Consider the following 144,179-nt stretch of genomic DNA (forward strand, 5'->3'; position numbering starts at 1 on the left):
TGACAAAACTTTCTAATCTTAGCTCCTAGCTGAGTGAAGCTGATAATTCACTACCTATTCTCAACAGTACCAGGCTTGAGGACTTTGGAGGAATGAACATTGGGGTGACAGTAAATCCATGAATAGCAAGAGGAGCATTGTGGAGTCAAGAAGAAAGCTCTATGCTACAAAGAGAATGATGCTGTCAGTTTCTAGCAAGAGTCAACAACTTATTAGAAAGTCTACTGAATTGTGTAATTATTCTAAAAACACATGAAATAGAAGCTACTCTCTCAAAGTAAGCAAAGTGTGCTTTGAATGCTTTCATGCCAAAACAAATAAATCAAAACAAACAAATAAGGAAAAAAAAAACCTTCCTACACAAACCACCAATTGATTTTCATTAACAATACTCCTTTGAGGTTTAGGTTTGTACCAGTCATTCACATTTAGCATTAATGTCTCCAATAAGTTGTTTTTTAAGTTGTTATAAGTAAGATAGAACTTTTTTGTTGAAGAAAGGATTATTTTATGTTATGGATGGGGTAATTTAGTGAAAATTGGATTAAATTGGGGAAGTTGAATAGACCAAAACCAGAACAAAATTATTCATCTGAAAATAGGGAAAAGGATGATCAAATGCTAACTTTTCCAGAATTTGCTAATTTCCTATGTGTGCCATTGACAAATGCTTTCTTTAGAAGAAAGATTTGCTTTCATGCTTTTAAACAACAAAAATGTTTTAGTTATATCAAAATGGTAAAAATGGTGGCTCCAATTTCTATTTCTTGTATTTAAAAATGTGTCATACAAAGATGAACTATTATAATTGGGTGCTATCCTCATGACACTCTGTCTTAGATCATTTGAACTGTTATATAACAAACTCTATGGTTTATAAGGAGCAGAATTTTTTTTCTCCCAGTTCTGGAGGCTATAAACGCCAAGACAAAGGTAAAGGTAGCGTTGGTGTCTGGTGAGGGTCTATTTCCTGGTTCATAGATGCCACCTTCTTGCTGTATTCTCACATTGTGGAAAGGACAAGGTATCTCTCTGGGGCCTCTTTGATAGGACACTAATACTATTCAGGAGACCTCTGCTTCCCAATGGCCACACCTCCTGATACCATCACACTGGTGATGAAGATTTCACTGTAAGAATTGTAGAAGATACAAACATTCAGACTGTAGTAACCTCACAGTTAAAATGATGAAAATAACACAACAAATTACATATTTTAAAATAATAAATTCCTTTCTTTCTTCCCTTTCTTACCCCCTCCCTCATCCTCTTCATCCTCCCCTTTCCTTTCTCCCTGTTTTCTTCCTTCTTCTTTCTTTGTTTTTCTTAAAATGCAATCCAATGTGGATGCAGCTTGCTAGGAAAAGCTATGTAACACTAATAGCTATAAGAACCTTATTTCATTGGCATGATTAACACCAAGATTTCAAAGCTATAGCTTGTTCAGCCTACTACCATTATTATCAAGAAATCCAAGCCACAAAAATGTGGCCAATTATCTATGACAAACATGCTGAATATTGCAGTGAAAATGACAGCGTCTGACTGGACATGAGTGGAAAGAAATTTGGCCCTCTTTGTCAAATTAAAAACTCATTTCTAAACCCAGAGGCTTGCAAAATTTAAGTTTTTATCAATTATATTATATTAGAATGTGCAGTCTCCAAGTATAGCATAATTACCTGCTACATCACAAAATTTTGGCCATCCTTTCTTTGAATCATCTTTACTTATCATCTTCCCCATTCTTTTCAGCCTTCTCATGAACAACTGTCAAGTCTCTCCTTTTAATTTCTTTTTCAAAAGGTAGTTTTCCAAATTCATTGACACTTTTCCAGCATATGATATATGTCATTGGGTAGCTCCAGGCTGACTTTCTTTTTTTGGTTCTTTCACAAGCTCTTGATCATTGTAGGATTGGATAGGACAGACTGCTAGGTTTCAGTTTGCTCATTTACTTGGAAGATTGATCAATTCAGAGTTTTAGTAGAAAGCAGAACAAATGTATGCCACTGGTGTACTTTGTTATTTCCAAGGCTACTTTAGGGGTTCTGATCATTAACAATCACATTCTTCCCTACTTTTTCTCTTCAGTCCCAGTATCCAACATACCTATAATCTACTTGACTTTTAGTGGCCATAACTACACCTGCATTTCTGAGGTCTCTGCTATTGCTTGCCTATTAACCAAAGTTTTAACATCCCTTTTCCTTTGTCCTTATATTGTACCATACCATATACTGGATTTTTTATTACTATTTCAGAAACTGATGGGTACACATTCACCTGTATACATACAAACTGAATAAAAATTGGGTTATGCTAATTAGTGGAGAGAATTCTATTCTACCAGTTTCAATAAAGTATGATTACTGTGTGATACCAGTCAGAACTTTTAAGCAATTTATTATGGTATATTTTATCTTTCATTACTATGTCTTGTAGATTTTATTCTCTTTGCTTTATTTTTTTCTTTTTCAATTATTATTTCAAAACTGTAATAAAGAGTAAAAGAGAACCTGTTAGTTTAAGAACTGGGAAAGAATTTCTCTGAGTTGAAATGATAGGTTTTTTTTACATATGGAAATTTATTAAAGCTAATATTTTCCAAATTCAGTTTAGCATAAAACTTGTATCATCATCTATAATACTATTTACGGCACTTTTTTTCATATTACAGATCAGACATAAGTGGTTTGTAAAATCAATTTACTAGTCTATGACCATCATATACATAAATAAAAATAATTGAAATGGAAGAGATAGCATACACAAAAAAGATACATTATGTTTCATGGATATTTTCTTTCTGCTGTGTGTGTGTGTGTATGCATGTATGTGTATGTGTTTGGGATAAATGGACTGAGATGTTAAGACATGAATTCTTATTCTTGAAAAAAACATTTTAATTTTTCCAATTTTTAAATGATTGAAACCTAAAAACTCATTAGGTGGTGACATGAATATATTTTTAAAGTAAATAACATTCCTTTAGTGTTTATTAACACTTTGGAAAACACATAGGTTATATACATAATTAACTGAACCATCAAATAATGGATAATGATATATTTCTTAAGGTAAACACCATGGTGTACTACTTATTTTGTGGAATGTCTTCTAGTACAGGGATAGACTGACTAGTAGTGACGGAGGCAGACAAGTTGCTCTGAATGACAAAGAAGAGTTTGGAGTTTCCTTAGGCAGTCTGAGAATGAGAGAGAAGGTAGAAGTAAGGAAGGCAAGATAGATTAGAAATTTAGGCAAAGGTGTTACATGCAGAAGGAGGGTGACTAGGCAAAAGTCTCCTGTACTAAGAATGACTAAGAGACTATAAAAACAGAGACTGGTTTGGATGTGGTTTGCCCCCAAAGGTTAATACAATGAAAGACTAGTTCCTGGTATGGCTGTGCTGATGTGGCTGAAACTTTGAGGATGGCTAGTGGTCAGTGGGAGATGATTACATCACAAAGATACCACCCTTGTGGAGGGATTAACAGTGATCTCACCTGAGTGGGTTGGTTCCCCTGAGAGCATGTAGTTACAGAAGAATGAGCCAAGCTCCTCTTCCCTCTCTTGTTTCCTTGTTCACACAATGTCCCTTCTGCACCCAGCTGGTCCCCTGTCTTAGTCTCTACCACATTACAATGCAGCCAGGCTGGCACCAGGCTGTGTGGACCTTCCAACTACCAGAATCATGAGCCAAATAAACTCCTTCCAGAATTACCTGGCTTCAAGGATTTTATTATATAGCAGCCTACAATGGACTAAGACAGCAGATAGGTCTTGCTTTTAATTTCGAGTTGTTCCTGGGTTGCTCAGAGTTGTGACCTCCCCTTCTCCAACTTCCATTTCCCCCCAAACATCACAGTAGTTTTCTGAGTACACATAAATATGAGAATAAGACATTGAGAGGTTGCTATTTGGATGTGCGTTTAAAGGTTGGAGGCAGTGTCAATTGGGTGAAGAGGTGGGGAAAAGTAAAGCATAAGCAAGAGGCAAAGGCAAGCTACTGATATACAAGGCAGCAAAAGTGAAGATTCCAAGGCCACAGTGAGAGCAGAAATCTAAGTGCAAGAAGTGAAGTTTGTCAGCTTTACCTAAAATATCTGGAGCACATTTAGGATCTAGGGGCTATCATCTGTACTACAATACGATCTACATTTATGAACTGAATCCAGAAGATAGCCCACAGCATCAGCTTAAAATTGTGCATTTATGAGTACTGATAGGCAAGGAAGATAAGTAGGAAGTCAGGGAGAAAGAAAATGGGGAGAAGAGAAAGAGGATGAGGCAGTGAGATGAAAAGGTGTCAACATTCTCCTTTTATGGAGAGTATGGAATCTCTGCTGGTGACTTCTCACCTCTTCCTTTCCATCTTATCTTTACCACCTCCCTTGATTCCTTCCCTCTTTCCTGCCTTTTCACTCTCACTTTCTTCCTAGCCATGAAAGAGAGTAGATTGAGGTAGGAGTCAAAAGTAAGAATTTAAGGAAAAGGTAACTTTCAACCAGCAGTAGCTGCCTTCTCTTTGGCTTGCGTTACAAAGGGAAATAACTGTGTGATGGCTCATGTGAGTCTCCACATTTTAAATGGAGTGAAGAATGTTTACCGAAATGTGGGAGCCAAATGCGAGGTCCTCAGTGAAGAGCTTATCAGGGCATAGGAGGGAAGACAGAAGGAGGGAGGAAAAGACAAAGTCACCTACGGGTATAGTATCAGTTTTCAGAGAAAAGCAATAATTGGCAACAGTGGCAGGATGAAGAGCACTGGGTGAAGGCTGGCACTGTTCTTGTGCTTGTTCAGGGCTACCAACCCTAACATTCAGATTTCCTTCTTAGAACTGATTTAAATTGTAATCAATTTTTTTAGTTGCTTCTTCCCTACTAGACTATAAGCTTCAAGAAGGCAGAGACTATAGAGTGCTTAATCATTGCCAGACCCATAACACACATTCTAAGCCACTTAATGATATTCCTTTATACATTCTCACCTCTTATAATGCCTGCCACATTGGAAATACTCATATGCATTTGCTGAAGAAAGAAGTTGTCAGATGCACAGGGGAGAAGCATCAACTGAAGTGGTCAATGGATTGGCCTGTCCTTTCCAAAGCATCTGTTCTCATGGAAGATTTGTTAGGAAGATATGGCTTTATCATTTATATGCCTACAAAAGATGTTCATGTGGAAGGAGAATTTACTTAGCAAAATTAATTCAAATATTAACGATCATAAACATGTTTGAAGCGTTATCCTATTCTCACAAAGCAACTTTGAGATAGGACTAATCAGGGAGATAGGATTAAGTCCATGAGCTGGAGGCCACAATCTCTTATCCCTATGAGATCTCACTTGTTTCCACCCACCTGTCAATCAGATTGTAACCACGCCCCTTTTGGAAGTGAGTAAGAGGCTGGAGTGTACTAGACCTGCCCCAGATCTTCGCCCTGTTCTCTCTCCCCTACCTGCTTCCATTTTGCTCGTGCTCTCCTGCCCATTCGCCTCTCAGTTGAAGTCTGTCCTGCTCCCTGGAAAAGGCTGGTATGGAACGCCCCGCTTACCCTCCTAGCCCACTTTCCCTTAATAAAGCCCTCAAGTTCCTGCGTATTTCTCTCACTTTCCAATCCTGAACTTTACCATGCTGCCTGTCTCATTTGGGCCAGTGCTTAGAATTCTTATCTACGTGAACAGCAAGAACCTGAAATGTTAAATTTGGGGACAAGCTAACCCATAACATAAATGGTAACCAAGAAGGGATTAGGAATCTGTATAAAATTGGCAACATGGTAAAGGCCTTTCAAACAAGTTTCCCGTGATTTCTAACTTCTGAAAATCTGTTTGTCTTCCAGCCTATCTTCTCTCAGCTTTCATGGCGTCCCTCGGAAACACAACTTTAGCAAACATGTGGTTTCATCTCTCAGGAAAGGTGCCTGAGCAATCACATGAGGTTTTTGCCTCAGGCGTTTTTTCTGTTTTCTCTCAGTGTTTGCAGTTTGGGAAGAAAGTGTAAAAATGCAAGGGTTGATGTATTTTGTGTTTCTAACATTGCTAGTTTTTGAAACACAAAATGTTAGCGTTAATGGAGTTATGGGAAAAAGGCAAGAAAAAGCTGGGCCTGTTAGAGTTTGTTGAAATGTAAAAGTTTCCAAATTGCTTGTGATGGGTTTCTAAGGATAAGGTAAAATTTTAAAGTTTCACTGATGGGTTTAACTTTACCAAACAATTGCCTGCCCTTGCCTCAGGTCTTTTGATTTTCAAATCAGGCATGCTTTCAATTGTTAACTTCTGATAGGCTACCAGGTCCTGTTGCCTAGCAACTGATAGCATCAGGAATGTGGGACTCTAAACATGCTGCCTCCGCCCCAAGATGGCAGTCTCTGTGATAAACACGTGTTTGCCAAAATGGCGAATCGCCGCTGGGGACTTCAGCCCTTACTGGAAGATGGCAACCGATTCCACCCCAAGATAGCAGCTCCTATGGCTGGCCACATGCTGCATGCCTGATTAAGGGAGTGACGTTTTATTATGGACTTTTTAAATGTTAGCCTTATGCTGGTTTATCATTTTGGCTTTATGCTGGTTTTCCCTTTGGTCTTCTGGGACAGTATTTTCCCAGACCAGGCAGTTTTCCCTTTTGCAGTCTTTATTTGAGTATGCTATGTTATGGCTGTGTGCTGGAAGGTGGAATTCTTGGATTCCCAATCTTTATTATTCTAGCTTGTTATGTTTTAGGTATGCACTGGATTCTGGAATTCTTGAATTCCCATTTTTTTTCTTTATTATTTTAGTTTCTCTTCTTGGCTATGTGTGGGAATTGTGGTACCTCTAGGGTGCAGTACACCAGGAGTGTCATGGCTCTCTGGGATGGTATGTCTCAGACTAAGCAGTGTTTTCTTTTTATTTTGGTATGGTATTTTGGCTTTACAATGATTTAGAAGTGTGTAGTCCACTGTGGTTAACATGTTTGTGAAAAAATGTATCTTTTCTTCTAGTTCTGTCTGCCATGAGGGTACATTAGCTTGAGAGTAGAGTCGTTGAAGAGAGTAGATGAGGAACTCTGGCATAATGTAGTGTGATTTGTAATGAAATGTGGATTATACACTTCCGAGATGGATGGCTTGATCTGGATGAGGTGGTACTCGTATCTACAAATTAGTTTACATGCACATTGCTTCAATACTATTTGTGTCAGGCTAGGTCTGGAAACAGGGTGTCATACTAACAGAAAGCTTAGGAGACTTCACTCATCTTGCTCGTATGTGATAGTCAGCAGTTGGTGAACTTGAACTGTCACTGAGATTTCTGCCTATGCCTCCCTCTCTATACTCTATGTAGATAGCCTTATTTGATTTTTTTAAAAAATATTTATTTATTTGTTTTAAAGGCGGAGCTACAGAGAGGCAGAGGCAGAGAGAGATAAAAAGGGACAGAGAAAGAGAGAGAGGAAGGTCTTCCATCTGCTGGTTCACTACCCAGATGGCCACAACAACCAAAACTGCGCTGATTCAAAACCAGGAGCTTCTTCTGGGTCTCCCATGCAGATGCAGGTGCCCAAGGACTTGGGCCATCTTGTACTGCTTTCCCAGGCCATAGCAGAGAGCTGGATCAGAAGTGGAGCAGCTGGGACTCGAACCAGCTCCTATATGGGATGCCAGCTCTGCAAGCGGCCACTATGCCAAAGTGCCAGCCCCATCTCTATTTGATTTTCACAAGCAATGCTGGTCTTCCAGTTAATGTTGTTTGTTGACAAATGTCAATAAGTAGGTGTGTAACTAATAAGGTCACTTTTTCATGTCCTCTGTCAATTGAGTTTTCTCTTCCGTGAATAATCTGAACAAATGCTTTGTACTTTACATCTTGAATGGTTTGCTTTTCTTATATATTTGCACATATATCTTTTTACATCTGGGCTTTATGACACTCTTACATGCAAAACAAATGATGTCTCAGATACAGCTGATTGCTATGTTTATAGTGACTTTAAACATATGAAAAAGTTTTTAGTTTAATATAATAAACTTATAAATACTTTCATTTGTACTTTTTTTATGGCATTTTTCAAATTCTATTTAGGGAGTAACCTGTGCCAGGAAATAGAAAATGGGTTTGTAGCAACCAACACAGTCAACAGCGTTTCTGCTCTTATCTCAGTAGTGATAATCATTGCTTGAAGAAAAGTAAAGCAGTGTACTAGTGTAGAGAATGATACGCAGTAAGTGTATGGAGTAGAATTTTGAATCTCATGGATAGGGATAAAGTTTTTGATTAGATGACATGAGAGTAGAGAACTGATTAAGTAATGGAGCAAGCCAAGTAAATATCTGCCTTGTTTATATTTCTTTTTTTTTTTTCAGATGATGCAAAATTTACTCCTATAGATTCTTGTAAACTATTTTTTAAAATTTGCATTTAATATTAAGCCTTTAATCTGTCCCAAATATTTTTTGTTTATAGTGTGAGGTAAAGATCTAATTTCAACTATTCTATATGGGTAGATAGCTGTTCTAACACCATGTGTTACATTGGTCATTCTGTCTCCACTGTTTTGTAAGACTGCCTGTCATGCATCATTGGCACCCTATATGAGGGTACCTCCAAAAATTTGTGCTAAAATAGAATAATAAAAGTTTATTTTGATGCAAAAATCTTTTTGAAATCCACACATAGTTTTTCTTTTCTTTCTTTTTTTTTTTTTAAATTTGACAGAGTTAGACAGTGAGAGAGACAGAGAGAAAGGTCTTCCTTCCATTGGTTCACCCCCAAAATGGCCACTATGGCCAGAGCTACGCCTATCCAAAGCCAGGAGCCAGGTGCTTACTCCTGGTCTCCCATGCGGTGCAAGGGCCCAAGCACTTGTGCCATCCTCCACTGCCTTCCTGGACCACAGCAGAGAGCTGGACTGGAAGAGGAGCAACCGGGACTGGAACCCGGCACTCATATGGGATGCCAGCACAGCAGGTGGAGGATTAACCAAGTGAGCCATGGAGCCAGCCTGCATAGTTTTTCATAATATGTGTTTTTCATAAACTATTTGAAGACCATTCCCCTCATATAATTGAATCAAATAAAATAAATTTTGTATTCTGTTCCACTGGCCTATTTATTTGTTTCTATATCAATATTGCAATGTTTAATTACTATATAAGAAGTCTTGATTGCCTTTTGAGTGTGTCCTTTGCTTACTATATTTTTTCTACTGATTTTTTCTATTCTTCACTTTTAATTTTACCTTGTAAATTTGAAATTGAACTTGTCCAAGTTTTATAAAATGCTATACTTTGATTTTGGTTTGATGTATTGATTCATGTAACTACTACCATCTTAAAGACACAAACCTTTATTATCCAGTGAAAGGATGTTTTTCTCTATCTAAATTGATAGACTTAACTTAGGCTTTTTATAAGTCCTTCAATAATGATTATAGTTTTCTCTCCAATTTTTTTAGACATTCAATTTTTGAATTATTTTAAAAATCTTTTTTTTTTTACTTTTTATGTTTTTAGAATTTTTTGTGTAATGACCTAATATTTAGTTACCTTAATAAAATTAACTTATTTGTTCTCTTGGACTTTCACTTAAGCAATAATGTCATCTGTGAATTGTTTATATATATTTCTTTAAAAATTTTTTTCCTGTCTTCGGTTAGGATTTTTAATAAAAGTTAGAATAACAAGTGTTAACATACATCTTATTTCATATGCATGCTCACATAAAAATAACTTACTATGTATAAAAGACAGGAAATTTGGAAATGTAGTAGCCTTTAAATGATTTCAGAAAATTACAAAATTCCATATCTTGTAGATCCCAGTGTACACACTTTAAATCCTACATTTATACAGATAAATTGCTTGTAAAACACAATTAGAAGAATATATTGATTTTCCATCATTAAATTTTTTGTCTTTTGAGATAAGCTTGATTAGGTTATTCTAATGAGCTAAAACTTGTTGAATGTAATTTTCTAACATTTTTAGGATTTTAACACTTTTAAATGCATTTATGTTTTAAGTTAAAGTGAATTTCCATTTTTTTAGTCTTTCTATTTTTTGATATCAAATTTACAATAACCTAATTAAAAGAAGTAGAAGTTTTTCCTCTTTTACTGTCTCTTTATTACCCCTATTTTCCTCTTGATATGATTTTTTTTTAAGATTTATTTTTATTTATTTGAAAGACGCAGTTACATAGTGAGGTAGAGACAGAGGGAGAGGTCTTCCATTTGCTGGTTCACTGCTCAGATGGCTGCAACGGCCAGAGCTGCGCTGATTTGAAGCCAGGAACCAGGAACCAGGAACCAGGAGCTTCTTCCGGGTCTCCCATGTGGGTGCAGGGGCTAAGGGGCCATCTTCTACTGCTTTCCCAGGCCATAGCACAGAGCTGGATTGGAAGAGGAACAGCTGGGATTAGAACCGGTGTCCACATAGGATGCCAGCACTTCAGGCCAGGGCGTTAACCCGCTGCGCCTCCGATCTTGTATGCTTCATTTGTTAGATTTTTCAGAAAGATGTTACTTTTGTTGCTTCTCACTATCATATCCAATTTCCATATTACCTTGTGAATCTCTTTCTCTACCTTCTTGTACTGTTATCATTGTTTCATTTTTTTTTCTTGTTAAAATATCCATTCACAATGGCTATATAGCAATAAAAAAAGTACAGAGTGAAAATACTCTTACCCCTTTCTAATTAATTTCTAAACAAATTTTATACATTCATATTTATGCATACACAGAATTATTCTTTTGTTATTTAATATCATATATATACTATATTTTAGATATACTATATCAATATATTTAGAGATTTTTAAGTATTTATAAAAAGCTGGTTAGTACTCTGTTGTGTATTTGGATAATCATCTATCCATTACCTTCTTGATGGGTGTTGATATTATTTCCAAATTTTGTTATTATAAATTATGATGCAATAATAAAAAGTTTTTTGTATTTGACTTTTCTCTTTTACACTTTTGTGGAGCCATTTGGAGAATAAATTGCATATGTCATAATATCTTAGCTGTATATTTTTTCATATGCATAACTGAAGAATAAAACTATTCTGTGAAATCACAATTTTATTACATATAAGAAAATTAACAATAATTCCATATGTAATAGAAAATCCAATTCTCATTTGTATTTTCTCAAATTTTTCAATTATATCTTTTATATTTTTTGAAAAAATCTAATGCCCAATAAAATTTCACAAATGTGTCATGTCTCTTTAGTTTCTTGTAATCTAAAAAAATCTCCTGTCTTTTGGTGTCTCAAGATTTTTTTAAAAGTTTTATTCATTCATTTATTTGCAAGGCAGAGTAACAGACAAAAAGGAAGAGACCGAGATCTTGGGTCCACAGTTATCATGAGTGCTGATGCAAGTCTGGTGAATTCCTGGCTTCCACCTGGCCCAGCCCAGCCATTTCTGTCATTTGGGGAGTGAATCAGCAGATGGAAGATATTCTCTCTCTCTCTCACTCTCACTCTCTCTCACTGCATTTCTCACTCTCTTGTAACTCTGCCTTTCAGATAAATAAAATAACTCGAGAGCGAGAGATCTTCCACCTACTGTTTCACTCCCTAAATAGGGCTAGGTCGAAGCTAGGAATCGGGAACTCCCTATCTCTTAGGGTAGTAGGGGCTCAAGTATTCAGACTGTCATCCACTGCCTTCCCAGGAGCATTAGCAGGAACCTAGAAAACAGGCAAAGTAGCTCAGACTCGAACTGACATTCCGATATGAGATGCTGGCATTGCCAGCTGTAGCTTAACTTCCTGTGCCACAACGCCAGCCCCTCAAAAGTTTTTTGAAAAATTTAAACCAGTTATTGAATAGTTTATCATATTCAGAAGTTTTTTGATTGTTTCCTCACCACTGGATTCAGATTAAACATGTTTGCACAAATTCTACATAGACAGTATGGTATTGAGTTATCAGTGTTGGTTATGTCAATAGATTTTACTGTTGATAATTATTTTTGTCACTCATTAAGGTAGTATAAAGATACATTTGATCACTTAATTAAGATGATACCCAGGAGGTATACAGATAACTGTTGTAAAGATAACTTTTCCTCTTTGAAAATTTGTAAATCAGCTCTGGATGAATAACTCTAAAATATGTGAATATTCTTTGTCAACAAGGTTTTACTTATTGGTGTGATCCTTTTCTTCCTTCCTTTCTTTCTTTCTTTCTTCTTTTTTTTTTTTTTTTTTTTTGACAGGCAAAATTAGACAGTGAGAGAGAGACAGAGAGAAAGGTCTTCCTTCTGTTGGTTTACCCCCCAAATGGCCGCTATGGCCAGCACACTGCGCCAATCTGAAGCCAGGAGCCAGGTCTTCCATGTGGGTGCAGGGCCCAAGCACTTGGCCATCCTCCACTGCCTTCCCGGGCCACAGTAGAGAGCTGGACTGGAAGAGGAGCAACCCGGACAGAATCTGGAGCCCCGACCGGGACTAGAACCCAGGGTGCCGGCGCCGCAGGCAGAGGATTAGCCTAGTGAGCCACGGTGCCGGCCCTGTGTGATCCTTTTCTGAGGCAGTTATTACATTGAACTTGAAAAATCGTTGATTTTCTAATTCTTTCATTCTTTTTATACCTATTAGTTGTGAATCTTTTAAAAATTTGCTTCGGGGTCAGCACTGGGGCATTGCAGGTAAAGCTGCTTCCTGTGATGCAAGCATCCTGTAGGGCGTCTGTTTCTGTGGAGGCTGCCCTGCTTCCACTCCAACTCCCTGCTAATGGCCTGGGAGGCAGTATGAAGATGCCTCAGAAATCTGAATACAGACCTACCACCTGATCCAGGCATCCCACTCCGGGGAATTTACTCAAACCAAAGGGAATCAACATATGAAAGAGTTATCTGTGCCCCCATGTTCACTGTAGCTCAATTCACAATAGCTAAGATATAGAATCAACCCAGATGTACATCAACTGTTGATTGAATAAAGGAATGATAGTACACATGTACTGTGGAATACTAGTCAGCTTTAAAAAAAAAAATGAAATTCTGTCTGAACAAAATGGACTCAACTGGAAACCATTATATTTAGTGAAATAAGTCAGTCCGAAAAAGACAGATAGCATATATTTTCCCTGATCTGAGGTAACTGAGTTCCTAAAGTGTAAGGTATTGGAGTGAAATGGACATTTGAGATTCAATGATTGTTTACAGTCCTTGTCTCTTCTGTTTTTTTTCCTTCATACTATTTGTTGAACCCTTTTACTTAGTGTGCGGTTAACTTTGTGATCATTAAGTAAACAAAGTAGATCTTTGTAAAAATTAAGACTGGGAATGGGAGAGGGAGGAGGAAGAAGGGTTGGAGCATGGACAGGAGGAAGGGCAGGGGGGGAAGTGTCGCTATGATCCTAATCTGTATGTATGAAATACATGAAACTTCTATATCTTAAATAATTTTTTTTTTTTTGAAAAAGGAAGTAAATGAAGCAGAGGATGGCCCAGGTGCTTGCATCTGGGCACTTGCGTGGGAGGCCTGGAAGAAGTTCTTGGCGCTTGGTTTCTGCCTGGCTCAGCCCCTGGCCATTGTAGCCATTGGGGAACAGTAGATGAAAGATCTCTCCCTCTCTGGCCTCTCTCTATGTAACTGTTACTTTCAAATAAATAACATACATCTTTAAAAGATTTTTCCTTTTCTTCTTTACCTTCTTGTTCTCCTTTACTTCTTTTTTTTTCTTTCCTTTTCTTTTTTTTTTTTTTTTTTTTTTTTTTTTTTTTGACAGGCAGAGTAGACAGTGAGAGAGAGAGAGACAGAGAGAAAGGTCTTCCTTTGCCGTTGGTTCACCCTCCAATGGCCGCCGCGGTAGCGCGCTGTGGCCGGCGCACCACGCTGATCCGATGGCAGGAGCCAGGTGCTTCTCCTGGTCTCCCATGGGGTGCAGGGCCCAAGCACTTGGGCCATCCTCTACTGCACTCCCTGGCCACAGCAGAGAGCTGGCCTGGAAGAGGGGCAACCAGGACAGAATCCGGAGCCCTGACCGGGACTAGAACCCGGTGTGCTGGCGCCGCAAGGCGGAGGATTAGCCTAGTGAGCCGCGGCGCCGGCCCTCCTTTACTTCTAAGTAAACTTCACTCATCATTTTTTTAAAAAGAGTATATAATTCTTGTGTGTTTCTTTCTTTTTTTTTTTTTAAGATTTATTTATTTTATTTGAAAGTCAGAGCTACAAAGAGAGAGAAGGAGAGGCAAAGAGAGAAAGAAAGAGAGATCTTCCATCCACTGGTTTACTCCTCAGATGGCCGCAACGGCCAATGCTGCGCCGATCCAGGAGCCAGGAACTTCCTCCGGGTTTCCCACGCGGGCGCAGGAGCCCAAAGACTTGGGCCATGCTCTCTCAGGCCACAGCAGAGAGCCGGATGGGAAATGGAGCAGCTGGGACTCTAACCGGCGCCCATGTGGGATGCTAGCACTTCAGGTAGCGGCTTTACCTGCTATACCACAGCACCAGCCCCGTGTGTTTCTTTAGATAGTTTTATTCTTTCTTCTAGCTTATTTATTTATTTATTTATTTATTTCAAAGGCAAAGTTACAGAGAGGCAGAGGTAGAGAGACAGGTCTTACACCCACTGGTTCACTCCCCAAATGGCTACAATGGCCGGAGTTGTGCTGATCCAAAGCCAGGAGCCAGGAGCTTCTTCCAGGTCTCCCATGTGGATGCAGGGGCCCAAGCACTTGGGCCATATTCTACTGCTTTCTCAGGCCATAACAGAGAGCTGGATCGGAAGTGGAGCAGCTGGGACTCGAACCGGCACCCATATGGGATGCTGGCACTGCAGGTGGTGGCTTTTCCTGCTATGCCACATTGCCAGCCCCACCCCCATTATTTTGTTTTGTTTTTTGTTTTTTGCCCAAATTATGCTGTCTGAAGATGCTGCTTCAAGAAAACCTCTTTTCTTGACCATGAACCTTCATGATTGAGCACATCCTTAATCTATGCAATTGCATTGATCTAAATATAAGTAAGGTTGAACATTTTATATATAATAGGTATTTGTCTTTCTTTATATTGGGAAGGATTTATTAATATCCCTTACTCATATTTTTGTTGAGTTGCTTGTCTGTTTTCTATTGATTTATTTGAAATTCTTATATTTAAAGAGACTAAAATTTTAGCTGCAATATTAAGTATATCATTCTCATTTTATTTCTTGAGTATGTTTTGTTTAATTATCTTATTACAATTTGTCATGGCTTCTGCAGTAGATAAACTTTCTTCAAACTAGATTCTAAGGGAATTCTGGAATATTTTAATATAGGACTTTAATGATTTCATTTTTACATTCCTATCTGTATATATATCACAATTTTGTCGCTATTGTAGGGATTATAAAATTGATTCAACCTTATGGTTTTCTAAAAGTTTATATAGGTTTCTTCATATGATTATTAGATCATCCATATTATTCCTTTACTTTGAGATAACACTTTTATCATTTGATAAAATCCTGAATTTACTTGGGTCAAATAGTAGGCTTTGTATTCTGTTATATTATTCTGTTCTTAATGAACCTACACCATAAAGTTTAAGTTCCTGATATATTGATAGCCTAGTATTCTCTCAAAGCTTGGATTTTCAGATTTAAAAAACACTTGTGTATAACTGCAGAATTTCTTTTCCTGGTTATAAAGAATACTACTATGGTGAGTGATGTGGCACAGTGGCCTCAGCCCTCTTAGGATACCCTAATCCCATATTAGAGTGCTGGTTTGGGTACTGGTTATTCTGCTTTGGGTCCAGTTTCTTGCTAATGCATCCTGGAAGGCAGTAGATGGTGGCTCAATTACTTGGGCCACTGCTACTAATATAGGAGACCAAAATGGATTTCCAGGCTCCTAGCTTTGACCTTGCCCAGTGCCAGCTGTTGTGGGCATTTGGGGGAGTGAACTAGTGGATGGAAGATTCTCTCTCTCTCTCTCTCTCACTTTTAAGGGTATAGAAACACATATATAAAAAAGACACAAGGAAACAAAAAAATTCTCTTGGCATTTTTATTTGTATTATGTTCTATGTATAAATGAAGGAGTATACATATAGTCTATGATTAAGACAACCACATCCCACATCAGTGTGCCCAGGGTCTATCCCTAGCCCCAGCTCCTAACTCCAGGTTCCTGCTAATGTAGATTAAGTAGCAGTGATGACTTAGCAATTGGATTCTTGCTTCCCACATGGGAGACCTGGTTTGTGTTCCCTGTTCCCAGATCTAGCCTCAGCCATTGCAGGCAATTTGGAGAGTGATCCTAGTGGATGGGAACATGCTCTGTCCCTGTCAAATAAGTTCATTACTTAAGTTTGAACACAAATTAATTAACTCAGGAAATTGGCAGCTCATGGTATGAGTATTCTTATCCAAGTGCCTGACATACTTTTCTATTTGATCAAACATGCCTTTTATAATTTTATTTTATTTTATAATTTTATTGTTAAGTGTTAAAATCTGTGTTGCTATTGTAAATGTCATGATGTCCTTCATTATTTTATTTAACTTGTTTATGCATAAATAAAAATCTGATTTTTCATACTTATTTTGAATTATTGCCTAACAAATAGTTTAATTCACAGTAGTACAAATTTTGTTAAATTTTTTTAGGTAATTAATCATAAAATGAGAGCTTTGTTCCCTTTTTACATTTCTCATGCTTCAGTTCTTTGTTGTTGTTGTCTAATTACAGAAGATAGTTAATAGATAATGTTAAATGACAGTGGCGACAATGGACTGCCTTGTCTTATTCTTGATGTTTCGGTGCTCCTAATTCCAGAGACTGTACAAGTCAGTGCATCTCTTCCAACTGTGTTGTATACAAGTTCACTTGGGGTGAAAGTCTTAGTAATTGTGGTACAGTAGTTTGACAGGAGCTCTCAAACTCTGCCTACTAATAGAGGTGGGTGCCTTGGTGCTTTTTGACAGGCGAGTGAGTAGACTTTAGATCCCTTTTAGAAAGTCTGCATGTTGGGCTACTTCTAGTATCTGCTGTTTTTAGACAGTTTTTCCAGCACAAGATGAGAAATTATAAGCAAGTGATTAATGCATTTATGAATACTGGTCAGGGAGTTCAGAACACAGTGTGAGAAGAAGGAAGACAAAAGTGTAATGACAGGTAAAGTTCTAGCCTGAAGCTGCAGGAAGAGCTTAGGATCAATTAGACCTTAGAATTTGTCTCAACTTTGCATGTTGAATTTCACATCCTTGGATCAGGGACTCAGTGGCCAATATCCATAAGGGTAGTAAACTTGCAGGCACTCCCTCTGGGAGAAAAGTGGGTCCATTCCTTAGTTCAAGGGCAGTCCTTTGAGCAGAGTGACAGGTATGCCCTTCTAGAACAAAATCACGAGGTAGGAAATGGGTACCCAGAAGCAGTACAAGTAATAGCATGAAATGTAGATAGAACATCAACAATTGGTTGCAATTCACACTTTTTTTTTCTTATTGATTTATTAAATACTAAGAGAAGTTGTTGAATTTTTCAACAATAATTATGTATTAATTTGTTATTCCATTGGATTTGTTTTACATTTATTGTGACTATTTTCTCAAGTGCATATATGTGCTCTATCTGTGTGACTCTTCAGCCATAATAATTTTATGCCTTAATTTTATATTTTTAATAAATACATCTTAATGGGATGTTAATTTTTTTATAAACCAAAGACAATTTATTTAACTGGTGATTTTAATCAATTTACATTTATTGATAGTGTTGATGTATTGCAATGTATTTTATCTTACTTTATGCATTTGTATTTATTTTTTCCTCACTTGACTCCCACCTTTTCCTGATTGTAATTTAGAATAAATGAGGTTTGTCCATTTTTGGTTTTTGTTTTTTAGTTTATTCTGGTTTAGGAATTACACATCTTTTTCTTTCCTTTTATTCTTTCCCTTACTGGTTTCCTTCTTCCCTCCTTTTTTCTTGCTTGCCCTTCTTTGCTCTCTCTTCCTCTTTTCTTTTTTCCCTCCTTCCTTTTTTGCAAGCTATTAATACACATGGATTGACATAATCTAAATAAGTTAATGCCTCACCTACCCAGCTTTGCTCTACTATAATAAAACACAAGCCTAACTTTATAAAGAGGTTTATTCAGCTCAAAATTTTGGAGGCTGAAAGTCTAAACAGCTCTGGTGAGGCCTCCATGGTAGAGAGTGAAAACTAGTGAGAGGAATATCACCTGGTGAGCCAGAAAGCAGAGAGGAACTCAGGGGTCACACTTTGCCTGTTATAAAAACTGATTCTGCTAAGAACTTATTCCAGGAGACCAGTATTACTTCCCAACAGCCACACACCATGACCTGAGGACCCACCACTAGGCACCACCTCGGGAAGTTTCCAAATCACCACCCTAGGGACCAGGCCTCCAATACCTGAAATGTTGAGGGGACACATTTAAACTATATTCCAACCTTAGCACTTCCTACCTTCAAATAAAAGAAACATAAGTCTTCTTTTAGTCAGTTTTTATCTGTCTTCTTTTTTGAAAGGGAGATACATACACACACACACACACACATCTCCCATCCACTGTAAGTCTGAATTCCTGCAACAGCTAGGGATTTGCAGGGCTGAAGCCAGGGGTCCAGAACTCCATCAGGATCGTCTGTGTAGGTAGTAGGGATCCAAGTCCTTGAGCTATCATCTGCTATCTCCCAGGGTGCACATTCTCAGGAAGATGGAATTGGGAATAGAGCAGGGACTTGAACCCACACACTCCAATATGGGGTGCAGACAGCGTGAATCTTAACTTCTGAGCCTAATGCCGGTGATGGTTTTTAATTTTTCGTTATTTTATCTCAAATATGTGAATAGCTTGTTTAATTTTTAGTTTTGTTTTTAGCAAAGAACAAGAATGTAGTTTGAAAAATCAAGTCATCCTACAAGATTTAACACATGAACAAATGTCCATTTTAAAAATACCCCTTTCTATTCAGGCAGGACTCCCTTGCCTTTCTCCCTAGATACAACACATTTTTCCTCTTCATCTGATTTTTTTTTCTCCTTTTTGGCCTCTATATCTCTAAATAATAAGCCTATATTGATTTTTAGTTCTTATTTTATATATTATATATCAACTTTCTATTGTGAAAGATGGTGACAACTCTTGCTGACTCCAATTCACTTCCTTATTTTTTATTTTAAGATTTTATTTTTATTTGAGAGGTAGCATTACAGACAGTGAGAGGGAGGGACAGAGAGAAAGGCCTTCCATCTGCTGGTTCACTCACCAAATGGCCACAACAGCTGGAGCTGTGCTGATCCTAAGCCAGGAGCTTCTTCTGGGTCACCCACACAGGTGCAATGGCCCAAGCACTCGGGCCATCTTCCACTGCCCTCCCAGGCTATAACAGAGAGCTGGATTGGAAGAGAAGCAGCTGGGACTAGAACCAAACTGTATGGGATACCAGCACTGCAGGTGGAGGAATCAACCCACTGCACCACAGCATCAACCCCTCCAATTCACTTCTTTCACTTTCCCAACAAGGCTATCTAACAGTGTTGTTTCTATTGGTAGAAGATAATAGTCTTTAAATATACTTAATTAATATTCTGCAATGAATCATGGGCCATGTGATTGGGAATACTGAACTAGAAATGCAATCCAAGATTAGAGATTTTATAATCTTAGAAAGGAGAGAGAAATTTAACAGATACCCCTTAAGGTAATTGTTGTGGTAATTAATAGCAGTTAGGACAAGAGGTGAAGGAATGTGGCATGTAGAGGTTAACAGGATTTCAGGCAGAAGGAATAGTGATTTCAAATGCCTAAAGGCTGGGAGCTGCTGCTTATAGAAAGAACAAGCAGTGAGAATGCTAGGAGAGCTGCTAGTCAAAGAGCAAGTGCAAGTGGCAATGGGTGGTCAGTTCCTGTGTGTTCTCTTAAGCCACGGCCAGCAAACATTTACTGGAAAGAGAAAGACAGCTAATATTTTCCACTTTGTTGACTATGTAGTTTCTTTTGCCACTAACCCAATTCTGCTTTTGTGGTGTGTGAGAAGCCAGAGACAGTGTGTTCTAATAAAACTTTATATATGAAAACCTCAGCTGTGAGCCATTGCCGTGACTTTGTATTACCTTATCATAATTGCAATCAAGATATTACCAGACAAGAATTGGCAAAGTATACTGGAGTTAAGAATTCTTTTTACATTTTTAAATGACTGTAATACAAACACAGGAAAAACACTGGGCAGAGACCAGGTATGGCCATAAATTCTAAAATATTTACAACCTGGCCTTTTACAAGAAATGTTTGCCAACTTCTGCACTAGACTCACAAAAATGAGTTGGGCAGTTTTTCCTCTTTTTCTTTCATTCTCTGAAATAACTTCTCTAAGAAAGGGCTATCTTTGACTCAAAACAGAAAATAAAACAAAACTATCTCCTATTGCTTTATAGATAATGCCAAGAAAAATTTTGTGGTATAATCCCTTTCTTGGAGAAGTAATTTCAGAGAATTTAAAATTTAGCTCCATTTCAAGTACTGATAGCCACATGTGGTCAATGGCTTTCATATTGGTTAAATAGAAGCTTCAATGATATACTGTTCCCATTTAGCTCTACCATTCACATACAATTGAGTTTTGTGTGTAGCATGGGATGGCTTACCTAGAAGGAAACCAGGTAGCTTATGCAATTAAAAAAAAAAAATATTGGGGCTGGTGCTGTGACATAGTGAGCAAAGCAGCTGCCTGCAGTTGCCGGCATCCCAGGACTGGTTCGAGTCCTGGCTGCTCCACTTCAATCTGGCTCTCTGCTATAGCCGGGAAAGCAGTGGAAGATGGCCAAGTCCTTGGGCCCCTGCCCCAGTGTGGGAGACCCGAAGAAGCTCCTAGCCCCTGGTTTTGGATTGGCGCAGCTCCAGCTGTTGCAGCCAACTGGGGAGCGAACCAGCGGATGGATGACCTCTCTCTCTCTGCCTCTGCCTCTCTGTAACTCTTTCAAATAAATAAATAAATCTTAAAAAAAATATTCAGAGCCAATTTGAGTCTCCTAAGAACTAACGTAGGACTTAATGATACTATAATTATCTAAATAGTTATTATTTCTGCATAATTTTTATTCCATGAAGATTTTTGCAATGTGGCAGGGGACATGGCTACCAGTAGTTCTGGGTGGTATCCTATTTTTTTTTTTTAAGATTTATTTCATGTATTTGAAAGGCAGAGTTGCAAATGGATAGGGAGATACACACACACAAACACACACACATACAAAGAGAGAGGGAGAGGGAGAGAGAGATCTTTCATCCTCTGGTTCACTCCCCAAAATGGCATCAACTGCCAGGGCTGGGCTGAAGCCAAGAGCCAGAAAATTCATCTGGACCTCCCACACGGGTGCAGGGCACCAAGCATTTGGGCCATCATGCACTGGTTTCCCAGGTGCATTAGCAGGTAGCTGTATTGGGAGTGGAGCCAGACATGAGCTGGAATCCATATGGGATGCCAATGTCCCAGGTATTAGCTTCACTCACTATTGGCTGCAACACTAACCCCTGAGGTAACATCTTTATAGTTTCCAACAGATGAGAAAAGAGTATGTTAATCCTGTTTAGAAATATTGCAGCTTGGGTCACATTCTGATAGTATGCAGCCAGAATGATTATTTTTGGCCTGGCCAAGCTTATGCCCGTATTTTTAATCACAGGACAAAAACTGTTACCAGAAAATGGCAGCCATCACAGTATATCACATCTCTATCTTCTATGAGGTGTTTTTAGGGAGCTGGGACTATTCCTGGTATATAGTAGGCACTAAATAAATATTGTAAATGACATTAAAATGGCCTTGATTTGAAAGGAATTCTTAAAATAAGAACTAAAGTAGAAGGAAAAGTACAAATTCATTTACTTTGAACTCATTTTTATGATCAACATAGTTTTGAAGGCCATCCAAATTTTAGTTTACAAGTTAAGAACTAGTGATTATAAGGGCTTGGTAACATTGAAGGTAACACAACATTTTCTTTGTAACTGGTACTTTCTGCAAACTTTCTGGGTGGTTAAGCAAAGCGTCCTGCTCTTGGTTGCTATGTGTGGCTTTGCAGAAATTTTGAATGTGACTCTTTCTAATACAGTTCTTTTAACCATAATCTAACATTAGCAATTTTCCCCATATGTATTTCCCCTATGTATTCTTTAATTCAGCAAAGGACGAAAATGTTACTCGACATGGAAAGAACATTTATCCTCTTTTATTTATTTTTCTCTTTAGATGTGTCTTTATTCACATCATTACTTGTATTTTTCTTTTTTGTTTTCCATTTTTTTATGTTTTTAAAAGTTTTTACTAATATAAAGAGCCCAGATTTCATGCATTCCATAGGTGCAGTTCCAAGAAGACAACCACACTTCCCCCCACCAATTCCCCTCTTCTTGTCAGTTTTGCAAAGACATAATTTCATCCACTGTGTATCCTCTATCTAACTTCTTGTCTGAGGGAGTTTTAATTTCAGCTTAGTAGTTTAGTCATTTATAAGGAAACTTAAAATTGAAGCCTAGTACTGTGTTGGGGACAGAAAGTTCATGAGTTTCCTAGGGTTCTGCTAGCCTCATTTTTCTTCAGAAAGAATGACTTCCCTTTCTGTGAAACAAATGCCTCTCCTCTTCCTGTTATGTGCATTAATCAAGAGAATTAGGAGGAAAATCTTTCTCTTACTTCATTTTTTAGGCGTTTCAACAAGATTGAATGGGGGAAATTTCCTATTTTTATTTTCTAAAAGATATAACATCTGACACAAAATATTTATTTGGGCATCATAGAAACTCTGACTTGATATGTTGGAAACAAATTTATATAGAATTTTTTAAAGTCACTCTTATTTTTAACTTTTATTTAATGAATATAAATTTCCAAAGTACAGCTTATGGATTACAATGGCTTCCCCCCCCCATAACTTCCCTCCCACCTACAACCCTCCCCTTTTCCACTCCCTCTCCCCTTCCATTCACATCAAGATTCATTTTCAATTCTCTTTATTTACAGAAAATCAGTTTAGTATATATTAAATAAAGATTTCAACAGTTTGCCCCCACATAACAACACAAAGTGAAAAATACTGTTGGAGTACTAGTTATAGCATTAAATCAAAATGTACAGCACATTAAGGACAGAGATCCTACATGATATTTTTTAAAAATTGATTAATTTTCTATGCAATTTCCAATTTAAAACCAAGTGTTTTTTTTTTCATTTTCAATCATCTTTAGATACAAAGATCGATTCAGTATATACTAAGTAAAGATTTCATCAGTTTGAACCCACACAGAAGCACAAAGAGTAAAAATACTGTTTTAGTACTAGTTATAGCATTACTTCACATTGGACAACACATTAAGGACAGATCCCACATGAGACATAAGTACACAGTGACTCCTGTTGTTGATTTAATAATTTGACACTCTTGTTTATGGTGTCAGTAATCTCCCTAGGCTCTAGTCATGAGTTGCCAAGGCAATGGAAGCCTTTAGGGTTCGCCAACTTTGATCTTATTCCGATAGGGTCATAGTCAAAGTGGAAGTTCTCTCCTCCCTTCAAAGAAAGGTACCTCCTTCTTTGATGGCCCCGTTCTTTCCACTGAGATCTCACTTGCAGAGATCTTTCATTTAGGTCTTCTCCTTCTTCTTCTTCTTCTTCTTCTTTTTTTTTTTTTTTTTTGCCAGAGTGTCTTGGCTTTCCATGCCTAAAATACTCTCATGGGCTCTTCAGCCAGATCCGAATACCTTAAGGGCTGATTCTGAGGCCAGAGTGCTATTTAGGACATCTGCCATCCTATGAGTCTGCTGTGTATCCCGCTTCCTATGTTGGATCGTTTTTTCCCTTTTTGATTCTGTAAAGTCACTCTTAATTTTTACTTATGTATTTGAAATGGAGAGAGGAGAGAGAGATGTTCAAGGTCTTCTATAAAAAAAAATAAATAAAAAAGGGCTGGCGCTGTGGCTCACTTGGGTAATCCTTTGCTTGTGGCACCAGCATCCCATGTGGGTGCCGGGTTCTAGTTCCGGTTGCTCCTTTTCCAGTCCAGCTCTCTGCTGTGGCCCAAGAGGGCAGTGGAAGATGGCCCAGGAGCTTGGGCCTCTGCACCCACATGGGAGATCAGGAAGAAGCACCTGGCTCCTGGCTTCGGATCAGTGCAGCGCTGGCCGTAGTAGCCATTTGGGGGCTGAACCAACAGAGGGAAGACCTTTCTCTTTGTCTCTCTCACTGTCTGTAACTCTACCTGTCAAATTAAAAAAAAAAAAAATAAGGTCTTCTATCTGCTGGTTTACTTCCCAAATATTCCCAAATGTCAGGGCTGGACTGGGCAGGATCCAAGAGCCCAGAAACCAATCTGGGTCTCCTACTTGGGTGTCTGGGACCCAAGTACTTGGACCATCACTTGCTGTCTCCCACGGTACACAGTAACAGGAAGCTGGAATTAGAAGCAGAGCCAACATTAGAACCCCGGCACTCTGAGCAGCCTCTCCACCTCTGTGCAAAGCACCTTCCTCAACCAGGAAGAATTTGGGTAGATAATTTGAAAAGGAAATGTTGTAGCTTCAATTATTTGGATGGTGAGGCATTGATGTGTTGTGATTTACCCAGGTGCCAACATAATAGAAAATGGTTCTGACCTTCTCTATGCTACTTCCCTAACAGCTGTTGGCTGTCTCTTTCTTGTATCATCCTGGGCCCCCTTTCCACCTACACCTACCCTGGCACAGGCCCACCTCTCACAGGTTTTTGTTTACTGCTTTTGTTCAGGGGTTCCCGAGCATATTTAATGGTGTGTGTAAATGTAGCTTCAGGGTGATTATAACATGGCAGTTTTCTTTTTTTGAAGAATTATTTATTTATTTATTTATTTGAAAGTCTGAATTAAACAGAGGGAGAAAGAGAGGCAGAGAGAGAGAGAGTGGTCCTCTATCCACTGGTTCACTCTCCAAATGGCTGCAACAGCCGGAGCTTCTTCTGGGTTTCCTATGCAGATGCAGGTGCCCAAGGACTTGGGCCATCTTGTACTGCTTTCCCAGGCTATAGCAGAGAGCTGGATCAGAAGTGGAGCAGCCGGGACTGGAACTGGTGCCCGTATGGGATACTGGCACTGCAGGCGGCGGCCTTACCAGCTATGCCACAGTGCCAGCCCCCATCTCCTTCTCACTGAACCTGCAACCACATACAACCATCGCCAAAAATGATATCTAGAGTTCTTTTCCTTTTGTATTTGGTTTTCAGATGCTTGGGCAAGAAAGTTCGAAGGGCTTAAAAATGTTGTGCCTTTTGATTGTTTCAGAGTAAACATTTTAATCTCAGGTTCCATTTTTAATGCATTGGAAATGTAAAAGTATATTATAATAATGGTTCATGTAATTCAGAATAAATCAAATGTATAATTGCCTTCTACAACTATTCTATGAATTCATTTTCAGGTTTTTGCTATGTATCTGATTCTGTCATTGCAATCATTGCTTAATTTTGAAATTTGAATTTTTTGGTAATTTGATGGAATAAGGTGCAAATAGGAAATAAATTTCTTCCACTTAGTCCAGGAAATCACCTAATATATCTATTTTCCAGAGTCACTGTGATTTTTCAATTTGCCACACTCATTTGAATGTGATTTTAAATACTGATTGACCATGAGTCATAAGAAATAATTTTATCTTTAATGTGAGTCAGACTCATAGTTGTTAGGTGTGTTGCAGCAAGTAAGAGTGAAGATCGTTTTAGTTTTGTAAATATTAGATTTAACTGTGTTGCTAGGACTCTCAAACGGGGAAAAAGTAGAAATAAGTATGATACAAATAATGAAATCTAAAAATGCTTGTTGCAAACAGTGTAGCTCTGCAGTGCATTCTGTCACCAAAAGAGTTGCCTGTTAAATATTTTTACTTGTGAGTTAAGGAAAAAAAAGAAACTCCCTTATAATGAAGGGATCATTTCCTGTTTCATTTTTCATTTTGTTTCGGCATGAAGAGCTTTTTCCCCTCACTAGGAGTTGCTTTCAATCTCTCTGAAGGTCTGTTCCGAATTTACTACTTTGGGATTGGTGCAGCTGCCTTTTAAGTGCGTGCTTTGTTCTCTGAAAAGCTTATGTCAGTTGAGCAACATGCTGCTACTGTTAAAAAAAAAAAAAAAAGCTGAGTAATGCTGGAGCCTTCTCATGTGGCTGATGCAAACCTGGAGAATTTGCATCATCATGTAGCTGGAGTAAGTTGGTGTGACAGGCAAGAGCTTAAATACAAGCCCACGAGGAAGCTGAGCTGGTTTGTAATGATAGGGCAGCAGCCGCCGCAGCAACAGTGGTAGTGCGAGGAGGTGGAGAACTGAGGGCACCATGAACACACAGGTGTTTCTGAGTAGTAATTAGATAGCTGGGAAGGATAAAACACACCTCTGAGTTTCTACCTGTGTTCGTAATAGCGCTGAGAGAGACAATCTGAAAGCAAAGAGGAGATCAGTCACACCAAGAGACACTGAAGTTGAAAGTTTTGGTTTTCTTTTCCTGTGTTGTCTTTTTCCCCTGGTGTCACTACTATGGTCAGAAAACCTGTTGTGTCCACCATCTCCAAAAGGAGTTACCTGCAGGGAAACGTGAACGGGAAGCTGCCTTCCATGGGTGGCAAGGAGCCCCCTGGGCAGGAGAAAGTGGTGCTCAAGAAGAAAATCACCTTACTGAGGGGAATCTCCATTATCATTGGCACCATCATCGGCGCAGGAATCTTCATCTCCCCCAAGGGTGTGCTGCGCAACACCGGCACCGTGGGCATGTCTCTGGTCGTCTGGACGCTCTGCGGAGTCCTGTCCCTGTTCGGTGAGTGCGACTTCTTTGCTGGGAGGTGTGGCTGCGGCTGGGAAGTTTGCTATCTGCTAACTTTGAGGAGTGAAGGAACGGCAAAAGCCTGTTCCTCATTATTTGATTTTTGTTGAGGTATGTGAAATGCTGCAACAGAGTGCTCACTGTTGTTCTGATCCTAAGTTGCCCCAAATTGCTTCCTGCAGGCTATGCTGTCTTTTCCTGACTCAGACAGACTATTTTCTGACTTTCCCCGTGGCGGTGATGTGCGCATAGGCAAACTTTGATGACCTAGGAAAATGCATGCATGCTTTCTCTCCTGCCTGTTGTGCTTAGTTACGTCTGGTGGGGGCATTCAGGCAGCTGGCACACTGCATGAGACACCTGTGAGGCAAAACCCGGAGTGGCCTATTCAGACCCAGAACTGAGCATTCAGCTGAAGTCTCTCTGACTTCTGATTAGCAAAACAAATGGGCAGCAGTCTCTTCCTTCTTAGTTTTCTAAGTTCATCTGCTTGTCAATTCCTGGTATTCTTTCAAAAGTCAGTGACGTGGAAAGATGCATGCAGACCCATAACTCAGTCTCTATCATCCGTGGGAATTTGGCAATGTCCTGAGCATGCTTAAAATATTTTTCAACCTTTATCTCTCCTTAACACTTCTCACCTTCTGCAATGCAAGTTTTAAAACTTCCTTGGCTGTTAGCTTGCTGTGCCTGGCTGGGTCTGTTCTCTTCGTCTGTGTTTCACTTAGTTGCCAGGAAATCAAGTAATTTGTCCACCTGTTCACTGAGTTAATTTAAAGAGAAGCGGTCAAAGAAATATGATTTTTTTTTCAAGATTCATGTCTCTCTTATTGATTTATGAGTTAATGATAGAGAAGTAATAAATGATGCTTCATGACATTGGTGGCTTGCTAGAAAGTTACCTGAGTTAGTTGGAAAGGTTACAAAAACTGCAGTTATCAAAAATTAACTTGATTTATGCTATGCAGTGAATGCCTAAGATTATTTGCTCATCTCTGAAAAATAGATTGTTTTGATTTTGAAAGTTACTACACTTTGAAGTTAATGATCTTTTCCTAATTCTAGGACCAAGTACTACCTCTTAGTCCAACAGGTATCCATACATTCAGTCTTTCTATTTGAATCTTGTGATATTTTAATCCATTGCTTTGGGCAGTCATCGGCAGGCTTATATTTTTAGGAGGAAAGTATTTTAAGTAAAATCTGTTAAAGTCAGTGTCAAAAAATATTTTTAGGTTTTCAGAAAGAGTTTGTAGCATTATTTATGTGAAGAGTTTGTGTTTCATAAAATATTCAGTAATATTGTATGTCATTGTTTTCCAAGTGTTATTCTCCATCCTTATAGAATACCTTGGAGTAGTCTGATGATGGCAAACTGACAGAGCCGTTGGCTGTGATTAATATTAAAGTAGTTCTTCATATGCAGTTATAAATAAACAAAGAGAAACCTAATTGTTTATCTTCATAAAGACTCTGTGCACCCTCAGCCTTGAATCTTCCTGTAGCACTTGGGCTGTTCAGAATAAATCAATATTTGATCAGAAAAACCACAGCCAGTTTCCTGGACTTTGCATACTTATGTATATGCGTTTTCCATAATGTGATTCCATTCTTGCACATACAAAAACTTATTGAGATGTGATAAACTAGACTACTCTGAGTATTTAACTGGTAAAAGTGATGTTGACTTGGCACTATGACAACATGGTAATGCATTAGTATATCATTTAGAGCAGAAACTCAGAGAAAACAAGCTAAGGTCACATGTGAGTCGGTATTTTTTGATTACTAATTGAAGGGAGGGAGAAGTATTAATCTACTTCTATGTATTTGCATTGCCTTTGTCACTTAAAGTACTAGCAACCTTTTGACAGGAGCACTTCCCTAACAGAAGCAAAGCAAATGTAAGGAAAACATTTTTTTCTTAAAACTCTAGAACTCTGGGACTAAAAGTAAAGAATCTGTGTACAAACAGTCCCCAATTTAAGATTATTTGATTTATGATTCTACAGTGGTGTATAATAATAATAATAGCTTATTATCCAATAAATCATCCACACTATTCAATACTTTATTATAAAACAGACTTTGTGTTAGATGACTTTGCCCAACTATAGGCTAATGTGAGTATTCTGAGCATATTTAAGATGAACTAGGCTAAGCTGTCATGTTCAGCTTGTTAGGGGCATTAAATGCATATATGTTATTTTCAACTTATACTGGATTTATCAGGAGGTAACCCCATCATAGGTGGAGGAGTGTTTGTATTTGATTTACAAATAAAAATTATTTGGAGGGGGAGTGGTGGGGGGGGTGGAGAGAGAGAGAAAGAAACTGATCCTAACCACTGGTTCAGTCCCTAAATGCCCAGATGCCTGAAATGACCAGGTCTGGGTCAACACTGAAGCCTGTAACCAGGAATGCGACCCAAATCTCCCACTTGGCTGGCACGAGCTCAATTACTTGAGCTATCACCATTGCTTTCTAGGGTCTGCTTTACCAGGAAGCTAGAGTTAGAGCTGGGGTTGGAAATTAAACCAGATACTCTGATATGAGATGTTGGTATCATAACTACTAGGCTAAGTGCAAGCTTTTGCTTTACATTTTTTAAAAGCCAGGGTCAATAGATAGATTTTTACATCCTGTTTTCAACTTTGTTTTTCATCTATGCAAAATGGTTATAGAGCTTGAAACCTTTAAATGAAAATCCCATTCCCCTAGAACTCAGTTTAAACCTGGGGCAACCATCCTGGAATCACAGCAAAGCATACATAGGTGTAGGCATTGATTTTGTGACAATAAATTATGAGGTACTTAAGAGTTTTTCCAATAACATTTTATATTGAATGCTTTTCTGCACAGCCTGCTGACATGGCACCTGTTTCTCAATGGAGTATGAATTGCAACTAGTCATTAGTTATAATTAGTTATAAACAGACAAAATAGATCAATTGTCCCTAAGCATCAGTTTGCAGGCTTGTCACTTTAGGGTCATCTGTGGGAATTTAAAAATAATAGAGATTCTTGGTCCCTCCTATGGGAGCTTGAACTCTATGGGAGAGTAGGCGTGTAGTGTGATCTTACAGTCTGTCTTTTATTTGTTTTCTTTTCTTTATTTATTTTTTAAAAGACAACCTGCTTTTCTTTTTTAAAATTTATTTATTTATTTGGAAGGTAGAGTTACAGAGAGGCAGAGACAGAGACAGATCTTCCATTTGCTGGCTCATTCTCCAAATGGCCACAATGGCCATAGCTGGGCCTATCCAAAGCCAGGAGACAAGAGATTCTTCCCCATCTTCTGCATAAGTGCGGGAGCCCAAGGGCTTGGGCAGACTTCTGCTGCTTTCCCAAATCATTAGCAAGGAGCTGGATTGGAAGTGGAGCAGTCAGGACTTGAACCGGCACCCATATGGGATGCCGGCAATGCAGGCTGTGGCCTTACCTGCTATACAACAGTGTCTGCCCCTCATTTGTTTTTTTCTTTTTAAAGATGTATTTATTTACTTATTTATTTATTTGAAAGTCAGAGTTAGAGAGAAATCTTCCATGCGCTGATTCACTCCCCAAACGACCCAAAAGATTCAGGCCACCTTCCACTGCTTTCCCAGGCCATAGCGGAGAGCTGGATCAGAAGTGGAACAGCTGGGACTTGAACCATGCCCATATGGGATGTGGTCACTGCAGACATTGGCTTTACCTGCTATGCGACAGCACTGCCCTCCCCCAACTCTTTTTAAAGATTTATTTATTTATTTGAAGGGCAGATTAACAGAGAGGCAAAGAGAGAGAAGAGTGAGAGAGAGAACATTTGTTTTCCACTTAAAAATTATTCCCAGGTTATTCTTGCATAGTGCTAGGTTCAGGGATAAAGTGATACTAAGATTTCACTGCATCTTCAAAATTTACTATTGTTGGATAGCTGTACCAAAAGCATAACTGATTAGTAACATTTTTCCATCTTTTGTCTCTGATGAAACTTGGGCAAAAGTTGTATGTTACATTTGAGTGTTTAGCGGTATAGATAAAGCTTTTCAAATAATATTATTTTGCATTTTCTTATAATTAATTGCTCAAGTTAATAGATATATAGATATAGCTATATCTCCTGCTGTCACATATATGAATACAACTCCCCTGTGAACTGAAAATTGAGTTCCATATCATAGGAGATGAAACTGAGGTTCTGAGAGGTTATATTTCTTGCCCAATTCCATGTGACTTGCATTCCTAAATGTTAACATTTCTGTTTATAAGTAATTTTACCTAGTGTTCTTAAATATAAACTGTAGCATCCCTTTTTAATTTTAAAAGTATGTTCTTTCAACCACCCAGAATATATACTTCACAAACATCCAAATAACCTTTTCTAAAAACAAAAAATGGAATCAAAATTCATTTCAATCACGGAATATATATCCTACAAATGAAATAGAGTCTCGCAGGTCATAGGATCCATACTTTCCTGGAGAACAGCCAAAATTTTTACTTATTTTCACTTGCCATGGAAGCATCATTTGTTAAAGGATTCTCAATATAATAAGGTCAGGTTGGGACAATTATTTATTTTGGTATGAAGTTCTGTTCTTCAGAAAACAAGTCACTATAATGGGTACCTACCTTCTAGTTTTCCCTTGCTCAACTCAAAATTCTGAAACCTATGGTACTATTTTAGAAGTTTGTCCTTACTATTTTAAGTAAAATTATATTGTTCAAATACAGTGAACTAGATCTCCAAGAGAGGAATTTGGAAGAGGAACTTGGTAGGTTTCAGCAAGTACATGACGGTTATTTGTCTTGAAATAAGGACGTCATTTACCCCAAGGAAGTAGTTACAACTCAGGCAACATAAACATTGCTTGAGCGATTCTACTGCTGGGTGGCTTGATAATATATTAAATTTGTGCCTTTTTATTATAAATATTTCACAGGAGCCTTGTCCTATGCTGAACTGGGAACAAGTATAAAGAAATCTGGTGGCCATTACACTTATATTCTGGAAGTCTTTGGTCCATTGCTAGCTTTTGTACGAGTCTGGGTTGAACTGCTCATAATACGGTAAGAGCATAGAGAGAAAAATACTAAGAAAAAAGAAACCTATGTGTATGTCATTCTTCTGAATCACCTTGGTTATTGTTACTAGTTAGAAATATGCATCTCTTGTGACTGTTGTAAACATGAATACTTCAGGATATAAAGTCTGTGATAAATACCTTTCTGAATTAACATTTTTAAAGCATATTTGTCACTGGTAACAGTTCACTAAGAATGTCACACTTTTAAGGTAATGCTTTTCATTAATCTTGAATTATTTTCCGTGACATTTCTAGGAAAGATGCTTACTTGAAAGGGTATGTAGCATCAAAGTTCAACTTAATAAATCGTGCCTTTTGACTGACCTGACAAAGTTCAGCATGCTGACTTGGAGATTTTGTTTGAATTACAGGGTATACCATTTGGTCATTTAGCTATTCTATTTCGTGACTAAGAAATTTCTATGCCTAATAACAACTTGGTGTGTCACCAAGACCTGCACTTTACAAAACATTAAGTTTACATCCCATAAATGACTCACTTCCTCACCTTAAGCAAATCAGTGAGCTACAGTTGCGAAAATCTTTTTTGTTGTTATTGTTTTAAGAATGTGTTCCTCTTCCTGATTGTCTTGGCAACAAATAGTGCTAAGTCACCCTGAATAGCAAATTGCTTTCAACTTTGTGGGGGAGCTTATGACATCATATGAGCAGTGTACTGGGTCACATGGCTCAAAGGCTAACTACATCCATCCAAAGTGACAGAATTCAGTAGAAATAAGTGGATAACTAGTGGTTTATGTAAACTTATCAGACCTCCAAGGGGATTCACAAGATTCATGGAAAAATGGAATTAAAACATAATGCATATTTTCCATGAAACTTTTGAATACCCCTTTTATAAAGCTGTGAACTCTAATGAGCTTTTATTCTGTTATTTATGGTATGTGGCAAATGCAGAACTATTAAGTTTATCCATTAATACTCATCATGATTTTTATGGTGTTCATTGTCTCTTTTTTTGTATATCAAAGACCTTCAGAGTAGTATACAATTCATTGTTAAGACTCTTCTAATTTTGAACAATTCTGCATTATTTAAAACTTATTATATTGAAATAATGATAAAGGAGAATTTTGTTCTTTTTCTAATATCCATCATCCTGGGATGTACTTCTACTTGTTTTGAATTATTTCTTACATATTCCCCAAAGGTCAACTTTAATCCTGTCTTTTCCAGAGTTAATTTCATGCTTGTTCTAGTTTATAGAATTTCTTTTATCTCTTTATTTTTGAAAAAAATAATCTCTGCTTCTCATTTGACTTTGGCCGCATACCTCGTATCCTTACTTTGTATGTTAGGTGTCTGAATTCTGTTTCTTTGTTAAAATTGCAAGCATTTCAAATATGTAAGGCCAGGTCTAACAAAGTGTTACAAAAAGTATTAGACCTGGATATTAAATTATTTTTGGATAAGTGAAATTTCAAGGTTATATATTGAATACAACATGTTCAATTTTCAGATGGGTGAACTACTTATGTATATTGCCATCCCGTCAGGTAGCAGGCTCTTGCATTTTGGAGCCTGATGTATTGAATTTATCTTCTTTCATCTATTAGTTACATAAATTTGTCTAATTGCTTGGTATTATTGTTGTTGTTATTATTATTATTAGCATGATCATTCCATTTGCAGTAGCACAGATGTGGTGCTCATTCACTAATTTATTCATTTCATAAAATGCTACTGAATATGAATGTCAAGACAGAGATATCTAAATTGGAATGAGCCACAATTCCTGCTCTCAAGTAACTGATGATCAGATGTTGCTTTAATTCTAAGACAACTGCTTCATGGTGCAGTGTTGGGTTTGTGTGTGTGTGTGTTGCTGTGTGTGTGTTCACAGAAGGTATTACCTAGATATATTTTAAAAACTTTAAAAATGTGTTTATTTACCCTTTTGTCATGATGGACTTGTGCTGCTGATTTGGTCCTTCAAATAGGCAGATAACAAATAGCTTAAGGAGGACAAGATGTTGAAGTACTTTAACATTTCTCTTCTGTTTCCAACACCCATGACAGCTCAATACTTCCCAGTAAAATTATATTTTCAGATTAACTCAGTTTTTCCTGAAATAATCTGTAAAGCAGATTTCAAAGAAAGACAAATCATCCATCAGAGCACAGTAAGGAAGAGGGTCATTCAATTCACTTATTCACTGTATATTCAATATATATTCAGTTTCTGTTGTATGACAGACTCTGTACTAAGCAATGGGGGTAAAACCATGATTAGGAAGGACACAGTCTTGTAGCCCAGGAGTTTGGGGTTAGTTGGGAGAAATAGTGATCAATCAAGAAATCACATCAGTGTATACTGGAGTATACTCCAGCAGCTCTGACCTACCAGAGAATTGGAGATGCTTCCCCAGGTGAAGGGAAATTGAACCAATATCTGCAATATTAAAAATAGCCAATGAGTTGAAAAGGCTTTGGGAAGAAAAGATGCAGCTCCTTTATGTGGGAGGCAGCTGATTAAAGAGGTAAGGGATACTTAGACCAGGTGAAGGCTTGAATGCTGTGTAAAGGACTTTTATACATTCTGAGTATATTTGAAAGCGCCAAGATGGCATAATCAGATTATATTTTATGATTGAAAATGATGGAAAACAGGAAAAATAGTCTTGGAGAGAAGAGGAGAAAATATCTAGGAAAAAAAGAAAATCAAGAAATGAATGATGCTGGCTAGTACCAGCAAGCCAAGATTAGAAACACATAATGGTGGTTGGATATCTGATAATACAGGGACCAGGCATGGGTGATAGAGAACATAAGAAAGAGGAAAAGCTAAAAGGGAAATTTGTCATAAATATGAGATGGTAACATGGACCTGTTCATGTATATAAAGAATATGCATTCATATGTACACATATTTAAAATAAGAATATGCGATATTCTCATAGAAATATTTGAAGAATTAAATTAGAACATTGTATTCCTTATGTTGGTACCTACATGAACTTATTTATATAAAATTACAAGAGTACTATTAGTTTTAAATTATACTTTGCATCAAAATATTTTTATGGAGTTAAGAATAATCACTTGGCTTTGAGTTTCTGTCTATACAGGAAAAATAAGAATAAAACTATGTCAAGTATTTAGTCATGTATTTTCAAAGGGCACTTATCAAAACTCATTTTTTAGATCAAGTTTTGTGTTCATTTTCTTGACCATGCCCTAGCTCAGTAGATCTATCATGTTAATAAAAGCATACTGTGGCTGGAGCTTAATTATTGATTTATTGAGAAACAAGATTACTTTTAATAAGGCCCAGCTTTGTCAGCATCTTCTGTAATAAATCAGATTTTTAAGTGGAAAAATGTCAAATTTGGGAGAGTAGAGGTAAAGTTGATCGTATCTAGCCTTGCTTCCAAGAAAATGTGAAGTTAAAAACTAGCCACTAATATTATAGGCAATATTTCATTTGGAATGTCAATGACAGCATAAACAAATATGGAGCTCTGAAAATTGCAGATTTTTATGTTTAATGTTTTCCATATGATAAATAATAATGCCTCAAAGTAGAAAAAAATTTAATGAAAATATTGTTTATTTTTTCCTGTAGTTCACCTAAAAATAAATATAAATATATATATACTATTTTTAGCCCTGCAGCGACTGCTGTGATATCCCTGGCATTTGGACGCTACATTCTGGAACCATTTTTTATTCAATGTGAAATTCCTGAACTTGCGATCAAGCTGGTTACAGCTGTGGGTATAAGTGAGTATTATAGATAAAAATATCAAAAAAAAAAAAAAAAGCAAGTGATTGAAGATAAAATTTCTTTAGACTTTTTGCATAGTTGTACTACTTTCCACTTTGTATTCTGTTTGGTTATAGTTCCAAATTTGTGTTGGAAACTAAGGAAAAGAATACAACTCTCTGATGTTACATTTCATGCCTGGTTTGCATTCAGGCAATAGAAATGATGAATAATATTTTAAAACAAGGAAACTTGTAAGTAAAACATTAAGTGGATTGTGTATAAAAAGCGACTTTAAAAGTGAAAGTCCAATTATTTTATGATTTTTTTCAATTGGAGATTATCCTACTTCAGGGATATTTTGAAATATAACTCTCACTTGTTGTGGCGCTATGTTAATGCATTGGGTGTGTATCTTGCATTCATAAGTTTTATACTATTAGCAGCTGTCACCCTCAGTGTTACAGTTTTAGCCCTCTATTGATGCTCATGATTAGAGTTTTCTTTAAAGATTTGATTATTAGTTGCATTTCTCAACTAGGAGGTTTCTTTATGGTCTCAAAATTAGAAACTTGTTCATTTCTTTATCAATGGGATTGGCTATTAGGAAGTTAAAAAAAGGAACATGCACTAAGTGACGTGAGTGACATAAAGGTCAAATATGTCTTTAACTTTCCCTAAGATTCCAAATAACAAACCCTTGAGCATGATGGGAAAGGATAGCATAATTCACAATGTTCATTGAATCACTGTTTTTTAAAAAAGTCAGTATGAACACTTTTGATTAAGTTTTAACTGCTCAGAAATAGGAAGGTAGTCAGAAATAAATGAATTGTATACTCATGAAAGAATTTTTGCCATGTACAAGTTAGGTATTTCAACAGAACAATGAAGAAAAATATGCACTTTTGACAACAGCAAGCTGAGTGGTTACTATCTAGGCAATCATTAGAAATTACACACAAATTATAAAGAGTGCCAAGTAAATATAGTTCTTATTTTTAAAAAGATTTATTTATTATTTGAAAGAGTTACACAGAGAGGAGAGGCAGGGCTGGGGAGAAGGAGGTCTTCCATCCATTGGTTCACTCCCCAGTTGGCTGCAACAGCCAGAGCTGCGCTGATCCGAAGCCAGGAGCCAGGAGCCAGGAACCTCTTCCAGGTCTCCCATGCGGGTGCAGGGGCCCAAGGACTTGGGCCATCCTCCACTGCTTTCCCAGGGTACAGCAGAGAGCTGGATCGGAAGAGGATCAGCTGCGACTAGAACCGGTGCCCATATGGGTTGTCAGCACTTCAGGCCAGGGCGTTAACCCACTGAACCACAGCACCGGCCCCTAGATATAGTTCTAGACTTAACTAGGTTCATCTTGAATTTCCCATTTTAACCACCAAATATGTGAGTATAATTGTTCTTCAGTGAAATCTCTGAAAAGCCAAAGAATACTGAAAATGGAGATCTCTGAGTTTGGCGAGGTAATGGTGTGTTTGATTCATCTTGCCCCTGACACACAGTACACACGTGACACATGGAGGCAAATCATTGAACTTTCCTTCTGCGCCTCAGCATTCTTATCCGGCAACAATGCTAGTGTTACACAGTGTTGGGAGGACTAAATGATGTTCAGTGAGACAATATATAAAAAATGCTTTCAGTAATACCTGCAACTTTTTAACACAGTATTAATGATAGCTATTTAATGTAAATGATAGAACTTGAAGTTCCATGAGACTAAGGACTATTTATTCACTGTTTTATTTCCAGTCCCTTTACACTTCCTGGCATGTTGTTTGTGCTCAAAAAATATTTGTTCACTGACTGATCTTATTAGAAAAGATATAAAAAGCTTTTCTCTAGCAGAAAAGTCTATAGTTTGTTTATGTTTTAAACTTGGAGGATTGGGGCTGGCGCTGTGACATAGCAGGTAAAGGAGCTGCCTGCAGTGCTGGCATCCCATATGGGTGCCAGTTCCAGTCCTGGCTCCTCCACTTCTGATCCAGCTCTCTGCTAATGGCCTGGGAAAGCAGTGGAGGATGGCCCAAATGCTTGGGCTCCTGTATCCACGTGGGAGACCTGGAGGAAGCTCCAGGCTCTGGGCTTTGGATTGGCCCAGTTCTGGCCATTTGGGTCATTTAGGGAGTGAACCAGTGGATGGAAGATCTTTCTCTCTCTTTCTCTTTCTCTCTCTCTCTGCCTCTGTTTCTCTGTAATTTTGCTTTTCAAATAATAAATAAATCTAAAAAAAAAAAAAAAAAAAAAAAAAAAAAAACCAACCCAGGGCCGGCACCGTGGCTCACTTGGTTAATCCTCTGCCTGGGGCGCTGGCATCCTATATGGGCACTGGGTTCTAGTCCTGGTTGCCCTTCTTCCAGTCCAGCTCTCTGCTGTGGCCCGGGGAAGGCAGTGGAGAATGGCCCAAGTGCTTGGGCTTCTGCACCTGCATGGGAGACCAGGAAGAAGCACCTGGCTCCTGGCTTCGGATCGGCACAGTGCGCCTGCCATCGCAGCCATTTAGGGGGTGGGCTAGCGTACGGAAGACCTTTCTCTTGCTCTCTCTCACTGTCTAACTCTGCCTTTCAAATAAAAAAACAAAAATACAAAAAACCCAAACATTGAGGATTGAACTCAAGAATCAGAAAAATGGTGGTAAAATAAAAGTTAGCTTGAATATGATGTTCCTATTTAACATGATGAGTTTTTATGGGATGAACCATTTTGGCGTAGTGGTTTATATTATAGCTCAGGATCTGGAGGTAAAAATCCTGAGATTGAAACTTAGTGTCACAGTTTCTTAATTATGTGATCCTGAGCTAATTACTAAACTTCTTTAAGCCTCAGTTTTACTTATTGCTAAAATACTTCTGGAAAGATTGCTTATCTTGAATGGCAGTAGAAAGATAAGTTAACTCAGAAATTTGAAGGCCTTTAATAGAATGCCTTACCCATAGGAAATTCTTACGAAATCTGTTGTTGCAGGGCCGGCGCCGTGGCTCACTTGGTTAATCCTCCACCTGCAGCGCTGGCATCCCATATGGGCGCCAGGTTCTAGGCCCCTCTTCCAGTCCAGCTCTCTGCTGTGGCCCGAGAGGGCAGTGGAGGATGGCCCAATTGCTTGGGCCTTGCACCCGCATGGGAGACCAGGAGGAAGCACCTGGCTCCTGGCTTCAGATCAGCGCAGCGCCGGCTGTGGCGGCCATTGTGGGGTGAACCAATGGAAGGAAGACCTTTCTCTCTCTCTCTCTCTCTCACTATCTAACTCTATGTTTCAAATAAACAAAAAAAAGAAAAAACATCTGTTATTGCATTGAGTTTGGACTAACATTTTTATATCACCATATTCTTTTCTCTTGAATGACCGATGTAGAACCTTATTGAAATCATCATATTTAGAAAAAAAAAAAAAGGCTAGAGATAGTATTTTTGAGAGCTATGCAAGTTAACAATAGAGGTTATTAATCCAAAAGTGTAACAGCAGTGAGCATTTTGGCTTGGTAGGCTGTCACTGCATGGGTCACCTGCATCCCATAGCAGAGTGTCGATTTCAGTCTGCACCACTTCCAATCCAGCTCCCTGATGATGAACATGGCAGGGCATGGAGGATGGCCCAAGCACTTGAGGCCCTGCCATGTGGGAGACCCAGATAGAACTCTGGACTCCGGGTTTCGGCCTGGCCCAACCCCTGTCATTGCAGTCGTTTGCGATTGAATTTTCTCAACCATTCTCTGTCACTTTGCCTTTCAAATAAATAAATCCTAAAAAATAATGCTATAATCAGAACATTTTAAAGAAGTCTTATGTAATCTTTTAAAAATTCACAAATTTTGTCCACTTTGTGTTTGGAATTGGATAGATAATATATTTCTATTTTTGTCCATATAGATGACTCTTCTTATTTGTCCAAATTCTATAAAACTTCTTAAAGAGAAAAATTTGTATTTAGAAAATTCAGTGGAAACTCTTCAAACCAAAACTTTAGTTACAGGAAAGGATAAGTAAGTTGCGGTTCACAAAATGTATGTAGCAGAGATTGGAGTGGAATAGTTAACAAAGAGCCTAAGTATGTCTTGGTTGAACCTAAACATCTCCTGTTTGCCACTGTTCTATAGGATTAGTTTATAAGTTTTGATGCTCCTTTTGCAAGCTTGAGATTCTGAGAAGGAAATGTGTTTCCAGGGTCAGAAGCACTGAGAAAACTGAATATCCTTATAACTCAGTGGGAGGTAATGTAAATTGGTGGCCTAATTGGGAAAGTCAAACAGTCTAACAGAATTTAGCTTTAATGGAGCAACAGGAGGTGGAGTTGCAGATAGAGAAGGAGAAATTTACCTGGGGGCAAATCTCTCACATCCTTCCTTCTGCAAAGTGAGGAGAGGTGATTTTCTGCCTGTTAGGGGCGGAAGGTTCCTGAGATGTAGAAAATAGAGTTTAATTGCATGAATTGCTTCCCTGTGTTCTTTGGGGGAAGGAAACAGTCTGTTGCACTTAGAAATCTCTAGTTCACTGGAGAAAAAAAGTTTTGACTTTTATGAAACATTATTCAAGTATTTGAGAAATGATAATAGGGTAAGGGTGGGGGTTAACTGAATGCTTATTTGCCTCAATTTAAAAAAAAATTCTACTTCATTTCTCTCAGATTAATAAAGATGAAATTTTTTTGCTTATTCAAAATCCTGTTCTGGTAAACAAGTCAGGCACATGGAGTTTTAATTGGAAAATCATACATTCTCGCTTGGCTGCTTTCTGTAGCCCAAACTGACATTTCTCTCTTTACCTTCTATAAAAGACGTGAGTTCTCATGGCTGTTGTAGTTTCAGTAAACATTAGTGGATGTTCAATATTTAGAATACTGTTGTCATTGCCTCCTAAAACTAGACTCTGTATAAATATACATGTGAATGACAGAGTATTCTTTTAAACATATGTGCCTTAAGATGTGAGATCTAGGTCCAGATCCACCCCTAATAAACTCAGTCTCAATTTCCTTGCTAGCTTATTTTACATGTTGAGTTGAGAGCTCCATACTACCTCTTAGACCTTGTGGGAGTGATTGGGAGGAGCAAACAAAATAGCATTTGTGTGTGCATTGTGAAAACAATTAGCTGATTCTACAAATGTCCTGCCATATTTTTGTTTTCAAAACTGCATTTTCCCGTCACCATTAAACTACAGGAAAGAACTTCTAGGGCTAGTTCTGTGTTAGCGTTTCAGTATAGCACATGGAATGGCTCAGGTTAAAACTTCTGAAGTCTGCTATGCCTTCTCCTCTTCTACCAAAACTAAATTACCAAGACAAACAATTCTTAGAGAGAAATCCTACCTACGATAAATCTGAATCTTTGCAGGGAGGAAGAGTTATCCCAAGCTAGAAAAAACTAGTGCTAATCAGATCATATGTATTTGAGCCAGTTCCTCATTGTTTACCTGTGAACTAATGGTGAAAGCGTGGGCTCCAAATTTGGACCATGTGGCTCCAGTCCTATCTTCACACTTACTACTTCTGTGAACATAGGCAAGGTAAATAATGTGCTGATTATCAGCTGCTAATCTGAAAACTAAAGCCAGTATTAGTAACCTGATAGGAGGATTAAACAACATTGTCCATGTAAGGTCTTTGCACTATATTGGCCATTAATAATAGTTTACATTTCTTTAAATTTTATTCCCAACAGTGAGAGATTAGTTACCGATCTGCTGTCTGCTTTTGGAAAGCATTTATTGCTGCATATCATCTGTGAAGTTAATGCATCCTCTGAATGAATGCTATGAAGACACAAAGAGAACTCAGGCAGCTATTACAAAAAATGGTGGAACCCACTTCATTTCACCATGTAGCATGCAGGGATAATATCCATTTATTTTTATCAGCTTAGCATGCAATAGTTAGAAGCCCAAAAGAACTTGAACCTGGAAGAAAAATTTATGTATCCAAACTCTGTAATCTCATTCTCCAAAACCAAAGGCAGTCCCAAATTATGGAGAGTGCAGAAGAAATATTTGCTAGTACACAAATCACAGTGTCAATCTTTAACATTTCCCTAAACATCCTCTGCAAATACAGCTTCCTACCAGTATATCTTTCTTATCTCCAGGATTTATACATGCAGCTTTCATTGCTACATTTCAGTCCTTAGGAAACCGTATCACAACCAAGAAAATAAAAACTACATATCCCTGTATTTTCATTTTGATAAAATTTAAGGCAAGCAAAAAAAAAAAACTGATATAATTATTTCCTCATGTGTGAAATTAGCAATTATTACTCAAGGGAAGAAAAGCCAGGATCAGAGCATTGTCTCAGATTGCCTTCATTATTACCATGTGAGTAAACAGTATATATAAAAATGCAGATGTTTGTTTCAGAAGCTCAGAAAACTCTTGCATTTAGTGAGTCCCAAATCCCTTTTCAATATTGTTGGGTAAGCAACATGCATAGTCTTAAATATCACTGTAAAGACACATGATGAAACAGCAGTAACAGCCCCTTGAGAACCGCTGCTGTACCTCAGTGCTGGCTGCCTCTTTGCTTGTTAAGCTGTACCTGCAGGGTCATAGAAGTCCGTCTCAGCTGGAATTTGGTGTAACAAATAATGAGTGCAAAGTCTGGATGCCCAGATAAAGCAGGGTTTTGGGAAACCTTTGAGAAACATCAGTCAGATCCAGATTTTTGTTTCAGTTTTCTGAGAGGAAAGCAAGGTGAGATTATCAGTTTGTAACATTTGCTTGGTTTTGTCTTCTGTTTGTCTAAGAAAAAATTTTAACACATAAAAGAAGGCCCCAATACTCACTTTTTTTTTTCTGTTTCAGTAGGCATCATATATTTATATATTTCCTGAAAGTAGGAAACCCTGTGTCCTCTTTTTAAATTCGTAGATGGTTGTCTGCTCAAATAAGATCTCTCTGTATCTCTCCCTCACTCCCTCCCCTCTTCTTTCCTTTCCTCCTGTTTCTTCCCCTTCTTTCCTCCTTTTCTTCTTTCTACCTTCTCACCTCACTGTTTTCTCTTTTTGCCCTCTTTCCTTCCTTTTTCTTGCTTCCACTCTGTATAAATAGTTCTTTTCTATTGTCAGTACTTTCAAAAATAGAAATTAGTTTGGATTTTAAAAGGTCTAGCTGAAGCAAAACAGTGCTCTTTTCTTCCTGGTGGGAACATGAGACCAGTTTTTTCACTTTCTTGCCAAAGTTGAAACTCTTTAATTTAAAAAATAATTTTCTCATGGTGACTCATTTATCACAATCTTTCACATAGAAAAGAAATCACTGGATGGTGAAGAGGGCAGCTGAGTTGCACTAAATTATTTTCAACATAAAAGTGCTTTAGATTGGGGAGAGGTAAATAATTTTGTTTTATTTTTCATTCTTAATAAAGTAACACATTTTGTTGTTGACAATGGGCTTATCCTTTCATGTTTTTAGCTTTGAACATAGATAAAATATCCTCCGTTAGCCTCTCGTGTAGGTTATTCAGTATTCTAACCTTTTAATCATTTCCACCATTACTTCTTCAAAATATTTTTTCGTTAATAATCCTCTATGACTGCGTGTGGCATCTTCTGATTCTTTAGTTTTTCTCATCTTTGAATTTATTTCAAAAGTGAAATTTGCTCTATTGCTTCATTTATTTAAAAACTTCTCAGTTATATTGAAGCATATTTGATAAATAAAATCATGTTATTTTGAAGTATACAATGTAATGATTTGTTGTACATACACTTTGTGAAATGATGACCGCAACCAAGTTAGTTAATGTATCCATTGTCTTGCTTAGTTAGCTTCCTTCATTTTCTGTTTGTAAGAAATCTAAGCACATTTCAAGTATGCAGTTCACGTAACACATTTTCTATAGTTCTGATGCTATACAGATCTTCATTTATGAAAGACTAAAATGAATAAAAGAGGAGGAAATTCAGTATTGCCAACAATATCATCAACATGTTATATATTCATCATAAAATGTATTTAAATAGTGCAGAAAAATAATACTAGAAGTGGAAAATTTAATATTCTGTCATCCATAAACACTTGCTGTTAATGATTTGGTAAATAGTCTTTCAGATCTTTTCCTTTCTCTCTTTGAGTCTATCAGTAGATCAGTTGATCAATGGATCTATCCATTCATCTCTGCATAACTTACTATATTAGTAATATATGAACACTCTTTCATGTAGTAATTTAACTGCATCATGATTTTAAATATTTGCATATGAATCATTAAAAGTATACATCTTAACTAATCTCCATTTTGGGATCTAGTTTCTTTTAAAAATTTTTCCCATTTTTATATGATGTGTTGATAACATTTGACTATTTTTTAATTTTGAAATCTTATTATTTGTTTATTTTATCTACTTAATAGGGAGAGAGAGAAATCTCCCATCTGTTGGTTCACTCTCTAAATGCCCTCAACATCTGGAACTGGGTCAGGCTGAAGCCAGGGGCCTGGAATACTGTCTGGGTCTCTCACATGGAGTCAGGGACCCAACTATTGAGTCATTACCTGCTGTCCCCAAGGGTATGAATCGGCTGGAAGTTGAAATAAGGGGTGGTGCTGGGACTTGAACCCAGGCACTCTGATATGGAATGCAGGCATTGCAAGGGGCATCTTTACCCCTATACAGAATGCCCACCTCTGTACTGAGATATAAATTCCAAAATGAGCTAGTGATTATATTATGCAATGGAAACTGTGAAGATAACTCTTATTGCTGTACCTAAGGAAAACTTACAATTGAATTATAAAAATTCTGTGTTTATGTTCATCCTCTGAGACATAGTTTCACACAGTTTTAATATTTGGAGAAAATGACACTTTATAAAAAGTGAAGGTTGTAGATAATACCTGCAATTGTCATAAGTGTGGCAGTATTTTGTAGTTATTGTTGTTGTTTCCATTAAGCATGAGATTTTGGGAAGAGAATAAAGTTGATATCTACTGTCTAGAATAACCTCACTCATCCCAGCAGGAAGAATGGAAAAATCTTAGAGCATCACTATTCTCTTTTGTGCCTGCTTTTCTGAGGATCAGTTCATTCATTAATTCAATAAAATGTGTCAATTGTCTACCTAGTTCTGAGTTAGAAACTAGCAATACAGAAATGAATAGCCTTATTCCTTCCCAAGGTTTTCATGGTGCCCAGGCAGGAAGGGTGATTCTAACTGCTGCTTGGGAAAACTGTAGACCGACTAATTAAGTCTACACTTCTAGGGTAGATTAAAAGTCATGCTTGATGAACTCATTAGAAAGCAGAGAAGAAAACTAAAAAAAGAGTGCTGGGTAAGGTTAGCCCTGGAGGTGGAAAGTAAGATCCCTCTCAACTACTCTTCATATCCTTCCTTGAGAGTGGTCCATACTGCAGGTGTCCCATTATGGAGGTGCTATATCAAGTTAATGTGTCAAACATAGTCATCAGAATGCACACTGGCTTGGCTTCAGGATTTAGCTAGAAGATATTTTTGACCAGCAGAGTCCTACAATATATACTCATTCTAGCAATGTATGCGAAGAACAAGAGAGTAATTCATACTGCTTAGAAGCTTTATCCAAGCTTTTCAAAATCATATGGAGGCCTTGTTGAAGTGAGATTTTCATTCATTAGGTCTGGAGCAGGGCCTGAGATTCAGATTTCTAAAACTCTTCTAGGCAATGGTAATACTTCTGGCTTGTAGATTACCCTTGGGTGACAAGGACCCAAGATGTCCTCATGTCAATGAGGATTTGCCTTTTGTAACTTCTTCTGTTTGTTTGCAGCTGCAGTGATGGTCCTAAATAGCATGAGTGTCAGCTGGAGTGCCCGGATCCAGATTTTTCTAACCTTTTGCAAGCTCACAGCAATTCTGATAATTATAGTCCCTGGAGTTATGCAGTTAATTAAAGGTATGGACTGAAAAGTAAATGCTTTTTAAAATACGTATCTGCTTTTGGTCTCTTCTAACATTAACTTTTGCTTGTACTAGCAGAATCCTTAATTAGTCTCTGCCTGTGAAAGTTAAACTCTACTGTCATCTAATTGATATGAAAGGCTGCCACATTGGGGGTAAGTTAATATTTATGGTTGAATGGCAGCAAAATGATTAAGAGTGGGCCAAGCAAAAAATAAGGCATCGATGATTTCTCTAGTAGTGAATCTTGGAGTAAAAACCTACACTGGAAAAAATAAATCTATCATTTGGTTTTAGCTACAGATAAGTATGTCCTTTTATTTCTACTTTAAAATTTCTTGATTATAGTAATAAAGAAGAGATAATAACAGGAAAGTAAAGGAAGATGACCAATCATTTTTTTAAAGATTTATTTATTATTTTTGAAAGTCAGAATTACACAGAGAAGGAGAGGGAGGGAGAGAGAGAGAAAGAGAGAGAGAAAGAAGGAGAGGTCTTCCATCTGCTGGTTCACTCCTCAATTGACTGCAATGGCCAGAACTGTGCAGATCTGAAGCCAGGAGCCAGGTGCTTCTTCCAGGTCTCCCATGTGGGTGCAGGGGCCCAAGGACTTGGACCATCTTCTACTGCATTCCCAGGCCATAACAGAGAACTGGATTGAAAGTGGAGCAGTCAGGACTGGAACCGGAGCCCATACGGGATGCCAGCACTGCAGGTGGCAGCTTTACCCACTATGCCACAGTGTGGGCCACACCAATCATTCTTTTACTGTCTGGTTATTATTGCTTTTATCTAGAGAGTGGTTTCCTGAGAACGGGAGTGAGATATGGGACTAGCATTCATAAGCACTACATATAATAAAATAGTTGTAAAGTAAGATAGTTATAAACAAATAAGATAGTAAAAATGGGAGTTTTAATATTAGTTTAATGTAACGTTTGTTTTTTTATTGGAATATGACATTTTCTGGTATTATCTGATTTACAGAGTATACTGTTTAATGAGAAAAGGAGTTGAAAGGTGATGGTATTTAGAGTTTTAGTTGTTTTAGGGAGGCAGACCTGTAATTGCATGGATTCAGTGGAAATTGTTGGCAGAGAAAGAGGTCCACATGAGATACTTAATTGGCAATAGGCAATATAGTTGGATATAGCAAAGTGAGAAGAAATTGTAAAGGGATGACATATAACCTGGGCATGTTAAGTATTTAGTGTTTGCATTGATAATGTCTGGTCCAAGAAAGGGAATTTATAGAGAAACTTAATGACGTTGCATGAGAAGAATTACACACAGTAAAAGGAAATGCCAGAGCTCAGCACAATAATCGCTGTTGGCATTAAACAGTAACAAACACTGAAAGATCTGTCCCTCTGTAGTTGGGGAAAGGGAGCTGCTGGTGTCCATTTAATAAACCTTGAGGGAGATCTTAGGGTCCTGCTGGCTAAATACTTTCATAAAATCCAGCCACCTCAACAAGCTCAAGTAAGTACAATGGGTCTGAACACTGTGGCTCTTGCTGAAGGGGAGTGAAGAGCTTGCTATTCTAATTCATCTTGGCCTCCATGGAGCTGGCCAGCTTCTATTCTATCTTATTCATTAGGAATGCAGGCAAAATAATCTGTGTGGTGCTTTCGTTACCGGGCTCACTCTTTTGTCTTCTGTAAAGAATTTCTTAGAATTTAAACAGTATAGAAACTCTTGATTCACTGGCCTTTCTTTAGTACTAGTTTAAATTTCTGAAGTTGATATATTATTTCTTGAAAACATATTTTCCTTTCCTTTCCTTCCCTTTCCTTTCCTTTTCTTTTCTTTTCTTTTCTTTTCTTTCTTTCTTTCTTTCTTTCATTTTTGTTTAATTTGTGACATGGGTGGCAGCATAGACTAGTCAGTGTTACAAATTATTTATCATGTGTGTGGGGCAGGATTTGGTTGCCCAAGTGTTATTGTCATGCAGATTCCTTGAGATCAGAGGTCATGACACATCTCTTGAATTTGTTTGGTAATTATAATAAAGTTATAATTAGTATTCATATTATCAATGCTTAATGTGAGCAGGGTTCTCCAAAGATCGCATTCAGAAATTGTCTAAGAATGTTAATACATTTAAAGTAAGCTTTAACATTTTCAAGAGTATTTAAATGGGTATCTTTGCTCTGTTACTATAAAATTATGATTTTCTTAGGGTATTTGGCATGGTGGTTTGAGGGCTCATATCAGAATGCCTGGGCCTGAGTCCCAACTCCACTTACAATTCCAGCTTCCTGTTAACTCACATTCTTGAAGGCAACAGTTGAGGGCCAAATAAATGTGCTATCAATGCATCTCAAGGATCTAGAAAAACAACAGCAAACCAAACCCAAAAGTAGTAGGAGAAGAGAAATAACGATAGTGAAGAAATCAACAAAATTGAGTCCAAAAAAAAAAAAAATTACAAAAGATCAGCAAAACTAAGAGCTGGTTTTTTGAAAAGATAAGAAAATCGACACACCATTGGCCCAGTTAACACAAAAAAGGAGAGAGAAGACCCAAATCAATAAAATTAGAGATGTAAAAGGGAATATAACAATAGGCACCACAAAAATAAAAAGACTCATCCGAAATTACTACAAAGAGTTGTATGCCAAAGAACTGGGAAATCTAGCAGAAATGGACAGATTCCTGGACACATACAACCTACCTAAATTGAACCATGAAGACATAGAAAACCTAAACAAACCCATGACCAAGTCAGAAATTGAATCAGTAATGAATTCCCTCCCAACAAAGAAAAGCACAGGACTGGATAGATTCACTGCTGAATTCTACTAGACATTTAAAAAAGAACTAACTCCAATTCTTCTCAAGCTATTCAAAACAATTGAAAGAGCGGGAATCCTCCCAAATTCTTTCTATGAAGCCAGCATCACCTTAATTCCTAAACCTGAAAATGAAGCAGCATAGAAAGAGAATTACAGACCAATTTCCCTGATGAACATAGATGCAAAAATCCTCACTAAAATTCTAGTCAATAGAATGCAACAACACTTCAGAAAGATCATCCACCCAGACCAAGTGGAATTTATCCCTGGTATGCAGGGATGGTTTAACATTCGCAAATCAGTCTATGTGATACACCACATTAACAAACTGCAGAAGAAAAACCATACGATTATCTCAATAGATGCAGAGAAAGCATTCGATAAAACACAACACCCTTTCACAATGAAAACCCTAAGCAAACTGGGTATAGAAGGAACATTCCTGAACACAATCAAGGCAATTTATGATAAACCCACGGCCAGCATCATATTGAATGGGGGAAAAGTTGGAAGCATTTCCACTGAGACAGGGATGCCTACTCTCACCATTGCTATTCAACATAGTTCTGGAAGTTTTAGCCAGAGCCACCAGGCAAGAAAAAGAAATCAAAGGGATGCAAATTAGGAAGGAAGAAGTCATGTGTTTCATATATACATTTTTAAGAACATAAGCAGAAGCCACATTGTGGCATAGTAGGATAAGCCTCTGCCTGTGGCACCAGTATCCCATATGGGAACTGTTCATGTTCCAGCTGCTTTTCTTCTAATCCACCTCTCTGCTTATGTGCTGGGAAAGGAGTGGAGGATGTCCCAAGTGCTTATGTGGGAGACCCGGAAGAAGCTCTTGGCTCCAGGCTTTGAATTGGCCCATATCTGGCCGTTGTGGCTATTTGGGGAGTGAACCAGCAGATGGAAGACCTTTCTCTCTGACTTTCTCTTGCTGTCTGTAACTCTGCCTCAAATAAATAAATAAAATCTTTAAAAAAGCATAAATAATGCATTATCTTCAGTTTTTTTAAAAAAAGATTTATTCATTTATTTTAAAGAGTTACAGAGGCAGAAAGAGAGGGAGAGAGATCTTCTATCCACTGGTTCACTCCCCAGATAACCACAATAGCTGAGGCTGTGGAGCCAGGAGCTTCTTCTAAGTCTCACAATTGAGTGGCAGGGGCCCAAACACTTGAGCCATCTCCCAGGCTATTAGCAGGCAGCTGGATCAGAAATAGAGCAGCTGGGACATGAACAAGTGCTTGTATGGGTTTATGATGCCCATCACAGGCTGTGGCTTTACCTGCTACACCAGAACACAGACCCTTATCTTCATTTTTAAGAATTCCGTCTCCATCCCCACATTTACAGTTTACAGAAAATCCTTTAGCCTTTTTTTTTTTTTTTTTTGAACAGGCAGAGTGGACAGTGAGAGAGAGAGACAGAGAGAAAGGTCTTCCTTTTCTGTTGGTTCACCATCCAATGGCCGCCGCAGCTGGCGCGCTGCGGCTGGCGCACGGCGATGATCCAAAGGCAGGAGGCAGGTGCTTATCCTGGTCTCCCATGGGGTGCAGGGTCAAGCACTTGGGCCATCCTCCAGTGCACTCCCAGGCCATACCAGAGAGCTGACCTGGAAGAGGGGCAACCGGGACAGAATCTGGTACCCCGACTGGGACTAGAACCTGGTGTGCTGGCGCCACAGGCGGAGGATTAGCCTATTGAGCCGTGGCACCGGCCCCTTTAGCCTTTTTTTCATTGTCATAGTAGAGGCATCTTCAAATGATTTTTTAATGCATTTTCTTCTTGGTTATAACCTTATTAAAAGCAAAATGTGAAATTGCATTCATGACAATCAATGGTTTTGAGACTCCTTTTCTAGAATGGATACAGTATTAACAGAGAAACTTGGCAATGAGAAGAGTAAATCTAGAGTTAAATTTCATTTCCTATTGTTCCCTTTCTCTTGTGTTTGTAGTTAAAGCACAAAAATAATAACCAATTCTTTGACAAGTTTTAAAATGTCTCAATTCTAATTGCAGGACAAACACAGCACTTTAAAGATGCCTTTTCAGGGAGAGATGCCAGTGTTATGGGATTGCCCCTGGCTTTTTATTATGGAATGTACGCATATGCTGGCTGGTAAGTTGATCTCTGTAATTCTGCTCATTTGTATGCTTCATGAATTCCTTCCAGTTCTTTAAGTATCAAGCAGGTGCTAGGTAAGTGTTGAGCCACCATCCAGTGTGATATGCTTTACCTGAAAAGAAAAATGTGGTGTGATCCCCTCCATGAAGCCAATCACTGTGCACATGAAAATGAACAACCCAGATTCCTAATAGTAGGTGTGGAAAGATATAATACCTTTTCTCACTCATTTTAAGGGCCACACCCCACATTCTTATACCAGAAACAAGGTAATAAGGGACCAGCAGGAAAAATTCATGTTATCAAAGTTTTATGTGACATGGGAGCCCTATGAAATGAAGCCCCAAAGACCCACGGAAAACTATTATGGTAATAGTAAGACGATGTTGGAGATGGGATGGCAGAGAACCCACCAGACTTGCCTATTTAGGTTCTTCTCTGCCTCTCTATGTGGCATTGTTTCCTCTTTGGAATGGGGTAGGATCCCTCTGAAATGAGGACTTTATAACTTACTATCGGATAAGGTAGGTCAGCAAATTTCTTTATGACCAACTCCAACACAGGAAGATGGTGGTGGCTGGGCATAGATTAGAGTTAGATTTCTAGACTTCAGGACTTGCTCTGGGGGAGATGAGTTCTAGTTTTGGTGACCCCCTTTATGAAAGGGATTCTAGTCTCCCACTTGCTTGCATGAAAAAGGGAAGCAGGAGAAAGCAGGGCAGGAGAAGATCAGGTAGATCTTAACTTCCATAGCCCTTTTGGATTCCTCAATTCCAAATGTTCAACAAGCCATTCTCTGGTTTTCTGAGAACCAACTCAGTAAAGAAGATTCTACAATTTAGCTGCATGTCATAAAAAGCAAGCAAATTCTAGGCTTTAAGAGCGAGTACGAATCCCCTTTGCATGTTTCCGTAAGAACAGGATAGTGCCATGCGGTATCAAAGACTAGTGCTTTGCTCATCAACATGCCTTCCAGCTAAAGCTCCAAGAGTACTGACACATATGACAAATGACACATGGTAATTAACTGATCTTTCCATGAAAAGAAAATAATTCTGATAAACAAGTAAGTGGCCTTAGGAGGTAAAATGGTGCTGTCCAGGCAGGGAAAGAGAAGCTGAGATAATAAAATCAGTAGTAGTAGAAAATCTGTTGCATTTCAAAGGCCCTTATCTTTAAAAGGTCTTTAACATTCCCTCCACATCTGAAAACAAAAGATGATTAAAATTGTGATGCTTTGCATACATTTCTTTTGATAGACATCTATCTGTGATATCTACTGTTCTGGTTAAAGCATTGGAATTCTGTTTTTATGCCTTGCTTGACTCAGATACTTGAATAGCAATAATCCTTTCCTGACTAAATTTTATATACCTAATAAGATTTAATTGAAGTGGCTGCTGCAAGAAAGCCTCTTGGTTAGAAAAGTTTTATTCAAACATCAAAATCGTTGAAGTAAGATTAACGTTAACTGTTTTGGAGTAAATAATAGCAATATTTCTTTTTCATTACTTATATGACTAATAGACAGTTTGGGGTGTGAGAATGTTCTATGAGCCTAGACATAAAATCAGGAAACTGAACTATCTCAAACATTATGTAAATATACTTCCAACACAAACATAATTTCCTGGTTTTGTTTTTTTTTTTTTTTTAGTTTTTAGATTTTTACCTTCCAAAGAGTGCATGGAACATAAAGATATATTTCAAAATAAGTGGAATGTGTACCCTATTAATCTTATTGAATTATGAAAATATAGCATCAGAAAAGATTTACGAGGGTGTAGGAACTTAAAATTTTAACATGGCTTTGAAACAAAATATGTTTGAAGGTTAGAAAATCATAGCTCAAAGGAGATGATTGAAAAATGTTTATATATTCCCAGAATATTTTCTTAGCCATTGTGTGTAAGCCTCAGTTTTGAATCACTCAGTGCGTTTGAAGTCTTTTTACTTTTGTCCAAAGCACAATGTAGTGCTGGACAGAGAAAAGAACGAAGTGTGATTACAGGGTGAGAAGCAGAATCAATTCTTCTGTGGCTGTTCAGTGGGGATCAGAGTTCCATGCCCTGGGGCAGCAGCCAAGCTACGGAAGGGTCACTGGGAGATGTAGAGCAAAGTCTGGGCGGGGGGCCTGGGGGATAGCAAAAGCTCTCAGCTGCAGCCAAGCCTTGGGAACTCAGCAATATTCAATCAGGAATGTGGAATGTGGAGATGGTCACAAGGGGGATTTGATTAATTCTGTTGAATGAAGTTTCTTTTGCCTGCAAGTACCATGCGTCTGTTCCCATGGAATCTTAAAAATATTTCTACCCAGCACTGAATATTCAGGTCACCTGCTTTATTAAAGTAGAGCAAATTGTCTCCACTTCTGTAGGCTTTTGAGGACCGATAGATTTCTTGGTGCATAAAGACTCTACTTATTTTGAATTATCTTATTAGTGAATTTTATTGCCATTCAGCCTAAAATGTAATTCTGTTTACAAGCTAAAAGCAGTTGACGTGAACCTTTATTTATACTTTTACCCTTATAATCCTCATGTCTACTCCCTATTTTAAAGATCAAGAAACCATTGATTTCCTTATATTCTTGAGAGTTCAATCACAGTATTGGAAAATAAGTCTCGGATTTTAAATGGAATGTTATCTGATACAACTGGCTTTTGTAGGGGACAGATAAGTAACTGCTTCTATAACAGGTCCTTGTGCTACCTGAATGCCGCTTTGTGAAGAAGTAGAAATAATAGGTTGTTAATCTATGGCCATCAGTTTTAGAAAAGGGAAGCTGTGTTTAGAAAAGCTAGTCAGTTGGTTTGGTGTTCCAGGTCAAAAGTTATTATCTGGTTGTAAATGAAATGAGGGAAGCTAAAAGCATTCCCAAGGAGAGGAGCATGTATTCACTCTCCTAGTGTTTTCCCTGCTTTTCTGAGCTCTCTCTTTCACCATCTAATTAAAAGACAGGATTGTAGAACTATTCATGGGGGCCTATAAATGAACCTGAAATGAACCTCCATTCCCAGGGCTGCTGCTGGGATAATATTTAACAAAATAAAAAAATAATGTTGAGACATTGCTAATGAGTGTGACAGCAGTGAAGCAGAGCCAGTCATCAGAACCTACTGCCCGGCCTGTTAGCCTGTAAGTAAAAGCAGCAAGACCACTGTTGTCCTGGAGACCTTGCTCTATGAGCCATTCAACTCCTTGGAAAAAGACACCAGCAAACCTTGGGGAATCTGAATAGGGTAAGCTTTTGGCTGTTAGGAGCGCAGAACCTTTCTAGAATGATGAAAACTCCTTCACAGAAACATGATTAGGGGAAAAGAAATCATTAACAAAGCCAGGTCACAGAGTTGGGTCAGAACAACTTTAATATTATTGCCAATGTCTGCATTCAGAGAAATCCATACACCATTCCCCCTCTGGCCCTGGGGAACTCAACCAATTTCAGTCCCATCTACTGATCCAAAGCTAAATGCTGCTTGGTGTGATTTTTATTTTTTATAACTGTGTGATAGAAAATAGTTTTTCAGTGTCTTTTTTTCCCCTTCCTTTTTAAATCATATCCTCCATGGATTTTGTCCTTCTAAAGCACCTGCTGGGATTATTTTGTACCATTGTGTCAAATCTAATCTAAAGAATAAGCTTCTTTTAAAAATAAGTCACAGAGTTGGGAATTGGAATGCATTGCCAGCATCGCAGTGTCTTTTATGCACAATCATGGAAAAGCTGCAACAATAGATCTTGTGGACATTCTCTAGAGGCTGTGAGGAGATGTAAACCAGAGAGAATACTACCGACTTATTGCTGGAGACTAGGAGAGCATGAAGGTGTATTTCCCACAGGATGTAAACATTTGGACTAAAATAAGAAGCGTTCTCCTTCCTGTCCCCAACCCTGCCCCAATCCCTTTCCTTTTCTCTGTTCTCTGGAGCTATGGCAAATATTTGAAATTGTGTGTTTTTTCATACATGTATTTCCTTTCTTGCTTTAACATTGTTGGAAAAGGCCAATTTCTAAAACAATTATTATGAGGAAACTGGCTATTTTGGACATGAGAAGCCTAGAGATACAGAGTCTTCAAATAGTTCATCAAACATGCATATGATTAAAAAAAAAAGCCTGGATTTTAATATTGTTGCACCCATATAAACATCTTTACACTTGACCGAGAAGTGATTGCCAGATAAACATCTTTTAATTCCACTTTTTCCATAAACTTTGAAGCACCCTCCTGTTTCTCAGTGCGTGTGATTTTTTTTTTTCCACTTTCTTCCTTTACTTCCCATTGCCTCAGGCTTATAACAGATTTCTCTGAGTGCATATTCCAGATAAAGTATTGATTGGTGTTTGCCTTCTTAGTATAACTACAACCTCTTTTTTTTGAAACTTAACTTTCTAGTCATTAAAAAAACCTCCTTGGCTACTAACGTTTTAGATCACCCTTATTACTACTGTCCTCTCAGCTTTTCAAATGTTTCTGCATAAACCACAGTCCTTAAAGTTGTGGACACCTTCACCTTGAACATCTGCTGCCTACTTGTGACTTGAGCTGAGGTTTTCATGAAGGCGGAGCAAGACAGGTTTCCTTATCTTAGTTTCAGATTGTGAGATACTTTAAGCATCTTACAATCTGACAGATTCATATTCCAGTCATTTGGTTTTAGACTGTAGAATTTTGTCCCTGTATACCTATGCTCCTATGTATCTATGTAAAAGGGTAACTTTGACTTCTAAAAAAATAACAAAATATATTGAAATTTTTACTTTTATACTATGTGAGAATTTCCTAAGACTGAAATGAAGAGGTTGCAAGGTCTTTGTCTTTATGTGTTTAGCTCTTGCCAATCATGACCCTTGGTTTTCCCATTCTTATAAACTGATTAGCCACAATTATATATTTGAAGATTAAGTCTGCCTCAGTGTTCACATATGGAAACTTAGGAGAGAACTGTGGAGCTTTTAAAAGGGCTCCAGTGGGGTTAATCTGGAGAACAAAGTCAAGGATGCAAGGTAGTAGTCACCCATGGGTGGGACTGGTAGAGCCACAGATGGAATAAAGGATTTTGAATTTTTCTAGGGCCCTGACATTGGGATGATATTTGCAGTACTATGGAATTTGAAGCCGAGAATGCTCCTAGCCACATGAAATTTCCAGTAAAGTGTTCTGTATTAGGGACGTGTTGAAAGTTTCTGGTGCTTTTGTTACTAAATTATGGTGTGACAAGTAGCAATATGCTGAAAATCAACTGGCTGCATATACAAAAAGAAAACAGAAATGATAACTTCATCCTCTTATGACTTGAGGTTATTTGGGACACATGTTGGAAAACCATGTCTTTAAAGGATGAAGTGCAAATTGAAAATTTATCATCTTTTAAAATTTTCCATTTTTAATTTTAAGTTGACAAATTATAGTTGCATGTATTTATGGGCTGTGATGATTCATAAATAAAATGTGGAATAATTAAATCAAGCTAGCTGACATATCTATCACCTCACATACTTACCATTTTTTTGTGGAGAGAACATTCAAAATTTACTTTCCTAAATTTTTGAAAAGTACAAGGCATTATAATTTACATTATTTTGGTTCCTGTGTGTAACTGTGTTTATATCTAGGAAGCTATGAACAGTTCCCTAAAACAAGAAATGCTTTTGTCATACTTTTTGATTGACTTGTCTGTATCACTAACATTTGGATTCCCAGGAGTCGCAGATCATCTCATACTTAAATTCTGTTCCACTCTCCTGGCCACACCTGTCCTGCAGAATTCTAAACTGTTGCTCATATTCCTAGGCATGACCCCTCTGTCACAGTTCTGTGCTCATATACTAGGCTCAGGCAGCAATACACCATTGCAGTATCACCAGGGCTAGAGGATCAGCAATCTTGAAGGCTCAAGCTGGTGATGTGGCCTCTAGGAAAACCTTCCTTGACCTACCTGGCTGTGCTGGACTACCCTCTGGCTCCTGTACTGCATCACATTATTCTGTAGGCCCTTGTGTAAACCGTGAGCTCCTTGTGGAGAGTCTATGGACTTTCTGTTCTTATTTCCCCAGGTGTCTGACACATAAGAAGCATCCCACAATTGTGGTTTAATATGAAGATCATTGGTGGGAGTTTTCATCACATCAAAAGTTTTTTATATGATGTTTTCATAATTCTGATTTTAATTTTAAATATTTAAAATGTGTAACATTGTATTACAATAGTAAAATACATTAATGGTTTGTAATTAATTTATATATTTTCAGGTTTTACCTCAACTTTGTTACTGAAGAAGTAGAAAACCCAGAAAGGTAAGTAACCATATTTACTTGGTAATTTTTATGTGGAGTAAAATTTAAGATTACATAGTTGAAGAAGTGGACCTGAAGAAGGAGCTCAGTACGGGCTGGTTGAATTTGTTATCATCATTATTGTCTTATGCAGATAAAATTATTTGATATTTTATAAAGTAAATATAAATAACTTAATTATATAGTCCATCTTCAATACTAAATTTCCTTATAGCCAGAAGCATAAAAGAATAGTTACATTTTAGGTAAACTATCCTTTATAAATGTGTATGTATAACTTAACATAGACTCCTACAACTGTAGCTGAGACTCAAAATGTTGAATGATAATCATATATCATTTTTTATAACTATCGAACTAAAGGAATTGATGTAATTATTGAGCAATTAGTTCTGAGAGCTTAGAAATACTCACAGAATGTTATAGAAACTTGCAAAGTTTTGGACCTGAATTATGTTTTTTAATATTTCTTCCTAGGTAATAATTTGATAATTTGGTGATTTGATGATGATTTATATATTTCTAAAATTAACTTAGACAAATAACTTATTTTTATTCATGAATAAGCATCTTATTTGCACAGAAAAGTAACATAAAAATAGGCAAAAGATGGAAGTATTAAGAAGTAAAATATGAAGCAGACTTTAAAGTTATTTAATTCACCTCACTTTTATTAAGCATCTTCTGTATTCTAACCGTTATGCTTGGAACATCTTACATGATGAAAAGGTTTGTCTTCAAGTATTTCAGTGTCCAGTCAATGAGTTCAATGTATAAACAAATATAACAATGTAATAATACTACAATTGGTTATCCACTTTGGCAGAGATGAAAGGAGGAGATGTTTAAGTATATCTAGGTAGATATAATATGAGCTTCAAATAATGAGGAAATGTTTTGGAGGTTGGGGGAGAGATGGGAAGCAGGGAGAGGAGGAAGAGGAGGAGAGAGCAACAGAGAAGGAACAGCCAAAAGAAAGTGAGTCAATATAAAATAGTCTGGACATCAGAGATTATGCCTAAGGGTTGACAATTCAAATTAAAATATACTAAGAAATTCTGGTACAAAGTGTATTGGGAGATAGCTGATTAGATCTGGCCAAGTACCAGGATTGTTAGGGTTTAGAACACACAACTCAGCAATTGAGGTTGAAGTGATGTTTCATAGTGTCTGATTCAACTGTTAGGTAAGTTGATGTGTAATATAATATGTGAAAAGCTGCTTTCTTCAAACCTCTGGCCAATTTATAGCTATATCATCATGTTTACAATTCAAAGTGTGGGTAGAGAACAAATACCAGGAACTAATGTTGTAAGTTTTAAATTTTTTTAAAAATTTATTTGCAAATGGGGGCCAGTGCCATGGCTCACTGGGCTAATCCTCCGCCTGCAGCGCCAGCATCCCATATGGGTGCTGGGTTCTAGTCCTGGTTGCTCCTCTTCAAGTCCAGCTCTCTGCTGTGGCCCGGGAAGGCAGTGGAGGATGGCTCAGGTGATTGGGCACCTGCGCTGGCGTGGGAGACCAGGAGGAAGCACCTGGCTCCTGGCTTCGGTTCAGCGCAGCGCTGGCCGTGGCGGCCATTTCGGGGGTGAACCAACGGAAAGAAGACCTTTCTCTATCTCTCTCTCACTGTCTAATTCTACCTGTCAAATAAGCAAAAAAAAAAAAAAAAAAAAAAAAGTTATTTGCAAATGTTTAACTACCTTATGACCATAAGCTCACTGATTACAGAGATAAAAAGGTTGGCCTGGTTTTATAGATTTTTCAAATAGTGTCGAAGTGGCAACGTGGAGAGAAGACAGGACTTACCATATTTTACATAAAATATTTATTTAATTTCCACTATGTGAAAGAAATTACTGTAGTTTATGACTAACCTAAATCTCAAATATTTTAAAGAAACCAGTTACTAAAATCTAGTGAGTATGTTTCTTGTGAAAAAAAAAAGTCAAAATTGGATGTTTGTGGACATGATATAGTGTAACATTTATTATAATTTATTATATGTTATAGAAGTAGCATAGATATAAACATTCTCTTTTAATATTGTTAACAGTTTAAGTATAGTTTTTGTTTGCTACATGTGCAATATTATTGGGTATTCACATATTAAACATTTTTAAACTGTTAATACCATTAAAGCCCAAGTTGAATTTCTGATGTATTCCACCTGAGTACAATGCAGTGAGATTCTCTTACTTGCCTCTCTCTCCTTCCCAATTTAAGAGCCTTGGTTTTGCAGACTGATATGGTCCATGATTTAGGGTAGAAAAATACTGAGCAGCCATGATGTTGACGGATTTTCTAGGTTTCAATGTTCCAAGCAACTATCTTTTTTCAGTACTTTTGAAAAAATAGGAACATTTATTACACATCATACTGAAATCTACTCTACAATACTTTCAATACTGAAGTTAATATTCATTTTATGAATTCTCTTATCCTTGTATAGATTTCACTGAAGTCTTATTTTTAGATTTATTTATTTTATTTGAAAGGTAGAGTCTCAGAGATAAAGGGAAAGAAAGAGAGATCTTCCAACTACTGATTCACTTCTCAAATGACCGCAATATCCTGAACTGGGCTGATCCGAAGCCTCGAGCCAGGGGTTTCTTCCCAGTCTGCCATGTGGGTGCACGGGCCTAAGCACTTGAACCATCTTCTGCTGCTTTCCCAGGTGCATTAGCAGGGAGCTGGATCACAAGTGGAGCAGCCAGGACTTGAACTGAAGGCCATATGGGATATGACACTGGCTTTTCCTGCTATGCCACAGTACTGGCCCTTTATTGAAGTTTTTTTATTATTTAGAGAAAACAGTTTAATTTTAAAGGGGAAACATTAAATGGAAGAGTTTTATAATAATGCAAATATAATTTTACTTAAAGATTATTATCCACTGGTTATACTGAATGAAATATTTTCAATTTCTGGAAATCATGAACCTGTCTACTTCATTAAATATATCTGGAGTAGTTTGAATTTCAAATATTATTAAAGAAGTTTCTAGGCGAGATTAAGAATTTCTAGACTTTTAAGATCAACGACATGAGTAACTACTTAGTCTTTAGGGAAGAAAGACATTGCTGATGAATCTGTGTTCTTTTACTCTAACTATTCAAATATTCAATTCTTCCATGGAGGATACTGTGTAAAACCTAGCCAACACATTTATCTCCTCAAATTTAAAGTATGCAAAAAAACACAGAGTCTCCTTCATGTAAAAGTTAATGTTATTATTATATATTTTTAAAACCAAAGAAAAGTTAGAGTTTTGAGCAATTTCATCAATGTCTTAATTTTTCAAATGGCATTCCTTGTAATTTACCATCATCCTAAGTTATTCAGAGCTGAATTTTATTTTTCAAACACAGAAAAAGCTTTGGGAAATATTAAGGACTGAATATCAAGATCCTAAAATTTTGTGGCTCTATTTCAGATGTACAATTTGTATTATTCTGTAGGTAGACACAGCTCCAAAATACATTTAACTACAAGAGAGAATAATTATGATTACATCTCCTTTGTGATGTGCCAAGATAAATGTGTTTTGCAATCAGTCACGGGAGCCTGTGTCCAGGTGTGCTGCAACATGCAACTTTCTGGCAGCTCGTGAAATGAATCATCAGCAGAACATACAACATCTTTCAGGATCCTCCTCCACCTGGGCAATACAATTTTCCTACAATTGTGACCCAATGGAAAAAGTAATTAATTTGGAAAAGAGAAAATAGCAATGTGATTTAAAATATATAGAATGCAAGCAGAGTAAGTTTTCATTATCTCTGTTGACTATCCTCATTTCTTTTTGTCAAAAGAGTTATTTATTTATTTGAAAGTCAGAGTTACAGAGAGAGGAGAAGAGATAGAGAGAGATCTTTCATCCTTTGGTTCACTCCCCAGATGGCTGCAAGGGCCAAGGCTGGGCTGGCTGAAGCCAAGATCCAGGAGCTTTTTCTGTGTCTCCCACATAGATGACAGGGGCTCAAGTACTTGGGTCATCTTCCTCTGCTTTTCCTAGGTCATTAGCAGGTAGCTGGATTGGAATTGTAGCAGCTGGGACACTTACCTGCATTTAAATGGTATGCCAGCATCACAGGCAGTGACTTTACCCACTATACCACAGCGCTGGCCCCCATGCAATTTCATTAAAAAAAAAAATTCATGAAAGCTAACATTATTCCATGAAAGAATTTCAGAGCTACTATTATAAACACACTGTATAGAACAGTTCCTTAAGTGTTGTAACATGAGAAATAAATTTTAACAAAATTTCTGCTGATGTGATTATATTTATAATGTTGGGAAATTTGCTCAGGGTCTTTTTTTTTTTTTTTTTTTATAATGCTTTCCAAGAGTCACTTTGGATTTGTAGAAGAAGCAATCTTTGAGATTTGATTATTTCTATTGAACATTTATAATAACATAAGAAGAATGACTTTAATAATTACCCATCACATGGTAGCTGGCTCCTTAACTGGGAATATTACAATCAGAAGAGTGTTTTAAGGGACACGAATGTCTAAATTTTTGGACCATGAAGGTGATAGAATCCCAAAGACCTGGATTTAAAATGTTATTTTCCCTTGTGCAGTTATATTGGCTTATAATGTATACATTTGTTTTGAGAACTCAAAGTGTTTTTGCAAATATAATGAGTTTTGCCTTGTGACATTACTTTTGTGGGGATTGTGCAATCTGTCATTGTTTAAAAAGTTCTACAGTGCAAAGAACCTATCATTGAGATGTATAATGTTTGTAATCCTGCTCTTAGATTGATAAATCATGTCTTGTGTTGATGAAAGCCAAGAAATGAATTGCTTTGCTTTGACCTTGGGGGTCTGAGATTAGTCAGTTTGTCTATTAGATTTGTTTCAGTGTTCTTCTCACTTCATTTATTCCTTCTGTTCAGAAGAGTTGGAAATAGTAGACTTAGAGAAAGTCAGTAAAGCTTGATATCATCAGTCATTTTTGAAGAACAGGCTATCAACATGCTCTGACTAATCAACTTTAATAGAAGGTTTAAATAATCAAAGTGTCAAGTTTAATTAATACTTTTCTAGCTTCCAATTTATATTAATTGATGCCTCAAAGTCATCACACCTTTTACCAATAATAACTTAGAAGAAAAACTTGATTTGGGAAAAATGTCCAGAGATTTTTAAGGCAATGTGATTGATCAAATTGGTCCAGAAGTGGCCTAAAATAATCACATTATTTTTGCAGCCAGTTCAGATATTGCAGTCTTGCATTCCTACTGTGTTTTAATTCGTTGTTGACTGTTTAATTCATATGTTACGGCCAGCGCGCTGCGCAGATCTGAAGCCAGAAGCCAGGTGCTTCCTCCTGGTCTCCCCATGCGGGTGCAGGGCCCAAGCACTTGGGCCATCCTCCACTGCCTTCCCGGGCCACAGCAGAGAGCTGGACTGGAAGAGGAGCTTTCGGGACAGAATCTGGCGGCCCAACCGGGACTAGAACCCGGGGTGCCAGCACCACAGGTGGAGGATTAGCCAAGTGAGCCATGGTGCCAGCCAGCTGCTCCACTTCTGATCCAGCTCCCTGCCGTGGCCTGGAGAGCAGTAGAAGATGGTTCAAGTCCTTGGAAAGACCAGGAAGAAGCTCCTGGCTCCTGGCCTCAGATTGGTGCAGCTCTAGCCATTGTGGCCAGTTGGGGAGTAAACCAGTAGATGGAAGACCTCTCTCTCTCTCTGCCTCTCCTTCTCTGTGTAACTTGACTTTCAAATAAATAAATAAATCTGAAAAAAAAGTTTATGGAAAATGTGTATTATCAAAAAACTGCAGGAATTTCAACAAATCTTTGCACCAGAAAAATTTATATTTTAATTCTATTTTCCATGAACTTCGTGAAGTACACTTGTAGGTACCACTTGTAGAAATATTTTATTTTTTGAACTTTTTTGTTATAAAGTACTATTGTCTACATTCTTAAAACATTTCCAGTTTTATTGCAATTGCTCTGGTAATATATGTTATTAATTTGCATAAACAAGTTTTTATAGATAGTTATCTCACTATAAACATGTATATACAGGAAAATCTGGATTATTAAACATTTGATTTGAAACTGTATTTGCCAAATGAATGTCAACAAATGAAGTCTCCTAGTAAAGTAAGTTTGAAGTTGAATTTACACCCACGTTTACAAAGATCTTTTCTTTGACAAAATGTGACACTTTTTTAAAATTATTGAAATAATTGATATTTAAATTAAAATATTTTCAAGTTGTGATCTTCTGGGAATATATATAAAGTGTGGTAAATTTTTAAACGTGTTTTACCATAGGAGTATAATTATATTGGTTGAACCACTGAGCCAGACAGAAGCCAAATATTAGATCTGATGATTCTGTGTTCAGGGAACAAGGTCACCAAGTTGTTCTTCCTGGCTTTTACTCAGTCAAAATTTCTCACTAATGGAACATGTGGTTGATGTACCCTGGGATCAAAATTCTTGCATTTCTCAGCTTCACATATGCATAAAAAATACATTTGGCTCAAAGACAGTTTGTTCATGTAAGGCTGAAGTGTCAAATAAGTGGTGCAGAAATTATAGGATTATATGATAATATTTCATCATGGGGTAATCAAAGACGACAGATATTAATCCTTCAAGTGCTTTGTGGAAGCCATTTAGCTTTTTTTTTTTTTTCTCGTTTTTAGATCTAAAAGATTCTTTCCCCATTATGAGCAAAAGTTCAAGGGCAATGCCTAAGTGTTTTACTTCCTTTTGTACTAGTTATTTCTAAGTTCTAATTTTAGTCTTACTGAAGTTTATGTTTTGATTTTAGAAAAATAAACTCATGTTTTAAGAATGATAGCAGTTGTTGATTAAAGTTTATCCTAAATTTCTGTTCCCTTTAGCCAAAAATGAGAAACCTGAAGTAATATAAAGTGTAGAAAGATAGAATCACAGAATTTTAGGATTAGCAGAGACCTTGGAGATCATATAAAATAGTTTTTAAATTGATGCACAAGTCTCCTCTATAATACCTTTCTTCAGCATAATTCAGCTCAGAAAAGGTGAAAAACTGGCCAAAATATCATTTAACTGAGCTGGTAGTGTTTTTTCTTTGCTTATGCTGATAACAGCCTGCTAATTGCATGACCATGTCAAGCTAAGATAAACTGTTGGTTAGGTGGCATGTGTAGTGCTGGTCAAATATCTTTGCTGCAATGGGTCTAACTCAAGTAAGCAATTAAATAATACTTAGCGGGGGGGGGGGAACTTGCAGCATAGTGGGTTAAGCCACTTCTTGGTAGGACAGTTTACCATACTGGAGTTCTTGTTCGAGTCCTGGCTACTTCATCCTTCCTCTCTAGTTTCCTACTAATGTGCTGGTTTGTAGATCTGTTATCTGAAAGGAAGTATCTTCCATAATCAGGAGCATTAGTTAGTCATTAGCATTTCTCCTGCTTTTGAGATCACATCTTTGAGTCTCCCCTAATCCACATTCCCATTTATGCAAATAAGCTACCCTCATACCCTTCTATATATCCAAACTGAAAAGTTAGAGGAGTGTGTCCAAAATGTGACTTATAAATAAATTTTGCATTCTAGGTTATACTTGGTAAAAAGTGTAAGCCACTAAAATCTAGTCTATGGCCTGCTGCTGCTGGTCTTCCAGGCAGAGTTGGTGTTCAACATGCTCACTGACATAGTCATGTCACGTGTTGCTCGTCATGGTCATAAAGTGGATGCCTCTGGGCATCATATTTACACAGGCCATGCACTGAAATTCTTTTAATAATTTTGTTTTAGTCACATTCAAACATTGACTCAGCATATCGATCTTAGGAAAATGAGCAACTTTTCAATTTGTATTGGCACAAGCTAAAATTGTATTGCCAATATGAATATCTAAAATGAACTAAATGAGGTTGAAGAAGAGATTTTCTTCACTTTTATGAACTATAAAAATATTTGCTGAGTTTCTGAAAATAGCACTGCTTCAGGAAATCAAAAATTCTAAGCCTCTGTCTCTTCTTAACTAGATCTTTGACCTTGGGTGGACCTCTAAATTGCTTCTGAATCTTTATTTACCACCTTTAAATGGAGAGTAATAATTCCTATATTACAGTTCTTGTGAGTTGTAAGGATAAAATATGTGAAATTCAAAAATGTTAATGAGCTTGACAAGTAATATACAAACACCATCTGCAACCAAAACCTATGTTCTTCAAAGACTACAGTATTTCATAATCTTTGAAAAAATTAGAGGGTTAGCATAATTGTTTTATGAATAAAGGGTGCCTTTTCTATACACATGACCTATTAATCAGCCTGAAAAGTTGTTCTCCATCATCAGCTGAGTACCCAATTATTAGTGGTCAAAAGGTTCAGAAGATGATTAGAATTGCTCTTATTTTATAGTGTCTAACCTCCCTCAGGTAACAATATGCTCATGCATCAAAATCAGAATGAATTTCTTGGCTGATTTTTCCCTTTCTGAACCAAATATATGTATGCCTACACCCATATAGTCATTGTCACCCTGTTGGCTGATTGTGCCTGTATAATGGATGGACTGTTTGTACTTCTATTGCAGTATATTTTTAGGTTCACTGTCTTCCCAAGAAATGCCTTTATGAAATCTGACAAACAAGGTCTTGATCTGAGTGACTGATGTTATGTATTTTAACATTGTATTTTTACTTTCTCCCCAGAAGATGCTATTGAGTTGATATAGAACAAGGGAATATAAGAACATATTCACTCCCAGATGGATTTTATAAATCTTTTCCCGATTTAAAACTGACTATTAAAAATACAAATGATATTTCTTGAATTATAGGGTAGAAATATCACAGTGGGTTACTTTTAATAACATAGTACTATAGAATAGGATGTTGTTGGAGACAGGGTAGGACCTAAAGAAGTAGAACAGAGAAGTGAATTTGTCTCAGGTAGTAGAGGGGCATACACAGAGCCATAAAACAGTTTGAGAGAATAATGTGTTGGTTGCTCTGGCTAAATCAAAGGACTGTGAAGAGGAGTCAAAGACAAAGTAGTAATGTCTTTGTTGGGGTAAGAGAGTCTCAGCCCTCATTATAAGGACATTGAATTTTTTCCAGTAACCAATGGGATGGGTGGTGCTTTTATAATTTCTGTGCATTGTGTACAGGAAACTGGACCTGGTTCAGGTCCAGTGGATTTTCTTGTGATGACATACATGCAAGTAAAACATTATTTGAATTTTAGAGAGACAGAAAGAGATGTCCCATCTGCTGATTCACTCCTCAAATGCCCACAGCAGACAGGGCTGGTCCAGGCTAAAGCCAGAAGCCTCAAATTCAACATGAGTCTCCCATATGGGATATGCGGATCCAGGTACTTGGGCCATCACCTGCTGCCTCCCAGGGCGTGCATAGGCAGGAAGCTAGATTTGAAGTGCAGGTGGGACTCAAACTCAGGCACTCTCAAATGGGATGTAGGCACCTCAAGAGATTTCAGAGCCAAATGTCTGCTGACCCATATGCAATTTAAAGAGTTGTAGTTTGTATTATTAGCGAATGCAGATATCTTTGAAAAGTTAATTGCCTCCTATACTTGCTGTATTTCTGAAGTTGGAAAAGGTTCCAAATCATGTGCAGAAATTCTGACAAATAGCATCATAATTCCACACTTTGTGAGTCCAAAGGTGTGGATTAAACTACTTAGAGAAAAGGAATAAATCAGTATACTATTCATATAATCTCTTCAGAAATAATTATCTTTTTTAATGAAAAACATGATATTCTTTATTCTCTATTCCAATGGAGGAGAAAGTGGTATTAAATTAAATGGGAAGATAATTCATTTTAAAATTAGTATTTCAAAAGTTTTGAAATAGAATTTGGTTAGGCATTTGAGTACTCAAAAAAGAGACAAAATATATTAGTGTTTGGTAAAAAATCATGACACTTGGGTTGAAAAATGAAGAATATTATTGCCTAAATTTGCTTCCTGTTTTAAGACACCATGGTTCTGTTTTTAGATTTGTGAATACACAGGACACCATGTGGGAATGCACACACTATACTACAGGCCTATATTTTTGGTGGGATTGGGGGGAGGTGTCATATACTAGCAAGATAAAGGAAACTCCTTTGTTAGAATTGGAGGTTGAATAGAGTTCTAGATCAGAGTTTGGAAACATTTCAGGTAAGAGTATAGTTGAAGACTTGACTATCATTCACTTGGCATTGTAGGTTAAGGTTGAGTATACGCTGTGGCTTAACAGGCTAATCCTCCACCTTGCGGCGCTGGCACCCCGGGTTCTAGTCCCAGTCAGGGCGCCGGATTCTATCCCGGTTGCCCCTCTTCCAGGCCAGCTCTCTGCTATGGCCCGGGAAGGCAGTGGAGGATGGCTCAAGTCCTTGGGCCCTGCACCCGCATGGGAGACCAGGAGGAAGCACCTGGCTCCTGGCTTCAGATCAGCACGATGCGCCGGCCGCAGCGTGCAGTGAGAGTCACACTGGTGTTGAGGAAGTAACTCAGAACTTGGCATCAAGTGGCTAAAGTTTCTCATGTTGATTCTTAAAACATTTAATTTTGTGGACTTAGCTAAATGCTTTATCCTTGTTGAACCCCTGGTTTATCAGCTATAAAAAAAGAATGAGAGAACAGCAAATTCTGAGTTTCCTTTTATCTCTAGCATGTTCACTGTTCGTAATATAAGATATTTGTCTTATAGATGTTCATATCATAGGTGATATGCAAATATCTAGTTTGACAGGGAGAATATGTCATCCTGCGAGCATGGTCAGGAAGAGGAAAAGTAAACAAGAGGTCTCTCTCAGGAAAATTTAAGAAAAAATGTCGAGGACACAGATAAAGAGAAAGGGAATCTGTGGCCCATGTCCAGATCCCATAGTGATTAGATTAGGCAGGACCCAGCTATCCTGAGTTATCTCAGAAAATGTTAAGAAATTTAGATAGGCACATGGAAGAATGGGTACCATGCAAATGGTAGCAGATAGGGTTGGAACTTAGTTATGAGGTCCAGGTTCTGAATCTAATTCAGTGGAGTTACCTTAAGTACAGGGTCTTGTGATATGTGGAGAAATACTGATGTGAATAACACTTCTTAAGAAAGTTACTAATGTTGTATGATGATTAATCATTGTATCTGATTACTATTTTTATAGTTTGTAAACCTCTCTGGTCCATAGTCTTTTACAATGTGATTCAGTTGTTCTCAACTGTATGGACATATAGGGAATTGCCTTTGTAGAGAGCAATTTTCTCTCACAGGTATGCAGCATGTAAGTGTTCAACATTACCAATAGTTCAGTAATGAATGCACTGGTTTATTGATAGTTTCATGCTGTCTACCCAAAAAAAGAGAGAGCAATTACTTTGTGATAAATTTTAAAATGTACATGCATTTCTTTCCCTGACTCTTAAGTGAAATACCATGTCATTAGCTCATTTTTAACCCCATGTAGATTATCAGATCTGGATAAACAGACCATGGGTAAACACACTCTTTTTTGGAGTTTATTGTCAAAGTGTGGATTTAATATTCATTTCACAAGGTAAAAGACACTCTTGTTTGCAACATTTTACCCTGGGAAACAGATTTTTTTTTCAATCACAGAGATAGGCCTTTCTAATCTGTTGACATTGGAAATTGTTTTACAAAAACACATATTTTTATAATTGGATTTCTAAGGAGTCAAGCTCATAGTTTTCAAAAAAAAAAAAAAAACCTCATGTTTTTCCTGGCTAACTATATACTGTTGTGTCATATTCTCTTTTATTCCATTTTCTTGTATTCTGTCGCTTAAAATTATAGAATTAAAGCTACAGCAATAGTTGTGAATGCAGTGATCAAATGTAAAGACCACTGTTCATATATTAAGTTATATAATAGTATACAGAAAATAGTTTATGAAATTAAATTTGCAGAATAATACTTGAATGGCATAATATGTGAAAAACTGAAGTTTATAATTCTGTCAGCAAAGTTGTTTTTAGGGACTGCTCAAATTACCCATGTCACCATTTTTTTCCCCATTATTTTCTTTTATTTGAGGGTGGGAGTAGGCAAGGGGGTAGAGCGGGCTCCCACCTACTGGTTCACTCCCAAATATCTGAAACACCTGGAACTGGACGAAGACAGAAGCTGGAAGGCAGGAACTTAATCTAGGTCATCTCTCATGTGGGTGGCAGGAAGCCAATTAGTTCAGTCATCGATGCTACTTCACAAGGTCTGCACTGGCAGCAGGCTAGAATCAGGAGCTAAGATGAGTACTGGACCCAGTAACTCTCACATGGGAAGTGCATCTTTTTTTTAAAAAAATGTATTTATTTATTTTATTTATTTGAAAGAGTTACACAGAGAGAGGAGAAGAAGAGAGAGGTCGGTCTTCCATCCGCTAGTTCACTCCCCAATTGGCTGCAATGGCTGGAGCTGTGCTGATCCAAAGCCAGGAGCCAGGAGCTTCTTCCAATTCTCCCACGTGGGTGCAGGGGCCCAAGGACTTGGGGCATTCCCTATTGCTTTCCCAGGCCACAGCAGAGAGCTGGATCAGAAGTGGCGCATCCGGGACTTGAACTTGCACCCATATGGGATGCCAGCACTGCAGGTGCTGGCTTCACCCGCTGCGCCATAGCGCTGGCCCAGGAAGTGCATCTTAACTGGAGTCTTCCAGGTAGTCTAAATGCCTGCTGCAACACACAGTGCATTTGCTAGTCACCTCAAGTGACATAACTCCAAAGTGGTTTTTTTCTGTTTTTTTCCCAGATGCTGTTCCCTTGTTTTTAATGTTCTACTGCCATGGTCCTTCTCTCTGGGATAGATAGAAAAGGATGTGATGATGCCTCGAATTTGCAAAATTGTTTCAACTTCCATATTACCCCTGAGTGGAAACAATTCTGTTTTACCCATTTACCTTCTCCTATTGACACATTGACATGGCCTAGCTCATTAAACCAACTCATAGTCACAGTTAACAGCATAATAACTTTGGTGAGAGAATCAATCACAAAGGTTGGAAAAAGGGAAGTAATCATAGAGTTTCCAAAGCTTTCTTTGTAATGATGAGAAAGCCATAGAATTGGATTAATTTGTCTGTATTTACAAGTTAACATCCTCATTCCTTTCTAGAACTCATTCCAAACAGTGTTATTGAAAACAAATTTAAGAGAGATAGCTATGGTGAGATTGTAGCCTTGAAATTAGCAGGGAAAAAAATGTAATCTTGGGAGTGACCTACACATCATTTGAGAATAGAACAAAACTGCTTTGAAGTATACGAAAAAGTACTAATATTTGTTTGCATTCAACATTCTAAAGCTGTTATCCATACTGATAATGAAAGAGGGGCCTAGCCTGGTTGATGTAAGAAGTCTATTCCAGGTCATTTACTGAAGGTCATTTGGTTACAAGATTAAAACAGAAGCTTTATGATTAGAAAATGCTGAAATGTTAGAATATGATAAGGTAATAGCTGCTTTTTAAGATCTCTAACATCTTTACACATACACTGGCTCTCAAAAAAGGTCTGCTATTTCGTTGGGGGGCAATATTTAATTTTTCTGTTATTGATATTGTCAAACAATCAAAATCTCTCATCCTATATTCTGGCCTGAGACAAGAAAAAGAGAAATTGATACAGAAAACACGATTGACTTTTGTTTTCAGCCAGAAAATGACAAAATAAATGAATGAGATGGATGGCCAGTGGAGGCTGTGATTCTAAGACAGAGTTTTGTATCTGCTCAGAGTCTTCTGGAAGAAAGGTTCCATATGTTTTAATATATGTAAGTGCTTAGCTGTTTGATCCTCAGATTCAGTGTCCTGGTACCAAGGGGAGGTGCTCCAGTGGGAAGCACTGGGGAATAACATCTGCAAGTTGAACTCAGTGCTGTCTCTTTCTGAGCCCAGAGGCTGTTTGTCATTGTGCCAAGCCACAGCTGAACTCTGAACTGCAGCTGGGCAGAACGCTTCAGTTTCTCTGTGGATGTGCTTTTCAAACCATTGAGTTTACGAGGCAAGCCTGTGACTGGGCAGAGCAGGTATTTCCTGTTCTCCAGGAGGCTGCTCCTGTTGTTGCCATTGCTATAGCAACACCTGGCTGGAATTCCCTCCCCTCCTTGCCCTTCCCCGCCCCACTTATCCAGGGGCACTTGGAAGTACAGGACATCCTGCTTGTCCTGTTCTATGTTTCTCCTAAAGGACACATCTTGCTTATTGCATTTTTAAATGTTTCAGACACAGATCACCAACTAGTAGTTCTAGCTCAGTGATCTACCAAGGTATTTCAAAAATTCATGGAAAACGGAATTAAAAGATACATTCATCTTGGTGCAAAAATATTTTGAAATCCATGTGTAGTTTTTAAAATCATATGCATTTTATGTGCACTTTTTGAAGACTCCTCATTTGCATGGATTTCAAAAAATTTTTGTGCCCAAATATACATATTTTAACTCTGTTTCCTACCAACTTTTTGAAGTACCCTCATATTTAGTCAAGTGCTAGAAAGCAAAATTTAAATATATTTGGTACCATACTAGAAGAAGTTAAACTTGGTGATTTTCTTAGTGATTTCAACATCAATATATACTCTCTCCCTTGTTTGAATTATAATAGTCGAATTTTAAAATGATGAAAAGTTATGTAGAAAATATTTAAGATCACCTGTAAGCTCTCAAACACACAAAATCCCAGTATTCACGCTTGCCAGTTTGATGGCCTTGTTTCCCCAATGTGTGTTGTGTGCATGCATGTACATGCATGTATTGCCTGGTATGGCTCAGGTAGGTGTACATGCATAGTTTTCTTCATAACTTTGGTCTTATAGGATGGATTTACCTGTTTGCTTATGAGGGCCATGGTTTGGTCTGTGTTGATACTGCTGTATCCCCCAGCAGCTGCAAGGTACCTGGAAGTGTGCCCTGCCATCTGGATTTGCAGGATCTCAGGCTCAATTCTAACCCTTTCTATTCATGTAACTGTGGATTTGTCCTGATTTTTCCATTTCATTTCATTTTACTAGTTTTCCCAATGTCACTAAAATCTTAGTGAATGCCATTTTTAATGGTGGTATATTTTTCAGATGACTCTACCAATATTTATTCATTTGTCTGTTAGGCTTTTTAAATATTTTCACTTTTTAACATGTATTAATGCTGGTGTAAATTTCATATATGTCTTTACATTTCCAATAATTTCTTAGGATAAATTTCTAGGAGAAAAGTATTGTGTTTAAGGTAATATACTTTTTAAAAAATATTTATTTATTTATTCGAAAGGCAGAGTTACAGAGAGGCAGAGGCAAAGCGAGCGAGAGAGAGAGGTCTTCCATTCCCTGGTTCACTCCCCAAATGGCCACAAAGGCCAGAGCTGGGCTGATCTGAAGCCAGGAACCAGGAGCTTCTTCTAGGTCTCCCATGTACATGCAAGGGCCCAAGCACTTGGGCCGTCTTCTACTGCTTTCCCAGGCCATAGCAGAGAGCTGGATTAAAAGTGCGGCAGCCGGGTCTCAAACCGGTGCCCATATGGGATGCGGGCACTGCAGGCAGCAGCTCTTTACCTGCTATGCCACAGTGCTGGCCTCCCTAGATTTTCAAGCCATTCAGATTTCTTTATGATTACAGCTTATAGGACTTTGAATTGTACCTAACTATAATACTTTTAAATTTTTATATATTACCTTTGTGATTATACATTTTTCTGCATTTCCTAGATCATCTACAACTCACCCCTATTTTTCTTTTTGTTTAATGATTTTTCCTGATTGTTTTTATATTGAACCCTTTGTCTGGAGTGACCTTTCTTTGTAGTGTGATATAATGTAGTCTTTTAGTCACCACTCCTGCCCTGAAGTTCTCAAAATCTGAGCACCACTGAACTGTCATATTAGTCTTCCAGTTAGGAAGAAATGACAATGACAGTTATTAAGTTTTAATAAAATTGTATTTCAAAGTAATCTGTTTCTATTGGTATCAGCCAACTACTACACAAATTAATTATGCAAAGTTTATAATACTCTTTTTCTTACCTGGAAGGAATGGTGACCCTCAGTTATTACTCTCTGCCTCTGAATAAAAGAACATTGGGTACAACCTACACTTACATGGAGGCAGTTTCTCCTCTGAGCTTTTCTAGCATCAAGAGGGAATCTGCATTATACTTTGAAATGTAAAGCTCCTGGCTTTTCAGATTTTTTGGTACTTTTCTATTTTTTAAGATTTATTTATTTATTTGAAAGGCAGGTTACATAGAGGCAGAGGCAGAGAGACAGGTGTTCCATCTGCTGGTTTACTCCTCAAATGGCTGCAACCATCAGAGGTGGGCCAATACAAAGCCAGGAGCCTGGAGCTTCTTCCAAGTCTCCTGTGAGGTTGCAGGGGCCAAGGACTTGGGCCATCTTCCACTGCTTTCCCAGGCCATAGCAGAGAGCTGGATTGGAAGTGGTACAGCCAGAACTTGAACTGGTGCCCATATGGGATGCCTGCACTGCAAGTGGTGGCTCTACCTGCCATATCACAGCACCAATCCCTTTTAAGAATACATTTTTTGAAATATTTTTAGCAAATAGAAAATGGCAAAATATTACCAAAGTTAATGGAAACATGCAAAAATATCCTTTTATGAGCCTTGTAATTGTTGAAACTATACTATAAGGTATTAAACATGAATATATTTAGTTATATATAATATATATGAATACATATTTTATGTATATATATTCAATTAGTTGGATTTATAATCCTGAGAAATAATCCTTTACTATGTGTTATAAAAATGATACTAAACAGGGCCAGCGCCGTGGCTCACTTGGTTAATCCTCTGCCTGCGGCACCAGCATCCCATGTGGGCGACAGGTTCTAGTCCTGGTAGCTCCTCTTCCATTCTAGCTCTCTGCTGTGGCCCGGGAAGGCAGTGGAGGATGGCCCAAGTGCTTGGGCCCCTGCACCCGCAAGGGAGACCAGGAGGAAGCACCTGGCTCCTGGCTTCGGATCGGCATAGTACACTGGCCGCAGTGGCCATTTGTGGGGTGAACCAATGGAAGGAAGACCTTTCTCTCTGTCTCTCTCTCTCACTGTCTAACTGTACCTGTCAAATAAAAAAAAATGATACTAAACATACATCCTAGGCAATATGATGGGACTTCAAAAAATTAATGGAAAAATGGAATTAAAATATGTTTATTTTGGTCCAAAAATTGAAACTCTTACATACTTTTCATGAACTGTATGAAATGCTGCCAAATATATTAGAAAGAATAAGATGCCTTTTCCTTCTTGGCATCTTTCATCTGTTTGAACCAATTATCTATAGGAAATTATTTGAATCATGTATTTTTAAATTTCTTCTATGCCTGCTACTTTTCTTACAAAAGAGGGAATAGCAAAGTTAGCTCACTTTATGACTGGCCTTTGTTTTCCCACAGTGATTCCACATCACTTGGTAGAATCTAAATTATACATAAAGCATGAAACAAAATGTAGTTGCATTGCTCTTTCATGTGTATTAGTGACTAAGGAAGCTCAGTACCTGGATGGGGAGTGTGAACTGGCTGCAGGAGTCTATTTAGACTGGAGTCCTCCTTGTGCCCATTCCTGGTGTTGCCATCATCTCAGTCTGTCGTTCTTTGGCCATTTCCTGTAGATTTGTGAGGTGTGCTCCCTTCCAAGGCTCTGAGGCTTTGTTGGTACCCTGACTCCCCACTGATGGCTGCCAGCTGATTGTACTGTGCTGTTTATGTGTTTTATGAAGAAATATTCATGTGTGGCTGCTGTGTTTGATATTAAATATGAGATGAACTTCAGGAGGTTTCCTGCTTTTTATTAAAAATGATTTTGGCTAGGGGCAGTGTTATCCTGTTCATAAATCAGGTGTTCTCAGAGATTTAATAATTTAGAATTCACATGAGGATTTTATGAAATAAACATTTCCTTTCTCTGTTAAAGCTGCCTCTTAACTTCCTTTTTTATTTATTTTTTTATTCTCTTCATGGCTCTCATCTATATTTTAAATTCTTATTTTGGAAATTTGTAAAGATTTATCTCATGGCTGTGAAAAATAATGTCAAAGAAAGCGTAAAATGATAATTTAATATGGTTGAAGTAATTTAAATTTGGTAAGTTGTGTGTCTTCCCATCACTACTTCGAACACACTTTTAATTGTTTGATTTTTTAAAAATCTCAATTTATATTTTCCTAGGTAGTCATAACTCTCCTTGTTTTAGGGAATCATTTCATTTAGGAAAAAGTTGATAAAAGTTGAAGAAAAATCACAGAGGCAAAAAGGACCAGAATCCCTTTCTGTTACAAACTACACTCAACATAGAGTTATCCTTGAGGGTGAAAAACAGCCCTGTGGATCCTATCAGAAATGTTTGCACTACAGCTTCAGGAGAAATACTTCCTTGAGGCTACTTTATAACATTTGACGAACAGTTTTAGTTTCTTAGTGGAACTTGGGGAGTATGGACATATAAATAAACATATTTGAAAAGACTAGTAGGAGCCAGAAGATGTTTTGCCTTTCCTCACATTACAGATTGAGAATGGAGGGTGTTGAGGTGGAAGGCCTGTCTCGACATAGAAAGGAAGATTTCTCTGAGGGGAAGACTTTGCTCTGAGAGCAACTGATGAGAATGGGGTATCTTTGTGAAGATCTGGGGTGGGGTAGCATTGCAGGGAGAGGGCCCCTCATGAGTTTGCCTGTTGGGTTTTAGATTCCATGAAAGGATGAATTTTCTGTGTAATTGATGCCTTTATCAGCTTACTTATAATAATGCATGGCATACAGAAAATATTTTATAAACGTTGGTTAAATGAATGAACTCTATATAAAGGATGGTGACAGATGCAACAGACAATATCCTTAACAATGTTACCACAACTGACCTCTTGAAATTCAGATGATTTAAACTTTTTTTTGTAATAAAGATGCATACACTAAAGGTGCATAATATTATAGTGATTTATGAAGATATCCACACATGTGTATGATAATATGATCAATGCATGTGACCTTCCAGAGATCTCATTTTCTCCATATGAAGCTTTTTTAGAATTTTGTGGTGGGAACAGAACTTCCATCCCGTAAATGATCTTCTGAAATCATCCTGTTTTTTTTTTTTGTTTTTTTTTTTTTTGTTTGTTTTTGTTTTTTCAGCCATGCTGACACTTTGAAGTTAGAGCAATGGATTGTGCTTTGAGCACTGTATTCCTGGTTAAGGAGAGAATCATGTCTCCAAAAGACAGGAGAAGAGATTATAATGTTAGCCTCTTATTCTCCACTCTGAATGACAGGACAAAGCAAAGGAAGAAATTGCCTTAGGTTGATCTGGTATATGAATAAATGCTCAAACAAGTTTTCAAAGAATTCTGTTTTTAAAAATCTTGTGGATTAACTTTATATGCTAACATTATTGAATAATAAGTTTTCAAGGGAATGGACTTTACAGTTCACTAATTTAACACCCTCTTCAACTGATGAGGAAGCTCAGAGGTAACTAGTGGTCTCTTGTGTTTCCACCATTGATAGAGACATGAATAGACCCAGCCTTCAGATTGGAGTCCAGAGATATTTTCATAATTCCATGAGTTCAAAATAAAGCAAATATCAGAGAAAAACACCACATAAAAGATGGTGCCAAAAGACAGTTTCCATCTTGGATGGTATCTTTACATAGAGAGAGCGTTCTTCACCATGGGAATTCCAGGAATGTAGTTGAGGAAAAATATAGAAAAGAAGAAAAACTAAGGTGTGGCTGAAGGTACATATGGGTAGGCAATCCCAGGGCCATGAGACAGCATATTTGCCTTGAGAAAATTACCACTAGACAGAGGTTTGCCCGTGAATTTTTGTTGCCTAATAAAAGACATAGTAAACATAAAATGAAGGCCCCAAAGATTATTTTTCAAAAAGTTTAACTTTTGAGCTCAAAGAGAAAAGATCACAGCATTTCCATTTCTGCTGGGAATATGAATCTTTGTAAATGGACAGCCTGAGGAGAGGAGAGGGAGACTTGCAGGAGGTTCTGCCATTCTCAGGGCCTTCCTGACCTTTTCAGGGGGCTGTCAACGCTTCCAACCAGGGATCTTCATCATCAATTTCTTGACACAGACATATGATCTCTTTACTCTGGAAGGGTGTTCAGTCCATCAGCTCTACTTTTCTGTTTTCTTTCCCTCACCTTTCCGTTTGCTCCCTTAAGGAGCTGTGTCATGTCCTCTGCGGTCATGCATTGGACTTGCCACTTTGACTAAACCCAGTCCTGGATCCCCTGTCAAGTTCATACTTCTTTCACCAGGGTTAGCTTTATTTGCTGAAATTATTTTTTCCCTCAATTATCCCAGGAGTATAAAAAGGGATTTGTTGCAAGGGAAAACTATATTCTACTTTATAGGATGAAATAGGTGTTTACATGCATACCTGTATATTCATTCATGTATGTGCATTGTATAAAACTAATTCATGTGTCTTCATAAACTATACTTAAGGAGGCCAGCTTAGGGTGCAAAGTTTGATGTAAGGGAATGACTTAAGGTGCCTTTAGCAGTGGTTTTAAAGCTATCTTAAAGCATTGGAGCACACCATTTGTTTTATAGAGTTTTAATACATAAAACTAGTGAAAGACTTAAATGGTTTGACAACAATGTAGTCTAAAATCCTATCCATTGTACACCCAATTTGAAAGCTACTTGTCTAGTTGACCACCAGACACTGAAGTAAAATGATTCCCATTCGTTAGACTATTATTGGTCAAAAATGTTTGAGGCAAATTTTGAAGGTAGAAATAGTTGTTCATTTGTCACGACTGAATGTCTCCATGTTTACCTGTTCCATTTCTTATCGTGCAACTATCAAAAATGAGACTGGACCTGGCTTATGTGTTTATAGTAAAAGTGTTATCAGTTCCTTCTGAGATATGTGTTTGCAGCCCGAGGAGGAATTTCAACTTTTATTCCCATGTGCCATGCCAAAGTGGTATATTTATTTTAAGGTGCCTTGTTCTTAGCTTAAGAGTATATTTATTTAACATTGTGTGTCTTAAGATGTGTCCTTGGGCAAAACAGGGGGCAATTGTGCTTTGATCTTTGCTGTGTTGGTGGCAATTTTAGAAGCACAGGAGATTTTGTATTTCAAAATAATGAACAATGGGGTATCTTTGCTCTGTTTCTGGGAAGTTTTAATAATAATTCATTTTTCTCTATCCCAGCTTTTCCAGATTAAAATTAGTTTTTGTTTGATATTTTAATTTGGGATATTACTTTAAATATTTTAGATAATATTTTGGCCTCTGATAAAAAATATTATACTATAGAATAAAACTTAATGTGACCCATTTTAACTAAAAGCTACCTAAGAGTGTCTTGATATAATTCATATATAATTCATTTAATTTTTTTTGAAGATTTTATTTATTTATTTGAGAGGTAGGGTTACAGACAGAGAGAGGGACAGGCAGAGAGAAAGGTCTTCCATCTGCTAGTTCACTCCCCAAATGGCCCCAGTGGGCTGGAGCCAGGACCTTCTTCTGGGTCTCCTACAAGGGTACAGGGACCCAAGCACTTGGGCCATCTTCCACTGCTTTCCCAGGCCATAAAAAGAGAATGGGATCAAAAGAGGAGCAGCTGGGACATGAACTAGCACCCTATGGGATGCCAGCTCCACAGGCGGAGGCTTAGCCTACTATGCCACAGTGCCAGCTCCCTTCTTTTTTTTTAGTTAGAGGCATGCTAACTGCTGAAACATAAAGCACAACATTGCAATAGCTTTCAGCAACCCAAAGTTTATTATTTAAATCATGACAATAGCCCATTTTTGGTGTGACTCACTGGCTGGTAGGCTTTCTTCCACACGTTGCCTCTGTGATCTGGACTCCTACTATAATGTGTCTTTGTCATGTTATAGTTCCTTTATAACTGACCCCCACTAAGAAAAGGTGGTGACAAGACCACCTGCTTCTTAACCACCTTGACCTCAAGTTGACACAGCTGTTCATATTTTGTTGGGAAGATCAAGTCATATTCCCCACAGAAATACTACGCAGTCTCAGAAATGTCTCCAAGTAGTGGATTCTCAGGCATGGCTTGTACTTTGGATAGAGGAATGAAGTTTTTTGGTAGGTAGTTAATTATCTTAGCCATAAATCTGAATTCTGAAACACTCTTAGGACAGGTATTTGGTGCAGCAATTAAGACAATGCTTCTCACGCCCACATCCCATTTCAGAGTGCCTGGGTTCAAGCCCTGTCTCTACTCTGAGTTCTTCCTACAGTGTGCACTCTGGGAGGCAGCAAATGACAGCTCAACTGCTTGAGTTCCTGCCACCCATAAGGAAGACCTGCACTGAATTCCAGACTTCTGACTTTGGCCTGGTCTACACCTGGCTATTGCACATCTTTGTGGGAGTGAACCAGCAGCTGCAAGATCTCTTGCTGTCTCTGTCTTTCTGTCTTTATAATTTCAAGACCAAAACACTAGCATAAAAGAGTTCACACAGAGATATTCAGTATCTCAGTATATTCAGAAGAAGCCCAGAGGAAAATAATGATATTTAAAAATACATATTTAAAAAATAATATAACAAAATTAAGAACTGGACATTAATGTGAAATTTACTATGATTAAATGTTTTGTCTCCTTAATTATTTAATTGCCAGCATTTTACTCGAAACCAATTTTGTTTCTGAACACTGGAATTTGCCTGCAAATAGGTTTGTGTTTATCCATGATAAATATGGATAACTGTAAGATATATGGGAGACATACTTTAAATCTTTAGAAAATGAGAAAAAATGAGATGCAAACAATGCAAATTTTTTGTGTGAAATGCAAGCAAATGAAAACTTACTCTGTAGCTACATTTTGCCGAATAATTTGATTCAGTCATGAATTTACTCTAATGGTGGGATAAAAATATTTATGGGATAAAAATGCTTATATTTATGTTTCTGAATGCTCATTACCCTGTTTCTGAGCTGTGAGTTTCCATTTTAGTTTATTTTTCTATATGGTCTTGATTAAAAGTGATCCTTTAAGCTGTTTTTTCTGTCATTGTGCTGCAGTTTTTACCCTGTTTTGTGGATCTCTGTACATTTTTCCAAGCTCCTACTTCAGCTCTGCAGTCTGAATCTGTGTCTTTATTTCTTCCCTCTCCCTACAGGTCTCTCTGTCTTCCCTTTTTGTTCTTCATCTGTTCCACAATGGAGAATGGTGAGATTTAGATTAGACACTGGTGATATTGAAATTTAAAATGTTTCAGTAAAAATACCGATAGTCTTGCCGTGGTTCAGTAAAAAAGAATAGGGCAGGTATTTAATGCTAGTAGAAATCATTGTGTACATTTATGTGACAATATGCTTGTCACATCACTATGTTCAGCCTTGGCTCAGAATTTCCATTAAGCAAAAAATATGAACCATGAGCCTTCAAGAATTTCACAAACAGGTTTATTAAATGTTTTCTTCTCCATGTACAATTATTCTTTCCTTGAAAACCTATGCCTTTCCCACAACTTACTATTTCTCCTCAAATTCATTTCTTTTCAAATGCTTTTAATAGCCCATTCCTACTTATAGGGGATCACTAGAGATATAGCCACAGTACCAAATGACAATTAGGCATACTCACTGAAAACCCATAAAGAAATTGGTATGATTCTAGTCACCTAAAGTCTATTTTTTTTTCCAAGTCTGGAAAACTTTCAAGAAAAGTTACTGTAATTCAATCCCTCTTTCCCTATTAAAAATGTCAGAAATCACATAGCCAGATAGAACAGTTCCATGTCTAGGGTCTCTAGAGAGTCCAGTCTGAGTAAGAGTCAGGAAACTATGTGAAAAAATGGAAAGAAGAGAAAATATGTGAACGAAAAAATATGGGTAGTTTTTTTTTTTTGAAATATATTCATTTTTTGTTTGCAATACATGGCTGAAGCTTGGAGGATGTGATAAAATTAACAGGACTAGTAATAAACAGAAATTCAACAAAAGGCAGGTTGGTAGCTCAAAGAAAAGTTGCTGTTGGGTCAGTTCTACAGCTAAGCTATCAAAGTCTCTATAGGGTCACTATAATGAAAATCTGAAACAACCTGATTCTAAAATAAGTGCTTTGAATCAAAAGGAACTTAATATAATTATAAATACTTTATGTTAAGAAGAATCACAGCTGCATTTCAATTATATATAGCAAATAGTTACCAGTTTGCCAGCAGAATAAAAAAAAAAAAAACCTTGAAAAACTCATGAATTCCATTTTATTTTTGGCATTTTACAAATTAAGAAGTTTGCCATTTTATTGCCCTTCTTAATGTTTCATTTTTTTCTCCTTCCTCCTTTTTTTTCTGAATGCTTAATATGAGTGTTAAAATATTCATGTTTTTTAAACAGAAGATGTGAAGCATCAACTATTTCCTGTAGAAGAATAGAGCACAGGAGAGAAGGTTTTAACAGAATTGACTGTCATTGTGCCCAGACCATTGAACAAAGACAAGTTTAGTTACATCAGGATTGCTGAGGTCTTTGGTCCCTTTGTGTAGAGCCAACACAGGGGATTGTGTGAGACCTATTTTGGCTGACACAAATCTCAGAAGATTTTGTTCAAGTTATAATACAGTCTTGGAATATTCTGAATATAAGTAATTAGAAAATTACTTATGTGTTCTGAGTTTCAGAAATCCCTCTAACCTTCAGATTTCTTTGTCTCTTGAGAATCAAGCTGGTTTTATTCATTCTGTTGTCATAGCAGGAGTCACTTTAACCAAAATGGATTATTAGAAACACTAGTCATTTTTGATGTTCTATCAGAGTTATAAGGCACATTAGAAAATGCATCTCTTGCTCTCTAACTTGCTAGCTGTTTTTGTGCAATTAGGTACTCAGAAAAATAACTCTGACGTAGAATATGTCACACTGTAACAATGGGTCTTCTAATAATCATGTCACTAATATAGACTGGAACACATATTTGTTAGTGTGTAAGAATCCTGGGGAACTTGTATAGAGGGATAAAGCAGACACAAAGCAGCCACAATGTCATGACAGATGTATCGTGTGTGGAACTTAGAACTGGAAGAGCTGGGTTCAAATTCTCGTCCTCACACTTACTGCTGTTGTGGCCTTAGTTATGTCATATAGCCTCTGTGAGCCTTGGTTTCCTCCTTCAGAAGATGAGGGTATTGCCTCCTGTTTCAGTGAGCTGCTGTGAATTTTGTTTTCTTGTTTGTTTATATTCTGCCCATTCCACAAATGATTTCAAATGGCATGCATATATTTGAATATAAAATAAAATATATTTGCTAGGACTGGTGCAAATATAAGCCATCAGCCATCACTTTTGAGGCCATTTGGATTTTCAGGGAGGTCTCTTATTTATTTATTTATTTGAAAGAGTTACACAGAGAGAGGAGAGGCAGAGAGGTCCCCCATCCGATGGTTCACTCTCCAACTGGCCGCAACGGCCAGAGCTGCGCTGATCTGAAGCCAGGAGCCAGGAGCCCACTCTAGGTCTCCCACATGGGTGCAGGGGTCCAAGGACTCGGGCCATCCTCCACTACTCTCCCAGGCCACAGCAGAGAGCTGGATTGGAAGTGGAGCAGCTGGTTCTTGAACCGGCGCCCATATGGGATGCAGGCGCTTCAGGCCAGGGTGTTAACCTACTGTGCCACAGCGCCAGCCCCAGGGAGGTCTACCTCTTAACAATGGATATATTTGAAGATGTGTCAGAGACTTCCATTTAGCAATTTTAAATAAAAGACACACTATCCATGTGTGACACAGACTGGTTAAAGATGCCTATTTAAAGTAAGCCTTTAAGAGGGAGTGGGTTTTTGGTGTAGCAGTTAGGATGCCTTTTGGGATACTGATGTCCCACATTTAAGTGCCTAGGTTTGAGTTATGGCTTTAACTCCCTATTGATGCATACTCTGGGAGATAGCAGGTAATGGATCAATTAGATCCTTGCCACCCATGTGGGAGAGCTGGAAGGAGTTACGGGCTCCCGGTTTGGGCCTGGTCTATCCACAGCTGTTGTAGGCATTTGGGGGAGTGAACCAGTAGTTGGGAGATCTGTCTCACCAGCTCTCCTCTGAGTAAATAAAATAAGTAAAAATTAAAAACCTATAAGAAGAGTAGACTACCACAGACTTAAAAAAAAAAAAAAGGATTTATTTATTTGAAAGGCAGAGAGAAAGAGAGAATCTTCCATCTGCTGGTCCACTTCCCAAATGACCGCTGTGCACTGGCCCAGACCTGGCCCAGACCCAGAAGAGCCAAAAATTCCACTTGGGTCTCCCCTGTGGTGGCAGGGGTCCTTGGGCCATCATCATCTGCCTCCAAAGCGCATTAGCAGGGAGCTGGATGGGAAGTAAAACAGCTGAGACTGGAACCTACACTTCAATATGCGATGCTGGTGGTCTCACAAGAGGTGGCTTAGCCCACTGAGTCACAACCCCAGCTCCCCACAGATCTTTTTGATTTAATGTCATTTGCAACTGATAAAACCATCAGACTCTCACACATTTATGTCTCTTAATTGAAAATAACATAGATGAGAACAAGCTCTTAAGGATTAAATGATTGTTTTCAATAAATTTGTTTAACCTTTATGTATAAATATTTGAGAAAGGGTAGAACTCACTGATGTGTCATTTTATTCAGCTTAAAGACAAGGCTTTTGTTGTACTTGAGACTGGTGGATAAGGTAACAGGAGCCTTTGAAGCTCCAGTGGTGTGCTGGTTCATTCCTCTAATTCCTTTTATTATCCTGTGCCATTTACCTTAATCTTGGGTTCCTAACCATGCTTATCTGCCCTCTGCATCTAAAGCCTCCACAAAGATTGCTCTAGCATGGCCTAATAGCTTTTATCAGCTCACCCAGTTGCTCTTATTCTTTGATGCTTGAAACCTAGGAGTTAACCATGTGGTGTGAAGCCCTTGTGAACCAGTCATCTGCTCCCCTCTGTAAATGATACCCTTTATGCCACAATGGCTAAGAGAGTCCCTGCCCTCTTCCCTTAGTCAAAGTGAAGTAGAATCTAAGGACGGAAGCTGGTTGTTACTTTGCCACACCCACTCCTGTTCTCATGGCTTTATTTTGTATAATTAGAGAGAAATCACTGAGTATATTGTGCATTACAAGATTAGGCCTCTCATTTTTACTTTAAGTTCCTGTGATCCCCACTCCCACCCCATATCTATATAGTATATTTGTTTGATAGTAAAATTGCTAATGATCCATTTCAGCCTATTTGACAAGTATGCTTGGTTGACTCTTTTTCTAGAAGCTTTACCTGGGAGAATTTAAGAACGACTCTGCTTCTTTCTAAATAGTGGATAATAAAAATGCCTGTTTCCTAAACAGTGAAACCTTGTGAAAACCATCACTTGACATTGGAATAATGTGATACAGAAAAATGATAAAAATCATGAAATGTTCCCTGCCTTGTACAAGGAATATGTTACTCATAAGAACTTTCAAATAAACTGTATATTTTTTTCTTTAAGGGGGGAAAAAGCCACTGTAATCCAAAAGCTGTACTTTGGAAATTTATATTTATTAAATAAAAGTTAAAAAAAAAGAAAGAAAAAAATATAAAGTTCTTATGAGTAACGTATTCCTTGTACAAGGCAGGGAACATTTCATGATTTTTATCATTTTTCTGTATCACATTATTCCAATGTTTCACTGTTTAGGAAATAGGCATTTTTATAATAAGTATAAAGTACTGCTTGAATACTAGTTCTACCATTAATTCACATAGTACAAAATTATTAAGGACAGAGATCCTACATAGGGAGTAAGTGCACAATGACTCCTGTTGTTGATTTAACAATTGACGCTCTTGTTTATGACGTCAGTAATCACTGGAGGCTCTTGTCATGAGTTGCCAAGGCTATGGAAGCCTTTTGAGTTTACCAACTCCAATCTTATTTAGACAAGGTCATAGTCAAAGTGGAAGTTCTCGCCTCCTTTCAGAGAAAGGTATCTCCTTTGATGGCCCATTCTTTCCACTGGGATCCCACTCACAGAGATCTTTCATTTAGTTGTTGTTTTGTTTTTTTTTTTTTTTTTTTTTTTTTTTTTTTTTTTTTTTTGCCACAGTGTCTTGGCTTTCCATGCCTGAAATACTGTCATAGGCTTTTTAGCCAGATCCAAATGCCTTAAGGGCTGATTCTGAGGCCAGAGTGCTGCAAATAAACTTTATATTTAATAATTATAATTTCCCTGAAAATGAATAGAGTTTAGGCAATCACATGCATTAGTGACTACAATGCCCTGATTTCAAGGTAAGAATGTGTGTGTGTGTGTATGTGTAAAATGCAGCTGAATTCTGCTTTTCCTCTGACCAGCATATCCTTGAACAATTATTTAAACTTTGGAACACTCTATCTCCTCATGTATAAAGTAGTGCTGACATTTCTTTTTTTTTTTTTTTAATTTTAACTTAAGCCACCATCTGCAGCACCAGCATCCCATATAGGCACTGGTTCAAGCCCTGGCTGCTCCACTTCCAATCCAGTTCCCTGTTAATGCACCTGAGAAAGCAGGGGAGCATGGCCCAAGTCTTTGGGCCCCTAAACCCACATGGCTCCTGGTTTCTGCATTTGGCCTGGCCCAGCCCTGACCCTTGATGCCATTTGGGAGTTAACCACTGGATGGAAGATCTCTGTCTCGGTCTTTTTCTCTTTCTCTCTCTCTAATTCTGATTTTCAAGTAAATAAATACATCATTTAAAAAAGTAAAAATGTATTTATTTGAAAGGCAGAGAGGGAGAGAGAGAGGGAGAAAGACAGAGAGAGAGAGAGAGAGAGAGAGAGAGAGGAATCTTGCATCCTCTGGTTCACTCCCAAAATACGCACAACACCCAGGGCTGGGCCAGGCTGAAGCCAGGAGCTGGGAATTCAATCCAGGCCTCCCACATGGGTAACAGGGAGCCAAGTATTTAAGCCATCATTTGCTGTTTCCCACAGTGTTCATTAGCAGGAAACTGGACTGGGAGTGGAGCTAGGACTTGAACCCAGGCACTTCTATATGGGCTATTGGTGTCCCAAGCAATGTCGGAACTGCTGCACCATAATCTTCTTTGATGTTTCTAATTCACAAAAATTTTTTTCTATGATAAAATGGGACCAATAAGGAAAGTGCTTCATAAACGCTGGGCACAGAGTAGCCCAATAGCAACAGCTGCTGCTGCTGATTTTGTTATTAACAAACCGAGAGAGAAGGGAAACTAACTTAGAAGGTTGGTATTTTTAGGATCCCTTCTGCTAAGATTCATTTAGAAAATCACCCTGAGTGACCATAACACCTAGGCAGGGAACAGGTAGGGATGCCAACTTGGAGGAGTGGGGCTGGGAGGCTCCATTCTGTGCTGGAGGGCCATGGTCCCAACTTTCAGACTTGTTTCTGCTGTTTTGCAGTGTTGTGTTATGTAATAGTGTTCCCTATCCTGGACAGGTCAGGCAACTTCATGGCACTTAATAACAAGTCCTCTAGTCTAATCCTTTTTATTAGAGGAAGATTTACATATGTTAATTATATTCTTTTAAGGAGTTGAGAGTTTTTTATCTCCTGCTCTCCCTCTGTGTTTCTTCCATAGAAAGAATTTATTCCTCATCTGGAGATATTATAAAATTTGAAAAGATTCAAGTTGAAAATAATTCAGTGAGTGGTAGAAAAACTGCAGGTCCTCTTTCCTGGTTCTCTACTCTCCCTTTGGCATTTACATGTAGCATTTTTTTCCAGGAAACTGAATTAGTCTTTCATTTGCTTTATGCTATTCAAACTCTTTGCATTGAGCTAGCCTTGTGATTTCCTCGGCTTGAATCCAACATTTATCAATCACAACTAGCAATGCATATGATGATGCTAACAGAGTATCCCACAGGACCTTCCTCACACAGGGGCACAAGAGCATCTGCTATTTTCCTATCAGGATGCCAGGATTTAGAGGTCAATGTGTTCCCCCATCAAGGCATAAGACTTTGGGGAGCAGGGGAAGTGTCAGGCTCCAAGCAGAATAATGAATGGCAGCCTCTGACTGGCTGGGTTTGCCTGTTCTCATCAGGGGATGTGCTGTTCGGCATAATGAGCTGGGACTTCGTGTTCTAAACACACCCGGTCTGGGCAGTGAGGCAGGCTGTGCCTTTTCTTCCTCCCTGGTTCTGAACTGTGATTTCACCTTGGAAGAAATTATATTGAGGTCTTCATTAGTGGCACCCAGCAGGGTGAAGGCTCCATAAGGGCTGATAAGCACTGCCGCTAAAACCGATCCGCCTTTGTGCAGGGAGTTGAAGGTTTAACTTGCCTGAACTGGAAAGAGTCTGAAGAGGCGATTATGTTAAGCAAGTAATGTGTATCGGTAACATGGAATCAAATTATTAGGGTCAGTAACTTCCCAACTTTCCCAGCACATTAAATGAAGACATAATATTGCATTTGCGCCGGGTACTTCTTGATGCCACACAATGTTAGCACTGTCTGGTCATCTGTTCTTCACAGCACGTCACCTCTAATTTCATGGGATTATCTGTGCTGTGGCTTTATTAGATACTCATGATCTTGAGCTTCCTTTGAACTCACAGCAGGGCAGTGCAAAGTCATTATTGTGGACACTTCTGTACTTCTTGTATATGATATACAAAAATATTATTGCCATCATGTAGAAAGGTAGACGTATTCCTTTATCATTCTTCCAAAAAGCCTGCGCTTATTTGCTGAAAAGGGAAGCCTCTGAAGGGGAAAACACTGAGTGTGGAAAATGGTTTTGAGACTAGTATCAGAAAGGTGTAAAAGTGGTCTCTTCTTGTTAGGTATTAGAGGATAGTGATTCTCAAAGTGTTGCTCCCCTGGTCAGCTGTCTCAGAATCACCTACAGACTTGGGGGAAATGCAAATCAGAAACTGGGGTAGGGTTCAGCCATCTCTCTCTCTCTCTCTCTCTCTCTCTCTCTCTCTCTCTCTGTGTGTGTGTGTATGTGTTTAAGATTTATTTATTGGGGCCAGTGCTGTTGTGCAGTAGGTTAGTCCTCCACCTATGGCACAAGCATCCTAACTGGGCACTGGTTTTAGTCCCAGCTGCTCCTCTTCCAATCCACCTCTTTGCTGATGGCCTAGGAAAGCAATAGAAGTTGGCCCAAGTCCTTGGGCCCCTGAATCCATGTGGGAGACCCAGAGGAGACTCCTGGCTTCAGATTGGCACAGCCTCCAGCCGTTGCGGCCATTTGGGGAGTGAACCAACGGATGGAAGACCTCTCTCTGTCTCTGCTTCTCACTGTCTATAACTCTACCTGTCAAATAAATAAGTAAAATATTTTTTTAAAAAAGATTTATTTATTTATTTGAAAGGCAAAGTTTAGAGACGGGCAAAGAAAGAGAAAGCAAAAGTGGTCTTTCGCCATCTGATTCACTCTTCCAATGGTCACAATGGCTGAGTCTGGGCCAGGCCAAAGCCAGGATCCTGCAAATCCATTGGATCTCCCACATGGGTGGCAAGAACCCAAACACTCAGGGTGTCTTTCGCTGCTTTCCTGGCAGGGAGATGGTTAGGAAGTGGAGCAGCTGGGACTCAAACTAGCGCTTACATGGGATGCTGGCATTTCAGGAAGTGGCTTAACCTGCTCTGCCACAATGCCTACCCAAGCAGTCTGTTTTAGCAAGGCTTCTAGGTGGTTCTGATGTATGCTCAAGTTTGTGGAATATTGCTATAGCATTTATGGAGTATATGAATGGAGTAGATCCATATGTTCCAGGGGCATAGCAGCAGTGTAGACAGATGAATCTGTTCCCAGGGACCTTATTAAATTACAAAGGAACATGTAGCACTTTATCCTGATGAAATGTTTAGGTATACCCAACAGAGCCTATAATTATCATGGATCCCATTATATAGTCTGTTATCTTCTCTAGTGTCAGTGACTAAGAAAACATTACTAATAGGTGATTTCTTTGTGCATTTCAGAACTGTTCCTCTTGCAATATGTATATCCATGGCCATCGTCACCATTGGCTACGTGCTAACAAATGTGGCCTACTTTACAACCATTAGCGCTGAGGAGCTGTTGCTTTCAAATGCAGTGGCAGTGGTAAGTCCAAGTTGGGAAAATGCCAATTTGAATTTAGGTTAATGAGTTGATGCAATTTTGTAGTAGTTCCCTCCAGCAGAAAGTGTTTTGAAATTCAGTAATCTTTTCTTGACCTGAATGAAAATGAATATTTTAAAAATTTAGAGCACACCTTAGCATATTCCATTTTACCAATGCAGATAGATTCTTTTTTGTGATGTCCCCTTATTTTTAATTTTTTGGAAGCATTTCCATGCAAATATGCTTGAAACCCTCTCTTTAAGGGGAAGTGGGCAGTTACTGAGTCTTAATGAATGCCTTTTCTAGGTATGAAAATTATAATTTATTATGCACTCTTTTCTGTTTGTAAGCTAGTCACATGATAATTTTGAAGCCTTTTCCCAAGGTATAACTTAAGAATTTTTGGGTGGATCATGTGTCCACATGTTTGTGCCAGTGTAGCATTTTGGATATTAATCCAAGAATATTAATAAATTGGGGAAAATACTTGGTTATTCAAAGTTAAACAATTGCTATGGTACTTTTTTGGAATAATAAAGATGCTAATAGGTATCTTAACTCCCTAGAAACTGGATACACATCATTTTCCAAAATGTGTTTGACTTTAAGACCATCTTTGTTGCTGAAGAGCATGTATTAGGGCTGGTATTCTGTGTCACATGCTTTTTTTTTTATTGCTTAAAAACTTAGCTAGTAAGAGAGCATTCACTCATGACCTCATAACAATGAACTTCCCATCAGTGGATGTCAGTTCCTTTTAACATAGTGTTACCTCATATCAGCAACATCCAAAGAGAATAAATTATCTCATTTCATATGAACTTATGTGTGAGTTCACCATATTAAAATAAGACTTCCAACTGCTTTAAGTCCTATCAGACCATCAAATGTACAAAGCTTATTGCTGTCAGGTCAGTCATTTCATCTCTCCAGACAAAGGGCAGCACTTATTCTTCGGACATAATGTGCTCCATTAATTATACAGCACCAGTCACGTCAAGGACGATCGCAGAGTCCCAGGTTTTTTGAGACAATACATCCTTCATGGGAATTTGCGGTGTTGAACACATACCATGACACAAAAAGAAATTTTAGAATTTTTGTTTATCTTTCATACTTTCTGTGGTGTGTTGGATTTGTATTTGCGTTCCAGCTTTTATATAGGAAACCACAGAATGAACTGACAGATCCCCGAGGGGGAGGATGTGACTCCTTACCAAGAGGCTCAGCTAGTGTTATTTTTCTGGGAAAAAGATTTTCAGAGCTAATCATGTATATGATATAAATGATTACATCATCAATTATGAATCCCCTGACAGTATATTGGTGTATGAAACAAATATCTCCAAATACTTCTTAGTGTACATGTGTGCATCCGTATAAAAATGTGGCCTTTGCGCTAAAGAGAAGGTGTTGTGCAGAAGGATTTCTGGCTTCCAAAGCTGAACTTCTGAACTGCATTTTTTCCACTTACCAGGGTCAGAGATGACACACATCACAGTTGATAAAGATTCGGTAAATGGATCATTGCTTTTTGAAAGGAGAGAGAAGGTGATTGTTTAGACCTTTGCCCATAGTTTTGCAACAAGCAGTGCTATGGCACCTGCTTTTGATTATTGTCTGTGGAGTTAGTCTGACCCTAGCCACAGAGAAGGATTATAAAACATCCACGTATCAGCAGGCTAATAGAAAGTCATAGAGCAAGTTTGGCCTAAATTGTTTCATTTTATTCCACTTTCTGGCAAAGCATTAATTTGCCTTTTTTTTTTTCCTTTTTTTCTTTCACTAGACCTTTTCTGAACGGCTCCTGGGAAATTTCTCATTAGCAGTTCCGATCTTTGTGGCCCTCTCCTGCTTTGGCTCCATGAATGGAGGTGTGTTTGCTGTCTCCAGGTGAGTGGGTTCACGAATTTCCAGAAACACATTTCTGTTTTTGAAATTGGATGTGATAAGGATAACTTTAGAAAGAAAAGAAACAGTGCCTCCAAACCAGTTGTTTTTAAAGGGACATGCAAGGCTGTGGATCCTTACTGTTCCTATTATCAACAGTTTATTTTATTCTGCCCATTAGAGGGCACTGCTTGTCTACACATAGCCTGCTCTGAAGATGGGCATGTAGCTTTTTTGTTTTTTTTAAATAGTATGTCTACAGAGTCTAGCAATAGCATTTTATTTCTACTGATAAAATCTTTGTTTCTCTAAAGTTACCAAGAAAAATATAGAGACACTGAACATCACCACCCTACCATCTGTATCCCCTTCATTTTGTTTGATGCAAAATTCCTTTTGTTGTAATATAAGATTAAAATCTAGTCAGATAATTATGAATGCTATGTGAGTGTGTGTATGTATGTTTGCTGGATTGAATTAACAACATATGTATTTAAAGTTAAATTTAAAGCTAAATTCACCATATCTATTTGTATGTAGGGAACAAAATTAGACAGATATTGCTATTCTTTCTCCTCAAAGAATAATTTAATATGTTGTCAGATTTTGTAAAATTCAAATTCATATTTCTTATGATGTTTTCTCTGAAAAATGAAACCTCAGTTATCACCAAAATAGCTCCTAACCATTTGGTATGAATAAGATGCAAGTTTTTTTTTTTTTCTGGGGTTTCTGGATTTTCCCTTTGAAATGATCAAAGTGATTATTATACAGTGAACTCCACCCACATTTTTCTCCCATCAGGTTATTCTACGTTGCGTCTCGAGAGGGTCACCTTCCAGAAATCCTCTCCATGATTCATGTCCGCAAGCACACTCCTCTGCCAGCTGTTATTGTTTTGGTAATGCATATTCACAAGCATATCTTGATATAACCTCAAATAACAAGTTAGCACAGAGGAATTCAAGCCAGATTTCTTAGACAATGTTTTTGATTATTGTCTGTGGAGTTAGTCTGACCCTAGCCACAGAGAAGGATTATAAAACATCCTTTCCTTTCTCATCCATTACTGAATCAGCTCTCGGGTGTCGTGGAGGAATTTGAGAGGCAGGATATTTCCTGTTGCTTCCCTTTCCTCAGTGATGCTGATGAGTGTTTGATGCTTTGGGGGTAATAGTCACATCATTTCTCTTTTACCTTGGTACGGATTTGCAAAGTTGCAGGAAAATGATCAGACGGCACCTCTCGCTGTCATAGAGCCTCCCAGAATAGAGTGTAGGGTCACAAATTTCAGCTCGGAGAGTAGAGCTGGAAGCTACAGTGCCAGATTACCCAGATGTCTTATCATAGGCCCTTATAATGAAATGTACGCAAAACCATGCAAAGAATCAGTGAAATCCTAGGCAGTGCAGTGATTCTGTGATTAAAAGTGAAACATTTCAGAACAACCTGACAGGAAAGAAATTAAAGCGCCAAAACTGAAATCTGAGTTGTAGAACTCTTTTTGCAGAAAATAATGTTTGTGAAATGTGGGACACAAAAGACTGTAGGAGGTGTAAAAGTCCTCAGATACCCATTGGCAATGTTATATTCATTTTTACCTACGTTTTTGGAACGTTTTTCTCCACTAGAATCTGCTGTCAGGAACATTATAGAATACCTTGAACATTTTTTTTTTTTTCCCTGCGCATTTAATTTGTTTCAGGATGTTTCCTTGAAATTTCTTTTTAAGGTACGCACATTCTCTGTGCATATCTGGCAGGGAAAGTCACTTGTGGGAACAGGATGTATTACTCTGGGAAGAGGGCTTTCCTCTTAAGCCTCCCCTATCAGTCATGCTGTCCTTGGCAGGTGCGGCTGCAGGGACTTACTCTGCTCATCTCCGCACTTCATTCTTGTCCACAGTCTTGAGGGTCACACATGGCAAACACACAGGGAGAGCAAATGTGGAGGAAGGAAAGGTCATCGTTTTGCATTCAGGAGCCAACAGGGGCGCCTAGAAGTGGCTGTGTTTCATGTGTGTATGCAGGCAAGAGCTCAGCAGGAAGCTTTCACAGAGTTTCCTGCATATTTTCCAACTGAGTGCATTTTAAATTTTTATTACTACTTACTTCCTAATCTCGGTCTCTGGGCCTTTACATTTTGAGTCATTGGATATCCTGTCTTTTACTCTTTGAAAACCCGTTCTGTTCTCTTCTTTCAACTGTACAAGAAAATAGGAAACAAAACAGCATGCTCTTACATGATTCTACTTGTTTGCAGGGGAATGAGGATGGCTCTCTCACAGGGTCTCGTGTGTAGTGGGGTTGTGAGAGCAGAATATAGAAAATAGGTTCATTGAATCTAGGTTCTAACTGTGTTGACAGTTGGTCAGCATGGATCATGTGACCAAGATACTAGTAATGTGTAGTGGTGGAGGTGTTTGTTTGCAGTGTTCTAATCCGCCAATCTTGGTTTTTCTGCCTTTTCTCTCCAGCACCCTTTAACAATGATAATGCTCTTCTCTGGCGACCTCTACAGTCTTCTGAATTTCCTCAGCTTTGCCAGGTGGCTTTTTATTGGGCTGGCAGTTGCTGGGCTGATTTATCTTCGATACAAACGCCCAGATATGCAGCGTCCTTTCAAGGTAACCCCAGCCATCTTGACGGGTTTACATAAATCTTTCTCCTAATCTCCAGTCCTCCCTGTGTCATAACTACATGATGGAGAGTTGGGGCTGGGGGTGGCATCCCACGGGATAGAACGGTTAACTCTTACGGGGAGTGCCTTCAGATTGGATTTATTTTAACTTGGAAAAAAATAGTTCATCACATTCTTATGTGAGGTACTGAACTTTGGATGTCACATTTTTGAAAAGAGAAAATATATGAGGTATGTCGGCGATGCTGATATTTCATGAATGTGTCCAGTGACCTGATTCGGTTCAGAGTGTGGGATGTGTGTGTCTGCTGAAGACTCGCCAAGCTGAGAAACAGTGAGGCAGACACTTATTAGTTCAAACTTTTACAAGGATGCTATTTTACAAAACAGGCGCTGTTAAACACTCACATGTTGTGACTTGTTGCTCTGCTTTTTCTCTGCATTACACACTCTAGAAACAACACATACAAGGTGTATTTAAAACACGAGTTCATAGGAAAGCAAAGATCCATGCATTTAGCACATGGTAGAATGCACATTTACCGTAAGCAAGCATTTCCTTTGGGGATCGCTGAAGAACACGCTTGCCGTCTCCTTCAGCGTTGGACATTCATGGATTGATTTGACCTTGCTATGTATTTGCTTTTAAGAAATAGCACAGATAATGTTGTCAGTCATGTTGACAGAATTTGTTTCTAATTATATTCATTGCCTAATGCTGGCGGCGTCTTTATTAGCGGTTGAATAGGAGTTGGCCTGTTTTATTTCTGTCAGTTCTTGTTGTGAATCTCAACAGAAAATCAATACACACTGAAAGGCTTTAACATGTAACAAGCAGTCGGTGCTCTTGACTCCACATTAAAGTGGATTCTAATCATAATAATCAGAGAGCCAATCTTTTAAAATCAAAAGCATAAATCATAATGGCATATAATTAGTAAAATAACTCAAATACGATATCTCTAATGAAATGCCCTTTGTTGTCCTTAGATTTTGTTCTAGCCAAAGATTTAAACATAAATTAAATTAAATATAAGGGAACATGTTTTGTACATTCTCTGTGCCCCAGGAAAGAGATTTTGCTACTGAGGTCCGGCAGGTTGGTGCCTGTCACTGGGCACGTGTCTAAAGCCTGTCCCCTGACGTCTTGGTCTTGAACTAAGTTTGAAGTGACATCTTTCTGTGCTGTGTTCCAGGTACCACTCTTCATCCCAGCTTTGTTCTCCTTCACCTGCTTCTTCATGGTTGCCCTTTCCCTTTATTCGGACCCATTCAGTACAGGGATTGGCTTCGTCATCACTCTGAGCGGGGTCCCTGCATACTATCTCTTTATAATATGGGACAAGAAACCCAAGTGGTTTCGAAGAATGTCAGGTAAGATCTTTTTAAAAAATGTTTTCATTTGCTTATTTTGTCTGTTTGAAAGAAGAGAAACAGAAAGACTGACAGAGTTATCTCTCCCCAACAACAGTTAGAGCTGGGCCAGGCCAAACCCAGGAGCCCCTAACTCAGTCCAAGTCGCTCATGTGGGAGACCCAACTACTTCAGCTATCACCTGCTAGTTTCCATGATGAGCATAAGCAGAGAACTGGGATCAAAACTGTAGCTGGGACTCAAACACAGACACTCTGATACGGAATGTATATGCCAAGCAGCATTTTAACCACTGTGCCAAATGCTAGCCCTTGTTGGGTAAGAGTTTTAAGCAGCTTCAGGAGCTTGTGAGAAAGCAGGCTGTAGAAGGGGCTGGCATTGTGATACAGCAGGTAAAGCTGCCACCTGTGGAGCTGGCATCCCATACTAGCTTTCTGTCTCAGCTGCTCCACTTCCGATCCAGGTACCTGCTAATGGCCTGGACAAAGCAATGGAAGATGGCTCAAGTGTTTAGGCCCTTGCTACCCATGTGGGAGACTGAAAAGAAGCTCCTGGCTCCCGACTTCAGACTGGCCCAATCTTGGCTGTTGCGGCCATCTGGGGAGTGAATCAGTAGATGGAAGATTTCTCTCTCTGACTTTGAACTAACTACTAACTAACTAAATCTTAAAATAGAGACCGTGCTGTAGAAAACTTACAAAGGTGTACCTCTTTGACAAACATATTTCAAAATTTAAAAATGTAAGTGGCACCTCTGCTAGTGTTAGTTCATTATTGCATCTTAATTGAAACCACGGGAGGAGAAAGCAGGAAGGACATTCAGGGTACAACCATTGACTCCTTCCTGGATATTTAGTTGGGTTTCTAATCACTTCTTAAGAGAATCACTTTAGATAGAAATTTATCAACAGTTCCATAAAAGACCTATCTTCTCTTTGGAATCCCTTCCTAGCCTAGTAATTTTCCTTCTGGGTTTGATGGTGCTTAGTGATTCTATATCATAGCATATAATTTGATGAGTGACATAGAATTTTTTGTGGAGTTCAAAATGTCTTAAATATCATGGTTGTACCTTCAAGGGAACTGTGTATCACAGAAAGGTGTTAACAGCAGCAAGAACAATGAAGGAAAGAAGAACAATCTCATGCATGGTGTAATTTCTATATGTTTGCATCCTTCTGGGGTTGGAGAAATTATTATCCCCATTTTATAGATATTGAATTCATGTCACTTATTCCAAATCATACAGATATGAATTGAAAAGCTGGAAATACAACTCAGGCAGCTTCCTGTTTTAGAGAAATCATGCTGGGCTCCATGAGGATGGATTAGAGATGGCTGAGGATGAGGTCAGTCAGGTTTAGTGGTCCCTGCAGCAATCCTGGTGAGAATCGAGGAGGGTCTGAACACGGCCTTCTCCACAGGGTTTGAGAAACAGGGAAAGATATTAAGAAAAGGAAAAATATTAAGGACAAAAACCCAGCAGGACTTGGTCACCAGTTAAGGTAAGGGAGAGAAAATACAGTTGATCAGTGGGTAGGAATAATATTTATGAAGAGTCTGTTGAAATCTTATCTCTCTGGCTGGGACTCTGCTGAGTCTGCTCCCCTCCAGCACCATCATTTCAAATTTCAATCTTCAACAAGATCAGATTTAAGATGAGATTTTCCCCTTATCCATGTGAAGGCTCAGGGAAACAGAGAATTTATTTTTGACTTTACAGAGTTTTAAACCATAGAGTTAGAATTTGAACCCACATCCACTGGACTTCTAAGTCCATGCTATTTCAAGCTTTGGGTGCCTGGTAGAATATATAGAGAGAGGTAAAATAAAAAAGGGGCCAGAGGAGCAGATATGTCCTTGCTCTTGAATTTGGTGAATTTAGAATACAGCTTTTGTATTTCCCCTTTGTACTTACTTCACCATAATTAATTTTTTAAAGTCCTAGTTAAAAGTTCAGAGAGATTTCTGGTAAAATTATTAATACATAATGTCAGTGTTGCTGAAAAACAAAAAAGAAAACAATGTCATACATTTTGAATCTCAAGTGCAGAGGCCAGTCCTTTAAAGTAGGGTGTTGCTGCTACTTTCTAAGAGCTTCTAACTGGTATATGATCCCTTTGTTCCTTATTCTATCTACTCTTTGTACCTGGATTTTGTTCCATAGATGACAACATTACTCCACAAATAAATGTACCATATCTGGGGTCTTCTAAAACTTCGTGGAAAATGTACATTATGAGAAAACCCTGCATGGGTTTCAAAAGATTTTTGTAATAAAATAAACTTATTTTTAATTCCATTTTCCACAGACTTTATTGTTTTATTTTTAAATGTTTATTTTCATGTGTTTAAGAGAGAGAGAGAGAGAGAGAGATCTTCCATCTAATGGTGCACTCTCCCAAATCCTTGCAACAGCAGAGATCTGGGAACTCTATCTGGGTTTCTCTTGTGGGTGACAGGGACCCTCTGCACCCCCCACCCCCACCCCCGCGAGTGCACGTTAGGAGAAAGTTGGTTGCCAAGTAGAGGTGGACAGTAATGCTGGAATACAGAATTCTAGCATCCCAAGTTGCAGTTTAACCCACTGCACCACAATATCTGTCCCTCTAGCAAACTTTAAAGTACCCCTGTCCATGTTATATTCTTTAAAACTAGTTCAGTGCACTGATTGCCTTAACCAAGTATTTGATCTTTATTTCTTGTTATCTCACTTTAGTTTCTGTGAAATATTTCTAGGTAGGCTTTCTCAGTCATATATACTAAATTTAGGACCCATTCCAAAGGGAAAAAAAGTCAGTGAAACACTATTTACCATTAAAATTGCCTTAGTCATTGTTGATATTTAGGAGAGAATAACCACTCATCACTGTGAGATCTTCATCTATGTCCAGTCCTAGATAGAGATGGTTCAAACCTCTGAGCAGCCTGGATAATCAAGAGAATTTATGAACAAACAACTGAATTTAATCTGGGAGTGAAACAAGAAACATGATTGACAGTTCATTGCTGTATCACACTTAGTGGTGATTTTGTTCCTCCTGTTGGTAGTCAGACCCTGAAAGTTCTTTCCTTTTGCTCAAACGTATGCATTCTGGACCAGTTCCTTGTCAGTGCATGCCAACAAGTAGTTTCCCTGTTTGATGCCTCTTCCTTGTCTTTCCATGTTTAGGTCATTTTGAAGGTTTTTTTTTCTTTCTATTTTTCTGTCTCTAATGATGTTTTGAACATCTCCAAAGCCTCTGAATTTAGTGTTAGCCATTTGTGAAACTAGCAGCAATGGAGTAGTCCCATAATGGTTATTTGGTTCTCAAAAATGCCATTAAATCTTACCAGGGAGCATGGCAATTCTGCCTTTCAACTGCTATCATTGTAACTCTTTATAACTGCCTGGAAAGTGAGTAGCAAGAAGCAACAATCCTTTGTAATTTGGTTGATTTTCCTCTTAGGCAGCATTCTTGTAGTAAAATAAAGAAAAATAATAATATTTATTACTACGATAGCAAGTAATTTCTTAGCCTTTGGTCCTAACGTACTTACACACAGATGTGCAAAACATCCGAGTCCTGAACCACCAGCCCTGTCCATTCTCCAGCGATGTCCTTTTTGTTAGAAAGAAGCTCAGTGTGAACTTGCAAGCCAAAAAGAGCCTCTGCTTGGAGCGGTTTATTCAGTGGTTTTATATCATATTCTTTTGTTCGGCAGAATTCTTTAGCCTTTGTATTTTCATTTATTTTTACCCTAATCTATATGAGTAGATGGGCTCTGTGAAAATGACAGTCTATCAAAATGCATCTTACTGTGGCTGCTTTCCTGAAAAATGAAAGCAGCATTCAGAAAATGGTGAAAGGCTGCCTAGTTCTGACAGCCAGGGAACATTCAGAACCCAAGGACCTAAGACTGTTCAGAAATTTGATGAATTTTTCTGGCCACAGGATGCCAGTATTGAACCACTTTTTTGTGTGATAGCATTTCCAGGGTAAAAAGAAAGTGTGCTCTTAAGGGGATAGCCAGATACACAGAAAGATTTTTCCTGCCCTTTGTATTGGTAACTTATATTATTTATGTATTATGGAAATACAAAGTTCTCACAGGAGGAGAAAGGGGCAGACCCCACCCCCCACTGTCATATGCAAATACATAGAAGTAGCAAGACCTGGCAAACCCATATTAGGGCTGGCCCAGATTTGCCAGGGCTTGCAGCAGCTGTTTCACTTGCTTGTCTCTGTCAGCCAAACCTTATTGTAGCTGAGACTGAGGGGTGTGATTGGAAATTGAGCCACTTGCTCAGGGAGAGATGTAGAGGGCAACCTTATGTAAACAAAATCCTTGATTCTAAAAGATGATTCTGGGCCACACCAGCAGAGTGATTATAATCCATCTTTTTTTGGTCAGTGACTTTGCAGTTCCAGTCTAAAAGCATATGCTGCAGTGAGTCAAAGTAATTCATTTATATTATATGTCACTGAAAACTGGGTAATGCACTTGACCGAAGTTTCACCAAGACTGCAGTACAACATTGTCAATGAATTAAGCCCACCTACACTTCCAAGGGGCTCAGACTATCTTCACTGTAGGGATAAAAAGAGATAATGTGCAGGAAACCTTTGAGAAAACACATCCTATTATTCCTAAGATGACTTCCAGAGCAGATTGCCTTTGCATTACTTCCTAAACTTTCCATCTGGGCTGTTGGTCCCATGGTGGAACCAGGTGTTGGATTAATCAGATGTTGGGTCAATCAGATTTTGCAATTTTAGTTGTTGTCTCAATTGTTTCAGAAATAAACATTGAACAATAACAGTATAAAAAAAGCTAAAAATGCTACAATTTTGTTCTATTGCTTATAGTTACTTAAAATCCCAATGCAGACTCACACTGGCTCATCTTTGTTTAAAGAAGTAGTGTCATGGGATTGGGTACCCCCAAAGCCAAAAGCCTTATCATGGGCCTGAATGTAGGCATGGCAGACAAGTGCCATGTGCTCTGAAACTTTCCTGGGCATGGAGGAAGCTTCCTTAGAGGCTTGTCTGGCTCTGTTAAACATGCTTGGCTGGTATTTTTTGTTTGTTTGTTTTGTTTTTTTTTAAGATTTATTTTATTTATTTGAAAGACAGAGTTACAGAGAGAGGTAGAGACAGAGAGAGAGGTCTTCCATCCAATGGCTCACTCCCCAGATGGCTGCAACAGCCAGAACTGTGTCGTTCTGAAGCCAGGAGCTTCTTCCAGGTCTCCCACGTGGGTGCAGGGGCCCAAGGACTTGGGCCATCTTCTACTGCTTTCCCAGGCCATAGCAGAGAGCTGGATCAGAAGAGGAGCAGCCGTGACTAGAACCGGCGCCCATATGGGATGTCAGCACTTCAGGCCAGGGCTTTAACCCACTGCATCACAGCGCCGGCCCCCATACATGCCTGACTTACTCCAGGCCTGTAAGATAACCTTACTGGGCAAGTTGGTGTGACTCCAATAAGGTGCTCATGACCAACATCAACCCTCTGCAGAAGCCTTCATTTTTAACAATAGTCAATCAAATCTTACAACCCCAAGGGGAGATTGATAACAGGGGTGATTGAATGTAGAGAAAGAGCCAGGACTACATGTGCAAGAGCAGGTGTGAGATTCTATGGCTTCTCTGTGCTGCTGAATGGAGGATCCCAACCGAGCTATGGAACCGAGACTGACACCGCAGGAATGCCTCAGGGTCTTAGTTGCTCCCCATTTGTCTGTAATGGATGCAGTGTGAAATGGAGGAGCAAGGTGTCTAAGAAGGCAAAGGGCCAGGAGTCCCAAAATATAGAAGAAAGGCTTTGTGTTGGGAGTAGAGAAGCAGAGGTGAGTACAGAACGCAGCCACTGTGGAGCTTAGCTCAGGAGGCTGCAGTAGGGCCTCTTCAGGGAAGAAGAGCTTCAGAGGATGTGTCTTTAGGTCTGCTGCTCTTCAATTGAGCTTTGTACATGTATAATCCATCTTGCTTTCTCTACCTACTATCAGATAGCCCTTGCCCTTTCACTCCTCATGGAAGCTGCATCTCCCTTTCTCCAAAAGTCTGTTTTCTGTATCGTAGATATAGTGAATTGAACTGCTATAAACATGGGGGTATAAATTACTCTTTCACATGCTGATTTCATTTCCTTTGGTAAATTCCTGGTAGTGGAATGGCTGGGTTATATGGTAGATTAATCCTCATATTTTTGAGAAATCTCCTTACTGTCTTTCATAATGGTTGTACTATACATTCTCACCAACAATGTATTAATGTACCCTTTTCTTTGCATCCTTGCCAGCATTTGTTATTTTTTGATTTTCAAATGATGACCATTCTAATTTGGATAAGGTGAAACCTAATTGTGGTTTCTATTTGCATTTCCCTGAAGGCTAGTGATCCTGAGCATTTTTTCATGCGTCTGGTGGCCATTTGTATTTCATCCATTGAAAAATTCTTGGTTATGTCCTTTTCCCATTTCTTAACTGGGTTGTTTGTTTTGTTGTTGTTATGTTCTTGAGCTCCTTGTATATTTTTGGATATTAATCCTTCATCAGATGTATAGATTGAAAATATTTTCTAACATTCTATCAGTCGCCTCTCTGTTGAGTGTTTCCTTTGCAGAAACTTCTTAATTTAATGTAATCTCACTTGTCTATTTTTGCTTTTATTGCCTGTGCTACTGGAGTCTTATGTACAATGTCTATCCACTGATTACTGGATGATGAAAATGTGGTATATATATATACACGATAGAATACACTCAGCCTTAAATAAGAATGAAAACCTGTCTATTGCAACAAAATGTAACAAGAGACCATCATGCTTAGTGAAATAAATCCAAAAAGATCCAAAAAGACAAATAGCGTATTTTTTCTCTGATTTGTGTTAGTTTATATATAGTGTGCAAAAAAATGTGATTGATTTGAGTGAAATTCATATCTTGAGATTTGATTGTGGTTTATAGCCCTTCTCCATACTTCTGCAGAATAGAAGTCTTTCTACTTGTTTAAAAGTAGATGATTGAGCCGGTGATTAAAATGTAAATTGAAAGTTAAAAAAATTTCTATTTTCATAGAGTTGTTTTACCATTTACCTTTTCTGTCTATATGAAATTTAATTACCCCGAGTTCTCCTCTTACATCTCCATGTGAAGAGTGTGATGTAAGAAAATACAATTTATTTGGAAAACATTTGACCAGAAATATGCTGGACCCTTTATAATTGATGCTAACTACAGAAATTAGGGTGCTGAGAAAAGCAACTTTGGGAACATAATTATATAGACAGGATGAAACAAAATACCTTTTTGTGGTATTATCAACCATTGCTTGGAAGGGGCTATGTCAAGAATCAGATAAAAAAAAGATGACCTGGATAGGAAACTATCAAGTAGGTAGATAGGCACTAGACTGCTCCAAAACAAGTAGAAATTTGAAAAAGTTATGTAGGGATTGATGACCAAGATAAGAAGCAAACAAAACTCACATCCCTGGAAGATGGGATCACAGGATTCTGGGGTTGCTGAGATCAAATGGCCTTAGAAATCGTCCATCCCTGTGGTTCTAACATGTTAGTATCTATCAGAGTCATAGGCAGCTAGGCTCTACTTTTGGGTTCCAGTATATGGTATAGGGTTGGACTTAAAAAGATACATTTCCTGGGTGCCGGGTTCTAGTCCCAGTTGCTCCTCTTTCAGTCCAGCTCTCTGCTGTGGCCCGGGAGGGCAGTGGAGGATGGCCCAAGTGCTTGTGCCTCTGCACCCGCATGGGAGACCAGGAGGAAGCACCTGGCTCCTGGCTTCGGATCGGCGCAGAGCCGGCCATAGCAGCCATTTGAGGAGTGAACCAACGGAAGGAAGACCTTTCTCTCTCTCTCTCTCTCTCTCACTGTCTATAACTCTACCTCTCAAATAAAAAAAAAAAAAAAGATAAATTTCCAATATTTCAAGTGATGCTAATATTACTGGTTTGGAGACCACACTCTGAGAACTAATGATGTACAAATAAGACTCAGGGAGATAAAATGATTTGCTCCATAAGACACTACAAATTCAAGTCTGGCTATCATATTCTGATTTTCCTCTTGATTCTTCTGAAGGATTGGTAATGATCTCATAGTTGCAAAAAGAACAAACCAATTTTAAATGGAATAAGCAGAATGTTTTTGGACATTTACTTATATCTTGGCTTGATTATCTCAAAATATTTTCAGTCTTCTAGCCATGAATAAAAGTCCCTATTTGAATATAGAATATTAACGTGTTCTTACTGAGAAGCCATCACGGGAAGTTACAGAAGTAGCAAATAAATTAATTGAGTATGATAGGATTCTAATGAAGTCAATAATTCTTGAAAGTACTCTTTGAAAAAGGCAATTGTGTATTTTCCATATACAACCTAAAATAATTCATATTTTACTGTTTTTATGCATTTCTAATTTCCATGCATTTTTAATTTGTCTTTTATTTCTTTGTAGACACAATAACCAGAACATTACAGATAATACTGGAAGTTGTACCTGAAGAAGACTGTCGTAAATAACAAACTAATGAATTTGAAATCTTGGTAATTTGCACTTGGGCAAAGACACAGCATGGATATTTACTGCATTTTCTGAAAATCAAGAAAATTGAAACTTGATGGTGTACTAAAGGATTCAATTATTTTTATTCATATATTTTAGTGTATTCAAACTAATTTCTAAAAAATTTAGTTATGACTCCATGTAGTTATAGAAAGCTAATAGGCAATTGAACCATGAGTTCACATAATTCTTGAGTCTCTATTAGGGTTAGGGAGAAAGACTGAGGCAACGGATGGTTACTTGAATGGTCATTCTCTACAACATATCTTATCAAAGTTAAGCACCTTCAAATTGAAAACTGAGATGTTTTCTGTATATATAGATTTGTAAACACGGTTTTATATACTGTAGATTACTATACTGTGAAAAGTGTTTTCTATTCTTCTGAAAAAATATAGTACACATCATTATGACAAAGAAGATAGAAAAAATATTTTATATTGGCATTGCATTGCTTCCCATTAGATAACAATTTAGCTATCACTGATCTTTAAATGGATTATACCTAGAGCATGTTGAACAAAAGACAGGGACAGAGAGAGTAAGCCTACTTATTTGAATACATTAAAGAAGAGCTTCTAGGGGGGCTATTACTTATGAGAAATCTGACATTTATGTTTGAGCAAAAATCTTTGAGGATTTATTGTGTTACGTGTTTTTTTTTTTTCAGTCATTATCAGGAAGTTCCACAGTTATGTGCCATTTAGTTGTCATGTCAGTCAGTTTGATCAGGGAAGTTTGTAATGTTTCTTAGGGCAGGTGTCACTTTGGTGTTAAATCCTCTGAAGGATACCATCTGCTTCACTAATAATTTACCCTTTGATGAATACACACACCCACACACACACATGCATTTAAATTATATAGCTAATAAATTATAATAGTATGAGAGAAATCATGAACAAGGGAAGTGTCTGAAACGTCCAGTCTATTCCTATAATCATACTATATGCCATATTAGTAATTCTGAACAATTTTTTTTAATCTCATGGCTATTTTTACATGGTGATGAATTTGACAGTGTGTAAATTTCCTTTATACATTTTGTATTCTGCTAAAATATCTCTTTGGATAAAAACGTTCAAATAAATTAGGAAAAGGCATATATTTACATAAAAATTGAGGAGGAAATGTCACTGCTAAATAAGATTTACAACTGATGCTTCTAAAAATTTCCCATGTCAATGTCTAGGCTTAGTCAGTAATTTCTTCACCTTAATTATCATTCAACTTGCAAAAGAGATAACTGTTAGTAAGTTCATTGAAAGAAGAAACTGTGCATGAATGTGTGCTGAAATGTATTATGCCAGGATTAGAAAATATTGTGGAATTTTCAAAGGAAGCTAACATGATAAAATGTTTTACTTATCATAACTACCTAAGATTAAATTGTTAGTCATAGTCATCTTTTAATTTTTGTTCATTTCAAAATAAGAATTTTTGAAGGAATTACAATGATTAAAATCATTAAAAATAGACATAGAGTTCACTGAAATTTACCCAAAATTGAAATGGAGATTTATAATTTGAAGCAATTCCAATTCATTAATTTCAATTTTTGATCCTGATAAATTTAATATATATTCAAGATTGATGATTTTTAAGCTAAACCTATAATTTGAGTCACTAAGGGAATTATTATCAATTTCTTTTTAAATAATAAATATTTATTTATTTATTTGAAAGGCAGTGAAAGAGAGATAGAGAGAAAGAAGTATTTTCCATCTGCTGGTTCACTCATTTTTTAAAAAGATTTATTTTATTTATTTGAAAGATAAGCATTACAGTGAGAGGTAGAGCTGTTTCACTCCACAAATAGCCACAATGGCCTGAGCTGAATTGATCTGAAGCCAGGGACCAGCTTCTTCCATGTCTCCCACATGGGTGCAAGGGCCCAACCACTTGGGCAACTCATCCACTGCTTTCCTAGGCCACTTGAACCTGTGGCCATATGGGATGCCAGAGTTGCAGGCCAGGGCTTTAACTCACTGGGTCACAGTGCTGTCCTTAGCTCACTGTTCAAATGGCCGCATCAGCCAGGTCTGGGCCAAACTGATACCAGGAGCCAGGAACTTCATAGTGGTCCTCATGTGGGTGGCAGGGACCCAGGGATTTGGACCATCTTCTGTTGCTTTCTCAGGTATGTTAGTAGGGAGCTGATTCAGAAGTGGAGTAGCTGAGACTTGAACCTGCAGTCCTATGTATGATGCTGATATTGCAAGCTATGGCTTAACCTGCTGTGCCACAACTCTGACTCCAAAAATTTTCTTTATTTTACTCTTAGCTCCAAGTTTTCCAGATTTATCTGCAGTCCTTATTTAAAATATACACTTTCCATTTCTCAGCATCTCTCCCTTGGATGTATTGCTAGAAGTAAAACATTTTATATATTCGTATGTTTTACACAATCTAGGCCCATTTAATCTGTACAAGGGAACTCTTCTTGAGCTGATGTTAATGTGCAAATATTGACAGTGATAGATTTGGCTCATTTATTTGATTGTTTTTGGTTCTAATATTTCTTTAAATGTGTCATTACATGCTAACTGGAATACATACACATTTCTCTCTTATTTTCAAGAGGGATTTTTGTAGGGTTAAATTTCTGATGCCAATGGAATCTCATTTTAGCCAAAGTCATCTAGTAATTAAGAAAATGGAGAGGGCGGGTATGGTGGGAAAAATCACCATATTCCTAAAGTTGTAATTATGAAATGCATGAAGTTTGCATTCCTTAAAGGTTTCTGATGAATAAAAAAGAAAATGGGGTAGGGGTTATGTGTACTTCAGCTTATTTTTAGGCTACACCATGAGAAGACAAAATATTTCTTTAACTGCAGAATCAGTATTCTTAATTTTTGTCTGAACTGGGGAAATGTGAAGCATATCTAATTCAGAAACTCTTGCATGATTATTTATGCATATTTTTTGAAAAATTTTTAAAATTTTATTTAAAGTATACAAATTTCATGTATTTCATATATACAGGTTTAGGAACATAAGTGATACTTCCCACCCTTCACTCCCTCCTGCCCACGCTCCCACCCATCCTCCTCCTTCCTGTCTTTTTTTATAGAAAGTAAAATGTTTCTCATATTTCTAAAATAATATACAAAAGGGATTCTCAAAAAACTTGTATAAAACACATATTACAAAAATATTTTGCTTGGATTTCAATTTTCTTACATCAAAATTAACTTACCTTTTAATTTCACTGTCTATGAACTTTTTGTAGCACCCTCATAAATGCTCTGAGTATAACACAAAAAATACAAGTGGTCAGTACTATTTAAGATAACTAATATTTTATTATCCAATATTCTTTTTCTGAGTACTTAGAGTCTCAAAGATTTAATTTTGATTTTTAAAGATCTAGTATAGACTTCCAAATCTAAAATATGATTTTTTACAAATAAAATATACTCTTTACACAGTTATGAATATTTTTAGAAAAATTTTTCTCACAATGCTATTCTGACCCCATTTTTAAAGTATTAGATTATTTTCCTTTGATCAAATAAAGAAAACTGGATCACTATAAATGGTGATTTGGTCAGCTGGAAGTAGGCTCTGTTCTTTTCTTTCTCTAGGAGATAAAAGATTTGTCCTAGAAAAGATGCCTGACTCTAGTTCCAAACCTAAAAGTCAAGTGTGTGCAACTGCTTGCATGTACACTTATCTAGAAGTACCCCCAGCTTTCTGGTACAAAATTTGGACAGTTGATTAAGTTGCATGACAATGCAAGGCAGTTTCTTTAACATTAAAATATACATATTGAAAAATATTTCCAGAATGTCTTATATGTCTGGTAAAACTGTTTCCCCACTTGCTATTTTACACATCAACAGATGGTTAATGTGAATATAATTATACAAGAGAATTCTTCATAAACTGTAATCAGTCTTCAAGAAACTCATTATTTTATCTTGATTTGCAGATAATGCATAATGCTAAGAAGTTTAGCACCTCTGATATTTGTTAAAATTAATCTCTTGTAATTGAGTTGTAGGTTATGAAAAGATGAAAAACTGAAAGTCTGAGTAGCAAGAAATAAAGACAGTATAGGATTGGAAATAACAATACTTTGATGTTTTAGAATCTTCTATGCTATATGATCAGAAAAAAAATTAAGGACTGTCTGCTATACATGGTGGATATCCCAAACATAAGTTGCCCAGCCTTTCACTCAGACATGCCCCTCCCAATTTTCTGTAGCTAACTTTGAATTAGGAATTTTGTATTAATTTTCTTGAAGAAGACCAGTAAAATTGTTTATCGCTGTGGCCCCACTATATCTTCATCTATCCCTGTGAAGAAGCAATAACTCCCATTATCTTTCTTTTAGTAATAAACATGGGGTATTTGTAGGATATAATTTAAGTATTAAAATTGTGTTTAATTTAAATATGTATATATGAGTGCCTTAGTCATTATATTTATTTTGTGATATATAAAGATATAGCAATATATAAAGATACAGTTTCACCCTTGTCATACCTTATTTGTTCATTTTGAATGATAGACAATGGATTGGATTCTAATTGTGAATCTTTTAATTAATTTGGAAAGAAATACTCATAGAGAGATTTTGGATTTGAATGCCGATGACTCAAGAAATTTGATTTTACTTGAATATAATTTTGCTTCATTTTGCCCCACATGATATGCAGTACGTTGGTGCTGATAATGTTTACAGTTACATTTTACTTCCTTAAGGGTTTAAAGTCAAGAATTAAAGCATGTCATTGAATAACTGGCAAGAAAACCCTTAGTGGATTTAAATTAGAGTAGCTGTTGAGTCATCTTGATAGCTTCTGTTTACATTATTTATATATCACTAATTAATTTCCTCGTAAACAGTATTTTAAAAAAAATCTCTCTCTCTCTCTATATCTATATAATACCAAAAGTGTGACCTCTAGGTAGGCTCTAGCTTATTAGAACTGTACTTATAAAAGATATTTTAATAGTCAATTTTTTGAAAGAATCCTTTCTTCATTTTGTTGCATTTTCAAATTAGTTTCTAAAACTAAATGTACTATTTTAAATTGGATACAGATGCAAAAAATGTAAATCATGCTCTCACTGACACTTCACCAACTTTCTGTATGTCATGAGATATTCTCCTTGTTTATCATCTGATAATATTAATTTGATTTTTGGACTAGTCCCCCATTATTTGAATTAGTTAATGATTACAGTAGTTTTATTTTTTTGCATTATGTCCTCTAGGTAGGAAGTGAATTTTACTTTGAATTTACACAGTTATCTAGATTTGCTTAATATGAGTCTTTTAAAGGTTACTTTTATGAGAGCTTTCCTCACACCAGTCTTTGTTACCATTGGCTTTAAAATGCACAGAGGATGGTTTTGTCTCCAAATACCTATCAGCTACATGTCTACCATCTAGTGTGCTTGGATCAAGGGTACATATCTATCAGCAATAATTGCCTTCGTGCTTTAATAGATCTCGTTCTCTCAAAAAACCAAGGAACATTGGGTATCAGAGCCATACAGATGGCTGCAGTGGTTTGAAAGTTGAACATTTTTCTCAACTCATACACTACTGATTAAAAGAACAAATGTGTGACTTTCTAGTGAATTAATTTATTGGTTAGTAAGCCTGCGTGCTATGTACTCATTACCTCTTGTTGAAGCTTCCTCTGAAAGAATACACATACACACACACACGACTAATGCACAGTTATTTCTTTTGCAGGGGTAGCTGTATTTTGAGCACTTTGTGCAGCAGGGTATTTGCACAGCATTTATGGAAAAATGTGTTAGCCTTTGGAAGGTAGAGCTGTATAACTGGGTCAGGCGATGAGTGTCTGTGGATTGTGAAGTTGGACCTCACACATTCCTACTAATTAACCTTGTTAGATGTATGTTTGGAAGTACTATTTTGTTACACCACTAAACAATGCAATGTGACTCCATAGTTCTAGGTTTGAGCTGTCATATTTCAAAATTTTTTTATTCTAAACTCGTTATTTTTTTTAAAAAAATATAGAGAATGTTTTATTAAAGCAGAAAAATACTTTGAGCAATATAACACATGGTTTCAAAAGAACATGTGCCCATAACAGAATAGAAACAATCTGCATTAAACTGGTATTTATACTAATTATTTCAAACACTACTCCAAACACTTTTTTAATGCTTTGAAAGCAAAAGCCAGTATATATGGATATGGTTATTGCACAAGCCACCAGAATCCTACAACACCCTTAAATAATCTAAGCCTCTCCTTGGAGAAATTTTGTTACTGATAAGTTTGCCTTGTGAATGTTATTGCTACTGCTATACATCTGGAATGAAACTTTTAATAGCTCTCAAAACTAGGTTTATTTTTAATGTTATCCATATTCAGAGAGTGGACCCTTTTAAAGTAACTCCTACAATACATTGTTATGTATTGTTATATTAGGGTATATTTTGCTTTAAAATGTAGGTTATTTTAAACATGAATATTGGCTCCCAATTTTTCTGTATATGGATTACAGTACAATAGTAATGAATGTTCAGTGTCATATCTCAACTTTTGGGGACTTTGCAAGCATAAGCATCAGACATGTTAAGAATATATACGTTACTACTATGAAATGCATTGTTTTCTCCGTAAGCCAAACAGGGAAGCAAACATGCATCAAACATGTTCTACTGATGCTAAATGTTGGGTACCTGTGGTTTCTGACATAATAAGCATATGTCAGAAAAAGACAAGACAAACGGTCTCTTGTATGACTATTTGATGAACTTAATTTGTGTTACTTTTCCGACAGGATTAGACTATACATTTTACAGAGCTTGGTTCTTACCTATCTTAGAGTGGATTACATGGTAGTGATGCACTGGTAGAAATGGTTTTTCATTATTGACTCAGAATTTACTTTATAATGTCTTTCTGGTATTTTTATTGTAAGTATATCTGGGATTATTTTGTTAAACTGAATTTTTAGAGCTTTGTCTAAAAATCTGACTTAATAAATAGCTTCTTTTTCAGTTGTGAAGGGGTGAAAAATTCATATGTATGTGTTTGTATGTTCACATTAACATATGTCTAGGTACTACAGATGAATGTATTTAAATGCCTTTATATTCTGTGGCAAGTTCCAGTAATGTGCAGCAAAAGACTCAGGTGGTGGCAGGTTACTCATCAGGTTATACTGGCAGTCATCTCTTTGATCTGTCCTTAAACATAATGTACAGACCAGCTCAATTCCTAACTTGGGTCTGGAATGCATTTGTCATGACTGTGAACCATTCCCCAAATTGCAGGGTCAAGGGAGGTTTGGCCCGTGATCTAAAATACAGGGACAGAAAGATCCAGCTAGGGAAGAGTGATCTTCAAAATCCTAAATGGTCTTCTTTTGTGCACTCTGGCATTATGGTAATGAAACTTGGCAGGTGATTGTGGGTGTTTTATAAAATTGTAACACAATGTCTTATGTCAATTGATAAATTCTTAAAGAGGAAAATTGCTTTTCTGCATCTACATTCCATGCATATTAGGAGTAGTAATATACTAAACTATGAAAACATAAATGGTGCAAAGGGACTTTCATTTGTGGATTGTGTCATGTTTCTTAGGGTTCCTTGGCACTGATGCATAGACCAGCATGAGCTATGTGAAGTAAAATGGATTCTTCTACGGCTAAATGATTTCCCTCTGGGGAGAGATCTGGTGCAGCAGTCACACTGCCAGATGGTGTTTATGGGCTATTTGTGTAAGTGGTAAAATGCTATGAAATCAGTGTGCTTTCATCTGGTGGAACCTCTTGATGCATGTGTTTTTGTATGGAATAAATTTTGGTGCAATATGATGTCACTCAACTTTGCATTGAACTTAATTTTAGTTGTGTTTATGTGTATAATATATATATATATATGTACCTCTCATGCTTCTAGTTGCTGCAACCTTTGTATATCTGTTTTTGTACATATTTTTACTTAAAATACTTTAAATGGAAATTTAAATAAACATTTGATAGTTTCCATAATAAAGATCATGTTTTGTTTTCTTTTTTAGCTACACACAGTCCTTTGAATGGATAGTTGTGGTTTTCATGATTGTTCTTATCTCACTGATTCTGTGTATTTCCGAGAGCATAGCACTTCACATCAACTTCCCATACTGCAAACTGCAATTGGTGGCAGAGACAGTCTCTTGTAAACACTTCTTTCTCAGGGCTCACATGCAGCTGACCTCTGATCTGCAATATCTAGCCCCTTTCCTACATTCACCTATGTAAATTCAGAATCTTTTAACAAGATTCTGCCTTTAAGGAGAGTTTTGTCCCTTTTTTCTCTTTCTAATTCAGCTTTCCTATGTTTTCCTGACTTGTTCTTCCTGAAGCACAAATAAGGTCAACATTTTCATTGCTTTCACATTGATTTCTGGATGGATAAAATTAAAATTCTACCAAATAACATAAACAGTTTTTCATAACCTCTCACCCTTCTTTCTCCAGTTTCCCACATTTTCTGCACACATGGTGAGTGTTCTTTTAGAAGCTCCACAAAGAAAAGATAGCATTATTTCTTCTACACACTGCAGAGTCTTACAGGAAAATTGTGTTTCTTCCCCTGTCTCCATGCCCTTTACTCCACACAGAGTGGATGTGGACTCAACACGCAAGACTGAGCGCAAAGTCACCTCTTTTGGAAACTGCTAGTTAGTTGAGGGCCTGACCTCTGAACTCCCTTACCACCTGGGCATCTCTCATTCACAGAAGTCATTGAACACTATCGTCTTTGAGTTACTGCACTCCTCTGCCTGCATTTGCAGACTTTTGTCTTTCGCTGGTAGAAGCACAGGTGTGCAATTAATATTTATTATAAATAAATGAGTGCATGAATGAATGATTTATTCATTAGGCTTCATGGTATCCTTTTCTTTGGAGCAGTTTTTGTTACCTCTGCATTTAAGTAACCCATACAGATTCTGTGGAAATACAATTTCTATGAAATGCCTTACCGTCAGTACAAAAGCAAACTGACTGTAAGTTTGAGTCTCTCTTCCTGTCTTTGTTCCCCCACCTCTCCAGTTCCTCCAGAGGTAGGTGGTTCTTGTTAAAGAAAACTCATATGCATATGAACTATTATGAATTCTTCCTGTTAGAAGATATTTATGTTCCTGAGTTCATGATTAGGTATTTTTTCATAATATCTTGAGAAAAATATATGGCCCAAAATGTAAGAAAAAAATTTATGATTTGAAGTGTACCACAAGCCAAAGGAAACCCACATTTTTGATTATCAAACTTCACTTTGAAATAGACATAGCAGTTAGTGTTTTTGCCTGGTAAAACATCTTGGGAAAGCACGAAAAAGGAAACTAACTTTGGCACCTGTTAAATTTAAAGAACCTCGAAAGAATTATGAACCATGTGGTGTGTATGTGTACTTATTTTAAAATTGATGAATACAACTAACCATGTGTTTGATTAAAACGTATAATGTTTGGCCACTTGTTTTTGAGCTATTAGGCATTTAAACATGTAGGTTCAGGTTAATCAAGAATTTTGCAACTGGAATACATCTAATAATTTTCTACTTGCATTTGTAGGCTCTAATTTACAAAGATCTGAGCTGATTATGTGAACCATACTGGTTTTTTTTTTGTTGCCAAATGCCCTAAAAATTACATCTTCTGGCTCCCTGGGCATCTGACTTTGAAAGTCAGGCTTTTATAACCCTCTAGCTGTTTTTATGGTCTTAATTTTAAGAACACCTGGTCACCAGCAGGCACCGGCTAAAAGTACATTCTGAAAAATGTTTGATGTTTGAAGGGATTCATAAATAAAAATATAATTAGGATTCAATGTCCTTCAAATTTTTGCTTCTAAAATGTATTAATCTCTGAAAGACACAAAACAGGATTTTGGAGTTGTGAATATAGGCTAAGCACTACCAAAAAATCAAAATACTCTCCATCTATAATAAAATAACATATAATTGAATAAATATATTTTTAATATATGAAGATAAATGAATATAATTCTAGGAAATATACAGGCAAGTTAGTTATCTCTTATTCTAACTTTTCTTAAAAAGAAAACTAATTTTTCTTTTGTCGTAGTAATTTATGTTGAAATTATGTAACATGTTTTATTGTCATATATTCCATTTCCTAAAATCCAAACATGCTTACTTCTCTCCTATTCTGAATTCTGGCTTAAAATTGCTTATGTTTACTTCTTAATCCAAAATTGCCTGTATCTTTCATAATTGGTTACTCAATAAACTGAAGTTGAAGTTCAGTTTTTCATTTATTGATTCAACAATAATTCAATTAGCGCCTTCCTATGCCAGTCTATGTGGTGAGTGCTAGAGGTACAACGGTTAGCAATCAGGTGTTCCTCTGCTTCATGAACCTACTATTGAGTTGAGCCAGTGAGGATTTTTTCTTAATCACTCAAATGTTTTCATTCCAAGAAATATTGATTACAGGACTCCTATGAATATCAAAATTCACAGGTGATCAATTCCCTTATATAAAGTAGCAGAATGTCTGCACATAATCTAGGCACTTCCTCTTGTATCCTTTAAATCATCTCTAGCTTATCTACATACTGAAAATAATATAAATATGATGGAAAGTTGTTATGCTGTATTGTTTAGGCAATATCACAAGGAAGCAAAGTTTGTACATATTCAATAGAGATAAAAGTTTTTCCTTACATGTTTTGTATCCCTGATTGGTTGACTCCATGAATACAGAACTTATGTATATTCAGGGCTGACTGTAACTACAAATTAAGATGCTTTCCAGATGCTGTAAGAAATGTTAACCAAATGGATGTAATATAATCTGGGAGGTTGGCAAAGGCTTTCCTGGTGGTGTAATATTGTTGACGTTGAAGAATGGGTCCATGGTAAAAAGGAACAGAGGAAATAAGGGGAAGGGTATTACAAGAAAGGTGAGCTGGGTGACAAAGGCCCTAAGCCAATATTGTCCAATGAAATAAATGAAAAACTAGTCAGCCCTAGCATTGTCACAAGTTGCAGAATTCACCCAGAGAAGGACAGCTGTAGAGCTCTTACTAGGTAATGTTCTAAACTTTGGTCTTCATACCATAAAATGGAGATATGACATTCGACATAATATAAACAATTGAACTTTATCAAAACTCAAATCTTTCCCTCTCCTGACACCTCTAAAAGGGATTCTTTCAGAACAATAATGAAATAATTTGAGTTTTACTTATTATTGTTTATTATTCGTTTTCTAATTACTTCACACCACTAAAAGTATTTATAAACTGCCAGAGGCTTCCTGTTGATATGGTGGAATAATATGATCAACAGATATAGACAATCTTGGTTCTAGCAGTTTTATGGTTGTCTCTCCTCTTTTCCAAATTAAACTCTATTTGATCTATATTATTGAACACTCACTAAGATGGCTTGTGGTCTTTGATTTTTGAAATACTCTTCTGCTCCTTTAATGTTTATTTTAATGAAGTTGGTATATTCTTAGCAATGTAATCCTCACTTCAAATTTTATGGTTTTGCCCACATGTGAACAGTAAATCAAACCATATTTCACCTAAAATGCTGTTAATGAAGTTATCCTACAAGTAAAGCAACATCCATTTGATTCTAGTGGTTTACTAGAGAATTATTTATTTTCTCTGGTTCTTTCAAAATAGGATAGATTTTTAGTTTTTCCCACTCTCCTTTTTTTAAGATTTATTTTATTTATTTGAAAGAGAGAGTTAGAGAGAGAGGTAGAGAAAGAGGGAGAGATCTTTCATCCACTGGTTCACTCCCCAGATGGCCGCAACAGCTGGAGCTGCACTGATCTGAAGCCAAGAGCCAGGAGCTTCTTCTGGATCTCCCACACAGGTGCAGGGGCCTAAGGACTTGGGCCATCTTCTACTGCTTTCCCAGGCCATAGCAGAGAGCTGGATTGGAAGTGGAGCAGCCGGGTCTAGAACCGGCACCCATATCGGATGCCGGTGCTTCAGGCCAGGGCTTTATTAACTCACTGCACTGCAGTGCCGCTCCCCTCTCACTCTTCGTAATTCACAAGGAAGGAAGAGTGGCTCTTCTAGCAGGAGAACAAGATTTTGGGGAAACAATTCAGGAAATAAATATCATATAAAGAAACTTTCTGTGAAAATGGGGCTCTCTAATACATTTTTGTACTCAAGTTTCCCTCACCTGAACTCCCATTACCAGATATTTTTCTATGCACTTATAGTGATATATTGGTTTCCTTAAAAGAATAATTTGATATCATCCAGGTGTGCCTAATGATAAGAAAAGGTTAATGCTGAAAGTCTATGATTATTAGTAAAACACTTTCTCAAATTAAAGCTCTCAGATTTCAGTAAGAGAATATTGAATCAAAGAACTGAAAGGGCAGTAGAAATTGAACAATGGTTCAATTTTGTAATAGATGTTATTTATCATTTTTATTAAACTTTGTATTAGCCATGTGCTTTGCATTGAGCTGGCCACTCCTCCCTACTCTCCATGCATAAGACAGATGACAAGGCTTACTTCCATTTTTGGATTAGGAAAATGAGTCCACAATAGCTAAAATGGCTTGCCTGGAGCAACAGAGAAAGTCAAAGAGGTCAGAATAGAGTCTCTGATTATCAAATCACTATTAAATTTAAACAGTATTGAATCAAACCATCTTTTAGGTAAAAAAAATATTGTGTGCACAAGTCAATCAGTCATTAAATTCTTTTATCTACTATGTGATCTACAATGAATTTTCTGATGTAGGAAAAATGCCTTGATTCTTCAGCCCTAGGAACTCACAGTATTTTGGCTTGGGGAAAGATGAATCTTTAATATACAACAGAAACACACAATTTAAGACAGTGTGTGATTAATTGTGGAACTGTGTGTGACCACTGTTGGTGCATTAAAGGATAAATGCATTGAACACTGTATTAGTCCTAAAACATTTGGAGGAGATAGAAAAGAGAGCAGATGTTCGTTTTGGATGAAGATATGTATGTGGTTGTTTCATGCGTACTTAAGGCAAACCCTTTTTGAAAACGGAGCCCCTAAAGGCATTTTTGAAGGAATCATCTGGTCTAAGAGGTATCTGGGCAAAGTTATATTGTCTGCTCTGCTAGAGAGTATATCAGGAAAAATCTATGATCAGCAAAGTCCAGCTGATGAGCTTTTGCAATAAACAGGTATAACGAAGTCTATAGTGGGGCAGAGACACAAGGGAAAATAGCTAAAAATTCTGGAGAATAACCTATAGAGTTCTTTGTCTCACCAAGGAGGATGAACTATTGGTGAGTTGAGGTTTTAAACCTGAATGAATTGGTGAGTGAAGGAATATGTGAAGGAAACAGGCATGTTTGATGGCAAATTTGGTTTCCTTTCATGGGGTAATGGGAAATTGGATCACATTTCTGCTTGCAAAGTGCTGCATTTGAGGTGGTGAGGATTACATTTGGATATACCTGTTGACCACTAGAATACAGGACAAGAGCTCAATTAAAGGACAGTATTTCAAATTCACATGTTAATGTCCTTGAGGAGGTTTATAAATAATACTGTTCCCAATTTGAAATATGATTCAATTAAGACATGCATCAAAATCAGAACACAGGAGCATAAAATAGTACCTTTAATGCTTTTACAACTTACTAAGGAGAATGTGACTCAGCTATGAGTACATAGACTTTCTAACATTGAAGTCAGGGTTACAAAAACTTGTCCATCCCATTATAGATGGACTTGTATCAGTTAAGCCTCTTCTCATAGATCCCTGACCTTGTACAATGTAAGGCAAAGGGAGCAATGCAGCAGAATTAATGCTCTCTGGGGTCAAGTTGTCTCCCAAGAAGAAAGACATACAGCCAGTGTTACACTACTATTCTAGAAAGAATCCAAAAATATTTCTGTATAGTAGCTCCTTCTACAGGGAACTAAGCATCAGAGATGGGGAAGAATCATCTTCTCTCCCCTCTACTTCATGACATTTAGGTGTGCCCTGAAGATAAATGCCCTTGGTTCAGAAGCTACAACTTTTGTACTCTCTATCCAAAATCTTCCTCAAGCATGATGCCTGAAAGATGTTATTTACTCACCAATAGTTTTTGATGAAAGGTGTAGATAAAACTGGCAGTTGAACATACTGTGAACTGATGACTTTCCATGGGAGAGAGTTTAACAGAGAAGAGCACAGCCCCATGGAGAGAGCTTGCAGGAGCCAGGTAGGAAACAGAGAAGCCAGGATAACTAAACGGGGAAATGACAGAGTAGGTGTCCACTAATGATCTCTGAATCTGAAATGAATTCTGTTTAATGGCATGACAAAAGTTCTTGCAGTTCTAGAAACTTTCATTGATGGTATCCTTGGTTTCTAGCATGTGTTCAAGTTGGATGGACAGCAGGCATCCTGGGCTTTGTGGTTCAGGTATGATGTGAATAAAAGATGTCAAACAGAAATGACTGTATTCTCTTCTTGTCCCAGAAACAGCCAAAGACAACATTTTCAGCCCTAATATGCTTGTTGGGCTGATTATATTGTATTTTTGAGATTCTTTTAGATGCAAATAATAGAAAATAAAGTAATTGAAGCAATGGATGAAGTATGATAAGGATATAGCTTATCTTAGAGAATTCTATATCAACAATTAAGTATGGCCTCAGAAAGGGTGCAAAATCTGGAAATGCTAAGGTTTAGGAATCTAGGCAGTACTCTCTCCATTTATTTGTTTCATATTCTCTCTCTCTCTCTCTCTCTCTCTCTCTCTCTCTCTCTCCCTTCCCCTCTTTCTGTTTCTCTTGAAAGGCAGGGGTCTTGGGGGAATGAGAGCAGACACAGGGACAGTTTCTTTCTGCTGGTTCACTTGTGAAATGGCAGCAACAGCCAGGGCTGGGGTAGGCTGAAGCCAAGAGCAGGAAACTCAGTTTGAGTCTTCCATGTGGTTGGCAGGCACTTAGGCATCATCTGATGTGTCTCAGAGTATGGGAAAGTGGAATCAGAAGCAACAAAACCTGGACATCCCGGACATGAACCCAGACATTCTGATATGGAATGCAATTGTCTCACATGCTGTCTTTGCTGCACCAAATGTATCCTCCTGTGTCTCTCTGTTTCTTATTTTTCTGTCTCTGTACAACTGCATTGGTCTTCTATTCTTCCATGTACTAAGTTTCTCTAAACAATTTTGAAGGTATACATTTCCCCCAGTCAAGTGTGAACTTAAATCCTGCAGAGGCATAAGTCAGCCAGTATGATGCTGTCTATGCTGGGAAGAGGCCCTGAAGCTGATTTCCCAGTAGCAAGATCTCTTATCAAACCTCAACTGTGACCATCATCAGCTATGGGCAAGAAAACACATACTGTAGCTTAGAAAGGAGTCAACTTCATGTCTTAGGATCATTGTAGGAAGAGTGATTATCAGCCCCATTGTTAGCTTCACCCTGCCTATACATAATATCCCTTGTGGGAATGAATTTGGGATGTAATGTACCTCCCTAATCAATAATCAAGTCTGTTATGTATTACCTGGTGTTCTTTGATTTTCAAGGTGATTGATAACCACTCATAAATCTGTATCGTTTAAACCTAATTCAATGCATGTACTCTGAAAGAAAAGCATAAAATCTGTAATCAAACTCAGGCCTGTGGAACAGCTACCTCAGGCAATTGACTAGTTGTTTCCAGGTATAAATTCTCAGTTTGACCAGCCGAATAAAATTTTAACTTTGACTTCTCAATGAGACTCTAATTTTCAGTTCACATGGGAGAACAGTTCAAAATTCAAATCTCTTGCTTTCAATTACAAGTACAAAATACGAACACCCCTCCCCGCCAAAGAGTCCAAAACGGTCTTCGGGTCCCTCCACAAGAAGATGGCCATCAAAGAAGGATGTACTTTTCTCTGAAGGGAGGAGAGAACTTCCACTTTGCTTATGCCCTTGTCCAAATACTGATGGAGTCTGTGGTCACAAAAGGCTTCCATAGCCTTGGCAGCTCATGGCAAGAGCCTCGGGTGATCACTGACATCATAAATAAGAGTGTTAATTATTAAATCAACAACAGAAGTCACTGTGCACTTACTCTCCATGTAGGACTTCTGTTAGTGAGTTGTACTATGAGAATTAACTGCAAAACTTGTTCTCAAACTGTACTTTATATGTCGTACATGTGGGGGGAGTACAAACTGTTGAAATATTTATTTAACATAGAGTTGTTCCTCTGTATATAATGTTAAACTAAAAATGAACCATAATGAAGAATGGGATGGGAGAGGGAGTTGGAGGTGGATGGGAGTCTTGATGGGAGGGCAGGTATAGGGGAAAGAACCACTATGTTCCTAAAGTTGTACCTATGAAAAATGCATTCATTAAATAAAATCTTTAAAAAAAACTTCTTAAATTATTTCTTTTCTTTGACTACCAAATGTTTTTTCTTTTATTTTTTGAAATGTTTTTATTTTAAAAACATTTAACAGATTTAAATGTTAAACGTTTAAATAGTTTTTAACAGATTCAATATAGTTTATAGTTACTATTCTAAGAATATGATATTCCCTTCCTCTCCCTCCCCCTTGTTTTAAAAACATTGTTTATTTACTTGAAAATCAGATTGAGAGAGAGAGAGAGAGAGAGAGAGAGAGAGAGGTCTCCCATCCAATGCTTCACTCCCCAAGCAGCATCAGATGGCCAGGGCTGAGCCAGACTGATGCCTGAAGCTTCATCTAATTCTCCCACATTGGTGGCAGGGGACTAAGCAGTTGGACCATCTTCCACTGCTTTTCTCAAGCCATTAGCAGGGGGCTAGATTGAAAATGGAACAGCGGGGACTTGAACTGGTGCTCAGATGACATGTTGGGATCATAGACAGTGACTTTACCCCCTATGCCACAATTACGATCCCCAAAGTATCTTATTTTCAGTTAACTCATAACTGTTGGAATGTTTTGATGTACTTGGAAAATGTATAAGAAATGTCTTTCAGCAGGAGGGGTGATGATGGATATTACTTGATTCTTCTGGATATCCATTGGTCACAGGGCACACTGGTGTTTAGCTAGACAATGTCTCACTTAGCTGTGAGGGGATGATAAGGATGACATTCCAGCAAATAGCAAGCAATTCCAGTCAAATAACACGCCTTTTTCCTGTAATCCTACCATGAAGTTACAGCTAGTAAATGTGATTTTACTTCTAATTTAAAATTTTGCCATTCCCTTCGTTTCTTGGTTTCAGAAGTGTCTGTTTTGGTGGGAACAGAGTGTGCTAGTTTTATGTAGAGATTTTAATACTTCCTCAGAAATTATTTAGATCAAAGCAACAAAATACGGATGTTGTAAATCTGTATACACACATAAAAAGCTGCATTTGTTAACATGTACATATATATTTAATACCCAATAAACAAATATGACTTTTGAGCACCAATGGACCATTCACAAAAGTTGTATTTTTATTTAGATTCAGTGAAAATCAACTTCTAAGGTTTCAATGTCATGGAGATTATGTCAAAATACAGCAAAATAAAAAAATCAGTAACAAAAGGATAGCTTAAAATTCTGTACACTGAAAAACAACTTGAAATACCAAACACTTGTGGTTCCAAGCATTTCAAATAAGGGCATTTCCATTTATACTAGGTTTCAGAGAAAAACCTAGTATAGAACAGGCTTTCTCCTTTCTTAGTTCCTCTGGCAGAATCTATGATCTAATAAGTTGTAGTATCCAGGTGATATAATTTTCAAATAAGATATTCTCCATAAATTATCTTTAATTCTACAGTAAATGAAGTAACAAATAGAAAACTTGAGTTAGGCCTATTAAACTTTTTAGCCATATAACAAGATGAATGAACCAATGGAAGATTATTCCAGAGACTCTCTGAATTGCAGCATGAATATGGATCTGAAATTACTACTTTGTTTTGTATAATATTTTTTTCATTTTCCAAACATTAATCTTATCTTCATCAAGCCTACTGAAATGATAATTTATATTTTAAACTGAAAATTCCTCATTGTAACCCTGATTTGTTTTTATAGCATTTCCTATCATAGATGGGTTTTCCATGTTATAAATAACTGAATGAGTTGTGGTGTTTTACAATATGCATTGAAATGTCTTGCACTGGTGACATATGTTTCTTTCACAGTTTTTCAATATTGTTTCAATTACCCATTCAATATTTTTCTTCCCTTTGCTAGAAACTAATCTTTTTGTAGATGTATAATTTTATATAGTTTAATTCAATAGCTTCACTCATTAAATAAACAATAAGTAACTACTATATGCCAGGTTGAGTTTGGGTATTCAAAGATAAAGCACAGTTTCTCTCAAGTATTTAACAGTTTGATGAAGGAATGAGCCACAGACAGATATAAAACAGTGTTTTATGGGTTTGCTCAATACAAACATGGAGCTTATGGAGCAGAGAGATGAGATTCTGGAGCTATGATTTATGAACAAAGTTTGAGAACCCAGCCAAGCAAAGGGAGGTGGGAGAGTTGGGATTGTGCAAAACACTCCATCTAGGGGTTTCTGCATGTGAGAAGTGAAGACGAACATTGTATAAAGTATACAGGATACCTGTGCGGTGTTTAAGGAAGGAAGAAAGGACACAAGCTGCAGAAGTAGGAGAAGGTCATATGGGACCATGCAGAACTTGGCTAGGGATTTCTACGATTCCTTTAGGTGGTAAACAAGGGGCACTCTCAGATGATAGAGAATAAGCATGCAAGATGGGTTATAATAAAGGGGTTCTAATTTTTTTTTTGACCAGGCAGAATTAGACAGTGAGAGAGAGAGAGAGAGACAGTGAGAGAGAGACAGAGAGAAAGGTCTTCCTTCCGTTGGTTCACTCCCCTAACGGCCTCTACGGCCGGTGCTGCGCCAATCCGAAGCCAGGAGCCAGGTGCTTCCTCTTGGTCTCCCATGCGGGTGCAGGGGCCCAAGCAATTGGGCCATCCTCCACTGCCTTCCTGGACCACAGCAGAGAGCTGGACTGGAAGAGGAGCAACCAGGACTAGTAGCCAGTGCCCCAACCGGGACTAGAACCTGGTGTGCTGGCGCCGCAAGCGGAGGATTAGCCAAGTGAGCCACAGCGCTGGCCGACAGGCAAGACTTGATAAGAACAAAAGAGGTAGCCTGGTTTCCTATTGCTACTGTATTAAATTACCATATGCTTAGTGGCTTACAACACCACAGGCATATTATCTTACAGCTCTGCAGTCAGGAATCTGAAACAGTCCTCTGGATTAAAACCAGCGTGTCCACAGGGCTGTGTTTCTTCTTGTTGCTTTTGAGGAGAGCCTACTTCTGTCCAGCATTCCTGCATTCCTTGGCTCATAGCCTGTTCCTTGCATCACTATGACCTCTGTTTTGATTGTCACACTTCCTTCTCCAAATGTCAGCCTTTTGAGCCTTGTGATTATGTTGGGTTTGGCTCACCCAGATTTTCAGGGATAATCTTCTTATGTCAAGAGTTTTAACTTAATCACATGTGCAGTCTCTTTTGCCATGTCATATATTCACATGAGAGATGAGGTTGTGGAGATCTCTGCTAGTCACTATTGTGCCTGTCACAGGTGACAAATTGAAAAAGTGTTTGAGAAGACTCAATAATTTATAAAAGCAGAGGTGGTGAGTAAGAAAGAAAGTAAAAAAAAAAAAATACTACCTGGTATTTAATGCAGCTGATTTTAAGAAGAGGGGTGTATCAACTGAAATGAATGTATAAACTGAAAGAACAATAATTCTGGTGTGAGAATTCTAGTATTGCAGCAAGGGGAGATCAAGGTACCGGTGGACCCTCTAGCCAATATGGGATGAGTGGCAGTTGCCTTTGATCCATAAGCCTGCAAGAAAATTACATTGGAGGAAAGGATTTGGATGCTCTTAGCCATTTCAGGAATCAGAGTCAAAACCATACTAGTTAAAAACACAGGGAATAGCAGGAGTGAGATGAGCAAAAGAAAGGCAGCACTGTGGATGTTTGGAAGATAAGAAGCCCTCAATGTTGACTAATAGGACTTGGAAGAAATGGAAAACTGGGAGACTATTTTAGGAGCCAAGGAACAAAACTATGATTTTTACACTGCTCTCCCAAAGTCTGATAGGGTCATCAGTTTGTAACAACATAGAGGAATGAACAGAAGCAACTCCACACCTCTAACCAAAGTCAGAATAAATGTGCTTTTATCTGAGGTATAAGTTTATATTTTCCACATGATTTTGCTTAAATGCATGAACTTGTGGTGAAATTGTACTTATACTTTGAAATCCTCTGAAACAGAGAATTTTTCATATGGTGAATGATAAAAGTTGCTTGGATATTGACTCCAGCACTGTGTGAATGTAGCCCAAAGGAAGCAAGAACTGATGACATTTATCAATTCTCATAATTAATGCTAAGCTCTGTGGTTCCCTGCATTCCCAAAGCAGCTATACATAGCTTTTTCAAGGAGTTTTTTCATAATCTGTGTTCATTTTTCTCTTATCATCTTCGTATCCTCCTCGACACTGTGAACATGCAAAAAATGCTCTCCAGTGGCTTTCATATTTGTATTGCAAGTTGAAAAGATGAAGAAAACTTTATTCATTAGACCTCATACTTAGGAGAAAACTGCTTGTCTGCAGAAAGAGGGAGACAGCTCTCAGAAGCATGCTAAAGCAATACAAGATGCTTACTAGACTACTGTGCAGGAGAAAAAGAGAGGAATCGGTTTGTTCCTAAGAAGAGAGGATAGAAAAAAAAGGAACAAAAAACAAAGGGAGAAAGAGAGGCTGTAAGAGAGAAGATAGATCTTAGGGTGCCCTACCCGTTGTCGATAATGCTTCTTTCAGGGCCGGCACTGTGTCATAGCAGGTAAAGCCGCCACTTGCAGTGCTGGTATCCCATGCGGGTGCCAGTTTAAGTCCCAGATGCCCCACTTCTGATCCAGCTCTCTACTATGTCCTGGGAAAGCAGTAGAAGATGGTCCAAGTACTTTGGCTCCTGCAACTGCATGGGAGACTCAGAAGAAGCTCCAGGTTCCTGGCTTCAGATAAGCCCAGCTCCGGCCATTGCAGCCAGCTGGGGATTGAACCAGCAGATGGAAAACTTCCCTCTCTTTCCCTGCCTCTGCCTCTTTGTAACTCTGCCTTTCAAATAAATAAATAAATCTTTAAAAAATGCTTCTCTCATGACGACAGCCTAGGATGGTTACTGGCGCCATAAACTAGAGTGTCAATTTGTTGGGTCAACAACAGGAGCCACTGTGCACTTGCTCCTCATATGGGATCTCTGTCCTTAATGTGCTGTACATTGTGATTTAATGCTATAACTAGTACTCAAACAGTATGTTTCACTTTGTGTTTCTATGTGGGTGCAAACTGTTGAAATCTTTATACTAAATTGATCTTCTGTATATAAAGAGAATTGAAAATGAATCTTGATGCAAATGGAAGGGGAGAGGGAGCGGGAGAAGGGAGGGTTGCGGGTGGGAGGGAAGTTATGGGGGGGGGGAAGCCATTGTAATCCATAAGCTGTACACTGGAAATTTATATTCATTAAATAAAAGTTAAAAAAAAAACTGAGTGACTATAGTTAATAACAGTGTATCCTCAAAAATTGCTGAGTAGATTTTAAGTGCAACAAAAATGTGAAGTAATAAATATGTTTTTAGTGTGGTTTAGTCATTCCAAAATGTATACATATTTTTTAAACATCATGAGATATACCATAAAAATACATATTTTAAAAATGTGAAAAAAATGCTTCTCTCTATAGACATCATTTTCTTGAAATTAATATCAGACTAAGGTTATGAATTTTTGGTTGAGCTAATGTAGAGCAAAACAGGGATGGTGTGCATTGAGCAGATGTTGGAGGAAAGTGCAGTGAGAAATGTAGTATCTTGGAATTTAAAGAGATAGTGAAGAGGCTTTGAACTTTTATAGGCTAAGGTATTTTGCTTTTTTTAGACCAGAGCTGCCCAGTAAAAATCTAATGTGAGCCACAAAACACAAGCAATATAATCTTAAATGTTCTTCTGGTCACATTAAAGAAGTAGAAATAAGTAGGTGAAGTTAATTTTAATAATATATTTAACCAAATATATTCAAAATCTTATAATCTGGGCTATTCTACTCAGTTCCTCCTTATCTTAGGATACCACATTCACAGCACATTCTGCAATTACTCTGAGAACTACAAGTGAGAAAGAAAAGGCTATCAAAACTTGTCCTGCAAAAGCAAAAAAAAAAAAAAATCTAGGTCTCCATAGTACAAGTAACATGCATTCAATATTAAGATTGCATTTTTAAGGAGGCAATGATCCAACATGGGAAGTGAGATACACAGCAGACTCATATAATGACAAATGCCCTAAACAGCACTCTGGCCTCAGAATCAGTCCTTAAGGCATTCAGATATGGCTAAAAAGCCCATGAGAGTATCTCAGGCATGGAAAGCCAAGAAATTGTGGCAAAAAAAATGATCTACATCAAAGATCTCTCTGAGTGAGATCTCGGTGGAAAGAAGGGGCCATCAAAGAAGGAGGTACCTTTCTCTGAAGGGAGGAGAGAACTTCCACTTTGATTACAGCCTTGTCTAAATAAGGTCGGAGTTTGTGAACTCTAGAGGCTTCCATATTCTTGGCAGCTCATGACAAGAGCCTTGGGTGGTTACTGACGTCATAAATAAGAGTGTCAATTGTTAAATCAACAACAGGAGTCACTGTGCATCTACTCCCTACGTAGGATTTCTGTCCTTAATGTGTTGTACTATGAGAATTAATGGTAAAACCAATCTTCAAACAGTACTTTATACTTTGTGTGTCTGTGTGGGTGCAAACTGTTGAAATCTTTACTCAGTATAGAGTTGATCTTCAGTATATAAAGCTAATTAAAAATGAATCTTAATGAAGAATGGGATGGGAGAGGGAGTAGGAGATGGGATGGTTTGTGGGTGGGAGGGAAGAACCACTATAATTCAAAAGTTGTACTTTTGAAATTTATGTTTATTAAATAAAAGTTTTATATTAAAAATTACATTTTTAGTGTTACTGATGAACTCACACCAGATGTGGATTTGGATCTTGGTTAATAATCAGTAATACATTCTCAGCAGATTGTTCTAACTGTTGGATACATCAATTTAGCAGCAATGAACACATTGTTAAAATAGTGGATATTGAACAGGCCATCAAGGAGAGAGGTGCCTTTCTCTGAAGGGAAGAAGGAACCTCCACTGTGACACAGCCTTGACTAAACAAGTTCAGAGTCGGTGAACTCAAGGGACTTCCATAACCTAGACAGCTCATAGCAAGAGTCTTGGGTGATTGCTGATGTCATAAATAAGAGTGCCAATTGTTAAATGAACAACAGGAGTCACTGGGTACAGGCTCCCCACGTAGGATCTCTGTCCTTAATGTGTTTTACTATGAAACTTAAAAGCACTACTAGTCGAACAATACCCTATACCTTGTGCGGTTGTGTGAGTGCAGCCTGTTGAAATCCTTGCTTAGTATATACTAAGTTGATCTTCAGTATATGAAGGTAATTGAAAATGAAACTCGATAAAGGGTGGGATGGGAGAGGGAGAGGGGAGGGCCACAGGAGGGAGGGAAGTTGGGGGGGAAGCCACAACAATACAAAAGTTGCACTTTGTAAATTCACATTTCTGAAATAAAAATAAAAATAAATAAATAAAATAGTGGCTATTTAAATTTAAATTAATTAATTTTTTTTTTGACAGCAGAGTGGACAGTGAGAGAGAGAGAGACAGAGAGACAGAGAGAAAGGTCTTCCTTTGCCGTTGGTTCACCCTCCAATGGCCGCCGCGTTTGGCGCCCTGTGGCCGGCGCACCACGCTGATCCAATGGCAGGAGCCAGGTGCTTCTCCTGGTCTCCCATGGGGTGCAGGGCCCAAGCACTTGGGCCATCCTCCACTGTACTCCCTGGCCACAGCAGAGAGCTGGCCTGGAAGAGGGGCAACTGGGACAGTATCCGGTGCCCCGACCGGGACTAGAACCCGGTGTGCCGGCGCCACAAGGTGGAGGATTAGCCTAGTGAGCCGCAGTGCCGGCCTAATTAATTAAAAATTTAAAATACTAAAAGTCCAACTTATTGATTGCCTAGCCATGTTTCATATCTCAGTAGCCCTATGTGGTAATAGCTATTTTACTGACAAGATGAATACAGGACATTTTCATCATTACAGAATGCTCTATGTATCAGTCTTGTTCTATAGGTTGGTGAGATTATTGAGTGACATGAATTATAGAGGACTTTGTTTTGAGTTAGAGTATTCTTTTGAAATAATGTAGACATGACAGATATGAGATGAGGAAAATAATTTGTTTTATTCTTCAGAGATAGAGAAAGTAGAGAACAGGTGAGAGGTATAATGGAGAGGAGCAGTGAGATAGAGAGATGGGAGAAGTTTGTACATTCAGCTATATAATTCTGTACCTGAGAGCACCGAATTTTTTTTATTTATTTATTCTTTTCTAAAGACAGAGTTACAGAGAGAGGTAAAAGACTTCTCTCTAGAGGTCTTCCATCTGCTAGTTCACTCCCTTATGGCCACAACAGCCAGAGCTGCACCGATCCAAAGCCAGGAGCCAGGAGCCTCCTCCAGGTCTCCCACGTGGGTGCAGGGCTTCAAGGACTTGAGCCATCCTCCACTGCTTCCCCAGGCCATAACAGAGAGCTGGATTGGAAGTGGAGCAGCCAGGACTAGAACCGGCACCCATATGGGATGCTGGGGCTTCAGGACAGGGCTTTAACCCACTGAGCCACAGCATCGGCCCCCAAGAGCACTGAATTTTTAATTGCATTTCTGAACTGGACATTAGGCAAGTGGGTGGGTGTGCATCCTCACACGTGTGCATAATCATACATGTGTTTACTGTTAAAGGTATTAAGTGTCCTTTATGAATAATTCTGGATGTGCATGGCACCAAGATAAAGTCAAGGCCTAGAATCCCAAAAGTTGATGGGAAAACTTTGATTTTACAGCTATTTTAGTCTTTGCAATTCAAGCCATTTAGCTCTCTACAAAAGACAGGGATGATGCACTTCATATGTGTTATATTCATATATGACATTGTGGCTGACATGAACTAGATCCTCAATAAAATGGTCAAATGAATGGGAAAGTTCAGTGCCAATTCACTTCCTTGAACCATTTTTTTGTTTATAGACAGCTATTGGTATGTGGAAGGATAATGTGCTACAATCTTTGACTAGCTTTGATATTACAATGATGACATACATTTAGATCAATCACAGTTCAGATAATAGTACCCATAGAAGCTAAAAGGTTGACTAGCTTGTACTGGAGTACCTTGAACCTTTATAAGTTAATAAAGTGTCTTTATTTTGGATTTATTAGTATACTCAAAACTTTGAACTGGCTAAGCAGGTTTTCATCTGTAGCACATCTTCACCAACTACAGCATAAACCTGGTAAGTCTAGAAGGATTGTTTGGAGACCATCAAGTTGAAAAAATGCATAAAGTAGATCATATGAGTACATTGACCTTTTAACTCATAGTCACAAACATGATGCTGAAAGGGCATCTCCGTATTGATGCCAGCAAATCAGCCTGAGATCTGACTTAAGTGTTGAAATTGTCTTGTCTGAAAAATAGTTAAATTCAGTGTTGCTGAACTGTATAAAAAAGACTTGATTAAGTTGGCTTTCATTCTATTTATACCGTTGTCATTTCCTTCAGCATTTAAGTGAAAATAACACATAATAAATCACAGCTGACAGGCCTAGAATTTGACTTTTATTATTTATTGTGAAACTCCCCTCTACTCTAGCCAATACACTCCAACAAGTCAAATAGTAGTGAAAGAGGTATTTAAGACCCTGTAATCCACAGCCTAGTATCTATTTTGACTATATTTTAATGACCAGTACTTACTTCAAATGAGTTAAATTATATTATTGTGTAAGCATTTATTTTCACTACTATACTACCTTGGTAAAACATTTTCCTATTTCTCTATTGCTTTTCTGATCTCTTGTAAATTTAAATCACAGAATAGCTAAGGAACAGAATTAGATATTGCACTAACCAGTTTAATAAGTGTAGAAAATTATCCCCATATTAACAGGAGGATATACATGCGCACACACACACATTCACACAAAAATCTTGGTTTCACTTTTTTTTTTTTTTTGACAATTTCATGCCCACATGAGACATTTACTCTTCAAGTAATCTTGGGTGTTCCTCTTTTAGAGATTGGTGTTATCATTTACCCTGTTTCTCAAATCGGAAATTTGGTTATCATTCTCAATCATCCTCCATGACTCCCATCTTGTATATGCATAGCATTTAGTGAATTTTGAACCTAATAGTATAGATTGCAAGGTAATTTGAATAAAGCTAAGTTCTGTCTCCTCATCTCCTTTTAGAATTATATAGATTGTCTACATGAATGTGTATCATCTGTGAACTACTATTTGCACAGATGATAGCATGTCTTCTACTTCCATTATTTTTCTATTACATATATGTCAGTCATAGTCTTGACTTTATAAAACTTCATTTTATTTAAATCTAAGGTAAATGGGACCTGGATTAATATAATACTTTTTTTAACCTATATTTCTTAAGTCGTTTTCTAAAGAACTCTAGTGAAAGCATGGCTAACTGCATCACAAGTAAAATAAAGCTCTGTTATGATACTAGAGTTATCCTTTCTGGAAATAGCAAGGTTTATGTACTGAGATCATGAATACTGCAACTATCCTTCAGAAACTGTTCCAAAATCCTGCCATTTATCTCTTTAAAAGTCAAATATAAATATGTTTGTAACATACTGGTTAGCTAGCTAGTTAGAATGATTGTGTATTAGCTTATAGTAATTTACTGAAACAAGAAAATAACAAATATGATATGTTTATATAAGAAGTCACAGATTAATGCAAGGAATGATAGAAAATATTTTCCCCAGAAACCTTTTATTTAAGGCATTCAAACTTCATGCATTTCATAAATACAACTTTAAGAACATAGTGCTTCTTCCCACCATACCTGCCTTGCCCTCCCACCCACACTCCCACCCTTCCTCTTCCTCCTCTCCTATTCCATCCTTATTTTTTACTAAGATCCATTTTCAGTTTACTTTAATTTTTAATTAACTTTACACAGAAGATTAAATATATACTAAGAGTTCAATAAACAATATGAAAAACAACTATTCCTCAACAATTTTTTTTTGTTTCTTCTATGACCCACAGTTCATTAAGAAGCATGTTGTTCAATCTCCATGTGTTTACATATGTTCTAGAGATTCTTGATTTGTTGATTTCCAGCTTCATTCCATTGTGGTCAGAGAAAATGCATGGCATGATTTCGCTTATTTTGAATTTGCTGAGACTTGCTTTATGGCCTAGCATGTGGTCTGTCCTAGAGAAAATTTCATGCTCTGGTGAGAAGAAAGTGTATTCTGTTACTGTAGGATGAAGAGTTCTGTAGATATCGATTAGGTCCGTTTGGTCTATAGTGTAAATAAACTGCTGTTTCCTTGCTGATTTTCTGTGTGGTTGATCTGTTCATTGCTGAAAGTGGGAGGTCAAAGTCCCCCATTACTGTTGTATGGGAGTCTATGTCTCCCATTAACATTGCTTTTTAAATAGTCAGGCGCCCTTGTAATTAGGTGTGTATGCATTTATTATAATCACATCTTCCTGTTGAATTGATTCATTAATCATTGCATAGTGCCATTCTTTATCTAACAGCTTTTGTATTAAACTCTATTTTGTCTAATATCGGGTTGGTTACACTAACTCTTTTTTTGGTTTATGTTAGTATGTAATATATTTTCCATCCTTTTACTTTCAGCCTGCATGTATCTTTTTTTTTGCTGAAAAGTGTTTCTTGTCGGCAGAAAATAGATGGGTTTTGTTTTTTTAAACCACTCAGCCAGTCTCTATCCTTTAACTGGAAAGTTTGGGGCATTTACATTCAATGTTACTATTGATAAGTAACAACTTGGATCTGCCATTTTCCTATAAATATTCATACTGTTTACTTTGGATTTCATTTGTACTTTTACTGGAAGATTTTCTACCTTCACCTTCTTTTGTACTGATGACCATGTTTCTGTGTGTAGCAGATCCTTAACCATCTTCTGCAAGGTTGGAAGTGTGGTGACAAATTCTTTGAATTTATGTTTGCTATGGAAGGTTTCATTCATAAATGAGAGTTTTGCAGGGTGCAGTATTCTGGGTTCACAGTTGTTTTCTCTTAAGACTTTGAGTATATCTTGCCATTCTCTCCTAGCCTGTAGGGTTTCTGATGAGAAGTCAGCTGTGAGTCTAATTGGAGATCCCCTGAGAGTAATCTGGTGTTTCTCTTGTGCACATTTGAGAATGTTTTCTTTATGTTTTACTGTGGAAAGTTTGACTACAATGTGTTGTGATGAGGATCTTTTCTGGTCATGTCTATTAGGAGTTCTATGTGCTTCCTGTACTTGGATGTCCCTTTCTTTCTCATAATCGGGAAAGTTTTCTGTAATTATTTCACTACAAAGGCCTTCCAATCCATTGTGCTGTGCCTGAGCAAGTGTAAAAAGAGGTGTACCACACATTGATAAAATTTGATGGTCCTTTATTGTTGGTGTTAGAGAGTCATCTCATGCTCTAAAGAACTCTCAACACCAAAGCTCAAAGCAACAGGGTTTATAAAGGCAAAAACCATAGGAGAGGAGGGGGAATACATGGTTACTAGGATTGGGGGGAATACATGGTTACTATGGTCAAACTAACCTAAGTCATATGTGAAACTAGTATCAGTTACAATCTTGACAATAGACAAGTTACAATCTTAGCATTGATTGAGGTGTAGTCTATGTTTTAAGCTTGAGTGATCATGATAGGGAGTTTTTATATTCTTCCAAGTGAGATGAAGTGTACTTACTATTATTGTCTAAGTTTAAAGACTATCGTCTCCTGTGGAGTATGCTTTCTTAAGATGGAGTTTTGGGTGCTCTAAAATAGAGTCCCTACTGTCAAGGTGTTACTTCAATTCTCTCTTTCCATGCGTTCAAGAACTCCTAAGACCAGTATATTGGGTCATTTGATATTATCCCACAAATCTCCAACACTGTATTCTAAGTTTCTAATTTCTTCTTATGTTTTTTTTGGTCTGAATGTAAATTTCCAGAGATTTGTCTTCTAACTCAGATATTCTTTCTTCTGCCTCACTGAGTCTGTTAAGGCTTTCCACTGCATTTTTATTTGATCTATTGAATAACCCTCACCATGGAATCAGGGAGCCCTCAGCAAGTGGATCTACCCACAATGAGTACAGTCACAAAGATCCTGCACCCTTACATGCAGTCAAAGTGCTTTCAAAATCCAGGCATACAAGGCTCCCACAGTCATGAGGACCTAGCCCCATGTGAATTCTCCTAGCCAGACTCTGGCATTTCCTCCAGGCTGGCTGCTCGGTGCAGGGACACAAGCTGGTACAGCTGTTACATATGTCCAAATGCAGCCCACCCCCTCTCAGCTAGTTATAGGATGCCAGTGCCAGGTGGTTAGGTAGAGAGAAACATGCCCTCTTTTTTTCCCTCTAGGTAGGAGCCCTGTCCCCCACAGGGCTCCAAGCCAAACTCATGCCAGGCTCTTCCTACAACTTTCTCACCAGTGGCTTGGGCTCCTGCAGTCTAGTCTCACCTCATTCCCCAAAATTGGTACTGAGGCTCTTGGCTGCTAGAATCTTGAGTTGTGCACATTGACATCCTCCACATAGATCAATAGTGTCCCTCTCATTTGTGTGGCTACCTCTGCCATTTTCTTCCTAACTCTTCCCAGAGAATGCACTACATGTTTTTTTTTCTCTTAACTATCTTCCCCTAGACTAGAGCAGTAAGCTCCCTCCCTATCCTGCCATCTTGGTCTCTCAGAAAAAAAAAATTTATTTAGTGAATATAAATTTCCAAAGTACAGCTTATGGATTACAAAGGCTTCCCCCCCCAGACAACTCCCCCCCCACCCGCAACCCTCCCCTTTCCCACTCGCTCTCCCCTTCCATTCCCATCAAGATTCATAGAAAAAAAATTTTAGAAAGTAAATTTCACGCACAGGTAATGAAAGCCAAAATTGACAAGTGGAATTATATCAAGCTAGAAGGTTCTGTACTGCAAAGGAAACACTCAGCAAAGTGAAGAGGTAACTGATGGAAAATATTTGCAAGCCCTATAACTGATAAAGGATTAATAGCCAGAATCTATAAAGAGCTCAAGAAACTTAACAACAAACCAAACAATCCAGTTAAGAAACGGGCAAACAACTTAAACAGGCATTTCTCAAAAGAAGAAATTCAAATGGCCAATAGACAGATGAAAAAAATACTCAGGATTATTAGCCATGAGGGAAATTCAAATCCAAACCACAATGAGAATTCACTTCACACAAGTTAAAATGACTCTTATATAGAAATCAACAAACAACAAATGCTGGCAAGGATGTGGGGAAAAAAACGTATCCTAATCCACTGTTGATAGAAATGTATACTGGTGCAGCTATTGTGGAAGATAGTATGGAGATACCTCAGAAGTCTGAAAGTAGATCTGCCATATGACCCGGCCATCCCACACCTGGGAATTTACCCAAGAAAAATTCAATCAACATATGAAGGAGTTATTTATACCCCTATGTTCATTGCAGCTCAATTTATAATAGTTATGATATGGAATCAACCCAGATGTCCATAAACTGATGACTGAATAAGGAATTATAGAATACTACTCAGTGGCTCAAAATATGAAATCCTCTCATTCATAACAAAACGGATGCAACTGGAAACCATTACACTTAGTGAAATAAGCCAGTCCCCAAAAGACAGATACCGTATGGTTTCCCTTGACTGGGGTAACTTAATAGAGTGCATAAAATAGATCATTGTAAAAATTAAGAATGGGAATAGGAGAAGGAGGAGAGAGTATGAAAGAAAGAGGGTGGGGTAGGAAGTACAATTATGCTCCTGAATCGATATATAGGAAACACATGAAATTTGTGTATCTTAAATAAAAATTTTTTAAAAAGTGAACTCATGGCTGGCACCATGGCTCACTTGGCTAATCCTCCACTTGCAGCGCCAGCACCCTGGATTCTAGACCCAGTTGGGGCGCCAGGTACTAGTCGTGGTTGCTCCTCTTCCAGTCCAGCGCTCTGCTGTGGCCCAGGAGGGCAGTGGAGGATGGCCCAAGTGCTTGAGTCCCTGTACCCACATGGGAGACCAGGAGGACCCACCCGGCTCCTGGCTTTGGATCGGCGCAGTGCCGGCCGTAGTGGCCATTAGGGGAGTGAACCAACGGAAGGAAGACCTTTCTCTCTGTCTCTCTTTAACTCTCTCTCTCACTGTCTAACTCTGCCCGTCAAAAAAAAAAAAGTAATAAAAATAAAAAAGTGAACTCATGCAGATGATATGAACCCCACAAAGACTCCATAAAAAACTATTAGAACTAAGAAACAAGTTAAGCAAATTTGAAGAATACAAAACCAATGTGTGAAAACCTATAGCATTGTTATACCAAACAGTGAGTAATCTGAAAAAGAAATCACATTTCCAATAATGACAAAAAAAGGTATTGGAATAAATTTAATGAAAAATATGAACAATATCTGCAATAATCGGTATAAATTATTGATGACAGAAATTATAGAAACACAAAAAATAGAAAGACATCCATGTTCATGGATTGGGAGAGTCCATATTATTAAAATATGCATGTTACTCAAAACAATTTATAGGTTCAATAAAATCCCTATCACTGACATGTTTTTCAAACCAAAGAAAAAATAACTACTGAAATTTCATGGACCTAGACAAACTCCAGAGATTTAAAGCAATCTTGAGAAAAAGAATAAAGCAGGAGACATTATACTAGCTGACTTTAAAATGTATTATAAAGTTCTGGTTGCCCCTCTTCCAGGCCAGCTCTCTGCTGTGGCCTGGGAGTGCAGTGGAGGATGGCTCAAGTGCTTGGGCCCTGCACCCCATGGGAGACCAGGAGAAGCACCTGGCTCCTGCCTTCGGATCAGCGTGGTGTGCAGGCTGCAGCGCGCCAGCCATGGCGGCCATTGGAGGGTGAACCAACGACAAAGGAAGACCTTTCTCTCTCTCTCTCTCTCTCTCTCTCTGTCCACTCTGCCTGTCAATATATATATATATATAATAAATATATATAATATATAATAATAAATATATATAATATATATAATATATATAATATAATATATATAATAATAAATATATATATAATAAAGCTACAGTAATTAAAGTAACATAGCCTTGGCATAAAGCAAATTTTAATTAGTGTAATATAATAGAGACCCTAGAATTAAGCCCACACATCTACAGCCAACTAATTTTTGACAAAGTTGTTCAGAACATGCATTGGAAAAATGATAGACTTTTTAATAAATTGTGCTAAGACAATTGGATATTCACATGCAGAAGAATAGAGCTATATCCTGTCTCTCACCATTTGCAAATATCAGCTCAAAATGAATTAAAGACATAAATGTAGGGCCTGAAACTTTGAAGCTATTAAAAGAAAACATAAGGAAATTACGTCACAACTTGGGAATGGGCAAGGATTTTTCTAGATTAGACCCCTAAATTATATGAAATAAAAAGAAAAATGCAAACATAAGATTCCATCAAATTAACACTTTTGCACAGGAAAAGAAATAATTATCAATGTACAAAGACAACCTACAGAATAGGAGAAAATAGTAACAAGCTATACACACAGCGAGGGGCTAATACCCGATTGTAAAAGGAAATCAAACAACTCAATAACATAAAAACAAGCAATACAATGGAAAAATGGTCAGTAGATTTTAAACAGACATCTTTCAAAAGAAGACATACAAATGGGCAACAAATACATGAAAAGATACTTAACATTACCAATCATCATACCAAATGCAAATCAAAACCACAATGAGAAATCCCCTAACTTCAGTAAGATAGTTGATTATCAAAATGAAAAAAGACAACAAGTGTTGTAGAAGATGTTGGGAAAACATCACATACCCACATTGTTGGTGGATAAGTATGTTGGAAGATCCATTGTGGAAAACAGAATGGACATTCCTCAAAAAGCTAAAAACAGAAGCACTATATAATCCAGCAATTCTACTTCTGAGTATATTTGCAAGGGAAATCAAATATATATGTTATAAAGACATCAATAGTCTCATTTTACTGCAGCATTATTCATAATATCTAGGAAATGGAAACAACCTAGATGCGTATCTTTCAATGAATGTATACAGAAAATGTGGCACATATACATAATAGACTATTATTCAGCCACAAAAAATTGTGTAATTTTGTCATTTGCAAGAACATAGAAGGAATTTGAGATCATTATGGTAATGGAAATAAGCTAAGCACAGAAAGGCATACATCATGATCTTAACTGATTTGTGGATAATAAAATGTACATGACCTTATAGAAGTAAAATAAAAAATGTAATGGTGGTTACCAGAGAGTGCAGAGGAAAGTAGGGAGGGTATATTGGAGAAAGATTGGTTGAAAGATACTGGGTAGTAGCTAGAAAAGAATAAGAAGTTTCTTTGTTATATTGCACAGTAGTGTGCCTATCATAATGCTAATGTACTGTTTTTGTCTACTAAGGTAAAACCTAGAGGAAGGATTTTGAATGTTTTCACTATGACAGAAATATTAAATGTCTTAAAGGAAAATCTGACTAGATATTACACAATGTGTATATACATGATGAAGCATTGCATAATGTACTGTAAATATGCAGTTTTTATATTTCTATTAAAGTTTTCATAAAGTAAAATTTATAACCAACTAACGTTATAAAATTATGTACTAAAAGTTTGAATATTAAGATGAGTATCATTTCTATAGTTTCATTGACAAGGCAAATATTAGGAGACAAACTAAATACTAATAGCACAAGCAAATACATTGGCTATAACAGAGGGAAGAGAGGGAGGGGGATTGGATGAGGAGAGGGATCGGGCGAGGAAGGGAAAAGGAGGGCAGTGTGTGTGTTTTTGGAACTGTACCTTTGGAATGCATGAAATCTGTTCTCTTTACATTAATAAAAATGTAAAAAGAAAAGTCTACTTTCTCAAAATGTATAAAGCTTAAACAATGATCTCAGTAAAAAATGTAATAATCAAAATAATATACATAGTAAAAAAAAGTCTATGCTGTTTCCAGAAATTACCTTTAGAGCTTATGTAGAAAAACAGATCTCTTTTTCAGTTCAGTTCTTATAGCTGTATTATGCGCTGCCATTCCATATTGATGTCCTTAGCACCTGGTTTAGATCCATTGGATAGGCTACATCATACTGCAACAGTAGACAACTCAAAACTCTTCTTGGCATGTAACGCCAAATGTATGGTTTTTCCCTCATGCTAATTTCTCCTTCTGTTTTCTCTCTTGAACTTGGAGTAATGGAGTCATTCTCTGGATCTTCATCTGCACCAGGAGAAGAGACATAGTAAACCACAAAAGGCTTTTAAGGCTTCTACTTTTTATTAATTCACCTCACTTCGTGCACATGGTATCAGAGAAATTCACGTAACAACTGCTAGATTTAACAGAGTGGGGATGTGGAAACATCCCTTCAAGAGAAACATTGCATGAAGAGAACTAAATGTTGGTTATACAGAACATTAGCCTTCATCTCTCATTTCCTTCACTACCTCACATTAAAAAGTTTCCACCATAACTCCACTTTAACTATCCATGCCCATGTCACATCCTATATTATGGTTTTGGTCTCTGAAGGGAGCTCAAATTCTGTTTACCCATGTAACATGCTAACTCTTCAGTCAAGAAGATACGAAACTCTTCATTTAAATGAGACTCTAAGAGATGTATTGCTCAAAGCATTGTTACCCACTTGTCAATGGATACAACTTTCTCTGTGCAGAGTGAGAAGAGTGGTCTGGCACTCTTCGTAGCATGAAGTTGCTTCTTTCTCATCGATTCTAGGGGTGTTTCAACTTACCGTGTCTCTGCCTTTTATATCCTTTCCTACATACTCAGGTAGGATGGATGAATGGATTGGGAATTAGACTAGTTATCTCTTAACAAAAATTGTAGTAACTGAGGAAGCACCTGTCTTCTGGCTTCGGATTGGCATAGCTCCGGCAGTAGTGGCCATTTGGGAGGTGAACCAGCAGCAGGAGGACCATTCTCTCTGTCTCTCTCAGTGACTAACTCTGTCAAATAAATAAATTAAAAAAATTGAAGTAACTAATTTTAAATCCTTTGACTGTTTTCCATTCTGCTTATTTTTGAAAAGAAAATATTTTCTTGCATTGATTAATCAAAACATATGACCATTATTTGGGCTTTGGTCTAGAAGTAGAGATTTCCTATCAAATTCTATAGTTCTAGAACTTTTAGTTTAAAACACATAGAAAGTTCTTTTCAAAACATTAATGGCAATTTCTTCTGGTTTGTGGGGTTTATATGTTTTTGTTTCTTTTGTGTTTATAGTTTTCTAGATTTTTCAAATATCTATTTTCATTGAAGATATGTTACCTTTATAATAATAAAATGCAATAAAATTCCCTTTTAAAACAAAACAAGAAAAAAATAAAGCATAAAGAGAATGACTAGCAGAGACTGGCAGCTGAGAATTCAATGAAGCTTCCAAATCATTTCAGAGTCTGTATAATGTCTTGTTCATTTTTAAGTATTTCAAAGTTTTCATGTTGCCAGGTGCACATGGTGGCTTTATGGTTGTCTTATTCCTAGTGATCAGCAAATGGTCCAAAATCTGTGCTCAACAACAATTCAGGCCTTTTTGCAGGTCTGAGCAAAAATGAATATGGATGAGAACACAAAGGAAAAGACACTGGGGAATAAAACACTCTAGGCTCATACTCCAGTGGAAAACTCTTGAGAGTTATCCTGAGTAAAAGGAATGGAGAGTCTTTTAGATGAAGTTCAGCATTTTGGATTAAGTACACCTAAGAACCATAAGCAAATACCTCTGTATGCCTTGACTTTTAATTCCCTTACTGAAGAGCAAATATGTTTCAAAACTTGTAATTCAGACACATCTACCAGTGAGACTAGTGGGAGGAACACCATACATTTTCTCCAAACCTTGGATGCTTACTTTGAGCATTATTCTTAAACCTAGAGCAGCTTTTTGTTTTGTAATTCCTTTCCTTAACAGATGTCAAATGAGGATATATGGAGTCACTAGGGGGAAAGACAAAGAGAGATTCTGGGTGGGGGGAGAGCAAGAGACAGAGTGAGAAAGAAAGAGAGAGAAATGGAGAAGAAGAAGAAGAAGAAGAAGAAGGAGGAGGAGGAGGAGGAGGAGGAGGAGGAGGAGGAGGAGGAGGAGGAGAAGAAGAAGAAGAAGAAGAAGAAGAGGAGATATGAAAGTTCAGAATACCTATATGCCCATGTACATTCACTAGCAAAATGTTGAAAAGATACCCTAGAATATGAGCATTTCAATGCAATACTCTTTTGTATTTGTTGAAGAAAAGGGAAACTTGCTCTGAGCATTCTGTAGTCAATATCTGAAGCAACTGCAAAAGCTAGCCCCTTTGTGTTGAAAGGAAGAGATGGCTATTTAGAATGCATGAGTCTTCTAATTTATCAAATGAATTAGAGGATAGATTCGAATTTTTGTTTCTTAGAGAAATACAATCTTTATCCTTTATTCATCATTATTAATGATAAATCTTTTTTTTTTACATTTTAAGCTTTTATTTAGTGAGAAAGATGCATAGGAGAGTGAGAGCTTTATTTAGGGGAGAGAGGTGAATGGGAGTTCATACCGAGCACCAGGAACCAGCAACATGGATGAGCATCTAGGCCAGGAAGCCTAGAGCACATGGCCCGAAGGCCATGCGCCCTGGAGGCGTGGGGCTGCTACAGCAAGCCCCTTCCTAGCAGGAGGCCAGGGAAAAAGAGCAATGATGAATCTTTATGTCAACCAAGCAGAAAATTAATTATACAATTTTCATGCATAAATTTTATGAATATTATTTTTACATTTTAACATACAATAGATTTTCTAAGAAACTTTTGTCTGAATTATCAGACTAATAGTTACAAAATGAACAAAGAATACACTTCACTGGGTTGGCACTGTGGCATAGTGGATTAAAGCCTTGGCATACAATGCCAGAAGCCCATATGGGCACTGGTTTGAGTCCTGGCTGCTCTACTTCCAATCCAGCTCTCTGATAATATGCCTGGAAAAGCATCAGAAGATGGCCCAAGTCCTTGGGCCCCTGAACCCATGCAGGAGACCCAGAAGAAGCTCCCAGCTCCTGGCTTCGGATTGGCTCAGCTGCAGCTGTTGAGGCCATTTGGAGAGTGAACCACTGAATGAAAGACCTCTCTCTCTCTCTCTCTGTAACTCTTTCAAATAAATAAAGTGAATCCTTAGAAAAAGAAAACATTTTAAACAGGCAATTATTTCATGTTGACAACCTTATTATTCATTGCATCATTTTACAAATATCTTTTAGAGCTATTAGGATATTTTGGGACAATGTATTTGTGTCATTATGGCCTTTTTGACTGTTACAAAAATGCTATTTTTTTTGACAAGCAGAGTGGGCAGTGAGAGAGAGACAGAGAGGAAGGTCTTCCTTTTCCGTTGGTTCACCCCCCAATGGCTGCTGTGGCCAGGTGCTTCTCCTGGTCTCCCATGCAGGTGCAGGGCCCAAGGACTTGGACCATCCTCCACTGCACTCCTGGGCCATAGCAGAGAGCTGGCCTGGAAGAGGAGCAACCAGGACATAATCCAGCGCTCCAACTGGGACAAAAATGCTATTTGAAAATACTTTAAAAGATATTTCTGATTAAAAAAATAGAGGTCAGGTAGTCAGGTTAAATTATGAAAATCATGTAATTCTAAAGCTGAATTTGACATATAAGAAAAAATAAAATTCAGGATAAGAAGAAAAGTTAGAGGACTAGTTTAGAGTTTCGTGAAAGAAATTTATGTATAGAAAAAGAATTCTTTATTGCCTTAATCCATTATTAAAGGTGACCATTCATCCTTAGTAATCAAATCAATTCATGGCTGAAAATTTAGTTCTATATGTGTGGATTGGAAGCGATCTTATTAGTGTTCTACTACATCAAGTTTGATAAAATCCCCAATCCATTTCAGTTAAGTTTCTATTGATCCACTTAAGAGATCAATTTGGACTTGTTCGATTTTTTTGTCAAGGGATTTCATCTGGCTTGAATTCAACATTATGAAATACATGTGATGTAGATATGTGAAAAGAAATGAAGGAGCCCAGATAAGTGTTGACAGTTACTTGAACTCAAGTTTTTACATCTGAGCTTTTGATGATGTATTGCCATTTCAAAATGGCTTGGAAAAGCAATGGTGTAAAGGGTCAAAGAGTCCTATTTAAAGTAGTTGTCTCTTCCCTCACTTCTAACAGCAGTCATGTTTTCTGTGTCATTTAACAATTTGAAGTCTATTTGTTACTCAAAATATAGTTTTAGTTTTTAATATTTTACATATTTTCTATATAAGAATCTTCTAAAAATTCATGGAGGAGATTCCAAAATGGCATATCAAGGGATGACATATTGTGCTAGGCTACGGATAAACAGCAAAAAAAGTGCACTCTCAAGGGAGAATTGGAGAGAAAACCACACAAGAATTCTTACAAGAGGAAGACAAACACTGTGGACCTGTGTGGAGGGTGCAGGCACACAGCACAAACAGAAACACAACACACAACTGCAGCAGCTGAGAGCAGGACCAGGCAGCAGCTTGGAGACAGAGATAAGAACAGATTACTGCAACTCATAGTAACATAGTCAGAGGGAGAGTATTGCAGGAGTCCGGGTAGAGTTCTTGGGCATAGCGGTTGCTAGTGGTAGCCTGTGAACCAATAGAAGTAGATAGGGCACACTTATCTTGCCCCAACTTCCCCACAACACTACCCACTGCCCAGCTGAGAAAGGAGGGCATGCCATTTTGGGTTTGGGCAGGAGCAGCAGAAGACTTTGTGCACCTGAACAGCAACTGGCTGAAACGATGCCATCTTCATGGTAATACTGGCAGCAGTGGTGAGGTGAGAGCAACATTCAGTCAGTGGTTCTTGTGTACCTGTGTGATCCCGAGATTCTAGCAGGGGGAACAACCCACAGACCCCACTGACTTTGAGCTTGATTGGGAGGTGGCTGGGCAACCATGTAGGACACTGAAGTGCCTGCAGCCTGCCAGGTTCAAGACGCCTAGGTGGAGATGTTTTGGAGAATATCTGCCTCACTGCTGACTGGGCAGAGAAACCTCTGCAGCGAGTGATTGTGGGAAACTTGTGTGCTGAGACCATGGGGACTCAGTGGTTACTTAAGAGGGGCAGGGTGTAGCTGGGTCTCTGGGCAATCACTGGGTAGGGATCCACTTGCGCAGAGCTCTTTGGTTGCCTAGAGCAGGTTGTTGCTGTGAGAACTGTGCTCACAGTGAAGATTGTGCAGATCAATTGTGTGGTTCATACTTCGGCATGGAACACGTTGGAGGCTAACACACAGGCATGGAGATCTGCCATTCCAAACTTGGGTGTTACTCAGGATACTTGCCCCATTTTGGAGCACTGATCAGAGCTCCATAGCCACACCCACCACAGACCTCTTTATATTCACTGAAAGTGTAGACATTCTATTAAGCCACAGAGGCATAGATCAAAGATAAAAGCAATCAGAGGAAAAAAATTAAAAAATAACTTCACAAATGCTTAAGAACAAATACAGAAATTCAAGAAGCAAGAATAAGGAAGACAACATAGCCCCCCTCACAAAGAAACACAACATTTTAATATTAGAATGTGAAGATGAAGAGATTGAGGAAATGCTAGACATGGAATTCAAAAAATTGATCATAAGATTACTCAAAAGCAATCAGGAGCAAATCCACAAACTACAGGAAACGATACATTACATGAATGAAAATATTTCCCATGAAATAGAGATCATAAAGAGAAATCAAAATAAAACATTAGAAATGAAGAATTCAAAGATCAATATAAAATACTGCGGAAAGCCTTAACAGCAGACTTAGTGAGGCAGATGAAAGAATATTCAAACTAGATAACAAATTGTTGGAAACCTAACAGTCAAATAAAAAAAGAATAATTAAATAGAAAACTTAAAACAGTGTTGGAGATTTATGAGATACTATCAAATGAACCAATATATGGTCTTAAGAGTTCCTGAAGGTATGGAAACAGAGAAAGGATTAGAAGGCTATTTAATGAAATAATTACAGAAAACTTCCCCAATTAGGAGAAAGAAAGGGACATCCAAGTACAGGAAGCACATAGAACTCATAATAAATATGAGCAGAAAAGATCCTCATCACAACACATTGTAGTCAAACTTTCCACAGTAAAACATAAAGAAAACATTCTCAAATGTGCACAAGAGAAACGTTAGATTACTCTCAGAGGATCTCCAATTAGACTCACAGCTGACTTCTCATCAGAAGCCCTATAGGCTAGAAATCACAAGATACAGTTGAGGTCTTCAAAGAAAAGAACTGTCAGTCTAGAACACTATACCCTGAAAAGCTCTCATTTGTGATTGAAAGTGAAATAAGACCTTCCGTAACAAACAGAAATTGAAAAAATTGTTCGCCATTCATCCAGCCTTACAAAAGATGCTTAAGAATGTAAAACACAGAGAAACACAGAAAGACAGCCATCATTACGCAAGAATTTGAAGGTAGAAAATCCCCCAGTAAATGTACGAAAGAAATCCAAAGTAAACAACAGGTATACTTATGGAAAATCCAGGGCCAAGCCGTTCCTTATCAATAGTCACCTTAAATGTAAATGGCCTCAACTCTCCAGTTAAAAGATACAGACTGACTGAATGAATTAAAAACAAAACCCATCTATTTGCTGCCTATAAGAAACACACCTCAACAACAAAGCTACACACAGACTGAAAGTGAAAGAA

General features: G+C 37.7%; 1 protein-coding gene across 1 annotated transcript; it reads left to right on the forward strand.

The window, feature by feature from the left end:
- Nucleotides 1-26,205: 26,205 nt before the first annotated feature.
- Nucleotides 26,206-111,146, forward strand: SLC7A11 (solute carrier family 7 member 11). The gene is made up of 12 exons (XM_062199609.1): nt 26,206-26,800; nt 31,735-31,861; nt 35,507-35,622; nt 45,349-45,474; nt 50,305-50,404; nt 56,666-56,710; nt 88,639-88,762; nt 90,552-90,655; nt 91,457-91,553; nt 93,129-93,278; nt 94,489-94,666; nt 103,128-111,146. Exons 1-12 carry the CDS (start codon nt 26,524-26,526, stop codon nt 103,190-103,192), a joined length of 1,509 nt encoding a protein of 502 aa, XP_062055593.1. The 5' UTR covers nt 26,206-26,523; the 3' UTR covers nt 103,193-111,146.
- The last annotated feature ends 33,033 nt before the right edge of the window (nt 111,147-144,179 follow it).

The sequence above is a fragment of the Lepus europaeus genome, chromosome 8 (assembly GCF_033115175.1).
Source record: "Lepus europaeus isolate LE1 chromosome 8, mLepTim1.pri, whole genome shotgun sequence".
Taxonomy (NCBI): domain Eukaryota; kingdom Metazoa; phylum Chordata; class Mammalia; order Lagomorpha; family Leporidae; genus Lepus; species Lepus europaeus.

Bases quoted from the DNA above. Each gene is read 5' to 3' on its own strand.
- SLC7A11 (XM_062199609.1), top strand. From the start codon at position 26,524: ATGGTCAGAAAACCTGTTGTGTCCACCATCTCCAAAAGGAGTTACCTG. The intron at 45,475-50,304 runs GTATGGACTGAA...TTCTAATTGCAG, and splicing joins AGTTATGCAGTTAATTAAAG to GACAAACACAGCACTTTAAA. The intron at 50,405-56,665 runs GTAAGTTGATCT...ATATATTTTCAG, and splicing joins ATGTACGCATATGCTGGCTG to GTTTTACCTCAACTTTGTTA.